Raw genomic sequence first — 144,179 nt, 5'->3', positions numbered from 1 at the left:
ATACTTTTTTCTCTGAGGGGTTCATTCTAATCACAAACAAATAAAACATGAAATTCATCCCCAATCTCTTCTTACTGGCAGTTTTTACGGATACTCATTTCAACCTTTTTTTTCACTTCTACGTCTAAAACTTACATTGAAATTGTGTAACGACATTCTGAAGTTACATAAAGCCCCCGCAAAGCGATTCATCATCTAATATACCAATGTGGAGAATCAAACCCAGTGCTTTGGTCACCGCTTTAACCAGTAGGTTATCACCCGTCCTTATACCTTACTTAGAAATGACCAAGAAACACCGTGGTCCACTGGTCAACGGCTCCCCAGCTAACTGTGCAGAACTACATCCCTTAGTAGTGATAAGATTACTGGTCATCAGTACACTTCAACACTTTCTAAATGTCTACGACCTTCATCGCTTTTGGCCTTGCTTCTACCTTAAGCTGACCTTGGCGTAATTGAAATACTCTTCACGTCAGTCATGTAGATGTTTCATTATGTAGAAACTGTTTGATGATTATGAAACGTAAAACAGATTGAAGTGACCTTTCTTAGGCCTTTTGTATGCTTGCTGAATATCATAAGACTCAAGCAACACATATTTTCTGACAATACAGCTTTTTATGAAAAAGTATTTGCTTCAGTAATTGTATTCCTTCATTTGGCATATGTCACTAAAAACCCTAAAGATTACAACAGAGGTAACTGTTTTATGAACAAAACTTCGAAAATGACGGTGTGTTGTCGACATTCAAAGCAACAAAAAAACAGTAGTTATTATTTTCACCCTGTCTAAGTCTGATATGCTGCACAACGTGTCAGGAAATGTCATGTTTGAACCTTGTAAGAACGGATATTATTCAAACTCTCTCTAATCTGACAACATTTAGAGATGTGTCTATTTTGGGCGACATCGGAGACCAGCCGGAGACATAATGTCACATCGATGTCACACAGTCTGAGGTTAAAGAGGGATAGAGGGAAAAGCTTTTATGTAGGAATTAGTAATATAATTGTGGAGATTAGCTCGACTTTGTCCTGTTTCTGATGCTGCTTCCAGAATCCAGAAGCTAGACCTTTTCAAAGGAAACCTACAATAGTAGTATCATTTTGATGTGCAAAAGCTTCCATAACCTGAAGTCTGATAATGTCTACCTGAGCTGTTAAGCCCTTCTACAGTCATCTACCTTGAGTTTTAATCTGGTTATTTTGGGTCAAAAACAACGTGACATCTGTGTCTAATCGACGCGTATTAGGGTTTCATCTGAATGATATTGTCAACGTGCATGTTGACGGGGAATTAGCTCTTGGGGGAATAAAGGACAAAATCGACATCACTGTCCCGGAACGCTTTATGCACAACATGTAAACAATAAACAACAATTGCACAATGAGCGGAATACCTGCTCTGACAACACAAACACAGCAATGAGCGGACTTTCCAGCTCAGGCGTACAAGAGGTGAGCGGAGCTCAAGCTCACCTCAGGGCGTTTCCTACGAGCAGCATATCCTGCTCGAGGTCGTCCCTATGCCAGCACTCGGAATACCAAGCCTGACTAACACCGTAGTAACTGTGTAATGGTAGCACATATATAGTAATGAACAACAATGGACAGACAAAGAGACAACGACGTTGCTTTGGACATATGGGCGTGATTAACAAACACAGTTCATGGGATGATCAATTAGGGCAATAAATGCCATACTATAAAAAGCAGTAGTTAAAGGGAAGTGATATGGTAGTCCAGGCTGACTGACAGTCAAAATACAATGAAATGTTGGTGAGGATTAACAACGGGGATTAGCGCCTAAAACGTAATGACAATTAAGTTATGGAGACATGGCTACAGGGTAAATTGCCCTTGAAGTCAAATGTACTGCAGACAATGGTAGTCATAAATCAGTCGCTATGACAATATGTAAAGAATAAAACTACAATACAAAGCTGTCAAAACTTCAGAAAGAAACAACGCCCCTTTACTACAATGTAACACGTTTTACTGAAGTTTCCCTAACTACGGATAACTGGATACAGGTATCTTCTCGTGCCACACTGCCAGTACGCCAAACGAATATAAGAAATCCGAGTGAGTGGTAAGGTGGGTGTTTGAGTGTGTGATCGATAAATACTACACCTTTATATCACGGCGTGTTAGCGTCATGAGGAAGGAAAGCCCTGAATGATGCAGGCCGTGTATGTTTACTACTCTGATGAACCTTAAGGGAACGGGTATTGTGCTCACAAACCTAGAAACATAACCGGGGCGAATCATGAATTTGAACTCAAGGTCATAGGGTTTCTGGCACACCAAAGGGACGCGAAGTTTGGGCGCCAGAGCCGAATGGTCCTCCATGCTGCCATTTATAGAAGTAGGATCATGCATGTGATGGGCAATGCTGAACTGCTCATATCTCGAAAATAAGGGTTTATTTCAATTGATTTATTGCATTTGTCATTATATCTGTCAAAGAAGATTAAACCGGTTAATCATCCCACCAACTTTATACAACAGGAGCTATATATACTGAGTGAGTGATCTATGTCCATCGAACGCTATATTACGTGCATTAGCCGACAAAAATCGTGTTCAGACGGTCTTCCCCGAAATTGTGTACGTGAAAATGAGAAAAGAGGCACTGATGACAAGACGATCTATCGTCATGATTGAACGTTCATAACGTATAAACCGAATGCAGTTTTCTTATCGGTAGTCTGCTGGGCTATCATGATCAATCAACAATTGGCTTTTCCCTCGAGGTGTGTTTTATCCCCATTATATAAGAAATAATATACAGCTAAATATGTTGCGAAAGGCAGAACATTCATCACAAACATAACTTTTCACATAAGCAATCGCATTTAGAACATGTGAAATATATATGTGGGAGGCGGTATTCAATTCAAATAAATGTTTATCCGGTCGTCATGACAAAGCTACTGAACAAAAGTCTAAATCTGTTCTATGGAATCCCAGGAGAGGCTATCTTTAGCTGATTTCATCTGACCAGTTACATTGTACCTATAACCATAAAGAAGAAAACCCACGGGGGTTTGCACATAGCGTTTTCGTACACTCCTTGTGGAATATCGCTAATTCCGAATGTACTATAATAATCTCACCGATTTTATTCCCTTGCTGCAATCGGTCGGATATCGGTCGCAGGTGCCGCTTTGAACCAGTTCATGAAGACCAACAGTTAGACTGCATCCCCAAGGAACAAAGAACACATTTAGGCTTTAGTCTATGTGCAGACGAATTCATAATGACGCGTCTTACATGTCATGGTGGTGAGGCTTATCGTGTCATTGGACTTTCTGGTCCATCGATCACTTTATTTTCTGGTTTGTGTACAGGCCGCCGTCGCATGGCGTCAGGCAAGAAATGCTTACTTTTTCATGCAAATTGTGTGAGTGGCGGGTGCTACCGGCGGGGACAGGCTTACCCTTTTTGTGACACCTGGTGTCATCACTGATTGTCAGTGGTTCATTCATATAGTTTTCACAGATATTTTGCCCTTTACGCCAAATGGAATCTGTTTCGGTCGTTAATAGAGGCTGGTTATTCTCTAGCGTTTACGTTTTTTAGTCCATCCTCCATATGGGTACGTTATTTTCATAAAAGCACAATTATGTAATTTAATCCATTTAAATACGGCTCTCAACACAGAGTGAGGGGAGGGGTCTCTCTCTCTCTCTCTCTCTCTCTCTCACACACACACACACACACACACACACACACACACACACACACACACACACACAACTCACTGGGAGAGCGAGGGAGAGAAGACAACGTACATCACTGTGATTATGGCATGTCTCATATGGACTCTCTGTCAAGCCCCGATTTCTTGTCCTCAATATTTATTCAAGGACCTCATCACATGACATCCAATCAAGTTCCTCATTTCTAATTAGCATGCCACACAAAATAAACTTCCGAAGTTGGAATGTTGAACAGAAGTTCCACTCACACGAAATCAGCCTGGGACTAATTAATCGCAAGGAGCTGGTGCCAGACACGTCTGTCTTCAGACCGTATTGATCTCGAGCTTCCACATCCATGGGACATATTGCCTCAAACTTTAACAATGTAATCATTAATTCATCTTACTACTGGTTTGCCGGTTGGTCATACGGGACTCCATCTACATGTAAAGTCATTTGTCTTGTTGCTGTCACGTTCCTGTGAAATAGGGGAGATTAACTGCAGAAGACTTCATCTGTCGGATGTGTTTTCGTATCGTACATATCATAATTATATTAGGAATATAAATAATATGCTACTCAAAAGAGGTTTAAGAGCACCCGATTCTTAATAATTATGACAGGTTAACTACGGTGATATGATATATACGTGTGTTCTTTAACATATTTTGAGTGGCTTAGTATGCAAGCGTTTTCATTCCTTATAAATGAGTTTAATAGAATTTGTCGAGTGTACTTATATTTGCATCATATATTGAATTTAACCATGTTTCCATACACAAAACGGCAAAACCATTTCCACAACCATAAGAAAGTTCTGCTAAGAGCAGAGTCCACTGTACGATTCGATCCTAGGCCAGACAATCCAGTCATTGATCCACGCTGTCGGAGTACGGTGGCACGCCTCCGTGGAGATTCCGGGTTAGAATAGGTCCCCTGCAACCTGTACTGTATTCATTACAAAACAGGATGCCATATCCATCATGTCTAGAGATATTTAGAATTTCTAAATATATAAAAACACCATCGTCTGACCATTGAAATTAGGTAGAGTTTGGCTCCAGTAGGCCACCAAAATGGATCGGGTGATCAGGCTCAGTGACGTGTGTGTGGATCGTTCTTCACAGTATCAATCACTGGATTGTCTGGTCCAGACTATTATTTACAGCCCACCGTTAAATAGATGACATATTACTGAGCGTGGCGTTAAACAACACACACACACGATGACACGATCGATCAAGTCATCGAGCCTGACACTCAATTCGTTTAGTCGCCTCTTTCGACCAGCTTAGGTTGCTGGGGACCTCGTCTAACCAGGAATCACGACGGGTGTCGCGAAATATAACCCCTTACATCTGAATGCAAACTGCAACAATTCAGAACTGCCTCCAAGATAGTTTACTGACTTTGACACCCTCGTTCGTTAACAGCTAGCACGGACCTACCATGTGACATCGCTCGATCTAAATCAGCGACTTCATAGAAAATTAAAGCTCTTTCATGAAGAGTATTTTCTGCCTTGTTGGTTACTGGATCTTAGAAACATTCACTGATCTTTCTCTTTAAATTTACACGATGACAGACCCATGAAAATCCGGGATAGAATAGGTCTTCAGCAAACCATACTTGCCGTAAAAGGCGACTATGCTTGTCGTGAGAGGCGAGGCTAACGGGATCTAATTTCTGATACTATTCTTTGACAATAGAACAATTAAAAAATCGTGATTGAAAAGAAGTATCAAATATCACTGATGAAATGATATGGTACAAAATATAATAAAAACAATTTTGATAATCATAAGCAATCTGTACTGAAAGCAGATTCGATTGTACGATTCATGATCATGTGTTATGAATCACTGTGAAATAGTGATCATACCAGGTGCTTGCGAAAAGGTGTCTCAAAATTGAGAATCTGGCCGGTTCTTGTTTTGAGTGAGTGAGTTTGGTTTTACGCCGCTTTTAGCAATATCACGGCGGGGGACACCAGAAATGGGCTTCACACATTGTACCCATGTCGGGAATCGAACCCGGGTCTTCGGCGTGACGAGCGAACGCTTTAACCACTAGGCTACCCGACCGCCCCTCTTGTTTTGAACCCACTGCGACCCGATCGTGGCATCTAAGGGACGTACCTCTACACAACGAGTAAAAGCAACCAGACTTGATGGCATTGTATAAATCGATCTTTTCCCTAGGGTGATTGTAACTCCCACACGTCAACATAGATTAACGACAGTCGTAGCCCTAAGGTTGTCTTGTACAACGACATCCTGCGCCCAATGACTACACTTCAAAACCTACATGTGTACCAGCAAGATCCCGGGATAGAATTGGTCTTCAGCATTTGTCGCGACTAACGGGATCGGGTGGTCAGGCTCGCTGACTTGGTTGATGCATGTCATCGATCCCAATTGCATGGATCGATGCTCATGATGTTAATCACTGGATTGTCTGGTCAAGACTCGATTATTTACAGACCGCCGTCATGTAGCTGAAATATTGCTGAGTTTGGCGTTAAACAACAACCAACCAACTCCTGCTTACGGATTGCACTCCATTGGAAAATGTCTCACACACGCCTCTACACGACGACTCATGTTCTCAGTCCGTCTACCTCTGTCTGGAACCCCCTCCGTGATGGAGTTACTACAGCGTCTGTCCAGAGACAGGAAAACTCATGTTTCGATCCCCTGGTCGCGTCATACCAAAATGCAGTAAACTACGGTTATAACGAACTCCAAAGGACCAAATTTTAGTTCGTAATAACCGTAGTTCGTTATAAGCATATACTCGTATATAGCATATGTTCAACAACTTCCCGGGACAAAAAAATAAGTTCGATATATCAGTCAGTTCGTTATAAGGGTGTTCGTAATAAACGTAGTTTACTGTACATTAAACGATAGCATTTGTTTTACCCAGCCTTGCGCTAGGAATCAAGGAGATAAAACAAGGACCTGTCGGCTCGGAGTCATGAGTGAGTCTGATCATGAGTGGTGTATCCACGTTAACCTGCGGCATAGTATCTCAGCGGGCTAGCACTGTGAGTTAGACGTACGCCCGGTCTAGTACGACAAGCCACAGGAAACCTCCCTATCTTGGGCGATTCTGCACATGGAATTAATCAAGAGGACGATCCTGTATTAGTCCTGGAATGATTTAGAAACCTAATCAGCGTCGCGTTACATTTAAAGTTCAGTATCTTGATAACCCAAGTTTCACATTCTCATCGGAATAAAAACATTTTACTTCCAACGTGCACAGGCAGAGTGAAGAGTGATCATTTAAACTGTGTATCACTAAGAAAGTACAAGCATCCTAAAGTGCATTTTCGGTGGACTTTAATGTCAGACACGCGCTGTTACTGTCAAATATTCCGGACGTTAAAGGCAAAGAAACACGTTACTTCCGGTTTCGCAATGCAGAAATGTCAATCGCAAGAAAGCTTCTTCCAGGGTTAATATGTTTTCTCATGCCTGTTATTAACAGGAATAGGTTTGGACATACACACAAGATTAACTGCACTGAAAAAAAGCTATTTGTGTTGCTTTCGATTGTTTAACGACTGTTTTGGGAGAGTTACGATTTATTTTAATACTGTTTGAAACATAAAAGACATTAAATTTGTCATTCTTTAAGCAGATAAATATATTGGTTTGGTACTAAATTGGGGGGGTTTTTCGGCCACTTACACTGTATTTGTGTTGCTTTCGATTGTTTACGACTTTTTGGGCAGAACACACAGTGCCATTTTTTAGAAACTGGTCAAATGTAACAAATGTTATATTTGGGATAACACTTTCTCAGTAAAGTACAGACTCTCGTAATTTTTGGGGTTGAGTCCAATCTGGGATTCGAACCTACACTGCCAGAGTGAGACACCTAATCGCCAGCTCAAAAAGTCAGCGATCTAACCCTCTCAGCCACCGAGGCTTCCAAAAAATGGAAGTCCGACAACTGGTAGTCAAGATCACGTACTTTGTGAACCAAATATTCCTCATTCCCTACTACTCGGGATCTTATAGATTACAGAATAGGACGAGTGTGCCAACTGGCATTGTGACCACTCGTCAGTGTCAATACCACCTTCGTAACTCTCCGACACCACTTTGTACCTTTCCGTTCATTTCCGTATCCGATTAGGTGAGTTTGCAGCATGTTTTTTTAAAGTGTGGACACCGCATATTTGCATATGTATACTCTCGTGCTCTGCCCACTTGGATACCATACAGCCCTAATGTTGTGTTATTCAACCGATATATACTACCTGTGACTTAAAACTAAAGACCCGTGAAGATCCGGGTTAGAATAGGTTAGAATAATTTCATGATTCTGTGTCTCGAAAATTGAAATTAGAAACTTCATGAGAAATCTATGAGGTTATATTTGAATGCTGTAATTCAGCATCGATAACACTCGTTCTTGTCGTGCTTGAAATGATGAAAAATGTCAAGATGTCGTAAAGTCACATTTGAAGTATCAATGTGATAATTTTATTAACATTTCCGGGTCTAAACTTTCAGCTATTTCCGACGGCATAAATGGGGTAATATAGAGTTTATCACATTAATGTTTGCAATCATCTTCGGTTTTGAAAACAAGGTCTCCCATCTTGTCGTAGGACATAAACAGTTCTTACTGAGTTTACTGTTAATTGACAGCTCGGTTCATACGTCTGATGTTGTAACATATGAAAAACAAGCTATTTGTTATGGAACATTCCGTAGCAATATTGATAGTATACGCTCTGACCTTGTCGAGATGACCAATTCAAGGAACAACACTAGATAGGTCATCGGGTATAATCGTCCTGTGTGTATCCTCTCGTGCTCTGCCCACTGAGATACCTTACAGCCCAATGTTTGGAAATTCAACGGATGTATGCTACCTGTGTTTCTTAAAGCTACACCTTTCTGGTGTCCCCTCGCCGTGATATTGCTGGAATATTGCTAAGAGCGGCGTAAACCCATACTCACTCACCTAAAGCTACAACTTAACAAAGATACTATTGAGCATCATATTAAGCATTCATTCGTCCAAATGGGCAGGGTGGCACAGACATCTAAGGCACCGCAAGTCGCTGTGCAGAATTGTGTCCTTTAGGCGTGCCACAATCTTATGGTCGTGGTTCGAATTCCAGGCTCGTACTGATTATGTTTCTGGGTGGGTCAGCGTCATACACGTGAAAGTGAGTCTCACCTAAGCAGTAAACAACTGAGATATATAACACTTTGAGCTGAGATTGAGACGCCTTGGAATAACTGAAATACGGTTAAAACTTACTCGCTCATACATCTCGTTCACAAAATTTATTCGTTGTTTCTGCGAAATATAACCCTTTACATTCTCAAAACACGCCATAACGACTCCTTATTTTTTCCAATATGCGCTCAGAGCATCAGGAGTTCTGGCCTTGCATCGAAAATTGAAATCAGAAACTTCATGAGAAACCTATGAGGTTATTTTGTGTGCTGTAACTTTAAATTTAGCATCGATAACACTCGTTCTTATCATGTTTTACATGATGCAAAATGTCAAGTTGGCATAAAGTCACATTTGAAGTATCCATGTGATAATTTTTTTCTTAACATTTCCAGGTCTGAACTTTCAGCTATTTCGGACCACATAAATGGGCTAATAGAGAGTTTATCACATAAATGTTTGCAACAATCATCTTCGGTTTTGAAAACAAGGTCTCTCATCTTTGTCGTAGGACATAAACAGTTCTTACTGAGTTCTTACTGTTAGTTGATAGCTCGGTTCATATTTCTGATGCAACAAGTCGATGTTGTGTGATATAAAACGCAAGCTGTTCATTATTGAACATTCCGTAGCAATATTGATAATTTTCTCTCTGACCTTGTCGAAATGACCCAAGAACAATACCAGAAAGGTCATCGGGTATAATCGTCCTTTCTGGGGCATCGTGTGAGATGTTGGGCACACATATCAACCAAACGTCAATTGAGTTACGAGGAAAATAGGGAAAACAAAACTCTTGCTCGTTTCAGATAGTGATCATACCAGGTATTCGCTAAAAGGCGAGGGTATCCTACCCACGAAACATAAACGAAATATTGGCATCGACGTCCTATTATCGGACCGTTGACTAATTCACTCACTCACCCGTGAAGATCTGAATTGGCAACCCATACTTGTCACAAGAGGCGAATAACGGGATTGGATGATCAGTGACAAATCACTTACATATTCACGTCCCCGACACAGTTTCTAATAAGCGTTCCAATACAGTGAGGGACAAAAGTGCTAATAGAGGCATTAGAGTGTAACATTCTCCATAATTACATTATGACTTTAGCAGAAGAAGGCGCATTGCAAGTGTGTTGCCTCTTTTATCGTCCTTGCCTTAAACCTCGTGTACCTGCAAGCCATTAGTTGTCATAATTCTTGTTACGCGAGTCGCTACTTAAGCCGGTAAGCTCTCTTTTCAAGTCACTTGAGAAACAGCGTATATGATTTAACGATATCATTAACGCCAAACTAATGATATTTATCCTGTATGTTGATATAACCATTGTTAAGATTCTACTTTATAGGCATCTTGATGCAATTACGTAATTCACTTTTAAACACGTTAATAAATAATGACTTTGTCAAAAATGATTTCTATCAAATTAAAATTGATTACCGACTCATATTGTATGTTACACTGCTGCTAAGGGAGGAAATCACTGGAGGAAAACACCAGCTTCACCAAATTTACTGAATTGTGAAGTTGGACAAAACATGACCTAAATGTATGACATGATAAATGTGGTGACATCCTAGTCTATTTACTGTGAAATTTCTGTCGCGGTGGCATCGCAGTGACATTGTTAATATTGCAATTTCTGTTCCATTTCACAAAATCGCCGAAAGAAAATGGGATAATTTGAAATCTTAATATCCTTATATTTTTCTCGCCTGCTCACCAAAACAATACAAAATTGAAGCGTCTAACTTAATTTCCATTTCCATTTCGACATATACACCGACCAAAGGTTTTTGAGAAGACCCCAGTGAACCAACTAATTAAAAAAGAAAGTCTGAATGACGTTAAACGCAGAACAAATTGATATTCCCCGTTTAAGATCACTGTCATGCAGGAGGTTTGACTGTAGCTCATGTAGCACCGATACGTGATGGGGGTCGGACGACCAGTTTGTCTCGATATTCACGGGAGTGCAGTCTTATGACGGATAATATAATTCCTGCCGTCTGAAACTGGTTGTGTGATCCACCATCTTTATCTTTTAATAACAGATACTATAACTCACACGTGCACACTACGACCCAGTCATCTGTGGCGCCGAAATCCGCTGTGTAGAGTTGCTTCTCTCACATCCTTAATATATCTAAAATAATGCTTGTGGGTGAGTGAGGTTGTTTTTAAGCCGCATTTAGCAATACTCCAGCAATATCAGGACAGGGAACGCCAGAAAAGGTCTTCACACAGTTTACACATAGAAATAGAGCAAAGTCTGGAAACACAAGACTACACAAATGTTCCACGTTGGCTTGCGGGGAATTTAATTTTAAGTTACAAATTGTATTGGAAAAACATAATGCAGCTTTTCAGATCAGACTAAAGTTCATAAATGACGATGAGGATTTCATTAGACCAAAGAGTTATCTAATATTTGACAACGTTTGATAGGGATATCCTTGGCGCCTAAGTGGAGGCTGGATCTTACTGAATGCATGCGGTTTTTCTCATGCAAACAGCATTCAATACTTATACACCTTCAGTATCATTTCAAGTTAGAATGTACAAGCACATATTCCAATAGGTTGTTAAACATGAAACATTTCAGCATTGTTATTTGTACATAATATTATTTCATTAGAAACTGTTGTAAATATAATTGTAGTAATAGTCAGTGGCAGAAACTGATTAAACTGCTGGTTTGCAGATTTGAACCGCAGTCAACAGCAGCAAGTGCAGCTTTTAAGATGGTTTTGAACGAGAATTTAGTATTGTCTCCCCGTGGATGTATTCATAAACATGGAAGGCTTGATCATTCGAGAAGTTTCGGGCTGGCAGTACCTATATAGTAGCTGATTGGTGGCCTTTTCGACCTAACGTGTGGCTTATCTGCTTGTCAGGTGCGGTTTTGGATACCTATTTGGAAACCCTAAACTCCTTCAAGCTTCTAACTCTGTTCTTGAGACCGAAGACTGGCCTGTTTCAAGACATTCACCAATGACAATATTCTGGAAATTCGTAAGTGCACTGACATTAATAATAGAGCCTGGTAGTTATGGCAGCTGCCACTACGTTGACCAACTGTATTGTGTTTTTTATTGTAAACCGAAATCTGTATGTTTAAACATAACGTATTGGTCAGTCATTGATCTTATGTTGTCATTAACTGATTTCGCAATCCAATTCTGAACGTGCCGATTTGTAGGCTAACCTCTGCGTTTCAATTTGGAAATAAGCTCGTAACAGTATCTTTATCCAAAGATAATTTTCAATTAAATATTCTTATCACCAATGACATGTTTACAGTGGCAATGCAAAATTGTAAATGAAACTTTTGAAATGAAAAAAAGAAGAAGAAATATACAGTGGTAACTGTTGCTGACATGAAAGTCAATAAGAACGCTGACATCGATCTATCTAAGTGAATAATGTAAAGGGTGGTTTGTTTGATTGTTGTTTAACGCTGCAGACAGCAATATTTCAGCTACATGGTGGTGGTCTGAAAATAATCGAGTCCGGATCAGACAAACCAATGACTTGACATCATGAGCATCGATTAACGTATTCAGCGTTCCTGACCACACGATCCCGTTAGTCGCCTCCTACGATAAGCATGGATTGCTTAAGATCAATTCTAATCCGGATCTTCATGGGTACAGGGCGGTACTGACTTATCAGTCATTGTTTGTACTACATCAGACAAAAAACATATGTGTGCCTAGGGCCTGCTAATCTAATGAAAGAAGCAAGTACGAAATATGCAAGTATGATTAAATGGTTTAGGGATTCCAGACAATGCAAGAGAAAATACTTTGGCCTACGATTTTACCCCCAAATAATAACTATTCGCTGGACATGTCCTAAAAAAGTTTGTTCCCTCAATGGGTTTGTGGTTCCTCCTTTCAGAGAATACAAATTATGCCTTGAAACAGTGACAGGATTTCCTTCCTGTCTCTAACAAAAATCCCAGCGAGAGATATGCAATCATTGAGTCATAGCGTTGGCTGGCATCGTATTGTTCGTGCCATGCCTTTGCAAGAGAACTATCAAAACGTTAACTTGCTACACAGAGCTATTTCAAGTTCCTTACTCGAGTAACACATTACCACATAAAGGTATTCCTGGTAGCTCCTGTTGAGGCTGCGGTCGTAAAACTACCAATAAACGTAATGAAATTGTATGAACAAGCACAGAAGACATCATGTGATACAAACAAGACATCCCGATAGTATAGCTGCTGGTTATAGGTATCATTAAACATTGCTACATAGTTTATAATCTAAATTAAAAATAAATCAAGTACCAAACAATGGCTTGTCTTGTGATGTTCGTCAGTGTCTACTGCATACATTAAGGATCATACATTAGTGACCTTCGAATCAGTCACTGAATATTAACGTTTCTGTTTTGAACTTAAGCTCGCCAAGCCTTTCCTCTATCATTCGCCAAATGATGCAACTACATTGTTGTTTGGTTTGGTTTTGTCCCAGTAAAACATACGTCTGCTAACAGTGTGTCAATAAAGCGACAAAACCCCTTCTATATCCATTAGAAATGTGTGCATAAAGCAGAGTCACCAGTACAATTCCGACTATATCATGATCATGTGTTTATGAATCACTATCTGAGCAATGGTCGTATTTGGAATCTTTGTAGGAAGAGTCCAACCATTTTAAACCGGATCTTGACGGGTCTCGATCTAATGGATATATGCAGGGACACTGTTTGATGAGCATGAGTAGATTAATATTTACAAAAAAAGTTCTTTCTTTTTTAAAAACGATATGAACAAAATAAAGGAAATGGGTCACCGACTGTAACTGAATACATTTCAACGTCGTCTTCATTGTACGTCGGGGATTTTATCGAAAACAATAAATTACCCAAACATGCTGGTTAAGAAATAATTATGCTTCAGGTTGTTGAGAAAAAGAGAAGAAATTGTCTCACACAAAAAAAACATTGTTGCAAGATGTTTTTGGTAAAAAAAATTATTTTGGATGATAATTTTTTTAAATATCCGGTTTTGCAGCTGAAGCTAAAAAATATCTAGTTTCCAAACAAATTCCCAGTCCCAAGGGTTACTAGCATATTTTGTATTTCCATTAGTCATTTGTGTTTCTCCCATGGTTTCCGGTACTTGGTCACTATCAACCACTATCAAGCCAGTTACTGGCTTTGTGCCTCCTTTTGTCATTAGTGTGTTGACCAGGGTGACCGATACTATGTTACCATTAGTCGTCAGGATTTCTGCTTGAGTTACTATCATTGTGTCTCCATTACCCATAAAGGTGTTCGGTAGAGTTACAAGCATATATTAGTCATTAGAGTGTCCGTTAGGCCACTGTATTGTTATACATGACATATATATCATATACTCATCATCTGGTCTGTCCGTCCGTCCGTATTTCGTTTACGGAGCATAACTTGAAAACTGTGAAAGATTTTTCATCCAAAGTTGGTACATGTACTACCAGGGGCTGCAGTGGTGCCTTTTACACTTTTGGAGTGTTTCAAAATTTTATATTTTTTTCTGTTTCCGTGGCAACGAGTGACTTTGATTTGTTCGTAATGGTGTGTTTGTCCGGACCATATTACTAAAACTAATATGTACTCTTTCTTGAAACGTTGTGCACTCAACGACGAGGTTGTCAACTGGGTTCTTTTGCTATTTAGGGATTTTTCCCAAAGAAAAATTCGTTTCCATGGCAACATGTTTCAATTTGACTTTGCTCATAGTGGCGTGTTTGTCAGGGCCATATCTCTAAATCGAATAGGTACTCTTTTATGAAACGTTACATACACAAAGCCTAGGTTGTCAACTGGTGCCTTTTGCTACTCATGGATTTTTAGAAATTTTCTTTTTCCCCGTTTCCATCACAACAAGTTTGACTTTCACTCGGTCCATATTGGCGTGTACCTGAAATAGAAATACAAATATCCGAGTCCCAGTTCCATGGTATTGTTTTGATAGCTCAATAGCTACTCTTGTATACCGACAGACAGATCAGATAGAAATTATATCATCAAGTTGGACTTTAAGTAAGTCAGATGATTTGTTCTTTCGAATTTGTAGGGGGCGGGGGTATTTGTCATCTTCTGGCGACTTTAGTTATTATAGGTTAACAGAGTGTCCACTAATGTAACTATCAGTGGTCTTTTAAGTCATAGACTACTGTTTTGCTACTATATCGATATGAGATGTCCGCTTGTGTTATCAGCTATATCACTTGAGTGTCTTTAAAGATGACCAGCAATGGAAGTGGCAGGTGTCATATTTCTACAACGGCGCACCTGCCACAAATTATTTTTCGTAAGGCATCAAGAATCGGTTATCATGTCTCCAAAACGATCCAGAGACCCAACAAAGACATCACATTATTGTTGAAAGACTCCATTGGCCTGGTCTCTTGTCTTGCAAACTCTTTCGGGGTTCCATACCGGCTAATGAACATTGCTAAGGTCAATACTTAAACTAAATGACATAAAATCTTCAAATTATCTGTTCTATCAGGCACGCATTGCCATTCTACAAGAACGCTCGGGCTGTGATACATGTAGATACAAGCTAATCTCCCATAGGGTCACGGAAGTGAAAGCTCAACCGTGAGATACGGTCAGAGGAATACAGATGCATCCGAGATAACTGATACATGTTTATCACCAAGCACCATCACCAGGGGACGGCATCTGATAAAACCACTTCCGTCGTAGACAGATGGATGGGTTATAAATTGGCATGATGGTTTCACTGGTTATACATCACTGATCCTTTAAGGTTTAATGAATGCGCAAAGCTGTTGTTCATGAGTACTCAAGAGCTTGTGCTACGGGAATCAATATGCGCCTATGCGTGTTCAACTGATAGTCAGAACCAGGAGTTGTTGGTGAGTCTAGTTTTACACAGCTTCTAGGAAACAATACCATGATGCGACACCATAAAGGGGCTTCACACATTTTATCCATGTGGGAATTCGAACCCGGCCAGCCGATCGTAGTCTAATGGTGGGGCATCAAGGACTGATCAGTGTACCATCTCTGAGTGGGGTATTCATGTTACACTGTGACATTGTATCACCGTGGGCTAGCATTATAAACTCGACATATGTCCGGACTATTAGAAGCAGCCACATACATAGACACACGTGCATGCACGTCGCGGAAGCAGGACAATTACCCTCCGGACAATTTCCATGTTTTCGATGGTTGGTCACATTTTGCCCTGTCAGAAATTGGTTGATCACCTGATCATTCGGGGCTTGTTCTCAACTTAAGACATGCAAGAAACGCCAAATGCTTGGGTGACAGACAGCCATCTTGGTTAGAAGGCGTCGATGCCACCCCTCTAGGTGATTGGTTGAACGGGGCAGGCCATCTTGTGTCCTCCGGTTCCACGGTGGAATGGTGAACAGTGCACGTGGTTAGCGACGACCTCTACGTTGTGGGCGACCAATGTTATCCTCAAAGTAATCCACCACATGTTGAAGCTCATCAGCAGAGAAAACTGTTTACATCTCACTTTCAAGAACATGTGTTTGTTTATCTCACTGTGAACCTGTCATTCAATAACAAAAACAAATTGGGGTTGGAAATAGTCCTACTAGATGTAGTAAATTCACTGGGTGACAGTTGTCCAAGATGGTAATTGTCCTAGGTGGGAATTGTCCGGGTGGCAATTGTCGAGTGGGAATTGTCTGCGCGGCCACTGTCCTTGACCCGCACATCGCTATGTAAGTCCAATAATCTTGAAAGCAACGTTATACCACATTTCATCTCACCTCACATCACCTCGAACCTTTTTGTGACGAGCGAACGTTTTAAACACTAGACTACCTCACAAACCAGAGATTATTATTGATTTTGTATAATTCTTTAGACCATCCGTATAATTTTGCAGGAATGCAGATGCATCCGAGATAACTGATACATGTTTATCACTAAGCACCATCACCAAGGGACGGCATCTGATAAAACCACTTCCGTCGTAGACAGATTGATGGGTTATAAATTGGCATGATGGTTTCACTGGTTATACATCACTGATCCTTTAAGGTTTAATGAATGCGCAAAGCTGTTGTTCATGAGTACTCAAGAGCTTGTGCTACGGGAATCAATATGCGCCTATGTGTGTTCAACTGATGGTCAGAACCAGGAGTTGTGAGTATAGTTTTACACAGCTTCTAGCAAACAATACCATGAAGCAACACCATAAAGGGGCTTCACACATTTTACCCATGTGGGAATTCGAACCCGGCCAGCCGATCGTAGTCTAATGGTGGGGCATCAAGGACTGATCAGTGTACCATCTCTGAGTGGGGTATTCATGTTACACTGTGACATTGTATCACCGTGGGCTAGCATTATAAACTCGACATATGTCCGGACTATTAGAAGCAGCCACATAGATAGACACACGTGCATGCACGTCGCGGAAGCAGGACAATTACCCTCCGGACAATTTCCATGTTTTCGATGGTTGGTCACATTTTGCCCTGTCAGAAATTGGTTGATCACCTGATCATTCGGGGCTTGTTCCCAACTTAAGACATGCAAGAAACGCCAAATGCTTGGGTGACAGACAGCCATCTTGGTTAGAAGGCATCGATGCCACCCCTCCAGGTGATTGGTTGAACGGGACAGGCCATCTTGTGTCCTCCGGTTCCACGGTGGAATGGTGAACAGTGGTTAGCGACGACCTCTACGTTGTGGGCGACCAATGTTATCCTCAAAGTAATCCACCACATGTTGAAGCTCATCAGCAGAGAAATCTGTTTACATCTCACTTTCAAGAACATGTGTTTGTTTATCTCACTGTGAACCTATCATTCAATAACAAAAACAAATTGGGGTTGGAAATAGTCCTACTAGATGTAGTAAATTCACTGGGTGACAGTTGTCCCAGATGGTAATTGTCCTAGGTGGGAATTGTCCGGGTGGCAATTGTCGAGTGGGAATTGTCTGCGCGGCCACTGTCCTTGACCCGCACATCGCTATGTAAGTCCAATAATCTTGAAAGCAACGTTATACCACATTTCATCTCACCTCACATCACCTCGAACCTTTTTGTGACGAGCGAACGTTTTAAACACTAGACTACCTCACAAACCAGAGATTATTATTGATTTTGTATAATTCTTTAGACCATCCGTATAATTTTGCAGGAATGCAGATGCATCCGAGATAACTGATACATGTTTATCACTAAGCACCATCACCAAGGGACGGCATCTGATAAAACCACTTCCGTCGTAGACAGATTGATGGGTTATAAATTGGCATGATGGTTTCACTGGTTATACATCACTGATCCTTTAAGGTTTAATGAATGCGCAAAGCTGTTGTTTATGAGTACTCAAGAGCTTGTGCTACGGGAATCAATATGCGCCTATGTGTGTTCAACTGATGGTCAGAACCAGGAGTTGTGAGTATAGTTTTACACAGCTTCTAGCAAACAATACCATGAAGCAACACCATAAAGGGGCTTCACACATTTTACCCATCTGGGAATTCGAACCCGGCCAGCCGATCGTGGTCTAATGGTGGAGCATCTGCCCAGAGACAGGAAGACCGGACAATTACTATGTTTTCGATGGTTGGTCACATTTTGCCCTGTCAGAAATTGGTTGATCACCTGATCATTCGGGGCTTGTTCTCAACTTAAGACATGCAAGAAACGCCAAATGCTTGGGTGACAGACAGCCATCTTGGTTAGAAGGCGTCGATGCCACCCCTCTAGGTGATTGGTTGAACGGGGCAGGCCATCTTGTGTCCTCCGGTTCCACGGTGGAATGGTGAACAGTGCACGTGGTTAGCGACGACCTCTACGTTGTGGGCGACCAATGTTATCCTCAAAGTAATCCACCACATGTTGAAGCTCATCAGCAGAGAAAACTGTTTACATCTCACTTTCAAGAACATGTGTTTGTTTATCTCACTGTGAACCTGTCATTCAATAACAAAAACAAATTGGGGTTGGAAATAGTCCTACTAGATGTAGTAAATTCACTGGGTGACAGTTGTCCAAGATGGTAATTGTCCTAGGTGGGAATTGTCCGGGTGGCAATTGTCGAGTGGGAATTGTCCGCGCGGCCACTGTCCTTGACCCGCACATCGCTATGTAAGTCCAATAATCTTGAAAGCAACGTTATACCACATTTCATCTCACCTCACATCACCTCGAACCTTTTTGTGACGAGCGAACGTTTTAACCACTAGACTACCTCACAAACCAGAGATTATTATTGATTATATATAATTCTTTAGACCATCCGTATAATTTTGCAGGAATGCAGATGCATCTGAGATAACTGATACATGTTTATCACCAAGCACCATCACCAAGGGACGGCATCTGATAACACCACATCCGTATTAGACAGATTGATGGGTTATAAATTGGCATGATGGTTTCACTGGTTATACATCACTGATCCTTTAAGGTTTAATGAATGCGCAAATCTGTTGTTCATGAGTACTCAAGAGCTTGTGCTACGGGAATCAATATGCGCCTATGTGTGTTCAACTGATGGTCAGAACCAGGAGTTGGTGAGTATAGTTTTACACAGCTTCTAGCAAGCAATACCATGAAGCGACACCATAAAGGGGCTTTACACATTTTACCCGTGTGGGAATTCGAACCCGGCCAGCCGATCGTGGTCTAATGGTGGAGCATCTGCCCGGAGAGAGGAAGGCCGGGGGCTCGGTCCCTAGACGCGTCATACCAAAAGACGTTAAAAGATGGTACCTGTTGTTATCCTGGCGGGCGCTCGCCATTAAGGGGGCTAAAACAAGGACTGATCAGTGTACCATCTCTGAGTAGGGTATTCATGTTACACTGTGACATTGTATCACCGTGGGCTAGCATTATAAACTCACCATATGTCCGGAATATTACAAGCAGCCACATACATAGACACACGTGCATGCACGTCGAGGGAGCAGGACAATTAGCACCCGGACAATTACCATGTTTCGATGGTTGGTCACATTTTGCCCTGTCAGAATTTGGTTGATCACCTGATCATTCGGGGCTTGTTCCCACCTTAGGCTCCAGGAGGCGACCAAACGGATTGGGTGATCAGGCTCGGTGATTTGGTTGATTGCATTGATTATTGTTCACAATATCAATCACTGGATTGTCTGGTCTAGACTATTATTTATAGGCCATCGTTAAACAGATGGAAAATTACTGAGTATGAACAACACAAAGACAACAATGACACGATCAATAAAGTCACCGAGCCTGATACTTAATATAGGCGAATCTTACGACCAGCATAGTTTGCTGGGGACCTACATGCAGTCTAACCAGGAATCACCACGGGCGTCGCGAAATATAACCCCCTTACAATCTTAAAACAAACTGCAACAATTCCGAACTGTTTATGGCCTCCAAGATCGTTTACTGACTTTGACACCCTCTTTCGTTTTGTAGCTAGCACGGACCTTACATGTGACATCGCTCGATCGAAATCAGCGACTTCATAGAAAATTAACGCTCTTTCATGAAGAGTATTTCTGTCTTGTTGGTAACTATCTTCGAAAACACTCAGTTATCTTTCTCTTACACGATGAAAGATGACAACTTGCCGTAAAAGATTCACGTTTGAAGTATTTGATGTGATATTTGTCATTACGCTTCCAAGTCTAAACGTGTAGTACTGAAGTTATTTTGGGAGATATCTACGAGGAAAAAGCGACGATGGGAATATGTTTCATCTGAGTATCATTTACAAATGGGATGAAAATAACTTTCTGATATTTTTCCTCGACATTAAAACAAATGAATTAAAAAATCGTGATTGAAATGTAGTAGCATCAAATCTCACCGTTGAATCGATGTGTCGCTTACAATAAAAACGACAAAGCCCTTTTCATAATCATAAGAAATCTCAACTAAAAGCAGAGTCGATCATGTGTTTATCAATCAATATAAAATAGTGATGGTACCAGGAGTTCGAGAAAATAGAGAATCGGGGCGGTTCTTGGTTTGAACCCTCAGCGATCTGATTGTGGCATCTAAGGGACGTAACTCTAAACAACCAGTAAAGGTAACAAGACTTGGTCAACTTGGTGACGCTGTACAAAGTGATCTTTGCGCTGGGGTGATAGTAACTCCCATACGTTAACATAGACTTAAGACAAGGCGCTAAGTTTTTTGACACCCAGTGCCCCCTGACTACGCTTCAAAAGCAACAAGTGTACCCATGAAATCAGGCTCCGTGGAGACCCATGTTGTTATACAACAGACAAAAGCAGCGTTCACAAACTGCATTTCACACATTGGCAAGGAAACAGGTGAATTTATTTCATTAATTCACACTGAGCAATACACAGTTTGTTAATTCAATCTGGATACTTGGTTCCAATTTCCATTCATGAGCCCCACGAACGTATTGTCGAAAAGAATTGAAGATGACGTCATCCATTGTCACAAACAGAATATTGTGAGTATTTCTAACAACAGACAGTGCCTCTTCTTGGGATAAGGATACCAATATTTTCCTACAATGTATCATAAAAAAGTCCATGTGCAACCCCAAATGACATATTATCTGTGAAAAGGCTCGGACCTTACAAAATTGATTCACTCGTGTCAACTGGGTCTGCTTGTACACAAAAAAGTCATATAGCAACAATCATTGTAAATCCCTGAGATCGCGACCTTAGGCTTCGGCTACGACCGCCACCCACTTGCTTAAAGCGATGGTACGCTTAGAACATTGAAAGCATATATAATCTGCTTTACGCTCAAACATTGCCTTTTCATTTTTTTTAAACTGTATGATTCGAATTGACACTTCAGCAACACGATAAAAGCACCGCAGATATAACGTCATATTAATTGCGATAGTGAACCACATAAATATCGAGTCGATAGCTAAAGTATCATTTCGACCCTACTCAATGCTGAAAGAAGAGTGAATCAGAGGATAGAAAAAAACGCTAGGTTTCTAAAGTCGAGATACGGACAAGAAAATACACATGATGAGACGTTTGAGATTTGTACAAAATACAAAATAGATTCAATACAATAAGTAACAAGAAATTTTTTATACTTTTAATTTTTTTTTTATAAATGTAATATTGTTTAAATAATTAATACCCAGTCAATATATATTTAGCAACTGCTTTCCCGAAATATTATTTTCTATTCTTATTTCCCTTCCATGAATTCTTCACATTCTCTGTCTTTCTGTCATTTTTTCTTTTTGACAAGATAGTCATGGCATCGTTCTTATTGCAACAAAACGAAAAGATCACGATCTTAAATGCAAGCCTTCTTACAATCACGCTAAGATCGTTTGAAATTATGGTGATTGTAAAGTTAATTGTGGGCGCCCAAGATCGATTGTAACTAAGATTGCTCTGTGCAAGTGGGCCTGATCCTTAATTTCTCGTAGCTCGTAGGTTCTCTAAATATGCTACACTGCCTCGTCCTTGTTCAGAAAAGATATCTGCTGGGTAGTACACAAGACGACACAGTGTGTTTCTTTGTCAGCCCAAATGTGATGTAGCGGGTCAAGCTGTTGCAGTGGTGCTACGTTGGTCATGTCAATCCCAGAATCGCATTCCCTGTGAATACTCCTGCTTCCGAACCCGTGAAGATCCGGGTTAGAATAGGTCTTCAGCAACCCATGCTTGCCGTAAAAGGCGACTATGCTTGTCGTAAGAGGCGACTAACGGGATCGGGTGGTCAGGCTCGCTGACTTTGTTGATACATGTCATCGATCCCAATTGCGTGGATCGATGCTCATGATATCAATCACTGGATTGTCTGATCCAGACTCGATTGTTTACAGACCGCCGTAATATAGCTGGAATATTGCTAAATTCGGCGTTAAACAACAAACAACCAACCAACTCCTGGTCGCCGTAAAAGGCGACTATGCTTGTTGTAAGAGGTGACTAACGGGATCGGGTGGTCAGGCTCGCTGACTTTGTTGATACATGCCATCGATCCTAATTGCGTGGATCGATGCTCATGATGTCACTCACTGGACTGTTAAACAACAAACCAACAACCAACCCCTGCTTACGGGTTGCACTAAACATGAAAGTGTCCCCAACGTGTCTCCTGTGTTCTAACACACGCCGTTACATGACAGAATTCCCAGCGCAAAACCAAATTCACTTTTTCTGAGTTAATGAACGACTCACGTACTCAGTCCTTCTACCTCTATCTGGAGCCGCCTCCTTCATGGGGTGAATACAGCGCATGTCCAGAAACCGGAAAATTTCGATCCCCTGATCGCGTCATACCACAATACGTCAAAAGATACCCAGTTTTACCCAGCCTGACGCTGGGAATTAAGGAGATTAAACAAGGACCGGTAAGCTCGGAGTCAGTGTACTGTTTCTGATCATGAGTGGTGTATTCATGTTAAACTGCGGCATAGTAGCTCATTGGGCTGGCTCTATAAATCCGACATACGCCCGGACTAGCACGGACAGCCACAGGCACCTCCCCATCCGGGGCAATTCTGCACATGTCCTCGTTTTGGAATTAATCGAGAGGGTGATCAATTTGTAGTCCTCTAATGATTAAGAAACCATGATCCGAGAATCAGTGATTCGTTACATTTAAAGTTCAATATTTAGATACACCCCTTTTCAAATTCTCATCGGAGTAAACACCTTTTACTTCCGACGCGCATTGCCATAATAAAGGACACACTCATTTAAACCGTGAATCACCAAGACACTCGAGTGTCTAAAGTGCCATCTCGGTGGACTTTAATGTCAGACACGCTATGACGTCAAATCTAGCGTAATGTTTAACGCAAAGAAAGACGTTACTTCCTGTTTCCCGATGCAGAAATGTCAATCGCAAGAAATCTTCTTCCAGAGTTAATATGTTTTCTCATACCTGCTATTAACGGGAAAAGGTTTGAACGTACACACAAGATTAACTGCTCTGAAAAAAGACTTGTGTGTTGCTTTCGATTGTTTAACGACTGTTTGGGGAGAGTTAAGATTTATTTTTATACTGTTTTAAACATTTAAGACTAAATGATGCTCATGACATCACTCACCGGATTGTCTGGTCCAGACTCGATTATTTACAGACCGCCGCCATATAGCTAGAATATTGCTGAGTGCGGCGTAAAACAACAAACCAAACCAAACCAAACCTTCAGTTCTTTCATGAAAAAATTCAAAAGGAAGCCGTCAACACCAGGGTTTATATTGTTTTTCATGTTTTTTACTGCAAACTGATTTCTTTAAGCTCAATTTCTCTTTCTGCTATGTGATTCGGTTTTCTAATGTTGGAGCCTCATAATTTCTGTCATCATTGCAATTAGATGTGTGCAAGTTTTTGTAACAGTTTCTAAATTCACCCAAATTAGAATATACAATTGCAGTCTGTTAATACAGTTACAGGGGCGGTCGGGTAGCTTAGTGGTTAAAACGTTCGCTCGTCACGCCGAAGACCCGGGTTCGATTCCCGACATGGGTACAATGTGTGAAGCCCATTTCTGGTGTCCCCCGCCTTGATATTGCTGGAATATTGCTAAAAGCGGCGTAAAACCATACTCACTCACTCTGATGCAAAAAACCAACGATGTTGCAAGAACTGAAACTCAAGCCATTCGTTAAAGAAAAGTCCCTTGCAATATTGATAATATTTCCATTAGCTTTCTCCTTTACCTGTTCAAGATGTTCACTAACAACAATAGATAAGTCATCCGATGTGAGGCATCGTGTAAGATGCATACAAGGAAACCAGGCCACAAAACTTTGGATGAAATACGAGAAAAGAAAAAGCTGTTAACCACAATTTCAAATTATCGGACAAGGAACGTCTTTAGGAACTAAACACATTTTTACAGTGTACCACTCACTCACTCACTCACTCACTCACTCACTCACTCACTCACTCACTCACTCACTCACTGGCCCCGTGAAGAACCTACCCGTGAAGATCCGGGGTAGAATAGGTCTTCAGCAACCGATGCTTGCCGTAAAAGGTGACTATGCTTGTCGTAAAAGGCGACTAACGGGATCGGGTGGTCAGGCTCGCTGACTTGGTTGAAGCATGTCATCGATCCCAATTGCGTTGATCAATGCTCATGATGTCAATCACTGGATTGTCTGGTCCAGATTCGATTATTTACAGACCGCCGCAACCGCCGCCATATAACTGGAATATTGCTGAGTGCGGCGTTAAACAACAAACCAAGCAACCAACCAACCAACCGTGAAGAACCGGGTAAGAGTTGGTCTCAGGAAACCCTTGCTCGTCGCAAGAGGCGACTTACGGGGGTCGATTTGTGTGACTGGTAGACTTGGTTGATGACAAACACTTCGGTAGTAGTCATGTCCCCGACACAGTTTCTAACAAGTGTTCAAAAACAATGAGGGACAAAAGTGCTAATAGAGCCATTAAAGTGTCATATTTTCCATGATTACATAATTAAACTATATAATTAACACAACCTTTTTGATATTTATCTTGCATGTTGATGTGACCATTGTTAACACTCTAATTTCAAGGCAACGTGATGTAATTACTCAATTCACTTTTCAACACATTTATAAAAAATGACGTCAAAATTGCTATCCAAGAATCTTTTCAGACAGACTAATGACACATTTTGTATGGCCCACAACAGCTGTAGTTACACTGCTGCCAAGCGCATTACGTCCACTGGAGGAAAGCATCGTCTTTGCAAAATTTACTGGATTCTCAAGTTCGACAAACAATTACGTAAATGTATGAAATGATAAATGTGGTGACATCACCTGAGGAAGGGGACTCGTTGGACTCAATTATGCCTTCTTAGTCTATTAGTCGGGTAGCCTAATGGCTAAAGCGTTCGCTCGTCACGCCGAAAACCCGGATACAATTTGTGAAGCCCATTTCTGGTGGCCCGGGGCGTGATATTGCTGGAATATTGCTAAAAGCGGCGTAAAATCAAACTCATTCACTGACTCTAGTGAAATATATCAATATATCGACAAAACTCTCTCCATAATAATGAGAAATATCTGTTAAATCACAGTCGATTGTACGATTCCGACTATATCATGTTTATGAATTTCTATAAGATTATGATAAGTTGAGCGTATCCTGCTCCACCGTTGGCACCGTCACAAACACATGCAAGGGCAAGTCAATTGTTCGCATGAAAAAGCCGGTTAGTGCTTCATGAGGTCGGAATAGTACAGTGGACTTAGCAGATATAAAAGCGCATCACATATTTCAGGAGTGATTCACTGAGGATATTCAAATGATGGCGGGGAGATAGTTCCAGTGTTTTTCAAAGTGTCATCGTGTTTCATCACACCAGGACTGCTGCTGGTAGACATATTTTGTACAACTCGGACATACATAATATTCATTTCCACTCGAGCTCTGGTCCGTTTCAAGCCTCCAACACATGACAATTACGTTTATCCCCAGTACGCTGGTACGATTTGCTGGTGTCTAGTAACCATTCCATGTATTCCATTGGTTTGGGGGATGTTTCTGACCATTTTCAAGGAGGAGGGGAGTCTATTGCAGGTTAAAAAACGTATTTATGACGAAATGTCTAAATATGAATATTAAACGCCAATGCCCGAAATGCAGCAGCTAATGCTTGTCGGTTGCGCCGCTTAGAATGAGGATAGGGTCAATGTTAAGGGTTGGAATGAGGATAGGGTCAATGTTAAGGGTTGGAATGAGGATAGGGTCAATGTTAAGGGTTGGAATGAGGATAGGGTCAATGTTAAGGGTTGGAATGAGGATAGGGTCAATGTTAAGGGTTGGAATGAGGATAGGGTCAATGTTAAGGGTTGGAATGAGGATAGGGTCAATGTTAAGGGTTGGAATGAGGATAGGGTCAATGTTAAGGGTTGGAATGAGGATAGGGTCAGTGTGATGGAAGTGGATGGCCTTGTAACTTCACTGAATGGCTTTAATTGGGATCACATCATGGCTGATGATATTGACACAGCTTTGGAAAGGTTTCAAGAAACTTTCAAAGAAATTTATAATCAATATATTCCAAGCCGTGAAGTAACTCAAAGCCAAAACGATCCTCCATGGTTCCATAGTGGTTAAAGTAAACTTATTCGGCGAAGAACCCGAAAACCTAAAATTGCAAACCAAAGAAATACACCTTTACTTTGGGCAACATTCCGTTAGTTAAGAAATAAAGTGATTGCCTCTGTTCGCTTGTCTAAAGAAAAATTGAAATTGAAAAAATAAACAAATCTTCAGAGACGAAATTGTGGTGGCAACTTGTTAAATACCATCTAAAAGAAAATCATCAAAATGTAACTGTTCCTATGATTCTTAACCAAGGTAAATCAATCGATGATAATGAAAGCATTGCAATCGTTTTAATGTTGTTTTTTTCTCGCACCAATCTACAGTAAATGATCCTGAAAATTTAATCATAAATTTAAGTCTCAAGTGTAACAACATATTGGATAGTATTACCCTTAATCATGACGATGTACAGGACATCATATTTCAGCCGATGCCTCTGAGGCGGTTGGACCTGATGGTATAAGTAACAGGATCATCAAACAGTCAGCTAAACGTATATCAAACCCACTGACTACACTGTTCAACACGCCATTACACTCATCCAAATTCCCTACAACCTGGAAGGAAGCTCTTGTAACTCCTGTTCATAAGAAGGGTAGTAACAACGAATGTTCTAATTACAGACCTATCACACTTGCAAGATGCCTAACCAAAGTAAAATGTATATTTAAATATGTATTCAATTGTTTTAGTGACAATGAAATTTAAAGTAATCTCCAGTAGGGTTTTATTCCAGTTGATTCAAAGACTTACCAGTTAATCCATTTGTATGACAGAATGTGTATTCCAAAAGCCGTTAATGATGGTAGGGAAGTCTTTTGTGATATAATTAAAGCTTTGGATAAGGTTTGGCACCGTGGACTGTAAACAAACTAGAGACTTATTTATGGTAATAAAGGAAATTATTAAAATGGTTTGAAAGCTATTTGATGGATAGAAAGCAAAGAGTAGTTATCAGTGGATATAAAACCAAATTAAACTTTGTACTGGCTGGAGTACCATAAGCATTGTTTTTGGCCCGTTGCTATTCTTTAGATACAAATAGATATACACTTTAAGATTAGATAAAACACCATTAGTCACAACAACGACAGGTATGTCCAAACGTATGACAGTGAGGTAGGGTTTAAATACAGCAGATACGCTTTCTTATGTATTTGCCAAACACTGTATGCATACAACCTGAATCAAAAAGGTTTGGATTGTTGTCATTTGTCTTGATTGACGATAGGTCGATACATTGAACATGTTGTGACTGCCTTGAACTTCAACGACTTGAACAATCTATCGATGTTTGTTCGCCGATCTCAACAATATTCGAGCTAATTGATGCGGCCTGTAAATTATCGAACCTAAAACCAGACAATTCAGTGATCTATATTGCGAGCAGCGATCCACGCCATCGAGGTACGATGACACGCGATCATTTAAGTGACCGAGTCTGACAACCTGATCCATTTGATCGTTTCTTTACGACCAGCATCGGTTGCTGGGGGCTATTCTAACTTGGACTCCCGACGGAGGGACGGGGATCTTAATAGTGGACATTCTTCTCTCATAGTAGACTCTTCTCTTATTGATATATATGCAGTGAGGATACTATGTACCTTCTACACAGAAATCATAGGCCTGTCTGGTGTGGAAGTGTGGTTTGCACTGACACATGGCCACTCCCGCGGCGTCTCTTCAGTCAGCGTCTGTCGAACATGACGTCCCCCAAACATTCTTCATGACTTTGATTATATGTCACGGCCAGGGCCCCGTTCCACAAAACGATCCCAGCAGTAAGAAGATCGTAACTCCAATTCTTTAACATAGGTTTACGACAATCGTAGCTCGACGCCGCTTTGCAGAAAGGGGTCCTTGCCGTGACATCCAATCAAATAATAAAACGTACGTGAACATATTATTTTACATAAACTGTGAACTTAAAAGTCGCTATATGGCTGGAAAAATGTCAATGCGACGTTAAGTTTAAATTCACTCTCTTAAGTCTTATGTGAAATAACAAGAAACTTCCTGGGATTTTTTTTTATTTAGTGGAGTCTGTTCTTTGTTTGGCCAAAAGTAAAAGCGTCTTGTTCTTACTTTGTACATTTCCAATGGTTCCCGAAAAGGGGACAACAAATCTTCCAAATAAATGGTCCTTTCTTATGACCACGATTGCCGCGGCGTTATGTCGGAAATTTATGTTCGCAGTTCGTTGGTTAGGAAGAATGACAACGTCTTATATAATGTCTGACACATGCACCACTTCGGTCTTTCCTCTCACTAAGCTGGAATATTGTTCAAAGCGACGTTAAACAAAAGTCACTCACTAATGCGGCATAATATCGTGTCATGAAATATTCAGATTAGATTTCTGAACGTGCAACTAAAGTAAATCCAGTTAAAAAGAGATTTAAGCACGTGCGGCACGAATTCGAAAAGCAAAACAGTTGATAGGTGTAAACTTAATACTCTACATGACGAGATCTTATGTTTGACTTTCTAGATAAATCGGGGGTGGCCGGGTAGTCTAGTGGTTAAAGCGTTCGCTCGTCACGCCGAAGACTCGGGTTCTATTCCCGACATGGGTACAATGTGTGAAGCCCATTTGTGGTGTCCCCCGCCGTGATATTGCTGGAATATTGCTAAAAGCGGCGTAAAACCATACTCACTCACTCACTCATTCTAGATACATCAGGTACAGTTTAATATTCTGTATAACGATATATTATTTTTTACGGTTCCAGATGCATCAAAACGTCGTTATATGCAAGAAACCATAAGTTGTTATCCATTAAGTTGCACGTCTTCTTATTTATTCACCACTTCTAGAATGCCAATCAAATATTTTTTTACTCACTCACTTAAGTTAAAAGCATCAATTCTCCTGTGTGTAAATAAACAGGAACGCTCTATGTTTTTCTGATTGAGTCTGCCCCTTGTTTGGCCAAACGTTTCAACACTCTATCAACACATATACTCTCTAGTCAATACTGTTGGTTCTTACTTTTTGTGGACCAATCCATCAGGAAATGTTGCTGAAGTCGTTTGATTTCTTTTAACGAAATAGTGTAGTCTTGTTCTTACTTTGTGCAGTTCCAATGGTTCCCGAAGTTCCACATCAACGGTCCTATCTCATGACCATGGTTGCCGCGGGGTTATGTCGGAATTTTACGTTCGCAGTTCGCATTGATCCACGCAATTGGGATCGATGGCATGCATCAACCAAGTCAGCGAGCCTGACCACCCGATCCCGTTATTTGCCTTTTACGACAAGCAAAGTCGCCTTTTACGGCAAGCATGGGTTGCTGAAGACCTATTCTACCCCGGAATCTTCACGGGTCTGATACAGGATGATATCGTGTAATGAAATATTCAGATTAGATTTTTGATCAGCAAATCCAGTTAATAAGAGACTTGAGCACGTTGAACACGGAATCGAAGAGCAAAACAGTTTACAGGTACAAATTTGATACACTAAATATCGGTGATTTACTTGCCAGATACATCGAAACGTCACTATATGCAATAAACCAGAAGTGGTTATCCGTCTTCGTATTTACGTACCAAGTCAAGCAGCTTCTAACTTAAAGTTTACATTTTATATACAGTCATACATTAAATCTGTAACAACATATTACCCACCCACACGATACAACCTGACTGATTCCCGATTCGTTTTATGAGTCTGTGGAATTACTAATACACACTGACATAAACGCACAATCTTTTTTTAAAGAGGCAATTTATCTTTTCGTTTGTGCCTGCTTTTTCATGTGTACCTGCTTGTACCAGTATATGTGATGTACTAATGGCTATTGTGCGTGTGTCTGTTGTATGTGTGTCTGTGGTGTACGTGTGTCTGTGGTGTGCGTGTGTCTGTTGTATGTGTGTCTGTTGTGTGCGTGTGTCTGTTGTGTTCGTGTGTCTGTTGTGTGCGTGTGTCTGTTGTGTGCGTGTGTCTGTTGTGTGCGTGTGTCTGTCGTGTTCGTGTGTCTGTCGTGTACGTGTGTCTGTTGTGTGTTTGTGTCTGTTGTGTACGTGTGTCTATTGCGAAGTGGTATGTTGTCCACATATATCGGTTATTTACGTGTGACTGTTGTGTGCTTGTGTCTGTCGTCTACGTGTGACTGTTGTGTACGTGTGTCTGTTGTGTACGTGTGTCTATTGCGAAGTTGTCTGTTGTCCACATATATCGGTTATTTACGTGTGTCTGTCGTGTACGTGTGTCTGTTGTGTACGTGTGCCTGTGGTGTGCGTGTGTCTTTTGTGTACGTGTCTGTCCTGTACGTGTGTCTGTTGTGTGCGTGTATCTGTTGTGTACGTGTGCCAGTTGTGTGCGTGTGTCTGTCGTGTACGTGTGTCTGTCGTGTACGTGTGTCTGTCGTGTACGTGTGTCTGTCGTGTACTATCGTGTACGTGTGTCTGTTGTGTACGTGTGTCTGTTGTGTGTTTGTGTCTGTTGTGTACGTGTGTCTATTGCGAAGTGATATGTTGTCCACATATATCGGTTATTTACGTGTGACTGTTGTGTGCTTGTGTCTGTCGTCTACGTGTGTCTGTTGTGTACGTGTGTCTGTTGTGTGTTTGTGTCTGTTGTGTACGTGTGTCTATTGCGAAGTTGTCTGTTGTCCACATATATCGGTTATTTACGTGTGTCTGTCGTGTACGTGTGTCTGTTGTGTACGTGTGCCTGTGGTGTGCGTATGTCTGTTGTGTACGTGTCTGTCCTGTACGTGTGTCTGTTGTGTGCGTGTGTCTGTTGTGTACGTGTGCCAGTTGTGTGCGCGTGTCTGTCGTGTACGTGTGTCTGTCGTGTACGTGTGTCTGTCGTGTACGTGTGTCTGTCGTGTACTATCGTGTACGTGTGTCTGTTGTGTACGTGTGTCTGTTGTGTGTTTGTGTCTGTTGTGTACGTGTGTCTATTGCGAAGTTGTCTGTTGTCCACATATATCGGTTATTTACGTGTGTCTGTTGTGTGCGTGTGTCTGTTGTGTGCGTGTCTGTCGTGTACGTGTGTCTTTTGTGTACGTGTGCCTGTGGTGTACGTGTGTCTGTTGTGTACGTGTTTGTCCTGTACGTGTGCCAGTTGTGTGCGTGTGTCTGTCGTGTACGTGTGTCTGTCGTGTACGTGTGTCTGTCGTGTACGTGTGTCTGTCGTGTACGTGTGTCTGTAGTGCATATGTGATTTCACTGTGCGCATGTACATGTATGTCTTCAGGTACGAGTGTGCGTGCCTGTACGTGTATGTCTACTGTGTCCTTGTAGGATTGTGTCTGATAAAACGAATTTTAAGTAGAATGGACCTTATCACGATTGCGTACGATTCGTCTCCACACTAATGACCACGTCTTTTATACCACAACACCATGACGACCAAGTTAATCCTTTTGTAACAACACAGATAGTAAGTACAGTTTTATGCCATCTTTAGCAATAATCCAGCTATATCACGACAGGGGACACCCGACATGCGTTTCACTCTTCGAACCCACATGTGTGTGGGGAATGGAACCCGGGTTTCGGTGTGATGAGCGAACACTTTAACCGCTTCCCCACCCCACCGTCCCTAACAGTAAGAAGCACTCGTAAATGACACATAGGCCTCAACACTTTGCAAGTGTGATCTTTCTACCCAATCTTCCAAGCACAATATTAACTCATCCACAAGAATGGGGATATCAGATACCTCAAATCAAGTTCAATAATCTTGTTTGGGCAAGATTGGAACAGGGCTGTGAACAAAATGTCTTGCCATACAGCGTATCGATTCTTACCGCATAGCTCGGCGTTATCTCTTCTCGGGGACTGAATTTACTTTTGTGACATTTTCAGAAAATGGAATATTAAATGTTCTTGAATGAAATACTGTTGTGGAGTCTAGATTCTTTGGATGTGATCTTTTCGTTTCGGTAACTAATAGGCTTTTAGCAAGATATCATGCAAAATCAATAATTTATTAAAGGTAAAGTTAGAAGGTTAATATGATGTTTGATTTGCAATTTCCATTCGACACAATATATCTTTGTAAGTGGCCCCGCATACAAATAGGTCGGGCATCCTGTGAGAAAAAAAACAGAATTAAGAAAAAGTGCAAATTATCTTGTTGGGGTTGGATGCGAGGGCAATGATCTCCACTGTTGCAAAGGGACGCAACTCTCAATACTTGTTGATTTTCTATTACTAAATAAGAAGCTTGGGGTTGAGTGTCTGCGTTTCGATATTGGGTCGAAAAGTATGATTATATGACAACTTAAAAGCGACAAATCTCTGCCAAATGCAGATTCGATTGTACGATACCGACTTTATCATGAGCATGTGTTTATGAATCAACATCAAATAGTGATGATACCAGGTGTTCGCGAAAAGATAGCACCCTTCACAAACATAAGGCAAGTACTTTGTTCACCTGAAAACACACGGGAACTTATGGTACAAGTCTAAAGGGAAGTGCATCGGGAATCATTGTGTCACTGATGCGTAAAATGAGTGAGTGAGTGAGTATGGTTTTACGCCGCTTTTAGCAATATTCCAGCAATATCACGGCGGGGGACACCAGAAATGGGCTTCACACATTGTACCCATGTCGGGAATCGAAACCCGGTCTTCGGCGTGACGAGCGAACGCTTTAACCACTAGGCTACCCGACCGCCCCCTGATGCGTAAAATCTGAAAATGTACTCCATATTTCTACCAAAATATTTCTGAAAAAATAAATGAAATGAAAATAAATGTCCAATGCCTAATTTTTTTACATATATCCAACCACGTCCACACTCATTCCGTATGTGGAATAGAATGAAATGCCACTGTGCTAAAAAAAAATGTTTAAATAAATGTAGGTGTATGGGACCACACTTCCAGGCAAATCTTTGATAGTGGCTAAAAAACAAATAAGAATTTTACATGACGTCATATATTTTGCGTCACAATGAGCGATATGACGTCTTAATAGTGATGTGCGGTGTTGAACAAAAACTTTTCAAGGCTTGCTTAGTTTTCTTTAAGGTGCCACCTCATGTTAGCTTACCAAATTAACGTGCTACATGCGTTCCACGTAACGTGCTACATGCGTTCTACGTAACGTGCTACATGCGTTCTACGTAACGTGCTACTGGGTTCGAGTTGAGAACTACGTTATAAACAAACAGTTTGATAAAAAACAGAGACATATTTTGTTTAAAGGCTGTTGGAGATTCCGTACATTCTGATCGACAATCCGATCACTGGAATCAACCCATGCCGCTTCACTCAATATAACGCCAAAGAGTTCGCCTTTTATTTAGTCATGAGTGAGTGAGTGAGTTTTGGCTTTACGTCGCTTTTAGCAATATTCCAGCAATATCACGGCGGGGGACACCAGAAATGGGCTTCACACATTGTACCCATTTCGGGAATCGAACCCGGGTCTTCGGCGAGACGAGCGAACGCTTTAACCACTTGGCTACCCGACCGCCTCTTAAGTCATGATAGAATGTCGATACACATCCTGTGTTTTTTGGAGAGCTAGAATACCTATAGAATTTACCGTGCTCAAATGAATTTCAATTAAAAACATAGTATGTTTATCCCCTAAATTGTCATTTTAGGGTGATGTTTTTGAGCTAAAGTGTATTTCTGCGATTTTTTTCGGCCTTGTAACGTTTTGATAACGTTTTTAATTTTGTGTCCAATTTTATTAGGCGTATACTTCTAAATTATTTTTCCGACAGCTTATGTAGTTGTGTTTAACTTAAGCGCTCGATCAATAACATCGCTATCCTTTGTGTTGAACTCAATGGCATCGAAGCCTTAAAACTCACTTATCCGTGTTAATTAATGTATTTTGAGACAAAATTGTTGTCGTGTCTGAATGATGTTGCTCTTTATAGATGACTGGGGGATTATTTGTCACATATCGGTGAGCGGATTCTATTTCGGCGACGCATTTCTCTCCAATGAACATCTTATAATGAGTTCCATTACACAGACGCCGCGACTTTGTACAGGGTCGTTAAACCTCGCCCACTATCTCATTACACAATGACACCACCAAATGTTGCTCGAGAAGCATGCTCGGTGTATTGGCGCATAGAGATATTAGAATCTCTGTACTTGCCCTCATCAGACGTAATTCAAAATTAAATTATCATTTTAGTTTCAACAAAATCAGTAAATGCGCTACCCTCTCACTAGGGAATCACTTGATTGTCTGGTTTGAATACAAGCCGCCAGCACATGTCAGAAGTACTGCTGTGCGGCGCCAAGCAACAAACAAACACTTACTTTTTATGGAATTTGTGAGTGGCGGGTTCTTCCGGTAGAGCAGGACATGCTTACCCATTTCGCGAACTCCTGGTGCCGTAACTGATTTTAAGAGTTCCATTCATAAATTTTCATCAATGTTTTGCCATTTTTCACCCAATGGAAACTGTTTCGATGGAAAATCCAAACTGGTATTCTCTGACGTTGACATTTTATATTTAGATTACCATCGATTAATATTATCGCAACTACAAATTAGAATCAAAATTATCTTGAAGTACTGTCAACACAAACACTATTTACAATAAAACTATCGAAAAGCAGCGTTATAAGAAACCCTTTCACCTACTGACTACTACATGCATGTAGTTCTGCCATGCAAAGGCAGCTTGTATTCACTATTTTACACTTCAGCTCATTTTATGACCATCGCCCATAACGTTTTTACGCTGTTTCGAATTCTTCTTTAGAACCGCTAAATGGATTAAGCGTTAAACCTCACTCACTCACTCACTCACTCACTCACTCACTCACTCACTCACTCACCCACTCACCCACTCACCCACTCACTCACTCACTCACTCACCTTTGTGTGTCAGTGTTGAATTTCTTTATCGTAGTCAGTGGGACTGGCCGCCATGTTTTTGATATCGCCAACCCAACATTGAGGCTGGTTTGTAACTTGCATTCTGATTGGTCCGTGAACTGAGTAGCGCAGCAAATCAAAATGTCTAATGAAAATCAAGGGCAGGTAATTTAAGATCGCACAAAAAACTGGCGTGGATCCAGGGGTCAGTGTAGGTTTACCGAAATGCTAGCCCTTGAGATACAGAGGATGGCGTTACATATTTTAATGCTAGCCCTTGAGATACAGAGGATGGCGTTACATATTTTAATGCTAGCCCTTGAGATACAGAGGATGGCGTTACATATTTTAATGCTAGCCCTTGAGATACAGAGGATGGCGTTACATATTTTCATGTTAGCCCTTGAGATACAGAGGATGGCGTTACATATTTTAATGCTAGCCCTTGAGATACAGAGGATGGCGTTACATATTTTAATGCTAGCCCTTGAGATACAGAGGATGGCGTTACATATTTTAATGCTAGCCCTTGAGATACAGAGGATGGCGTTACATATCTTAATGCTAGCCCTTGAGATACAGAGGATGGCGTTACATATTTTAATGCTAGCCCTTGAGATACAGAGGATGGCGTTACATATTTTAATGCTAGCCCTTGAGATACAGAGGATGACGTTACATGTTTTAATTAGTTATTTTATTCCTCTGAAAATAAAAAAATATATTTTTCATTCAGAGAACTGAAACTTTACAAGATTGATGTTTGTAAGTAGGGTGTTCACTGTATTCGGATCAGACTCCGGTGATGATGATGTTAAACCATTTCTGACTTCTTCTCTAGAACCACATAATGCAGGATTGGTTTCCTGACAATGATGTTACGTAATATTCAGGTTTTATCAAACCTAAAAATCACGACATCATGAATGGCATCACAAGATATTATGATGGCATGCACAGCTTCAGGGCTTTGAGATTTCTGTCGTTAAGACTCTCTTTTCGAAACGAGCATAAAAATAGAATATATGAGTCATTTCAATGTTATAATTTTTGTGGCTTCAGTTTCTAACAATGCTGGAAATTTTTACACGCCGTGATACTGAAATACAGTCCAAAGTGGTAATAAACTAAGCTCACTCAATGGTTTGTTTTGTTTGTTGTTTAAGGCCGCACTCAACAACATCCCAGCTACTAGTTTGCGGGTGTTCATTCCAGAGAATTGCTGCGCTTAAGCTGAAAGAGCTCTTGCCAAAAGAGACATGGTACCATCTTTTAACGTCTTTTGGTATGACGCCGGTGGGGATCAAACCCCGGACCTTCCCCTCGTGGCGGACGCTCTAGATCTTCCACTAGACGACGGAGGTGGTCGTTCTCGGTGGAGAGTTAGTGGATGTTTTTCGGAAGGCCGTAAGGTCTGTGAGTTCTGTGAGATAATCTGATCACATTTGGTGTAACACTTATACGCAAGAGTTATGATCTTGTGTTCCCGTTCTATTCTTGCTCTGGCAGGTAACGAGTGTAGACCGTGTAGTACTGGCGTTATGTGTGTTACTCTGGTGATAATACGGGCTGTATTGTGGCCTCTTTGCAGTTTGTTGAATAGCTTTTCTGTCATTTCCGATTTGTGATGATGTGGTTTGAAAATGAAGTATTTGAACGTAGAATATTTATTTAATACTGAGAAAGTAGAAACGAATGACAGACGCTGTATTCCTTCAGGCCAGTTAAGTCACAACGGTCTTTAATTTGTTATAATGTTCAAGAATCAAACTGAGTCAATTTACTGTTTGTTTGGTTTTGTTTAACGCCACACTCAGCAATATTCCTGCTATTTGACGGCGGTTTTTAAATAATCGAGTCTGGACCTAGACAATCCAGTGAGTGAGCATCGATCTACGCTTTTGGGATACGATGACATGCATCAACCAAGTCAGCGAGCCTGACAACCCGATCCCGTTAGTCGCCTCTAACGACAAGTAGAGTCGCCTTTTACGGCAAGCATGGGTTGCCGAAGACCTATTCTACGGGTCCTGAATAGGGAGTACGTGTAATATTTACCGTTTTCCAAATATTTATACAAGGCATTCGTCGACACGACTTTTGCGATGAAAGAGAATTATAGTTTATATTAACAAAAGACTTTAACACGTCCCACTTTAATTCTGGAAACCCGTTTGTCCAAAACTCTCCTTGCTGTGGCCAGTCTCGGTCCAAGGTATTTCCAAAATTCAATTTTCTATTTTCATGGGTACATACTAAGGAAGAAAATCTTTTTAAAAAGTTTCGAAAACTCAAAATTTAAACAATGTCGCCCATGGGCGAGAATATTTTCTTTGGCTCAAAACTCATGTTGTTTTTTATTTGTTTGTTTTTTAAATATATAAACATGTGTCTGCAAGTATCATTACACATGATTCAACTCTTTTTGACTTAATCCAACTAATTTGTAAGACTTGGTTCATGCATGTCATCGATCCAAATTTCGTGGATCGATGCTCATGATATTAATCGACTCGATTATTAACAGACCGCCGTCATATAGCTTGAATAATGCTGAGTGCGGCGTTAAACAACCAACCAACCAACCAACCAAGTTGTTCTTACCCTGACTTGCTTTTGGCATTAAGGGGCTAAAACAAGGACTGGTCGGGTCGGAGTCAGTATACTGAGTCTTAGTGGGATATTCATGTTAAACTGCGGCATGCCTTCTCAGTGTGCTAGCACTATAAATCGGCATCAGTACTAGTACAAGCAGCCACACACACACACACACACACACACACACACACACACACACACACACACACACACACACACACACACACACACACATACACACACACACACGTGCAAGCACGTCACTATATAAGTGCAATAATCTTGGACGCGACTTTAAACCCCATTTCACCTCACCTTATATCATCTGAAAGCTGGCGATTTTAGAAGGATTGATGTGATTATGTCCCAACATGTGTTCATGGCCTTTTGCCCACAAATGGGCTAAGAAAATGCATTACTGCAGGATATATATAGTTTACTTAACATATTTTTGTCAGCTATTGTTGTACTTCGTTATTCAAACTTCAGCAATAAAGGGTTTTTTCAAAAAAGAAATGCATTCCGACAATGAACACATGTAGAACCGTTTATAATGTTAAACCGAGCATGGTTTTCGTCTTGCAATTGTTATCAAAGTATTTTCTACACTGTCATTACTCACGCGTGTAAATGAATTACTTTGAACATTAACAGAAAGAAGAACAAAGAGTAGTATTGAAATTTGATGGGTCACTGTTTGCATATTAAAGATTTAAGATAGTTTTGCATGCACAATTAGTAATATCTGTGAACTAAATAGCACTTAGCTTTTATTGGAGCCCAGATCACAAAGTAGTAGATCGGATCTGAAACAGCACATGCCTTATCGATCAAAGTGTCCATTTGTCAAACAATTACCAGGACATCAGCTTTAACACGCGGTGTGGAAAAAGGGTTCTTAACTTTAACGAAGTAATGAGGTTTGAATGTTCCAATCTGACAGAATTAATTTTTCTATTGAATATGTTTTCATTCATTTCATTCTATCAATGCCAACACTCAAGATTCCAAAATATGCATATTCCGAGTGGAACCAAATTCGTTTCCTTTCCATACTGTCATCAATGAACAGGGTTTATTCAGTGACTTTCATACATCGCCATATGTTTCAAAGGTTAAACCGACGACGTTTACATACCATTTCCGTCGACATTAATGTCTTGTGGGATTTTATTTGTGTACAACTTTTTCCAAAACATTCCTTCATGCACTGAACCGGAGATAAGTGCTTACTTTCTTATCAAGTCATTCCTACACTGTGGTAGGAGTCCTTGAAAATATTTTGAAAACCCATTTCAGGTCATTACCGATACGTTGATTCTTAAATTTTTGAAAACGTTGGCAAAAGCACTGATGTTTGAGATCTTGTGAGACATGTTAATGGTAAGCATACAACAAATGGTTTCTTTAATCATTTCAGCGATTAGAGATCATGGGTCCGATTATTCCAATTAATTAAAGACTAGATACAATGAGTGAGTGAGTGAGTATGGTTTTACGCTGCTTTTAGCAATATTCCAGCAATATCACGGCGGGGGACACCAGAAATGGGCTTCACACATTGTACCCATGTCGGGAATAGAACCCGGGTCTTCGGCGTGACGAGCGAACGCTTTAACCACTAGGCTACCCGACCGACCCACTAGATACAATGACCATGGTCATCACTGAAAGAACCGTAACAACTAAAATGGTGAAAAACACAGTGTTTTGATGAGAGTATTAGCAAAGATTTACAAGAACTCGGTGAGAAGACGGTGTTAGTCGCCCTTGCGTGAGGTATGTGAACCTTTCGAACGCGCAGTTCGTATTTTGGTGACTCAGCTATTATACTATACATGTCCTGGGGCAAGTATACGATTCATATACATGTAAAACGGTCAAAGATAAACGAGAAGTGGTTAAATTCTGTAGAAAGGAAAACCCCATAACTGTGAAGCTGTTACAAATATGACATGGTTAGTTGAATATAAGTGCACAAATAATTACAAGAACGAGCATTCATATAAACTGGCTTTTCGTCTCGGTTCTGCATATCGCAGCCTCTAGTATGATGTCCGCGCGGGAAACCTCAATTGATGTCGCTTGACACAAACGGTATCAAGAGATTTCCACAAATTATGTTTCCAACTTCCTTCTGACAATTATAAGCCAAAGGCATGTCTCAGTAACATAACGGAATAAACGTTTCCTGAAATGACAGATTCCGTGACATCTTATTGCGTTTCGGGACCTGAACACTTGGTGGAAGTAGTTATAGCCCATGGCGGATAGTTGTCTAGTTTTCTTTTTGCTTTGCTTTTTAAATGATCCCAGTGTTTCTTTTCAGATATAAAAACATGTTCAAAGAAAAGAATATATGAATTTTCATTTTGCTGCTGGCAGAGGGCTAAAAGTAAAGCGGCAAATATCTCTACTCTAAGCTGAATCCATTTTACGATTGCGACTATATCATAAGCCTGTGTTTATGAATCACTGTTAAATAGTGATGACATAATGTGTTCGAAAAGGTGAGCCTATCCTGCTCAACCGGTAGCACCGGTCACAAACACATGCAAAGGCCTGTCAATTGTCACCTGTACAAACGCGGAAACATATGGTACAAGTCATAATTGAACTTAATTGAACATAATTAAAATATTAATTCTTAGTCCTTATTAAGTCCTTCTTAATTGTAATAAGGATTATTGTTGCTATTGGAGAAAGTAACGTGCATGACCCAGCAATATATCTCTCTTTTTACGGATTATTATGGAGCGTTAAGATCCAGTTTTTGTTTTGTTTGTTTGTTGTTTAACGCCGCACCCCAGCAATATTCCAGCTATATGACGGCGGTCTTTAAATAATTGGGATTGATGATATGTATATGTGTCAACCAAGACAGCGAGCCTGACCACCCGATCCCGTTAGTCGCCTCTAACGACAAGCATGGATTGCTGAAGACCTATTCTACCACGGATCTACACGATTTCATCACTATAATTGCAGAGGTGTTCCATATCACACTTGTGTTCAGGCCTTGTTAGTGTGAACAACTACCCACGTTTCATGTAGGACAGAAGACGGTGGAGTAAAAGCGTTTGCTCGTCACGCCGAAGACCCGGGTTGGATTCCCAACATGGGTACATTGTGTGAAGGCCAATTCCGATGTACCCCGCCGTGATATTGCGGGAATATTGCTACAAGCGGCGTAAAACCATACTCACTCAACCACTCATGACAGGCAGACTTTGGATGGCAGCTGGCTGTGACAAAATGAGTTTATTTCTATTCTGCTTCCTCCTTTTCAGTTTGTGCATTCTACCAATGACAACATGTCGCATTGAATTAACCAACTCTGAAAGACATTCTGCAGGTTCATCTTCTCCATTTAGCCATTTTGTGGTTCAAAGATCTCTCATGGGACTCTATTATATTTTTATCCTATCCGTTTTGAGTTTGATAATTGTCTAACCCATTTTAAGAATGCGACGGCGATTCTAACACATTCAGTTCTTTTCGCAAATATTTCTTATGAATATGGAAAGGGTTTTGTCGCTTTTATTATCAAGAATCCCTACACAAAACATGGTATGTCACTTTTTCAATTCAACATTAATTTGATTTCCGTGTCTTTCGCATGAAGCTTCAACGTTAAATTCAGAATCCTCATCAAATATGATTGCATCGCATCCATGTCTACAACACAAGTTATCTCTTCAGAAAAATCTTGAAAAGATGCACTTCAAACACAAAAACACTTCGACTTATCTTCATAAGACTTCCCAGGGTCTAAGAATAGACCCTAATAATCCTACGAACGAAAATGTCTCTTGACAGTTGTTGAAAGGAAAACTCAATCCTAGGACTAACACGCCTGATATTTGTACTGAATTAACCAGGTTGACGACAGCGAGGCCTTTCAGTCTGATTACGTTAGGTGACAGATTACAGGATCACTTATTACTGGAAGATAAGGTGTCAATATCAGAGAAACATCTTTGGAACTAATTTACAGATTGTAAAAACCAATAAGCTGTGGCTCTGTATCGCCAGTAACATGCCTGGCTAGGATTACAATTTCGAAGTCGTTGAGTGAGTTAGCTAGGGTTTAAGATTAGTTTTCAGGTGAACTTTTGTAACTTTTTGGTAACGTTAACGTCCCTGCTACGTTGACGTTGGCGTTAGTCCTCGGCGTCTATTTCTTGAATATTACAAGCAGAATCCACTAATTGTATTTTAGTGTGTTTAGTATGAGCTTTGGGATTGAAAGTCAGTGTTATCTATGAGGTGAGGTGAAATGGGGTTTAACGTCGCGTCCAAGATTATTGCACTTATATAGCGACGTGCATGCACGTGTGTGTGTGTGTGGCTGCTTGTACTAGTCCGGACTGATGCCGATTTATAGTGCTAGCTCACTGAGATACCATGCCACAGTTTAACATGAATACCCCACTCAGACACAGTATACTGACTCCGAGCCGACCAGTCCTTGTTTTAGCCCCTTAATGCCGAGCGCCAGACAGGGTAACAACAAGTACCATCTTTTAACGTCTTTTGGTATGACGCGGTCGGGGATTGAACCCCGGACCTTCCGCTCTCCGGGCGGACGCTCTACCACTAGACCACGGAGGCGGTCTTATCTATGATATCTATCCAGTGTTTGACACAAGCGTTGATTGATATTTGAGTGAGCTGGTTGATGGTCCCTTAGAGCAATACATCTAAAAGGCAAAGCCCAAAGTGAACTTTGAACAAAAGCTTTGAAAGTACCCATAAATTCTTCAGACAAAGGTCATTTACAAACATATCAAAACAGTACTCAAAAGTTTTTTTATATTGGTTATTCTTGTTATTGTGATTGTGGCGTGAATGTGTTATTTTTATTGCTTCGCTGAATTGGTAATTGATGGATGAAGAATGTAATAACGGTATTTCATCAAATGTATTTCGTGCATATTTGATTTCATTCAAATAATGATATAATGCCTTTAATGCTTTGCTGATGGCTTGGTCCACAATTAGAAAGAACACACAGTGTCGATTGGCGAGTATGATTCTTGATCTTGCTCTAACATGTGTCTATGTAATGAAGTGTAATCATTTTGAACGCGACGTTAAACCCCATTTCACCTCACCTGATCATTATATTGCTCTGAAACGTCCGGCCAAATCACAAAGACTTCACCAAATCAGAACAAACGCATATTCTTGAAATTGAAATTTGCAAACAAGGGAATTGATGCTTTTAATTTAAATAACATTTCCAGACAATAATCAGTTTCCCTATATGATCCACAATATGCTAGATTTCCTCATAAGATCTATATAAAATTTGTGGTAAGTCATTTAGGCCAGAAGTAGGCATATATGCACATGGGCACCAATTGCGTTCTCCTTCTTGTTGATCTGTTTCTTTATGCATATGAATGGGTTTTTTTGTGGGATTGGCAAACTAAAAAAGGTATCTAATTTGGCCAAGAGATTTAACTTTAGGTTAAGGTATATTGATTATCTGATATCGTTCAATAATGGTTAAATTGCCAATTCCACTCCAATGATTTACCCACCTGTAATAGAAGGAAAAGTGTTTCATATTTGGATCAATGTATAAAGATTCAGTGTGACGACAAACTCTCCACAAGATTGTTTGACAGCAAGGATGGCTTCAACTCCAATAGTCAACTCTCCCTTCACGTCGAGCAATATTCGAGCTCCAGCCGTTTGAAGTACAATCGAGCATGATAATTGGTAAGTTGTTAGATGAAGGTTACAGGTCTCCGTTAAACTTTCAAAACGTTTTATGGCGGACATGTGGAGGGCATTTCCAAATTTGACGCATCAGTGACCAAAATGAAGTCCGATTGAGTTCGCTACTTTTATTTGTACGATATGCTCCAGTGTTTTATGTTTGAAAAATTGACTTTCCTTTGCAAATATGTTTGTGACAGGTGCCATCGGTGGGGCAGGATACGCTTACCTTTTTGCAAACACCTGGCATCAACACTGTTTGATAGTGATTCATATATGACATTCTTATGATATAGACTGAATCGTACAGTGGATTCTTGCCATTATCATTATTATTATTATTATTATTATTGTTGTTGTTGTTGTTGTTGTTGTTGTTGTTGTTGTTGTTGTTTTTTTGTTTTTTTTATTATTATTTACAGATTAAAATAAAGTGCAGCAAAGAGGGTTTGGGTGATCCTGGCACAGTCAGGCTGGTTAGGCTCATCATCAGCTCAGGGCCCTTGCCCCCTCTACACGCAGCCCAGACAGCGAATGAGACTTCTCCCAGGAAGCGCTGCCTAGTCAAACCAACCAGAACCTTTCGGAGAATGTGAAGACTTCCCAACACTGCGGCCTTCTGCATTACCCAGATTGTCAGGAGGGGTGAATTCCTTGTAGCATACCCGGGTACTCTCCCAATGTCAGTCAACAGATTGGGAGCTACTAAACCTAAGGCACCGAGATTATTATTATTAGTAGTAGTATTAGTATTAGTATTATTAATATTATTATTTTGATTCATTCATATATCACATGCTTATGATATAGACGGAATCATACAATGGATTCTTGCCATTATTATTATTATATTATTATTATTATTATTATTGAAAGGGTTTTCAGGACAACTGAATCCGACATATTAACAAAAAGCAAGAAAATTAAATTGATGTTTTTTCCTGATAAGAAATTATCAAACGCAATATATAGTGGATGATATATTCTTGTTCCAATTCTGGATATGATACTTATCAACAACAATCCCACTTAATTGAGCGAGTGAGTGAGTGAGTTTGATTTTACGCCGCTTTAAGCAGTATTCCAGCAATATCACGGCGGGAGACACCAGAAATGGGCTTCACACATTGTACCCATATCGCGAACCGAACCCGGGTCTTCGGCGTGACGAGCGAACGCTTTAACCACTATGCTACCCGACCGCCCTAAATTGAGAAAGAAAATATTTAAAATATTCTCATTCTTATCAAGAGAACAGTTGAAATAGTGTACCTATCTAGACCTCCATCCCATGCTGCCCACTTGGGTCTTTCATTTAGGATCCAGACAATATGGGTTTTTCCTTATTCACACCTTTTTTCAGCCTCCAGCTGACAATAAATGTAAAAAATGAGAGAAAGAAAAAGTATTTGGTTGGATTATTGTTAGCAGTATATCTATTTCACGTCGGAATGGAATGGCCATTTTCACTCATAGTTACGGGGCGATCGATTTTTAGTTCGAGTTCAATGACACTTTGACATGAAAAACTACATGATTTTTTGGTCTTGTCTTTTTATGTTTTCGTATTCCAAATGTGTCAAATCAACTGAATAGGTTAGAGTTTTATACCAGCAAAAAATGCATACATAAATGTTATAAGCATTTTTGCAAGGCTGCACAGCTTAAGGCTGTACGGAATTCTTCGATCTTTGCTCAGTGGAAAATAATTATGACAAAATATGAAAGATATCCCTATGTTGTTGTTTTCTTTTGAGCGGTGCACTTTAAATAAATCTAAACACATTGTTTGATGTAAAGAAAAAGGCTGTTCCTGTCACTCCAATACAGCTGAAGGTGCTGATTCTTGAAAAATTGTAAGAAAAAACAGACAACGCTTGGGTCTGAGTGGGAAAGATGGGGATGTACCAAATTGTTCGTTGTTTAGGGAAGTGGAAAGTTCTTTGACTGCCTTTTCCATTTTCTCACAAAGTAACGACGAATTGGGAGTTCCCTCCCTTGCATGTCCAGTTTAATCTTTTGATTAATAATAAGGCGACTGTAGCACTTGCATTGTATTTATTATCGGTCAGATCTTTCACGAATATACTTAATCAGTGCTGATAGACTTGTTGACAACAAAATAATACGATCGCCAAATACATCGTGCAATAAGGGCATAAGAAGAATAGGGTGGATTTGAAGGAGCTGTTGCAATACTTCCGTATCAACATGTTATTCTAAAAGGTATTGCTTTTATATGTGAAATGCGACACGATAGAGGCGAGTTGGATGTCTCCTGATTTGCGAAGCATTAAGATCATGGTCTGTATTTATCTGTAGATAAATACAGAGTGACTGACCATGATCTTAATGCTTCGCATTGACAATGAAAGTGCATAAGTAAATAATAAACAAGAATAGTGTTGTCAAGATACACACATTAAAACACATATTGAGAAACATTATAATGCACGGACACAACTCTGATAACAGCAAAAAACATGATTTATAAAATTATTGGTATTGCAGCATTAACAACCATTTAAAAACCGACCACTTGTGGGATCGTTTTTCTAAGACGAAGAATTAGATATCGTCGTCCAGAAGGTAAGAGAAAATACTCCAAGTTTAAAATGTGGACGGGGTCAGATAAAATATACGTTATTAGAATGATTAAGATCGCGAGTGTCAAAATGGACGGAAAAAAGGATCAAACAGTTTGCTCCCCATCAAAACAATAAATAGGTTCATGTAAGATTTGTTTTTGACATCAAGAGATAAATAAAGTAAAAAAAAACATATCCATATTCATAAGAAATATCTGCCAAAAGCAGAGTCGATTTACGTTTCCGACTTTATCATAGGTTGGTGTTTATGAAAAATCAGTGATGATTCCAGGTGTTCGCGAAAAGGTGAGCGTATCCTGCTCCACCTGTGACACCCGTCACAAACACATGGCAAGGCAAGTCAATTGTTCAACTGAAAAAACACGGGAACATAATTATGATACAAGTCAATAGGGAGTCAATAGGGAATTGCATCCAACATCAGGTTTGTCACTGATGTATCATATTTGGTAATGTCCTCCACATAACTACCTTAAACCGTTTTGAAAGTCTTGAATGATGTGACCTTGATCAAACAACTTCAGACGCTTCCACAACGAAGGGAATATGACCCAGTGCCCAGGCACAATCAACGGCAAAGGAAGACCTAAACAAAATAGTTGATCATTATGTTAAACAAAATAGGTGTCATGGCATGTCCTTGTGTTGTGTTCCGTGCATACCATACAAATTCTGTTCAATCCGAACTTGAATTGTTCTACAGAAATGAATAATTGTTTTCGCGTGGAATAATCGTCCCTTGACTCCAATGTGTCGTAGTTTGCATAGAGAACACTGTCCCTCGGGCGGGTCATGGGCCTTTTCTATAATTACCAAAGACACACATAACATTTACCCTTAATAGTAAATTACTTCCGGGACCTCTGTTTAAAATGAAGTATGTGGATCAAAGCAGGAATGATGCGTTACAAAATCAAAGCTGAAAAGAAGATAGCAGCTGATTGTTTTCATGTTGGTGTTGATCATCTAGACGTCACTATGTGTTTCATTATTTGCCAAATTTTGAAGCAACAGCAATGGGTCCATAAGAAACTGGTAAGATAAACAATCGAAAGTTTTATCAACCGGGGCTTTTGGTGCATGTTTGCAGGACTTGGGAACTCCTAAGAGATCCAGATTTGACTTACCAAGTGATGTACGAAATGTACTGCTTTGTCAAACACATACATGAACTTAAAAAGTAGAGGGCATCTGCACCAAGGAACAACGATTCCTTTGAAGATGAGAGAGTGTATCTGTACAGAGTTTTCTTCCCTGACAGTCTGTAAGAAGAGTTTGAATCCCAGCTCGACACTTCTACCTCCCACCTATAGTGAAACTGGATGAGGTGAGGTGAAATTGGGTTTAACGTCGCGTCCAAGATTATTGCACTTATATAGCGACGTGCATGCACGTGTGTGTGTGTGGCTGCTTGTACTAGTCCGGACTGATGCCGTTTTATAGTGAGGGTTACCATGGAGATACCATGCCGCAGTTTAACATGAATACCCCACTCAGACACAGTATACTGACTCCGAGACGACCATTCCTTGTTTTAGCTCCTTAATACCGAGCGCCACACAAGGTAACAACAAGTACCATCTTTTAACATCTTTTGGTATGACGCGGCCGGGGATCGAACCCCGGACCTTCCGCTCCGCGGGCGGACGATCTACCACTAGACCACGGAGGCGGTCCTGAAACTGGAAATGGACTCTGGATTATGAACAGACGTTCATCCTAAACACAACCGTGCTACTGGCGTTGATAAACCCAATTCATGCCAAATGTGTATTACACATATTGAGTGTTCAAAGTGCGATGGCATTGATCATCTCTGCCTCATCTTACAGCTCCATATAGGAACTGGTTCCGTTCGCATGATTATCACATGAAACAAGAAATGGCATGCATCTGTCTGTAAATGTTTCGTTTGATTCTTCCAGTAAAAGTATTATCTTATGTCAACCGACCCGTGAAGATCCGGGGTAGAATAGGTCTTCAGCAATCTATACTTGCCGTAAAAACCGACTATGCTTGTCGTAAGAGACTAACGGGATCGGGTGGTCAGGCTCGCTGACTTGGTTGATGCATGTCATTGTGTCCCAATTGCGTGGATCGATGCACATGATGTCAATAACTGGATTATCTGGTCCAGGCTCGATTATTTACAGACCGCCGCTATATAGCTGGAATATTGCTGAGTGCGGCGTTAAACAACAAACAAACAAATCATGTCAACCGGATGTCCGTGAACATCCGGGCTAGCATTTCAACAACCGTCATAATTTTTCGGGTAGAATAGGTCTTCAGCAACCCATGCTTGCCGTTAGAGGCGCCTATGTTTGTCATAAGAGGGATCGGGTGGTCAGGTTCGTTACTTGATTGATGCATGTCATCGTATCCCAATTGCGTAGATCAATGCTCATGATGTCAATCACTGGATTGTCTGGCCCTTACTTCATTATTCATACCGCTGCCATATAGCTTGAACATTGCTGAGTGCGGCGTTAAACAACACACAACTTACGAAGAAATTAGTATTCTCATTTGTGTCAGGTATTGATAGAAGAGAAAAACATAGTATATCCAACTTGTGTAATGAACTACATGTGTCAGAATGAGTGAGTTGGGCTTATCGCCGCTTTTAACAGTATTCCAGTTATATCACGGGCGGTCAGCTTAATGTGGGAGGAAAGCCCGAAGTGATGCAGGTCTCAGAGGTTTACCACTTCGGTGAAACCCACGAGCACGAGTATAGTGCTGACAAACCTAGAAACATAATCGGAGCGAACCGGGATTCGAACCCACAATCATAGGTTTCTGGCGTGCCAAAGGGACGCAACTCTGCACAGCGAATCGCGGCGCCTAGACGTCTGGACCACCCGTGCCCCCACTTGAGTCAGAAAACAGTACTTCCTCAATACCTATATGTGTAGTATGTATACTGACATTGTATATCACACGACTAATTAGAATGACTTTAGTTAACTTGACAAAAGTTTCACAACCTTTTCTGAATCCAAGCGAGCTACAGATACATATATATCAACGACCTTTTGCGATAACGTTTTTTAATGACCCTTGAATCCGTATTTAGTTCAGGAATCAAATACAATCAATAGCCAAGTAAATGTAACATAATACATGTATTTCGTAATACCATCACACCACATGAAACTCAGCCTCAACCATTGGATGGAAACATCCAAATTGGTTCTGTTGACACGCTAGCCCCTCCATTGGGAGCCACACAGAGAGTGTTAGGCTCACGGCCTAGGATGTCGTCAGTTGGATTGTGGATGGCCTACACGCATGTCTGGTGCTGAGGTGCGGATATTGGTTTAGACTTCCATACCAAGGTAGGCTATGGCTTTACTGTCCATTAAACTAGTGCTAATATATATCCAATATTTTATGGACCTATCATCATTTTGTACGTGTTTTATAAATGGTGTTTATTGTTTTGTTGTATTGTACTGTTTGCATTACATCATAGATTTCTTTCTATTTTGATGTATCATGGGTTCATAACGCCAGAAAATAACATTCTGGATAATCTGACGAAACAGATTCCATTGGGCGTAAAAGGCAAACTAGTGGTGAAAACTGTATGAATAGATGACTAAAAATTATATGAATGGATCACGTGTATTTGACGTGTATTTGACAGTTATTCCACTTGTATTTGACGTGTATTTGACGTATATTCAAATATTTCACGTGTATTTGACGTATACTTCATTTGTATTTGAAGTGAATTTGACGTATATTCACTTATATTTGACGTGTATTTGACGTATATTCACTTATATTTCACATGTATTGGACTTGTATTTGACGTGTATTTGACGTGTATTTCACATATATTTCACTTGCATTTGACGTGTATTTTCTATTGAGTTTTCATGAGCTCAGAGTTAGCACTATAAATCGGCACCGGTCCGATCTAGTACAAGCTTGGTGATAGTTCAAGATGAAAAAAATTGAAAAACTTACACAAACATTGTAAAGTAAAACCCGACAATCCAGAGAATAGGTTAGACTAAAATCACCCGGATTAGCAAATGTCCGGATTATCCCGGGTACGGTGTAATATCGCTGTAGTTGTACACAGACGCCCACAGCAGCAATCGCCCTGAATGCCGGAAGTCCGGATTATCGAGGTCCGGGCTGTCCGGTTTCAGTGCATACATGTGCAGGTTTAACTTCTTTGAGAGATATTTAGAAGTTGGAGTACTACGTAAGGATAGGATGTATGGATGAACAACTTCTTCATTACAATTAGGAGCAACGTTTCGGTGTTGGTTCCAACACCGTTTTTGTAATAAAGAAGTTGTTCATCCATACTTCATATCCTTACTTAGAGATTATTATCATCAGCAGATTTATCATCCCAAATTGGCTTCCACGGGAGATATCGCTTGTGTGAGATCAAGGGATGTCCCCCAGGAGATATGCTGCAATGGAATTGCTTTGAAGGCCATTGTGGCGTCATTGGTTACCATGACATCAGAATCAAATGAAATATTTTATCACTCTGCCCCTGAATTTTCGGACCACCTTCATGGTCGAGAGATAGAGCGTCCGCCCGGAGAGCGGAAGGTAGAAGCAGCCACACGCACACGCAGACGCAGACGCAGACGCACTCACACATACAAGCACACACACACACACACACACAGACGTTGCTATATAAGTGCAGGAATGTTTATCGCATAGCTGTACTGTTTACACTCAAGAAACTGCTTTATCACTGTTTTCAAACTGAGAAAGTTTGGAGAACGATTTTGGATGAGAAATATAATAATCACACTCATTAATATAAAAATTAAAATCCTCGGGAAACCTCAGCGTAAAACTATCCAACACTCATAAATAAAAAGTGAAAACATCATCGTCTCTGGGGCTAACCGAGGAGTTTTAAACTTTTATTGACGAGTGTTAGTATATTTGATATCAAAAGACACAAAGTTGATGTTATGTTTCTCCTCCAAAATCATTCTGTTAACATTATGTCAAATTGTTATCGACTCGGGTTCTTATATTTGATATCAAAAGACACTCGGTGAGATTCTTAATATTCTTTTCTGTAATGGGCATATTTTACAGAACATATTCGGTAGAGTGTTGGGAAACAAAGTGAATACAGAACAGGTCCGAGAGAATAAAGATATATTCAATGATATAACTGTTTGTGGTTGTGCCAATACTATAACAAAACAATTTCAGAAACACTCACTGTGCAAAAAAACTTTAACGTAGGCTTTAACTTACTTGATTGATTTCACTTGATAATGCTGTACCATTGAAACTCCTTAATCCATCTGCAATGTACAACAAACGTCAACGCTAAAGAATATCAGTCTCGATTATCTGCCGAAAGAGATTATACGGCCTTAAAAAGCAAAATAGTGATGACAACTATGCGAATGGATCAGTGAAAATCAGTGATGACACCAGGTGTTCGCGAAAAGGGTAAGCGTGTCCTGATCTACCGGTAGCAAACCCCGTTAAGCTGGAAGCCGCACATAAAGGATTGAGAATTTCCTTCGACACACGTTGTTCAAATACAATGTACATGTATAAACTTCAACGCCGGAGAATAACCAGTCTGGATTATCCGACGAAACAGATCCATTGAGCGTAAAGGGAAATTATGTGAAGGATCACTGAAAATCAGTGATGACACCAGGTGTTCGCGAAGCAGTGTTGATTTATGACTAGTATTCAGTAAAACCAAATATAATCCGAACAGAACAGTTTTATATGGATATCATTCAGCATCCACCTGATGAAGGAGCAAGACGAAACTCTGAAACTTCGTGACAAAGAATCAAAGACGTTGCTATCCATAAAAGTACCATGTATTCATGTTCTTCAAACTTCTAAATACCCCCAAAGACAGCACAGTTCTGAATAGCATCTATATTAAAAAACAACGAATCTTTGGTTATTTTTGTATTTTCTATTTGTTTTGGGTTCTGCTGTTTGTTTGTTTGCTTGTTTGTTTGTTTGTTTGTTTGTTTGTTCACTCATTGGTCCATTGAAGGTTCCCTAATACTCAAGGAATCCCTTTTAGAAATATTTTTTTCTAACCTTGTACATACTTTTATTTTATATGATAGTCTTTTGCCCGTCAGGTAATATACAGATTTGTGGCAACAGGATGCTATTATTGCTAGCTCAGCTAGTCTGGCTCGCTAAGCCATTAACGTTGTTCACGAAGAAACATTCACATTTCCCACAGCAATAATAAGATACATATCAACACCGTCTCCTGTTGACCTGTGGAAAACCTGAATTACTGGATTCTGCAACAATACGCTCACGTTTCCACAGTTAAAGCGCGCTATAAATATGTATGTTTCAATGAGGCTTATTTACAAACGTTCCTTTATGGCCTGGGATTTCAATAAAACCAATAACTAACCTGTTTCGCATACAGCAACACGGTCACCCCCTTACAATAGCATCCCCGCAGTTTTGCCCGCGTGGAGGCCAGACTCACTGCTTGCGGACCTCCATATCAATTAACGTGATCCCAAAGCGCCACTTTTAAATCACCAGGTGTAATGCATGGCTAGCCTTTGAAGTTTTGTGTCATTAAATTTCCAACCATTAATTATGGTAATGTGCTGCCTATCATGCACTGTACATGGAAGCTTATAATGCTCTTCCTTGGTTCACACCAGCCTGAATTGAGTGTGTCATTCGTCAACACTCGTTCGGTCCCGTAACATTTAAGAACACCCATCAGCTTCATATACTAGAATTATATAGTACATACAATCGGAACTCGCGAAGGACTTTGAGAAAGTTGTGAGAGAAAACCTTTTCGTATTTTTTGTAAATAGATAAAAAACAATTCTCTAAAAATATGCAAAAGGCCAAAGCCAAAGTAAAAACATCCATATCAACTGAAGACATCATGTCACAAGTGGAACATACTTTAAGCTGTACCAGTCTGAGGGAATAAAACCCCTTGCAATTTGAGGTAGAATCCCGAAATCTCTCAGAAATCTCACGAGAACTTAGATTTATCAAATCAGGCCATAAAAAAAAACATGAAAAAGCGAGCATGCGACATTTACCTTTTTTATTTCTCGCGTTTTATACACCGTGCGTGCGCATTTGACCTGTGTAAGATGAAGGAAGGTCAGGGAACATGCGCTCTGCATTACTCCTGTGGTCATGCTTCGTTCTTGATTTTGTTTTCGTTGTTGTAGCATTCCTATAACAATGGACTCACATGTCCTGCAACCCTGGGATATGGGAGAAGATGTATCGCCTGCCAGGGCCCATCTCCAGTCTGACAGTTTATGTCGAACGCCGCTTGTTTTAACGACATAATGGTGTAATCAGGGGCACCTATCTTCCACATGTCAAAACCGATTTAGGACTAATGTGTTACATGAAGACTGAAAAGCTTTTACAGGATCGAACTCTTGCTGTTGAAGTTTTGATGAGTAAGTTGGGCCTCCAGTTATATGTGTGCAGGTCATTTTTATGTTGGAGAAAGTCACAAGTTGTAGATGTTTATCACACCGTTGATGATACCAAAGAGTTTTTGGTAGGGAATACATACCAAGGATGATAGTGGGAAGGTAACACACGGAGGATCATAATGGGAGGGTAACACACCAAGGTTCATAATTGGAGGTTAGCACACCAAGGATCATAATGGGAGAGTAACACACCAAGGATCATAATGGGAGGGTAACACACCAGGGATCATAATGGGAGAGTAACACACCAAGGATCATAATGGCAGGGTAACACACCAAGGATCATAATGGGAGAGTAACACACCAAGGATCATAACGGCAGGGTAACACACCAAGGATCATAATGGGAGGGTAACACACCAAGGTTCATAATGGGAGGGTAACACACCAAAGATCATAACTGGAGGGTAACACACCAAGGATCATAATGGGAGGGTAACACACAAAGGATCATAATGGGAGAGTAACACACCAAGGATCATATTGGCAGGGTAACACACCTAGGATCATAATGGGAGGGTAACACACCAAGGGTCATAATGGGAGGGTAACACACCAAGGATCATAATGGGAGGTTAACACACCAAGGATCATGATTTGAGGGTAACACACCAAGGATCATAATGGGAAGGTAACACACCAAGGATCATATTGGGAGGGTAACACACAAAGGATCATAATGGGAGGGTAACACACAAAGGATCATAATGGCAGGGTAACACACCAATGATCATAATGGGAGGGTAATACAACAAGGATCATGATGGGTGGGTAACACACCAGGGATCATAATTGGAGGTTAACACACCAAGGATCATAATGGGAGGGTAACACACCAGAGATCATAATTGGAGGGTAACACACCTAGGATCATAATGGGAGGGTAACACACCAAGGATCATAATGGTAAGGTAACATTAGATTTAAAGATAGTCATCGAGTCATACTATAAGCTGGAATATCGAAAGTAACACGTTGAAGACATACGTCACGATGGAATTCCCTTTCTGCAGACGTCGGCAGTACAAAATCTTCATAAAATTATCTCGCAAAACATTCATTTATTTGTAATATTATTAATATCAGATCTCTTTACCCGACACGGTACCACCTAAGGGGATGTCATCAGTTCTCGACGCAGAGAGGTAATGTATCTGAGTGAAAGATCTGATTTTAATTAGACTGAATTAATTTGGGTCGACTTCAACGTCTTAACGGAAATGATTATGATTACTTGACTCCGGGGCCGGGAGTAGCCTAGTGGTTAAAGCGGGCGCGCGTCACACCGAAGACACGGGTTCGATTCCCTACATTAGTACACTGTGTGAAGCCCATTTCTGGTGTCCCCCGCCGTGATATTGCTGGAATATTGCTAAAAGCGGCGTAAAACCATACTCACTCACTTACTTCTCGACTCCGTCGTTATGTGCCCCGTCTAATGTCCCGTCTAAAGTACCTTCTAATGCCCCGTCTAGTGCCCGTCTAATGCCCCGTCTATCGCCCCGTCTAATGTCCCGTCGAATGCCCCGTCTGATGCCCCGTCTATTGCCCCGTCTAGTGCCCGTCTAGCGCCCCGTCTGATGCCCCGTCTATTGCCCCGTCTAATGTCCCGTCTAGTGCCCCGTCTATGGCCCGTCTAATGTCCCGTCTAGTATTCCGTCTAATGTCCCGTCTAGTGTCCCGTCTAATGTCCCAGCTATGGCTCTGACTAATGTCCCGTCCCGTTTAGTGCCCCGTCTATGGCCCCGTTAAGTGCCCCGTCTAGTGTCCCGTTTAATGTCCTGTTTAATGCCCTGTCTAATGTCCCGTCTAATGCCCCGTCTAGTGCCGGTCTATAGCCCCGTCTAGTGTCCCGTCAATGGCCCGTCTAATGTCCCGTCTATGGTCCGTCTAATGTCCGGTCTAGTGCTTCGTCTAGTGCCCTGTCCTCCAGCGTCGGTCCGGACGGTCTCATAAATGTACAGTGTGAAATAAGAATGAGATAACTTTTTGAGTTATAGCAACCTATTATATCTAGACCGTACAACATTACAAGACAGAAAAGTGGAACAGGAGGGATCTGTGTTGGCGCCCGTGTCCCAGAGACGATTCTATCAGTGACACTTACGACGATTTGTAATACAAGCTGTATAACTTTGGCTCTTCCACTTTGCTACGGAATCCTTCTTCATTACATTTTCTTTCTATATGACAGAAATACGATCATGACAACCAAATAGGCTCTGACCCTTTTATTTATCGCGTTTTATACACCGTGCGTGCACATTTGACCTGTGTAAGATGAAGGAAGGCCAGGGAACATGCGCTCTGCATTACTCCTGTGGTCATGCTTCGTTCTTGATTTTGTTTTCGTAGTAGCATTCCTATAACAATGGACTCGCATGTCCTGCAACCCTGGGATATGGGAGAAGATGTATCGCCTGCCAGGGCCCATGTCCAGTCTGACAGTTTATGTCGAACGCCGCTTGTTTTAACGACATAATGGTGTAATCAGGGGCACCTATCTTCCACATGTCAAAACCGATTTAGGACTAATGTGTTACATGAAGACTGAAAAGCTTTTACAGGATCGAACTCTTGCTGTTGAAGTTTTGATGAGTAAGTTGGGCCTCCAGTTATATGTGTGCAGGTAATTTGTATGTCACAAGTTGTAGACGTTTATCACACCGTTGATGATACCAAAGAGTATCATTACATTTTGTTTCTATATGACAGAAATACGATCATGACCACCAAATAGGCTCTGACCCTTTCCTGACATTTTATGGGAAGAAATGTCACAGTTCCACAGTTAAAAAAACCCCTCTGTGATATTGTTTGAAAAATGTATATCAGAATGTAATTGTCAATAAAGTATGTCCTATATAAGTCAAATGGGTTTTATTTCATTTGAACAAATGACAGGTGTGCATTTCAAATTACAGATTACTAGAAAATATCTCCGAGCATTAGTGTAACTGATTAAAATTGCATATATCAATCGAATGCTAATTCATTCTTAGCCTGAATATCAGGTGTATATTAATTGTAAGTTTATATAAAGTCAGCGTGTCCTTTGGCGATATTAAACCTTTGGCGATATTAAACCTGTATACACGAGAATCATCATTGAGCAACATATTTTACTTTTGTACAGGCACCTATGAAATATTTGTTTGACATGATAAATCTTTTCGGGCGTTTTCGTAGATGCTTATTACTCAAAACAGTGTCGGGTACACCAGGTAATATAGTTATGAATCAGAGAAAGGTCAAAGATAACTCCACAGATAGCACTATTGCAGAAATTCGCTGTGTGGAGTTGCGTCCCTTGGGCCTCTCAGGAACCTGTTCTCGTGATTAGCGTTTAAGATGTGCACCACTTTAGACTTTCACGTTGAATCGCTGTGATATAACTGTAATACTGTTCAGACTCGCTCGCTCATTCACTCACTCACTCACTCACCCACCCACCCACCGACCCACTCACTCACTCACTCACTCACTCACTCGTCAATAAATGCTGATTCTTTCTCCTCCGAATTATGACCCCTTTCATTCTGAAAACACATCATAACGGCTCCTTAAGTTTTAAAATATCCCTCTGAAGCATGAAAAGTAGTTTAATAACACGCCGCGAAATATCTGAAACACTGTTCAACCAGTATCCACCCACTGGCTCACAAAACCTGACAACACGATACTTATACTCTATCGGCGGCTCTAGATAATGACAAGCATGGCCTACTTGGGGCCGCCTCTCCCCGGAATCCCCACGGGGCTCGTGATGTAGGAATATAGTCAAGAGGCGATTATTTACAGCCACGTCAAGGTTAACGAGTATCAAGTAACACAACAGGTATTGGAGTCTGCCAACTTCCCTCTCGCTGACAAAAGTGAGGCACCACCACAAATGGTTCACGGTAGAGCGGATATCGCACGAACACGTAATCCTTGCTTCATTATACCAGGAGAAGTTTGTTATACCGCCAATCATTTGCCGCTGCAGCTGAGTGGAACAGTCTCCAACTCGAACTCAGAGTTTCTCCAACTTTCCAGGGCCCACTTGCACAAAGCGATCTTAGTGCTGCAGCTGAGTGGAACAGTCTTCAACTCGAAATCAGAGTTTCTCCAACTTTCCAGGGCCCACTTGCACAAAGCGATCTTAGTGCTGCAGCTGAGTGGAACAGTCTTCAACTCGAAATCAGAGTTTCTCCAACTTTCCAGGGCCCACTTGCACAAAGCGATCTTAGTGCTGCAGCTGAGTGGAACAGTCTCCAACTCGAACTCAGAGTTTCTCCAACTTTCCAGGGCCCACTTGCACAAAGCGATCTTAGTTCTGCAGCTGAGTGGAACAGTCTCCAACTCGAACTCAGAGTTTCTCCATCTTTCCAGGGCCCACTTGCACAAAGCGATCTTAGTGCTAAGATGATCGTAACTCCCATACTTTAACATAGGCTTACAATAGTCGTAGCACTAAGATCGCTTTGTGCAAGTGGGCCCAGATCTCTCAGCACTGATCAAAAACGCGGCTTTTCATGCTCGCTTCCGTTGACTAAGCTGAAACCTTTCTTGTGCGCTTCGAGCATACATTTGGGTCATGCGCTATATGAGTGGACTATTACTATTGATGCTATTTGTTGGAATCGGGTTCAAACGGCTCAAAGTACTGATTAATTCTTCGTGTAACTGTGTAGTGAGTGAGTGAGTGAGCTGGGTTTAACGCCGCTTTTAACAGTATTCCAGTTATGTCGCGGTGTGTCAGCTTAATCAGAGACCATATACCGATCGGTATATGGTCTCTGGCGTAATATGGGAAGAAAGCCCGAAGTGATGCAGGTCTCAGATGTTTACCACTTCGGTGAAACCCACGAGCACGGGTATGGTGCTGACAAACCTAGAAACATAATCGGGGCAAACCGGGATTCAAACCCACAATCATAAGTTTCTGGCGTGCCCAAGGGACGCAACACTGCACAGAGAATCGCGGCGCCTTAGACGACTGGGCCACCCGTGCCCCCCTGTAACTGTGTAATATCAAATCCCGCCACATATAGTTCGAATAACATGATGGTCGTCTTTGAAGATATATTATTATGTACAAGATTAGCATAAATTTAGGATGCACTTTAAGACAAAAGCAAACATGAAGAAATAGTTCCACGACATTGTCTGTCGCCTGGATATGTAGTCGACAGTTTAACATGTCCTCAAAGATACTAAACAAAAGTTACTGTCAACGTTAACGTTGATGTTCAATATGTTTTGCTCACTGAGAACTGGAACTTAGGCATAAAATCGAAATGCGCAAAATATGATGCCATCTTCAGAGAAACATACAACTTTCAGCTCTGTCATTCAGGCACTTTCAAAGGAGAAGAGATTTACAGCGCCAAATATGCATGTTGAGAAAATGCAGGAGTGGGTGAAATGGCAAAAAATCATACAAAGGAGAAAATATATAGTATCGCAATAAACGCGTAGACCCCCATTACTAACTACACATGTACCAAATTTTATTACATTTTGAGCAAATGTATGACCATTTATGGTTTATTTCCGTGGCGGCCGTATTGAAAATTGAATTCCAGCCTCTAGACAAAAAAATTTGATGTCATTTGTTGGAACAAGGATGGGAAGTTCACTGGTCAATTGATTTCTGAGGAGGAGATGTTTATGACGAAAGACGGATAAACAGACCTTGACATAAACTGGACTTTCAGTTAGTATTTGATAAGTTATAAAGTCCGCGACTGCCCCCTGGTGGTGTGTCATGTGATAGTCACGTGCACCAAACTTTCAATATGGATTCCTGCGCGTTTTTGTCTGAGGTCCTATTGGACTGAGACGAACTGCGTGGTTATGCCATGTGTTACTGCCTTCACGTTTCCTGTGACATCTGATTCATGGAGGATGACAATTAGAGTATGTATTGTCCTTGGCTTTGAGAAGTGAAGCGTTCATACACTCTTCATACACGACTGTGCTTACGTTACAATTGTTGTAAACACCGATGAGTCTTTTGAAACCAAGTTATTCCCCTTGTGATCTGGCATGATGATGTCCTAACACGCAATCCAGATCATGTTCTCTTCAGTTAGCGCAGTCGGTTAAAACGAGGTTCAATGGCGTATGGCAAGACATGAATCAAACAATCGAAACAATTAGAAACAAGACAATATAAACTGATTGAAACCATTCCGTTCATGATCTATTGGGCATATTCCGTTATCAAGAGCTACATGCTACCTTCAGCAATTGAGGAGTGATTTGACGATTTGATTGTAACCGAACACCGACCGTTCCCTCTGCAATAGTTTGTACAGTGAGCACAGTGACCGATTTTGGAAAACTCTTTTTAACGCTTAATAGAAATCAGTTGTAATGAGCCACATTAAGGAAGTGTCACGACTGCCGCCAGATTGTGTGGTTCAATGTGAAATTCGTTTGAACTAGCGAGTCCTGCTCCATTGTGTACATACATGGCCATGTGGTGTAGGGCGTCATATTTCGATGGGACATCCTTGTATCTGGGTCCGTTATCGTGGGTTCGAATCCCAGATAAACAAACTACATGGGCATACATCTAAAGAAACTGGAATGTAAAATATCTTCACAGAGTTGCTTAGTAAAAAATCTCAGGCATAGTTCTAGGTGTAGAGTGAGTGAGTGAGTTACGCCGCTCTAAGCAAAAAAGGATGCCAAAAGCGGACTTGTATTTACGCATGTAGCCACGAGTCAACGCTTTTCCCACAATTAGTAATACAAGTATATGGATATCGGTTCAAGTATTACATTTCAACTGTGAATTGAACGGTGTCCTCGTTGATTTTCAGTGATCTACTCACATAATTTCCATCACTATTTTGTCTTTTCCGCCCAATAGAATCTGTTTCGGCAGATAATCGAGATTATTCTCTGGTGATGACGTTAACACACTCTTCAAAAAAAGGAACGCAAAACCAATATTTTTGGCCATAAAAGCATAATTGGCGGATCAAAGGGTGCAAAATCAAGAGGTTTAAGGTTTTATAGTATCAGTGACATATTTCCCTGATCAAAATGATCACAACAAGGACATGCAAACCATTAGTCGTGAAACACGTACGATTCGGAAAAACGCACCCAGTACATTAATAACAGGGCCATGGAGCTGCACGCACTGCAGGTGCCGCTGCACTATGATCGGTAATAAAGTGCAGGGTTTTTGATTGCCTGGCATCTGCGTCAATCGAACAGTGGCAGTTCAACAACATGCCAAGATCAACAGAAGTGCAAGGAAACAACGCAATAGGCCGCTTGCAGGCAGGGGAATCCCGATCAGCTGTAGACAGGGTTTTCAATGTAGCGCCCAGCACCATCACAAGGCTATGGGATCTGTTTCAACAACATGGGTCAACACGTGATCGGTCAAGGTCGGGAAGGCCAAGAGTAACCACCCCCGCCCAAGATCGCTACATCCGAAAGGACGATCAGAGTCACCTCAACCGCATCCCAAATACCTGGACTGCGCAGGATCCCCAACCAGACCGTAAGAAATCGTTTAAGAGCAGCAGGAGTCGAGCAAGACGTCCTGTTCGACGCGCCATATTGAGTCGACAACATCGTCAACAACGACTGCATTGGTGTCGTCAACACAGGGTATGGCCTCAACTGCGATGGAGAGATGTATGGTTCAGCGACGAATCAAGATTTCTCTTCCGTCGAGGGGATGGAAGAGCACGGGTCTACAGGCGTTGGGGAGTTACGTTACGCCTCAAACTACGCACAGCAAGTGGACAGGTTTAGTGGGGATAGCGTTATGATGTGGGCGGCTATATCCCATCATGGCAGGACAGGTTTGGTCCATATCCAGGGCAATCTTACGGCTCAACGATACATCAACAAAATTCTCCTACCACACATCCTCCCAATTGCAGCCAACGGCAACGGTGTATTCCAGCAGGACAACGCTCGACCGCATTCAGCAGAGCCTGTCTACACAACAACAACGTTGGTGTTCTCCCCTGCTCCTCCAGATCCCCGGATTTGAACCCGACAGAGCACCTGAAGGCCTAGTGGGCTACCATTCCCAAGATATGATTGTTGTAACCTTGCCACACATTAGCAATTAGCTAATGAATTCAGGTACATGTTCAAACAGTAGGGACAGCCCTAATTATAATCATGTTAATGGAATTCACAGTCGGGCGTTAATGAGTGAAGAAATCGCTCACAAATTATTTATCTTCTTTGTGTCTGTTCAAAGCCACGGGTCATCTAAAGGACAAGTTCACCGTGGCGTATAAAACTTGTTTTGATTGACGTCGGCAATAAGTACGTGTTTAACCTGACTGACGGAGTAACGCCGCTTTGAATAGCATTTCAGATGATATGCGAGGAACGTGAAATTATATATGTCTCAGACGTAACATAATCAGGGCGATCTGGGATTCGAACCTACGATCATAGGTTTCTGGTTTAAGGGATGCTGTGAGGTGAGATGAAATTAGTTTTGACATCGCGTTCAAGATTATGGCACTTATATAGATGCGTGAATGTGTGTGTGTGTGTGTGTGTGTGTGTGTGTGTGTGTGTGTGTGTGTGTGTGTGTGTGTGTGTGTGTGTGTGTGTGTGTGTGTGTGTGTGTGTGTGTGTGTGTGTGTGTGTGTGTGTGTGTGTGTGTGTGTGTGTGCACGCACTGATTCCGAGCCGACCAGTCCTCGTTTAATCCCTTCTATGCCAAGCACCAGGCAGGGTAGCATCTTTTAATTTATTTTGGTCGCCACTCTTTCAGAAATTTCATATCGGCTATCAATCTGATATCGGCTATCGGCTAAAAACATCATACTGATTTCAGAAACCTCATCATAAATCTGTTGTAGAATATATATATATATATATATATATATATATATATATATATATATATATATATATATATATATATATATATATATATATATATATAATCTTATGCCCTGCTTGAGGTCATAATAAGGATCACGGAGTTACTAGTGTGACCTGCTGATTGTGTGTCATTGTGGATAGTTGTTCATGCTATCAACCACTGGTCTGACCACGACCTGATATCTATAGACCTATGATGTCGTCAATGTATCGCTGAGGCGAATTTCCTGCATTCACTCACTCATATTAAACAAATTAAATATATTCATGAAACGTCCTTCAGCCGATCTCGACTGTTCTCTTTTAAACAGCCAAGGTCAGTTCCTTTTCGCCGTAAACCACTAGATGCAGCAGTAATTGTCTCTCACGTTGTGTGTCGATTATAGCTCCTCTTCACACCTACTTGCTGAAGACATCAAACAGCACGCGTGAGGCTTACACGCATCACGTTGTTATTATAAGCCAACGTGCTCATCAAGGCTTAACCTAGACTTGCATACAGGTACGTCTCCAAGGCAATGGATATTAGTTATATTAGTAATTTCCAAATTATATAAAAATACCGACAAGTGGTCCCTTTTAAAGTATGGCTTCCTTTGAGTCCGCTTATCTGGAATTACGTATTATAAGGATGGAATTACTGTATATCCATGGATTTGCCATTCAGTACAGACTGGAAGCAAGGCTAGGCTTAGCCCACTTTGGCGTGCCTCCGTGAAGATGTTACTGTTAACTGCCCACGGTCTGTTTGCAAACTGGTGTTAGCATGGTGTATACTGGTGATTTAGGCACGCAAAAACTTCCTTTCACATGCATGCTTTGACAACTAGAAATTGCGCCAAGACGCTTCTGCATTCTGTCCCGATCAGGTTACCAATTAGTGTGTATATTTGTTGTTTAACGCCGCACTCAGCAATATTCCAGCTGTATGACGGCCGTCTGTAAATAATCGAGTCTGGACCAGACATTCCAGTGATTGTCATCATGAGCATATATCCACGTGATTAGGATACGATGACATGCATCAACAAAGTCAGCGAGCCTGACCACCCGATCCCGTTAGTCGCCTCTTACGACAAGCATAGTCGCCTTTTACGGCAAGCACGGGTTAGTTCCAGTATTAATATTGTGTAAACTATTGTTTTTCGGCACACGAAGACTTACTTGCACATGCCTGTCGTGAACAACTATTCATTGCTTGCCCACGTGTAAGGTAACACATACACAAGCTTAATTATACCTGCAGTCAAGTTAATTTATGGGCACCATTCCTTAAATGCATAGCTAGGTTTCCGTCGGGCTTCATCACTTAACGGGGTGGTCGGGTAGCCTAGTGGTTAAAGCCTTCGCTCGTCACGCCGAAGAACCGGGTTCAAATTCCGATATGGGTACAATGTGTCAAGCCCATTTCTGGTGTCCCCCGCCGTGATATTGCTAAAAGTGGCGTAAAACCATACTCACTCACTCAGCTCTTAACCATAAAAATCCTGGTAAAAAGTGGTGCTAAAACAAAAGCATTAATTTTGCATATTGCTCAATTATTGGATACTCCCTTTACTAAAATGGTGTTAGGGACAACCATTTGCGTCGGAGGCATAGGATCTGTTCCCATTATGTTTTTTCACGCTTATTGTTGATATTCCTGTACAAGAAACAAATATGGGATCACACAGGTTACAACAAAACGGGACATGTATCCACTATGTCAATACTAATGCCATGAAGGCATACATATGTCCCTATCATTTCCAAGATTCCACGTGGTAATTCCGGGTTAGAATATAGATGCCCTGCGACAATGCTTGTCGCACAAGGCGACTAAATGTATCGGTTGCTCATGGCGATTTGGCGAGGATTGCGTGTAATCGTACCTATCTACCCGAAGTGTACCCGTCTTCACACTCGATTATTTACCGACGAGCGGCGACCGGCGAACAGCTAGAATATTGCGACGTTAAACAACAAACAAACATTTTCCAAAGAGACCACATTTCGATCATTATCGACAGGCTGAACCTTGGCTGACGTGTTGAGTATACACATGAGCAATCGAACCCATCTTTCTGATGACGAGCGATGACCATTAACCATTACTCTTTATTGTCAAATTTATAAATAAAAGCCATAACCAAATTACACAGCTGAGTTCGAAATGCATAACAGATAGACAAATGTCTAATATTTTTGTTTCGTTTAGCTGTCTCTATACTCGACTTATCATTATGCAGATATTCATTGTGAAGAACGTGATAAGTTCACACAGGCTGTGGATCTTTGTTCTGGGCAACACTACCAGCAGAAGTGGGTAAAGTACAGTTACCGTGACGCCCCCTTCACCACAAATCGTATTTCGACGACAGCATTACCACTAGAAACATAGCTACCGCATTTGCAGTATTAAGCGTTCTACTCCTATTACATCTCCTGAACAAATTCGGGACCAATCTCTAAATATAACCGAAAAACCATTCCTGTCCACAAGACATTTCCGCTAAGAGCACAGTCGACTGGGCGATTCCGACTGCCATCCAGTTTCATGAGCATGTGTTTATGGATCAATATCAAATAGTGATGATGCCAGGTTTTTGCGAAAAGGTGAGCGTATCCTGCCTCACCGGTGGCATCCGTCACAAACACATGCAAGGGCAAGTCAATTGTTCACCTGAAAAAAACGTTGGAATATATGGTACAAGTCTTTATAGGGAATTGCATCGGACAAATGTTTTGTCACTGATGCGTCAAATTTGGAAATTTGTTTACCATACAACTTTTTGAAAGCTTTACTGATACCTTGAATGTTGTAGCCTTGATCAAACAACTTCTTAACAGTATGACGCTCTTTGAAATATTTTTAGAAAGAGCATGCTTAAAAGTTGTGAAAAATAGAAATCAAAGTCTCGAGCTGCTGTAATATTGCTCATCACAACATAATTTTTATACGCGACCCGAAAATTTACATAACAGTCCATTTGTTACCATATTTTACACATTACAGGAAACAGCAACGCCGAAAGGTATATAATTGCAAAGTGACTGTTATCGAAAAAGTTTCAGCTTCATCGTTCTATCTCTGAAAACAAATTTAACTTGTTGCGTACGATTTAAACAAAATTGTCACTTTTCTTAGCGCGCAGGTGAGGTGAGGTGAGGTGAGGTGAGGTGAGGTGAGGTGAAATGGGGTTTAACGTCGCGTCCAAGATTATTGCACTTATATAGCGACGTGCATGCACGTGTATGTGTGTGTGTGTGGCTGCTTGTACTAGTCCGGACTGATGCCGATTTATAGTGCCAGCACACTGAAATACCATGCCGCAGTTTAACATGAATACCCCACTCAGACACAGTATACTGACTCCGAGACGACCAGTCCTTGTTTTAGCCCCTTAATGCCGAGCGCCAGACAGGGTAACAACAAGTACCATCTTTTAACGTCTTTTTGTATGACGCGGCCGGGGATCGAACCCCGGACCTTCCGCTCTCCGGGCGGACGCTCTACCATTAGACCACGGAGGCGGTCTCTAAGCGCGCAGATCTCTTAATACGGCGAATACTGTAAATGATGTTCTGTTGTTAACTTTGTTGCATGAGAGACATAAAGTACTCTCTGTTTCAACAGATAATGAACGTTAACATATTTATCAGTTTTCAACACAGCAGTACACATATTTCACAGTATCGTTAAAGCTTATTTTCCCCATGCCTTTCATGTGGGCCGACGAACCACCAATTTGCTTTACCCTAAGAGTGCATATAAGCTTCATCGGACAGTATAGCCTAGGGGTTATGTACACGGGGCCTCATTGCTGCTGCGATGTGATAAGTAAGCATGGATAAACTGGTATCGTGTTCTTCTTAAACTCACCAAACTGCAGTTACCCCCAGGGGTGAGATTTCGGTTGAGCGTCTATCTTATAATGGATTTCTTCGTCATATGGAATCTTGAATCTTTAAAAGCCCTGTCTCGCGGCGAAACTCACAAGTTTCAATTCTAAGCATGTTGACTGGACTGGCGAATGGTAAAAAGCTCCAAGTTATTGATTGGATTGAAGTTTTAGGTAAGCCAAAAGTCTTAAGAACTGGGGGAAGTGGATTATGATAATATACGCGGCCCAGGAAGAACTTACGATGCCAATGCCTGTTTTAATCAAGGCCGCCGTCTTGGTAAACTCGGTTAAGCAATGATTCATGACACCTTCTAATATTGGAAGAAGTTCGGGGTCACGTGACTGAATTGTGGTATGAAATGCTGCTCGACTCCAACCAATATCGGCACCAGATCAGGAGCTTAGCATTATTTCACACTTCGTGTGGGCGTTCTTGAGATCACATGCGTCATTGCGTCGTCAACGGTATCTCCCCCCTCACTTTCTATTGGTCTGTGTGGGATTTTCGTTGAAAAATTGTATTTGCATGTTTATTCTATCAAACAACATCCTTGAGGAGTTTTTTATGTTATTTTCTAAAAACAGAACGATATTTACTTGGTAACAGTGCGTCAGGTAACAGTGGGAGGATATGCTAGTGGTTCACTTCGAACGCAGCCATATCCGTGGTCGTTGGTGTGTGTTGGTTCCTCCCGAATTGAGAAACGAGTAACCTTAAGCACCGCAATACTCAGTGCAAAGGTTCGTCCTGTAGACAATAAACTCCTATACCAGTACTAGCGACAATATGTTCGTGGTTTTCTCCAAATTGTATACGTGTGAGACCTGCACTTCTTTATTCTTGCTTCCCACATCAAGATGACATGCCTTGATATAACTGTAATACTGTTCGAAACGGCATTAAACCATACTCACTCACTCACTCACTCCCAATTAAGCTGAAAAAGACTCCCAAGACTCGACCTGTCGTACTTTTACTGTCAACCAAAAACATCCGTTTGTGTACGTTGGTGGTGGCACGTGGTCCTGTGCACAGCGCACAGATCACTAATCAGGTGAAGTTCAGCAACGTGGGTCTCGGAGAGTACTTGGATGGGTGACCACGTTAAGCTTGACTCCTGAGAGTTTCTAGGGCTTCGGTCCTGCCCCACACTGAAGCAAGTGACTTTGTTCCAAATGTGCCTCTGTTCACCCAGCAGTGAGTGGGTACCCGGTAGGATGAGATGGTAATGTGGTTGTTCTTCTACCCTCACAGGCGGCTTGGGTATACTCCCCAGGGAGCTGAGAATGAAAATTGAGTGCTCACTGATCCATTGACTGGGGTAATAATAAGCGCCATGAGCACACGAGTTTGGAGTATGGAGTTTGGCGCCATACAAATGGACTCATTATTATTATTATCATTATTATTATATAGAGCTCTAAATGGTATAGGAAAGTATATTCTCCCCATGTCGATCACAAAAAAGCTTACAGTCCTTTGAAAAGATATCTTCTATCAATATGGAAAAAAAAGACTGTTAAAGGCAAAAATTTTGAAAAAAAACAACAGAGTTTTTTTCAACATCAACCGGCCACAAAAACCCATCGTCCTTAAGTCACTTTATTAAAAAATACAATCTTTTTGCGGATAAACAATTTTTTAACTGCAACTGAGGCGACGTTTCGGTGTGTAGTCCATCACCTTCATCAAGCAAGTAAACCACTTGTCCCACACTTAAATGCAACCCAAAGATGTCACAATCGTTTGCTTGCATATATTTGCATCATTGACTTTGTTAGCAGCGGTTTTCCTTCGGGACAGAACTAGATATCTAAATAGAGGTACACCAGAGGAGAGCGTGCCTGATTACGCCATACTCTACGTTTTCCCGAACAAACATAATTGACTCTTTCAAGTAGGGCTGCATCCTATTACGAAGCTGAATGTCCGTTGACGCTAGGTCCTATAACGGTAAAGCCATCACTCGGAAATAAAGCGGAAATGATGACATTCGCACCCATCTTTTCTCTACGTTTACATACATGAATTATTCATTTCGGTTAGCTGTAAAAGACAATACCCGGAGTTTTCGACACAAGAGCTCTTGCAGTTCGGTTGATACAGTGTCATCAAAAAGAGTCGTATTATTAACAGGTCTCTGAACGCCAATAAAAAGATCACACTTCCAATTTTGAATTTGAATCTTTGTTAAGTATTCTCAGAGGGTTGTTCTGTTCGTCGATGGCTGTAGCCTAGTGGTTAAAGTGTCCACTCGCAACTCCGAAGGCCCGGGATCGACGCCGGGTACAATGTGGGAAGCCCATTTCAGTAATACACCGACAATATATTGCAGGATTATTGCTAAAAGCGGCGTAAAACAATACTTACTTGCTCTGTTTTTGTTCATCTTACTTTGACTTTCTATGCTTTCTGTGAGAGCCGATAAAGAGGATCGGTTGGTTATTATCTGTGGTTGCATCTCCGACACTCTTACAAGACAAGACGCTTAAATGGACCATTGCTGAATGCGGCATAAAATAACGTCAATGATTTATTTATGCTAACTATTTGCTGAATGTGTGAGCACAGAAATCCCTGTCGCCTAAGGCGCCGCGATTCGCTATGCAGTGTTCCGTCCCTACTGTAGCGGCCATAAAATTTCCGAGTCCCGTGATGGGATTCGAACCATGGACCTTCTGATCCGAGGTCGGACGCCTTGTCCACATGACCAAAGAGGTTAACCCCGTCAGCAAGCTGACAAGGTAAGGATGTCATCTATGGGATGACTCCACGCCCTGCTACATACTCCCCCGTCAACAGAAGGAACGTCCCGGGCCGCATAGTAGGGTACTGAGGCTTATTTTGCTCAAATTTAATATGAACGTGCTCAGCCCCACGTTGGGCGCCAATGTAGCGGCCATAAAATTTCCGAGTCCCGTGATGGGATTCGAACCATGGACCTTCTGATCCGAGGTCGGACGCCTTGTCCACATGACCAAAGAGGTTAACCCCGTCAGCAAGCTGACAAGGTAAGGATGTCATCTGTGGGATGACTCCACGCCCTGCTACACTACGATCGTGGATTCGAATTCCAGATTCTCCATGATTACCGTACCTACGTCAGTGGGTGTCACCAAGGTGGTAAACGTCTCAGACATGCATTATTTCGGGCTTTCCTTCCACACGCCGTACTACAACTAAAACACTGTCCAAACGGGCGTTTGACCCAACCCACTCTTCTCTACCCGCTTTAAAGTTAGCAGAATGTTTCGATATCCAGTAAAAGCATATTCTTTGGAATGCGAATTTCAGCGCAAGATATACGGTTACATTTTTCACATTCCTTCCAAATTAAGGTTTTGGCTCGATATGTGCGTCTTAAACATATTGTCGTGGCTGGATAACATTTGTATCATTAATATGTTTGGGTAACAACGCATCGCCAGTCATTGGATCATGGTCTATATAGAGAACACGCGAGTTGCGCTGATATCACCTAAATCATCATTTATCAATGAATCTTACTTTCGTAAAGTAACGGTAATCGCTATTTCGGTGAAATGTCCATAAAGGTGGATGTACTGTCAATGGGAATATGTCATTTGTTCTGACTTCAGATCCTTTTTTAGTTGGCATGTCCCTGCCGAATTTGGGTACGCAAATAGTCTGCTCCCTGCGCGGCAAAAATCGCGACACGCAGTCCAAGGGTTAAAGCTATCACTCACACGAGAATGTCAATTAGAATGAAGGCTTCGTACTGACTGCCTAAAACATATTGCTAGTTCACTTGGTACTTTCGACTTGCATGGCCATACACTAACACCGTTAATCGAAGAAAGTTGTTTATAAGGAGAATGGTAAGAAGACGTGTGATTTAATCTTGCTAAACAGGGAGCGTTACTGTATAAATCTTGAGATAATGATACATGAAAGTCGATTACGGGCGACCTCAACTGTATAATGGCATTACAGACATAGTGCTACCCAAAAAAGTCTTGCCTAAGGCCGCCCTTCATGACCCGGACAACAGGATATATATTTTTCACTAACGATGAACGGAGAGGGGTTTACATACATTGCGAGCACCGCCTCCGTGGTCTAGTGGTAGAGCGTCCGCCTGGAGAGCGGAAGGTCCGGGGTTCGATCCCCAGCCGCGTCATACGAAAAGACGTTAAAAGATGGTACTTGTTGTTACCCTGTCTGGCGCTCGGCATTAAGGGGCTAAAACAAGGACTGGTCGTCTCGGAGTCAGTATACTGTGTCTGACTGGGGTATCCATGTTAAACTGCGGCATGGTATTTTACTGGGCTAGCACTATATAAATCGGCATCAGTCCGGACTAGTACAAGCAGCCACACAAACACACACACGTACATGCACGTCGCTATATAAGTGCAATAATCTTGAACGCGACGTTAAACCCAATTTCACCTCACATACATTGCGAGGCCGGCGACAAGAGGATTGTAACCTGGGGTCAATAGACACTATAAAGCTGGCAAGGCAGAGAAGAACCTTGTTTATCCGAACGTCTTTCACCTTATTTTATAATAAAGTTATTGACGTTGTTCAAATCTGTTTCTCGCGTTTCATTAATCGAGACGAGGGGACCTCCTCCGTGGTCTAGCTGTAGAGCGTCTGCCCGGAGAGCGGAAGGTCTGGGGTTCGTTAAAAGATGGTACTTGTTGTTTGCTTGCCTGGCGCTCGATATTAAGGGGCTTAGACACGGACTGGTCGGCTCGGAGTATACTGTGTCTGAGTGGGGTATTCATGTTAAACTGCGGCATTAGTCAGGCATTAGTCCGGACTCGTGAAAGCAGACTCTCACGCACCCACGCACCCACGCACCCACGCACCCACGCACCATCGCACCCACTCACGCACGCACGCACGCACGCACGCACGCACCCACGTACATGCACCGCGCGCGCACACACACACACACACACACACTCACTCACTCACTCACTCACTCACTCACATACACACTCACACACGCACACGCACACGCACACGCACACACACACACGTGTATATAAGTACAACAATCGTTAACGCGACGTTTTTAACCTGTATAAGCAGTTAAAGTGCTTCGGATAGGTCCACTCGTGCAGTTCCTCAATCAGGGCTATTTTCTTTAACCAGGTTATATAGACATAACATGTTGGCTTATCTCTACAAAGGAATGGTCATTGGTGTGTACCAAACTGTAAGTCCACACGTTAATTTTACTTCATGAACAAAACAACTGCATCTCACTTGTCCCCTAAACGCGAACAGCTTTTTCATGACCACCAAGCCTCAACGTCTGTAGGGGCGTCGGGGTAGCCTCGTGGCTAAAGCGTTCGCACGTCACGCCGAAGACTTGGGTTCGATTCCCCACATGGGTACAATGTGTGAAGCACGTTTCTGGTGTCCCCCGCCGTGATATTGCTGGAATATTGCTAAAAGCGGCGTAAGACCAAACTCACTCACTCACACTCGCTTGGAACATGGAGAAGTTCTTGCTCACTCAACGGCAGTATACACAATTGTATTCACACTAGAGAACAGAATATTCATACTTTATTGACATAGGGAGTGAGCATGATGTTACGTCGGTTACAGCACGACCATATCAGGGGACACCAGAAATGAGCTTCACACATTATACCCATGTGGGAAATCGAAACCGATCCTTCGGCGTGACGAGCTGACGCTTAAACCACAACGTCACCCTGACGTCCCTATTATTTAAGCATAATTCAAATATCAGATGACAACACAGCAAACATATTGTCGACAGCGTCAAAGTCCATTTACTCATGAAAGTGTCGTTTAGTGTCCTACTTTATATGATGTTTCCAGTATGCGCATGGATCACAAGTAGGTGCAGGTCAACGATCTACCGAAATAATTTTGGAACCCATGGCCATGCGTCGGGGTGAAGTGACGGACTTCGTCAACAGGGGGACAATTGAGAATGCATGTAAGGCTGTCAATAAGCACCATCCACATTCTTACAGACGCAACGGTGGACTGTCCGCGCACATAGACACACGTACACACACATGTACACGTACACACACGCACACACACACACGTACGCACACGCACGCACACATGTACACGTACACACACACATGCACACACACGCACACACACGCACGCACACATGTACACGCACACGCACACACGCACGCACACGCACGCACACACACGCGCGCGCACGTACACACACATGTACACGCACGTACACGCACGCGCACGTACACACACATGTACACGCACGTACACGCACGCACACACAAACACGCACACACACACACGCACGTACACGCAAGCGCGCACACACACACACATGTACACGCACACGCATGCACACACACGTACACGCACACACAAACACGCACGCACACACGTACACGCGCACGCGCGCGCGCACGCACGCACACACACACACACACACAAAATTTTAAATGACCTGGCCCTCAGGATACTCAATCTTCACTGGAATAACCTCCCGATTAAACCTGATGTACTGTGACCTTCCACTGGATCCCATTGTGGCATATCTATTTATTTACAAACACAGACCAACTGCACATACATACACTTTTGAAACAACTGCAACTGAAATACGTTCACAAATAGATCGAACAAAATAGAGCATTAGCCCCATTCTTAAAATATTACATTCAAACATTGTTATTGCGCAGTAACTTAGTGCAAAGAGAGAAAAAGCAAAGAATAAAAAACGCATGAAATCCACAATAATCTAATAACATGTCTGTTGGAGCCACAATGTGACTTAACATCCTTGCAGATTGTCAGTAAAGGATTACACATTGCTTCAAATGCACTTCTACAGTCACAGTGATGGAATAAAAAGAATATTTAAGTTAATAAACTGTAAATGAAAACCAGCAGATAAAGCTGTAGCAGAAAACTAAATATGAACTTTCTTGTGGAAATATTAAAATTAGGACAGAAACAGAATAGTGATTACACCACTGCCTTGGGTAATCTTGTTATCATTATCAGATTGTGACCTCGAGTTGACAAACTGATCGTCGATCGTCTGTTGCAGCAGAAATTATTAGAACTTCAGTACTTTGGGGAAACGGCTCATGGGAACGCGAAAGAAATCAAATGAATATTATATTTGGGTTTACACGTGGCTAGCTTAAAGCCTAACGGTTCTTTGTTTCAAAGAAAAAACGATTTGGTGCCTGTGTCACGAAATATATTCGCCCCCAGAATAAAATCTCCCCCCGGCGAATTTATACCGGTACAGTCCCCCCCCCCCCCCCCCAACGAAATAAAATCTCCCCCAGAGTATGGTTTGACGCACTTTTAGCAATATTCCAGCAATATCACGGTGGGGACACCAGAAATGGGCTTGACACGTCGGGAATCAAGGCCAGGTTTTCGGCGTGACGTGCGCCGCTTTAACCACTAGGCTTCCCCACCGACCCTCTTACCAATATGATGATGATTATTATTATTATGGTAATGACAATGATCATGATGATGGTGTGTGTGTGGGGGGGTGGGGGGGGGTGTGGGGGGGCGGTTAATGGTGGTTGTGGTGGTGATGGTGATGGTGATAAACAACTATAGCAAGACGTGAATTAGTACTTGGCTAGAGTATTGTTTGAATGTCCAGATTCACACTTGCTCAATTATAGCCTGCATGTTAGTCCGACCAAAGCTGCTACACCGTAGCAATAGCCAACTATATATACACAACGGCCGCCAAAATGTCTGCTCTGTATGAGGAACAAACAAACCTCCATCAATATTATATATATGACAGATACTGCTTCCTCAGTTACCAATTGTATTTTCAAAATGATGTGTCTCGTAAACGTGTTACATGAGTACGTCATCACCAGCTAACGAACATTTTTCATTTAGCATCATGTTCCAAATCTCCCTTTGATGTATGTGCAGAAGTGGCATTCCTTGTCATGAAGACATATGTTTTAAGCTATATTTTGACATCAAAAACAGGCAATGGACAGTGTTGAGGTGTCCAAAAGAAGAGATCAATCAGAATTGTTCTGATATATCCCCACCTCATATGATCTTATATTAGCCATAAAGCGATCGTAGCGCTTTGAGATGGGTTTTAACCTCGTGTAAAACATTATTGCGTGGTTTCTTTACAAGTCCGGATATAGGCCGGGTTTTTAATGCTCGCCCACTGAGATATCATTTAATATGAATACCCCACCCAGACAAAGTATACTGACTCCGAGCTGACCAATCATTGTTTTAGCCCCTTAATGTCGAGCGCCAGGCAGGGTAACGATAAGTTACATCTTTTAACGAATCCCCGACCTTCCGCTCTCCGGATTTTATGATTGTCCATATAGTGGTAAACGCCAGGCAGGGTAACAACAAGTGCGATCTTTTAACGTCTTTTGGTATAACGCGGTCAGGAGATCGAACCACCCACCTTCCGCTCTGTGGGAAGATCTTTGCGCAGCCATAGCCATGTGGTACATTTTTTTAAAGTTTTGTGATACACGTCTGTTTAAGTTATGTGGTACATGCTTGTTAAAGTTAAGAGGTACACGTATGTTAAAGTTATGTAGTACACGTTTGTTAAACTTATGTGGTACACGTATGTTAAAGTTATGTGGTACATATTTGTTAAAGTTATGTGGTACACGTATGTTAAACTTATGTGGTACACGTATGTTAAAGTTATGTGGTACACGTATGTTAAAGTTATGTGGTACACGTTTGTTAAAGTTAAGTGGTACACGTATGTTAAAGTTAAGTGGTACACGTCTGTTAAAGTTAAGTGGTACACGTATGTTAAAGTTAAGTGGTACACGTATGTTAAACTTATGTGGTACACGTATGTTAAACGTATGTGGTACACATATGTTAAAGTTAAGTGGTACACGTATGTTAGGGTTAAGTGGTACACATTTGTTAAAGTTATGTGGTACACGTCTGTTAAAGTTAAGTGGTACACGTATGCTAAAGTTATGTGGTACACGTATGTTAAAGTTATGTGGTACACGTCTGTTAAAGTTATGTGGTACATGTATGTTAAAGTTATGTGGTACACGTATGTTAAAGTTATGTGGTACACGTATGTTAAAGTTATGTGGTACACGTATGTTAAAGTTAAGTGGTACACGTATGTTGAAGTTATGTGGTACATGTTTGTTAAAGTTATGTGGTACACGTATGTTAAAGTTATGTGGTACACGTACGTTAAAGTTATGTGGTACACGTTTGTTAAAGTTAAGTGGTACACGTATGTTAAAGTTAAGTGGTACACGTATGTTAAAGTTAAGTGGTACACGTATGTTAAACTTATGTGGTACACATATGTTAAACGTATGTGGTACACATATGTTAAAGTTAAGTAGTACACGTATGTTAGGGTTAAGTGGTACACATATGTTAAAGTTATGTGGTACACGTCTGTTAAAGTTAAGTGGTACACGTATGTTAAAGTTATGTGGTACACGTATGTTAAAGTTATGTGGTACACGTATGTTAAAGTTATGTCGTACACGTATGTTAAAGTTATTGTGGTACACGTATGTTAAAGTTATGTGGTACACGTATGTTAAAGTTAAGTGGTACGCGTATGTTAAAGTTATGTGGTACACGTCTGTTAAAGTTATGTGGCACATGTTTGTTGAAGTTAAGTGGTTCACGTATGTCAAAGTTATGTGGTAGACGTTTGTTAAAGTTAAATGGTACACGTATGTTAAAGTTATCTGGCACATGTTTGTTGAAGTTAAGTGGTACACGTATGTTAAAGTTAAGTGGTACACGTATGTTAAAGTTATTGTGGTACACGTATGTTAAAGTTATGTGGTACACGTATGTTAAAGTTATGTGGTACACGTTTGTTAAAGTTAAGTGGTACATGTATGTTTAAGTTATGTGGCACATGTTTGTTGAAGTTAGGTGATACACGTCTGTTAAAATTATGTGGTACACGTTTGTTAAAGTTAAGTGGTACATGTCTGTTAAAGTTATGTGGTACACGTATGTTATAGTTATGTGGTACACGGAAGGGTGCCAATAACGACAATTTTAGCGCTACAGTCGTTCTATGAAATGTGGTCCAGGGTCCGAGGTCAAGAAACCCTCGCGCGCAGTGTTAAATTCTGCATGGGAAACATACCAGGGAATACAGAAATATGTGAGAAGAGACAAAAGTTTAATATAACCAACACTAAGCAGTGGTGACATCCAGTTTCCTCCATTCCGAATACAATTAACTCGATCGGAACTGCAAGGTGGGGCACAGGTGACGAGTTGCGTCCCTTAGGCGTCCTAGGAAGCGATGAATATGGGATCAGATTTCGACCTAATTATGTTTCTGAATGGTCAAGAGTAGCACCATGTCCGTGCACGTGGGTTTCACCAACGTAGTAAACCTCACATCGGGTTCCCACTCCCCTCTCCTCATCATGCTGACACACCATGACATAACTGAAATACACTCACTCGTTCTATATCGAATAATGTGTTATTCATTGCGTATGACGTCATTTTGGTAACTTCTTCAAAGCACGCAATGTGATTCTGTGAAAAGAAAGAGCCACACAATGTCATTTATTCTATATCCAGTCCAACAGACCCAGCGAACATATTATTCATTCATTCATTCAGTCATTCATTTTATCTTTTATTTATTTATTTATTCATTTATTTATTTATTTATTTATTTATTTATTTATTTATTTATTTATTTATTTATTTATTTATTTATTTATTTATTTATTTATTTATTTATTTATTTATTTATTTATTTATATATATTTTGTTTGGGTACATATATATATATATATATATATATATATATATATATATATATATATATTATATATATATATATATATATATATATATATATATATATATAAATATAAGCAATGTTTTTTTAGGGGAGGGGGAACAAGTTATGTAAGTAACTATTATTCTTGTTTCCAAAACATCCCAGGCCACTCCGACTCGACCCACCCCACCCCCCTAAACACACACACACACACACACACACACACACACACACACACACACACACACACACACACACACACACACACACACACACACACACACCTTAACGCCAAAACACCGAGGGAGCTCTAAATAAGCACACGCTAGAAAAGCAGACGGCTGTGGCCAAGCTGATCTCACGTATAGTTCCTCTGTGTTATCTTCTCGCTGAATGGTCAGTATTTGTATACTCTATTCTAAAGTGCTTCGTGTGTATCTGTGGTTTAATTATCTGTGTTGAGATGCGTGTCTGACGGTTGTATTTGTAGCTGGCTTACATATGACAAGCGGGCTTGTCTCACTGACAGATTACTGACTGCCTTTAAAGCACGGGCCATGTGTCAGTAAATATTTGTCTTAACTTCTTTGTGAGCCATTTAGAAGTTAGAATACAAAGTAAGGATAAGATATATGGATGAACAACTTCTCTATTAGATTAAGGGGCGTCGTTTCGCTGTATGTTCTAACATCATTGTCAAGCAAGTCCAGAACGTACACCGAAATATCGCTCCTAATTGTAATAAAAGGGTGCCCCCGGTTTCCCAACATTTCTTAAAACAACAAACCCAGCCAGGCGTAGAACAATAGAGGGATTAGTTTGGGTACATTATTGGTAGGGGTGCTGGTGGGTGAGTTAAGTTATCTTATGATATGAGTGACCGTGTTCACGAATTTACTAATGCAGGATATATTCGTGGATGTTCATTGCAATCATGGCAAACGCACAAGTTGATATTAGTTACATAAAGAACAAGCATGGTGGTGATTACTTAGGTTTTGTGGTCATAAGTTTAGGGTGAAGTCAAGAAGAGATGGTCGGGTCTATTGGGAGTGTTGTAGCGCAGGGTGTAGAGCTGGTATGTTGTGATATTAGAATATTACTTGTGAAATTCAATCATGTTTTTGTGCTGTGATATTGAAATCATGTGAAATCAAATACGATATAAATAAAAAAATCCATGACTGCATGTTACTTACTTACTTACTTACTTACTTACTTACTTTGGAGATTTAACGTGCGCTTTCCGTCTGATGCGTATTTCGCACACGGGCCCGGCCAGGCCATTTAATGTGTTTCCGAAAGGGGCGATAGTGGTCTGTGCAACCCAAGAGGGGGCTTTAGGGGTTGCTTATATAGAATTTTTGGAATTTTGAGATTTGGAATAGATGCCGATGGGGTTGGGGAGGAGAACTAAGGGAGCTGGGTATGGTGGATGTTTGTTTGTTTATGTGATTTTGATTTGCATGTTTGTTCATACTCCTAAACAGACAGTGGGACATATCCACAGGTGTTAATCCATTAATCCCTGTGTTGTTCTAAGTTTTCCAATGTTGGGAAACCGGGAGTACACCGTAATAAAGAGGTTGTTCATCCATATATCTTATCCTTACTGAATGTTTGTCTTGCAGTATATTCTTGGAGACTATGGTTTGAGTTGGTAATGACGTGGCTTTTGCGAACACCTGGTGTCACTTTCAAAGATCTATTCAATATATAAGTTTCATTACTCTTTTGCCTTTGCGCCCATTTGATCAGTTTCGGCAGATAATCGATGATTATTCTCTGGCGTTGACGTGTTGTGATTAGATGGCGGTGGTATTAGTGTGTTTGTTTGTCGCTTGCATAATAGTTCCATCCCACTGCGAGTCCATTATTGGAGTCAGCCGTATTGACTGTTAGGTGCAACGCTGCTAATTGTGGTGTGAACAGTTCATCGTGCATCAAATGGCGTTTATTTTTAGTACTTGTTGAAATACACGCTGAGCGCAAGAACGAATACACGCTGAGCGCAAGAACGAATACACGCTGAGCCCAAGTGCGAATACACGCTAAGCGGATGAAAGAATACACGCTAAGCGCAAGAACGAATACACGCTGAGCGCAAGAACGAATACACGCTAAGCGCAAGAACGAATACACGCTGAGCGCAAGAACGAGTACACGCTAAGCGCAAGAACGAATACACGCTAAGCGCAAGAATAAATACACTCTGAGCGCAAGAACGAATACACGCTAAGCGCAAGAACGAATACAAGCTGAGCGCAAGAATAAATACACGCTGAGCGCAAGAACGAATACACGCTGAGCCCAAGTGCGAATACACGCCGAGCGCATGAAAGAATACACGCTAAGCGCAAGAACGAATACACGCTGAGCGCAAGAACGAATACACGCTAAGCGCAAGAACGAATACACGCTAAGCGCAAGAATAAATACACTCTGAGCGCAAGAACGAATACACGCTAAGCGCAAGAACGAATACACGCTAAGCGCAAGAATAAATACACTCTGAGCGCAAGAACCAATACACGCTAAGCGCAAGAAAGAATACACGCTAAGCGCAAGAATAAATACACTCTGAGCGCAAGAACGAATACACGCTAAGCGCAAGAACGAATACACGCTAAGCGCAAGAACGAATACACGCTAAGCGCAAGAACGAATATACGCTGAGCGCAAGAACGAATACACGCTAAGCGCAAGAACGAATACACGCTAAGCGCAAGAACGAATACACGCTAAGCGCAAGAACGAATATACGCTGAGTGCAAGAACGAATACACGCTAAGCGCAAGAACGAATACACGCTAAGCGCAAGAACGAATACACGCTAAGCGCAAGAACGAATACACGCTAAGCGCAAGAACGTTACTGATACTCAATCTGGTCTCACTGTACATGGAAACTTCTATAAACAAAGAAAAATGGGTTACGTATTACACACAACTTAATGTGCAATTTTATTTGAAACGTTACACACTTTACTGACAACGAATCTGTAACATTATCAATAAAGGGTAATGTTATTACCTAATGCTGAATGGACAGTTGAGTGAGTGAGTGAGTGAGTTGGGTTTAACGCCGCTTTTAACAGTATTCCAGTTATATCACGGCGTGTCAGCTTAATGTGGGAGGAAAGCCCGAAGTGATGCAGGTCTCAGACGTTTACCACTACGGTGAAACCCACGAGCATGGGTATGGTGCTGACAAACCTAGAAACATAATCGGGGCGAACCGGGAATCGAACCCACAATCATAGGTTTCTGGCGCGCCCAAGGGACGCACCTCTGCATAGCGAATCGCGGCGCCTTAGACGACTGGGCCACCCGTGCCCCAATGGACAGTTGAAGCAAAGGGGTTTCATTGATGACAATACGATCCGTTGATCCTGACGTCCAAAATTGATAAGATTACGTCATACGAAAAATAGGTTGACCTCAGTGATGTTTCCCTGTAGGGTTGATATTGAGTTTTTCTAATGGTCTTTCTCAAAACGACAATGAGTTATACATAGAAAAACCTACTAATAGTATCCACGTGCATTTTTGACACTTGACTGTTTAATGTAAGACAATATGAAAACGATACACAAATAAAACGAATGTATAATAAGTGCATTGTGTACCGATGAAGCTATTCGTCGTTGTCTTGGTGACTGTATTCCTTCTCGTAACGTTTCGTAATATTTGTCAAATCCAATTTTCAAGCATGGGTGGCCCAGTTTTCTAAGGCGCCGCGATTCGCAGAGTTGCGTCCCTTGGGCTCGCCAGAAACCTATGATTGTGGGTTCGAATCCCGGTTCGCCCCGCTTATGTTTCTAGGTTTGTCAGCACCATACCCGGGCTCGTTGGTTTCACCGAAGTGGTACACGTCTAAGACCTGCATCACTTCGGGCTTTCCTCCCACATTAAGCTGAAATACTGGAATACTGTTTAAAGCGGCGTTAAACCCAACTCACTCACTTTCTCACTTTTAATTATGTTTCTTAAACCACATTTAGTAATACCAAGTAACTTTTTACTGCAAAACTCAAAAATATATTGAAACAGTTTGAACGTTTTGTCTGATTCCTACAAAACAATATTTGTATCATTTATTTAATACATATCATATGAATTTATCATTACTGTATACACGGTGGCACACGTGTGTGAGTGAGTGAGTGAGTGAGTTGGGTTTAACGTCGCTTTTAACATTATTTCAGTTAAATCACGGTGTGTCAGCTTAATGTGGAAAGAAAGCCTGAAGTGATGCAGATCTCAGATGTTTACCACTTCGGTGAAACCCACGAGCACGGGTATGGTGTTGACAAACCTAGAAACATAATCGGGACGAACCGGAATTCGAACCCATAAGCATAGGTTTCTGGCGTGCCCAAGGAACGCGACTCTGCTCAGCCATTTGCGTTGCCTTAGACTTCGCGGCGAGTTTTATGGTAGTCAAATTCAGTCTCAGGTGAACAGTGTAGACTCTTGTCTTGTCATGAGATGGTGGTGAAGCACCCAATCCTCGCGCTAAAGAACCTCGATTCTCGCTATGGATACAATGTGTGCATGTTGTTAATATGATAATTTTATTTTTGTTTATTGCTTAACGCCACCCTGAGGAATATTCTTGCTGTATGACGGCAACGTTCATCCCTTTTTGTTTGATTGGTTGTATAACACCACACTCAGCAATATTCTGGCAATATGACAGCGACTCTACTCCCAATGGAGAAGCACAACGTACAAACATACATATACAAGCATACACACCGAAACAGTATCCCCTAGTTGTCTCTGGGTGTGAATATGTTGTCTCGCAATTAGTAAACTCACTTCTGTAATCTACTTGAGAAGCATTAATGACATTTCTGCCTTCCCCCAAAGAACATTACGTCTTTCGCTCGTACAACTCAGAACAAACTCGTTTTCAGCTATAATTACAGATGACCCTCATATGTCTGGCCCATTGCTCTAGAGGGGTGATATTTCAAAGCCAACAGCATATACACAAGGACGATTGTCACACGTTTGGTTGCCATTGCAGTGCTTGTACCGAGAAACAATTGGCAGTTGGTTCCTTCTTTGGCAAACAAATGATATGCATTTTGGGCATGTAACGCCAAGTTATTGTTTTGAAAGCTTGGTCATGTTACTCAGTTATGTTTACAGTAGGTTAGGTGAACGTTGGATGATACAAACCCATCGAAGATATTCTCAGTTCAGTTTTCCTTGAATAATTTGTAATTGAAACCGCTCATTGTGGCTCTGCATGAGGTTCCTAAATATTACTTGCCATGTATTTTGTTGTATTCTGTACAACCATACACATTGGGTTTTCTTACGTGTTTTACGTCTCTTGCGTGCTCTTTTTATCAAGATTTCAAAGGGCGTTATGCGACTCTTGCTCAGAAGTTGTTTGATCAAGGTTACATTCAAGGCCTAAGTGAAGCTTTCAAAAGTTTTATGGTAGCCATGTGGAGGACATTTCTAAATTTGACGCATCAGTGACAAAATGATGCAAATCCCTATTTTGACTTGTATCATATTTTCCCGTGTTTTTTTCCAGTGAACAATTGACTTGCTTTTGCATGTGTTTGTGGCGGATGCCACCGGTGTACACCTGGTATCATTACTATTTGATTGTGATTCAGAAACACATGCTCATGATCGTACACTCGACTCTGCTTTATGCATAGATTTCTATTGGATATGGACACGGTTTTATCGCTTTATTTACATATTTCTTCTTGTTGTGTGTGTGTGTGTGGGGGGGGGGGGGGGGGGGAGGGGGGGGGCTATAAATAGCAGTATCAATCGAAAAATGTGTGACTACAGAAGTAGCGAATAGAATGATGTCCGATGCCATTCCCTGTTTTGACTGGTACCATGTTATTCAATTGACCTACCTTTGCATGTGTTTGTGACGGATGTTGGAACGGATACGCTCGCCTTTTCGCAAACACCCTGGGTTATAACTACTATTTGATAGCGATTCATAAACACATGCTTACGAAAAAGTCGGAGTAGTACGACAATGGACTCTGCTTTTCATTGATATTTCGTATGCTTATGAAAATTGTTTGTGTTGCTTTTTTAGTTACAAGATACCAAATACCTACATATACGAATAAAATCAATGAATAACGTTTCCTGACATCGTTCACGAAAGCAGTTTGACCTTAGATATGGAACAAGATGTCGGAAACCCTTGGCTAGTGTATCGGTCACCAGCTATAATCACATGTTTCTGGCATCAGAGAGGACCAGAGGTCCATTTGTGATTACAGACAACGGTCTGTCCTGTTATCTGTGGAGATTGATCGGCAATGGGATAAGATAATACCACTGTATACCAAAGTATGACGTCAGGTATCCATGGCTATAGCCATCCCAGAAGTAATTTCAGGACAAGAACCATAGGCTGATGACTAGTTTCGCGGGGGCAATCATCACAGCACACAAAGGTACGTCGGCTACCTTTCATCTCTGATATGGTCATCCCGTCTCTAGGGATAGTTATGCGAACTAGGGTGAAATGAGAAAATATAATATGCGTGAGTGAGTGAGTGAGTGAGTGAGTAACTGAGTAAGTGACTGGCAGACAGAGTAACTGAGTGAGTGAGTGAGCGAGCGAGTGAGTGAGTGAGTGAGTGACTGACTGACTGACTGACTGAGTGGCTGGCTGGCTGGCTGACTGACTGACTGACTGACTGACTGACTGACTAAGTGAGTGAGTGAGTGAGTGAGTGAGTGAGTGAGTGAGTGAGTGAGTGACTGACTGACTGATTAAGTGAGTGAGTGAGTGAGTGAGTGAGTGACTGACTGACTGACTGACTGGCTGGCTGGCTGGCTGGCTGACTGACTGACTGACTGACTGAGTGACTGAGTGACTGACTGACTGACTGACTAAGTGAGTGACTGAGTGACTGACTGACTGACTGACTGACTGACTGACTGACTGACTGACTGACTGACTATTATACCAGCTATATGACGGTGGTCTATAAATAATACAGTGATACCATGAGCACCGATCCACGCAATCGAGGTAAGACGACACGCAATCAACCAAGTCACCGATACCGACCACCCGATCCATTTAGTCGCCGCTGTTGGGGAACTGGATATTCTTACCCGGATCCAGAGTGAGTGGGTGTGTGAATATTACTTTAGGCTACATCAAATTTTTACTTCAATTCGCGGCCTGAGGTCCGAAGATAAATACAGCAAAACCTGGACTCTTACCCGACATAGCGGTATTTTTACTATAGATATTTTGGCCCCTCCTGAACCCCGATCATTTTTATCTCCATTTGTCTCGAAGTACGGATAATTCGATATGTCATCGATATTCCTGCTGAAACAATACAAAAATACGTTAAAGGGAGAAGGTAATATTACACATAACTGAATTTATCTATCACTTTTTGACGAAAAAATATAACCTTATTGATGAAAACAAGAATTCGATCTTAACAAAAAACATGAAAGGATATTAGTGCCTGCAAAATACTATCAACGTAAGAAAAAGCACAAAGCCTCGGGAAATGGAATGTGTTGTTAGTTTCAGCATATAAAAACGACAAATCCTATTCATAATCATATGATATCTATGCTTAACGTGCATTGTACAATTCCGACATTATCATTTTCGTGTTTATGAATTACTATGAGCGCATCCTGTGAGCGCATCCAGCCCCACCGGTGGCCACCGTCACAAACAAACAAACTCATTTTATTGTCCTCATATAACTCATAAATAAGACGTGAATGTGTCACGTTGCGACAAAAACACAACAAAGTAATATTTATTTAACGCATCAGCACAAAGAGCGTGAAAAAACACAGTGGTAAAAACATGCGGAGGACATTTCTCTGACTTTTGCTGATGTAATTGTTATTTAGTTTTATTTTGCACAGGATGTCCTCGGTTTCACGGTGATGATGATGATCGTAGTTAAATTTATTTAAAAAACCTATTAAAATGAAGATTTCGTTTACTGGGAGAAATTGATTCAATTTTCGTCCAAACTTGCACTTTTAAACTCCAAGTACGCAGTAGTCATTTGGTGAGATCTTATAAAAAAACCTTTAAGGCTTAAAACATTTTATTGAACTCAGTCTATTCTTTCACCCGCCAGGAAATCCTCTGTATGCTCGTATCAGGTCTTTCGGGTCAAATGGCTTTTGCAGCTAACTGACCAATATTGACTTCCTGTGTTCTATGGTGGTGTCGTGGTCTCCGCAGGAACGTGTCCCACTCTATAGGCATCCGTTTTAGTGTAATGTCATCTCTGTTGCTCGTCTCTGCAGCTCCTCCTTACAGCTGATATTTCTTCAGTATCGTTACCCCGTGAACCGGAAGGAATAACGGCATGACCTCCGCCCATAAAACCGTAATTTAAAGAGATTCACTGAAAAACTGAAGGATTGCCAACATCTCGCGAGGATCTTCACTTTATGTACGGTGTTCTTATAGGATTAAATAACACGTTTCAAACATGTTTTTGGTTATTTCAGATACACTAGACTACCATCTCGTCTTTTGGCCAAACATTGCCAGTGTCTCACTATACTTGAACAAACATTTAGAGTGAGTGAGTGGGGTTTTACGCGGCTTTTAGCAATATTCCAGCAATATCACGGCGGGGGACACCAGAAATGGGCTTCACACATTGTACCCATGTCGGGAATCGAACCCGGGTCTTCGGCGTGACGAGCGAACGATTTAACCACTAGGCTACCCGACCGCCCCACAAACATTTAGACTTTTTGGTGATCAAAAGAATTATAAAGTTTTAGCCGATGTTGTATTATGAATAACGTTGGTTGGTTGGTTTGTTTTTAACGCCGCACTCGGCCATATTCAAGCTATATGACGGCGGTCTGTAAATGATCGAGTCTGGACCAGACAATCCAGTGATTGATATAATGAGCATCGATCCACGCAGTTGGGATCGATGACATGCAATCAAGTCAGCGAATTTGACCACCCGATCCTGTTAGTCGCCTCTTATGACAAGCATAGTCGCCTTTTCCGGCAAGCATGGGTTGCTGAAGACCTATTCTACCCGGATCTTCACGGGAATGTGAATAACGATTCTAATGAGGACATAACATTGCTTCAACGTTATGCTGAGTAGATGCCAGTTTATCGTTCCATAATGATCAAATAGCCAATTCCCTTCCACTGATTTCCCCACCTGAACTAGAAATAAAGGAGACCAGTGAGACCGACTCATCTGTTGCATATTCAGATCTCTGCAAAAAGATTCAGAGTGACAAACACGACACTGTATGTCGAGAGGGATGACTTCAACTTCCCAATAGTCAACTTTCCCTTCATGTCGAGCAATATTTCAATAGCTCCAGCCTTTGGTGTGTGAATTTCACAAAGTTTGAGGGACCGTCAAGCGTGCTCTTTCTACGAAGATTTCAAAGAGCGACATACAACTCCTGCTCAAAAGTAGTTTGATCAGGGTTACAAGTAAAGTAGCGTCAGTAAAGTTTTCAAAATGTGTTATGGTAGACATGGGGGAGGACATTTCGAAATTTGACGCATCTGTAACAAAAACTATGTCCGATGCAATTCAATATTTTGGCCTGTACCACATGTTCCCACTTTCTTTTTCAGATGAAGGTGCATGTGTTTGTGAGTGAGTGAGTGAGTGAGTTGGGTTTAACGCCGCTTTTAACAGTATTCCAGTTATATCACGGCGTGTCAGCTTAATGTGGGAGGAAAGGTGATGCAGGTCTCAGACGTTTACCACTTCGGTGAAACCCACGAGCACGGGTATGGTGCTGACAAACCTAGAAACATAATCGGGGCGAACCGGGATTCGAACCCACAATGACAGGTTTCTGGCGTGCCCAAGGGACGCAACTCTGCACAGCGAATCGCGGCGCCTTAGACGACTGGGCCACCCGTGCCCCCCGCATGTGTTTGTGACGGGTATCAACGTTGGGGAACGATAAGCACACCTTTCACGGACAGTGTTTCATATTATACACATGCTCATGATATATATGGAATCATACAAAAGAATCTTATTTCAGCAGAGATTTCTTATGAATATGGAGGGGCGGTCGGGTAGCCTAGTGGTTAAAACGTTCGTTCGTCACGCCGATAACTCAGGTTCGACTCCCGACATGGGTACAATTTGTCAAGCCCATTTCTGGTGTCCCCCGCCGTCATATTGCTGAAATATTGCTAAAAGCGGCGTAAAACCATACTCACTCACTCACTCACTCACTCACTATGATTATGGAATGGGTAGTGACGCTTTTTTGCATAAGCATCATGGTACATGGACGTCAATCGATGAACTTTTCAGTGAACGTTATAACGTAACACAAGTATATATTGTTTGTTTGTACGAACAATCGGCAATAACGAGTGAGTGAATATGCTTTTACGCCGCTTTAGCAATATTCCAGCAATATCACGGCGGGGGACACCACAAATGGGCTTCACACATTGTACCCATATCGGGAATCGAACCCTTGTCTTCGGCGTGACGAGCGAAGGCAATAACGAAGTGATATATGATTGAAAATGTACAACTAGAAATGGTTATCAAAGCCAGGATCTCTGTAACTAGCAACTATAACGGAGAGATCTTTTGACACCTGAGGGTTTCCACAGAAACCACCTCAACTGGAACTTCTTAAATGAACTCGATGTGTGCTAAGATGATATAAGCTTCTTACGTTGTTCACGAGTTGAAACGCAAAACCCTCTACACCGAGAGGTGACGAAGGTTTCAAATGCAGGGACGGAGCTTAATCTGTTGACAACCGATGGAGGTCACTTTGATTTCCAAGCGCCTTAATCTGCTGTAGTGGTATACTTATCATCGGTGATTATTTTCTAGAACTATGGATAATTGATAAATAAAATATATATTTTCGATAGCCCGATTTGTTCTAGTTAACCTACTTTCTTACACGAAGATTATTGTAGATTCATAATTAGCCACATGAATGTTTATGACAATAATTGAGTGAGTGAGTAAGTTGGGTTTAACGCCGCTTTTAACAGTATTCCAGTTATATCACGACGTGCCAGATTAATGTGGGAGGAAAGCCCGAAGTGATGCAGGTCTAAGACGTTTACCACTTCGGTGAAACCCACGAGCACGGGTATGGTGCTGACAAACCTAGAAACATAATCGGGGCGAACCAGGATTCGAACCCACAATCATAGATTTCTGGCGTGCCCAAGGGACGCAACTCTGCACAGCCAATCGCGGCGCCTTAGACGACTGGGCCACCCGTGCCCCCGTTTATGACAATAAAACAGAATTCTCACCTTATAAGACATTAGAAAATAACCAGCGTTCAAAGCCTAGAAATTTTATTTGGAACCGACTCGTTGGTAATAACATTCCCAAATCATACATGAGGTCACTAACATGTATGACGTGAAATGTTTCCATGACAACTGTAACCACCCAGTTAGCAGGATGGAGATAATGAGCTGCAACATTAATAGTAATCAAAGACAATGTATAGTGCAAGCGGTATTCGTGTCGCAACGTGTGTGTTTGAGTTTTTTTGGTTAATTTAGGGAATGATATTCATCGTGTTGCAGTTATACACAGTGAAAGGCTTGTGGGGCTTGGAATCCTGTTTAACAAGGCTTTTTCCACCAGTCAGATCGATTATTGATCAACCATAAATAATAACGCTTCATATTACGACCAAATGGCTTTTTGGATATTTCTCCATTCTCCATAACCCCTATCAATCATTACGATCTTAACACCATCGCAGTGAAGAAGTGTTTTTTTCTAACATTACGTTTCCTTCTATAGGAAACCGTACCGGTGTTTAAATATTACGATATTACGAAGTCATAGTTTGAGACAATGACGCCGAATGGTATCTTGAGAGGCCTGTTAAAGTGATTTGGCCAGTAACCTTGCTGGTTCTCGTTCGCCGAATCCCACATTTCTGAAACATTTAGACAATTAGTAGACTTAATAACACATACCTGACGCCTCCGTGATGGTTCGGCATCAAAGTCTGTGCCGTGGGGGTTGTCAGTCTGTCACGTGACCCATCTACTCCTACCACAGATCACACCCATGGAGATGCCTACGCTATGGCGCCCACCGTTTTAACATTTGTGTCTTAAGATAACACAAGCGACAAGTGTTTCATCTTCCAGCAGATCAAAGGATAAAGCTCTATGTACTATATACCACTTCTTTATTACAACGACTGTTATACCTCTTCTTTATAACAATGATTTATTCAATTTCTTTATTACAATGACTGATCCAACTTCTTTATTACAATGACTGCTATACAACTTCTGTATAACAATGACTCCTGCAACTTCTGTATAAGAGTGACTGCAATACCACTTCTTTATTACAATGACTGCTATACAACTTCTTTATAACAATGACTCCTCCAACTGCTGTATTAGAGTGACTGCAATCCAACTTCTTTATTTCAATGACTCCTGCAACTTCTGTATTAGAGTGACTGCAATCCCACTTCTTTATTACAATGACTGCAATCCCACTTCTTTATTACAATGACTGCAATACCACTTCTTTATTACAATGACTCCTGCAACTTCTGTATTAGAGTGACTGCTATACCACTTCTTTATTACAATGACTGCTATACAACTTCTTTATTACAATGACTCCTGCAACTTCTGTATTAGAGTGACTGCAATCCCACTTCTTTATAACAATGACCGCTATACAACTTCTTTATGACAATGACTCCTCCAACTTCTGTATTAGAGTGACTGCAATCCCACTTCTTTATAACAATGACTCCTGCAACTTCTGTATTAGAGTGACTGCTATACCACTTCTCTTTATGACAATGACTCCTACAACTTCTTTATTAGAGTGACTGCTATACCACTTCTTTATTACAATGACTGCTATACAACTTCTTTATGACAATGACTCCTACAACTTCTTTATTAGAGTGACTGCAATACCACTTCTTTATTACAATGACTGCTACAACTTCTTTATGACAATGACTCCTACAACTTCTTTATTAGAGTGACTGAAATACCACTTCTTTATTACAATGACTGCTACAACTTCTTTATGACAATGACTCCTACAACTTCTTTATTAGAGTGACTGAAATACCACTTCTTTATTACAATGACTGCTATACAACTTCTTTATTACAATGACTCCTGCAACTTCTTTATTAGAGTGACTGCAATACCACTCCTATATTACAATGACTGCTATACAACTTCTTTATTACAATGACTGATATACCACTTCTTTATTACAATAATTTATACAATTTCTTTATTACAATGACTGCAATACCACGTATTTATTACAATGACTCCTGCAACTTCTTTATTACAATGACTGCTATACAACTTCGTTATTACAAATATCTGCTATAAAACCTCTTTATTACAATGACTGCAATACCACTTATTTATTACAATGACTCCTACAATTTCTTTATTACAATAACTGCAATACCACTTATTTATTACAATGACTGCTACAACCTCTTTATTACAATGACTGTTACAATTTCGTTATTTTAATGACTGCTATATAACTTCTGTGTTACAAAGACTGATATACAACTTTTTTGTTACAATGAATTATACCCCTTGTTCTTCATACCAACTTGTAAATACCACTTTAAGGCGTTTCTAGCAGCTCGATGCAAGGAAGTATCCTCTCCTGATGAGATCCCGGTATTTTCAGTCGAAGTGTATGAAAGGAGAAAGTCTTTTTGAAACAAACATAGATTGATGCTCATAATGGCTATCACTGTATTGCCTGGCCAGACTCGATTATTTACAGACCGTCGTCATATCGCTGGACTATTACTGAGTGTGGAATTAATCAACAAACAAACAAACTTTCTGGTTATTGTACAGGGCCCCTTCCACAAAGCAATCAAAGCACTACCGTAACATTAACTTACGGCAGCCAAAGATCACTCCTAAAATACACATCTTGACATAAATTGGATGTGATTGTAAATGGTATTATTTGTAGGATTTATATTTTGGTTTGGATATTGAAATCAATGTCCATATGGAGTGTCAAACGTACAGGTGTGTTAATAAAGGTTTAACTGTTCGTAGTTTTAAATAGAAGATGACGGCAATAGACGATATGGGGGAGTATGACAGCGATTGCGTTGAGAGGTGAGAAAGCGTTAGAAAGAGATAGGAAAAGCGACAGGGGGAGATAGATCGAGAGAGGAGGAGAAATGGGAGATAGTGCGATGGAGAAGCAGAATAGTGGTGAAAATGACATGAATGGATCACTGAAAATTGTTGACATCAGGTTGTCTCGAAAAGGGTAGGCATGTCATTGGAAGTCAGTTCCAGCGCTTAATAAACTGTGACATCTTTGCACACAACAAGATTAATAACGTGTGTTTATTCAAGATATTCTGCTTCAACCTGTGTTTGTAGAATAACATCTGTTGAAGTCTGTGAATTGATTTGGATGTGACACTGGCCATGGTTCTGGTCTGGTTACAGTACATTTGAGTGTGTGTACTGTACTTATAAAAGACTATTCTCCAGTGTGTGTACTGTACTGATAAAAGACTATTCTCCAGTGTGTGACCGTTATTTACTGATGTGGTTTCATGACTTGTTGGAGGACGAAGGCATCATAGCTGTATCATAATTATATCCTCGTCATCATTGTCAATATCGTTCACCATTATCACTGATGATTATCATCATCACACCACCGGTGTCCTCGCCTCGTCGTTGTCGATATCGTTCACCATTATCACTGATGATTATCATCATCATACCAGCGGTGTCCTCGCCTCGTCGTTGTCGATATCGTTCACCATTATCACTAATGATTATCATCATAACACCGGTGTCCTCTTCTCCCCGTTGTCGATATCGTTCACCATTATCTCTGATGATTATCATCATACCACCGGTGTCCTTCGCCTCGTCGTTGTCGATATCGTTCACCATTATCACTGATGATTATCATCATCACACCACCGGTGTCCTCGCCTCGTCGTTGTCGATATCGTTCACCATTATCACTGATGATTATCATCATCACACCACCGGTGTCTTCGCCTCGTCGTTGTCGATATCGTTCAACATAATAATCACTGATGATTATCATCATCACACCACCGGTGTCCTCGCCTCGTCGTTGTCGATATCGTTCACCATTATCACTGATGATTATCATCATCACACCACCGTTCGTTCATCATCCTTATCAGTGTCATCAATATTATATCTTCAACGTTGTCATTGTCGATAAGGTTCATCATCATTTATGCTGTTGTCATCGTTGTCCAAATAGTCCATAATCGCCAATACTGTCGTCATCATTGCAGTGGTCGACTATCGTTCATCATCATCGGTAGTGTTTTCATTGTTGATACCGTTTATAATCATCACCCTTCACCGTTTTCCTTGGCCAAATCGTTCAGAATACTTATCACTTTTTATCGTTTTCATCGTTGTTATTGTCAACATCGTTCATTATAATCCATCGTCTAGGTTGCAGATGTCATCGTATTCGATCTTTCATCTGTAATTTTCTTCATCACAGTGCCAGTAATAGTGAGTGAATATGGTTTTACGCCGCTTTTAGCAATATTCCAGCAATATCACGGCGGGGGACACCAGAAATGGGCTTCACACATTGTACCCATGTCGGGAATGGAACCCGGGTCTTCGGCGTGACGAGCGAACGCTTTAACCACTAGGCTACCCGACCGCCCCAGTGTCAGTAATAACGAATTCTTGTTGTCCTTCTATGGTCCTCTTCCTTTTTTTAGCCAGGTCTTACGAATGTCGTTATCCTCCTTTATATTCTTATAAATATAATAAGTTATCATTTCGTCAAAATCGGAGTAGCTTTTTAATCAAACCTTGGCATAATGTTCATGTAGATTGCATAAGAATACCATTGCTGAAGCTATTATGTGGTTTTCTAGAGGAAATCAGATTTGATTTGTTAGCAGATGAGCATATATATAGAGAGAGAGGGAAATGAAATCACAGACCAATAAAAATTACAGTCATTTTCCAGTAACGTAATATATATTTACTATTTATCGTTTTCATTATATAGAAAAGTATAATTTCCCAGTGACGTTAAATACACACTAACGGAAAGTTTAATAGGTCCCTCTTCCGGCACTTATATAATAAAACAGGAATTGAGATGAAAAATCATAATTTGCTCTTTGTTATGCGAAGATATGTGCAATTTCCGTTGTTTGTCTCGCTGACTCCTTATTACCATCACAATCATTATAAATATAACGATGTATATTAACTTCTTTGCACAGAGAAAGGGGGCACGGGAGGCCCAGTCGTCTAAGGCGCCGCGATTGGCTGTGCAGAGTTGCGTCCCTTGGGTACGCCAGAAACCTATGATTGTGGGTTCGAATCCTGGTTCGCCCCGATTATGTTTCTAGGTTTGTCAGCACCATACCCATACTCGTGGGTTTCACCGAAGTGGTAAACGTCTAAGACCTGCATCACTTCGGGCTTTCCTCCCACATTTAGCTGACACGCCGCGATATAACTGGAATACTGTTAAACGCGGCGTTAAACCCAACTCACTCACTCACTCACAGAGAAAACATGTGTTTCTTTAACGTTTCTGATTTAAAAAATTGATACACTATTTCCTGAGACATCTCAGGTCGCGGGATTCACTCCAGGGACATAATCTGCTTCACTTGTGGTCTTCCTCCCAGATTAACGTGACACGTCGTGATATAACTGAAGTACTGTTCAACATCGTGTTCAACCAATACAACTCCCTTCAACATTACCTGTGCTATATCCCTACAATTTACTATTTAAGAAATAAATAGACGAGTGGGAGTTGTTTATCGTACAATAAAACCAGCAGGGAGAATAAACCATGAGATGCGCAGCCCTGAGTGGTTCATTCTCCCTGCAGTGCTTTATCAGATAACATCTGTTTACAGCCTCCTTAAAAAGGTTAATAAAATGTACAAACTTTAAAGTATTAAATAATGATGACTCCCTGAATACAATTCGACAAATGTCATCCAATTTACGACGTCATCAATTTTGATTCTCCAGAAATGACGTCATGATAGAACAATGTTTTATCGTGATATAAACCACGCTTCTTTCTTCGTTGTTCTTTGAGATTTATGGCCTAGCTATCTTATATTTGTCTGTAAAGACTGAAGCATACTTTTCCGTCTAATTAAGACGACATGTACATGACTTGTATATTTCTCCATAGGCCAATCAGCTCCGATCATTCCACAGTGGCAGCTGGTCGTGAGGATAGATCGACGAGGTTCTTGTAATGCAGACACTACTTAACTGAACAATGTGCCACTCGTGTAGTCCACCATACCCTTACATGCGTATGTCTCGTGGAGTGGTGATATGGAAGTCGGTTAATGAGCAAACATTGGCACATCATGTCAATGGAAGTATGAGTGTTCATGCCGTTGATTTAGAGTGGCACAGACTGCTCATGTTTGATAATTACAAAGGAGAATATATCTGTCACCTTCCCAACAAGGTGAGGTGCTCATTGCGGAGGGAAAATATTGCGTGTGTGTGTGTGTGTGTGTGTGTGTGTGTGTGTGTGTGTGTGTGTGTGTGTGTGTGTGTGTCTTTGTTTGCATTATTGTATCGTGTACGTAGCCCAGCAACCCCTCTGCAGGAAATATGGATTCCACGCTCTCGACTAACTCCTCTCGCGTTGAAATTCATATCTCCCTTGAGAGGGGCGCTGAGGGTTACATCAAAAATGAAGCTTATCATATCCGTCTGATTATGTCGACCATGTGATTACGGAAAACTCACCTTCCGGGAAAATATTGTTTGAAAATTCTATATATACTAAGAAACAATAATCCATGCCCATCTTTCGCTGTTCTGGTGTTCATCGAGACAACTTCACTGGAAACCGTTTTGATTAACAGTTCTTTCAAATTAAACGCGACTGACTCCATAAACACAAAACGGGGACGTTACCACCAGGGTAACTTCCAAAATATAGGCATATCACATACAGGTATACCCGCAACACAGTTCTTGCACATATTACAAAATACATGGGTTTCTGTAAAGCTGGAAATTTTCAAACTTTAGTTGGTTGGTTGGTTGGTTGTTTAACGCCGCAAACTTTAGTATAACATGTACATTCTCGTCTGTCCCACAAACCTATTGTTCATTTAACATTTGTTTTGTGTCCGTTAATGCAGTCAGACTTTACACAAAAGAGAATCATTTCACTGATGTCCTTAGAGATGAAAGCGTTGTACTAGAGCAGGCAAGCAATCATCTATACTAGTTAATATAAGTTGTCAATGCATGGGAACCACCAGTCTGGATTATCCACCGAAACAGATTAAATTTTGGCGTAAAGTGAAAATTAGCTGTGAAAAGTATGTGAATTTACCACTGAAAATTAGTGATGACACCACAATTTGCAAAGAAAGGTATGTATTTCTCGGCCGCACAGCAGTACTCCTGCCATGCGACGGCGGCCTGTAAACAAACCAGACAATCGAGTGATCGATGGATCAGAAAATCCAGTGACACTTCAGGGCATTTACTGATTTTTTTAAACTAATAAAAACGATATGTGTATTTTGAATTACGTCTGCTGTGTACAAGTGCAGAGATTCTGGTAAGAGGCGAGTAACGGGATCGTTTGGTCAGGCTTGGTTGATGCATGTCATCGATCTCAAGAGCGTGGATCGATGCTCATGATGTCAATCACTGGATTGTCTGTTCCAGACTCGATTATTTACAGACCGCCGTCATATAGCTGGGTGCGGCGTTAAACAGCGAAACAAACAAAGCATAGATTCTGCTGCTTAAAGAAAACCGTTTAAGAAATATATTCGTTTTGCAAAACAGTAGGGGGCAATTAAATGTCTTGGTCCCAACATGTCTTTTGTTGTCAACTCAGCTTAGACCATAGCTCTTTGTCTTTGACCGTGGTCTAACGAACATAATTGTAAGTTAAACACCACTTGGCAGTGACCTGTCATTTATCTTGATAAAGGACCAATTTCATGAAAAATGTATGTCGCCAACGGGATTCGAACCCGCGAAGTCGGCACGGAAGGTTAACGAAATTATACTTCTGATTTGGTAGCTTTAAAAAAAATTCTTAGAACGAAACGAACATATAGAAACGAAATAAATTACTATTATCTTGATCAGGGCTATGTTTGTTCATAATAGGCCCATCAACATGGGCAAACAAAATCAAGGTGATTGATAAATATGCTTAAGTTCTTCCAAAATGAATGGTATACTTGCCCCGGGACATGCATTTCATAACCCAATCGGCAAAGTGCGACGTGCACGTGCGAAAGGCTCGGGGAACATATTTCACGTGCTTCACGCAGGGCCGACTCACACGGTGTTCGCACAGTTGAACATAGAGTTCCTGAATATCCTTGAAAATACCTTAAACAAAACAATGGTTATTAAGCATTTTAGGTGCTATAAATGTTGGCATGGTTTAAGTATGTTAGGCCACAGTGTCTAATCGTTGCGCGCCTCGTCGGTTAATTAACCATTTCAACGATTAGACACTGGGTCCTCGTGAGCTAACCTATACATAGACAAATGCTACCGAGCTTAGAATGAAATTCGGGCACAGCAGAAACCAAGTTCAATTAAATACATATTGTCAGTGCAAGAGAATAACCAGTCTAGATTATCCACCGAAACAGATTAAACACATTGGTCAATAACTGATAGCTTGAAGTCGAACCGGGGACCAGATAACCACTTTTATCCCTCAAATAAAAAGATTACGCCATAAAGGTCCAGTATTTGCCGATTCCATTGAATATGTCTATCAAGTAGTAAAAGCTTCACTGATCGAGAATGTTATATGCAATAGATCCATCATCTTTCTGATGAAATAGGTAAAAATAATGTTGAAGCTGCTGAAGGATTATATCTAATCAGGGCCCATGGAGATCCGGGGTAGAATAGGTCTTCAGCAACCCATGCTTGCCGTAAAAGGCGACTATGCTTGTCGTAAGAAGCGACTAACGGGATCGGGTGGCCAGGCTAGCTGACTTGGTTGATGCATGTCATCGATCCCAATTGCGTGGATCGATGCTCGTGTTGTCAATCACTGGATTACCTGGTCCCGACTCGATTATTTACATACCGCCGTCATGTAGCTTGAATATTGATGAGTGCGGCGTTAAACAACAAACAAACAAACAAAAAATCTAATCAGAATGAAATGAAACTGTACCCATTTAATATTACATGTCTCTTGTGTGGTAGAGTCTGTTAAAACGGGTTTAGATGGATTTCCTTTGCTTTCTATACAACTAAACTTAATTTGAAACATTAGTGCATGGGGTGTTCATTATAAACCAAATAATGGTACATTTTCTTTAATTTCTGATAATGTTTCATCTAACATATTGCACTGTTATTCTCATATATGATTAAAATAAGCCTGTAAAGCAATGTAAGCTTGAAATCGAAGTCATCAGCCTGAAAGTTCCTACTTGATTTATCACTTTTAGTTCGATTATTATCCTGAACAAATCTGTAAATGAAAAACATTACACTTCCTGGTCATATTCTCACCTTTAAAATCACATATTACATAGAGATAATAAAAATACTATCACAACTTGTAAATTCCAAATATTGTCAAATATACTTCTTTCAATCATGCATTATTCAGTTGCCTTCGGGTCTGACTTTAGAAGTTAGATTTTGCTTTAAATTGATGTATAACACATTACCCCATTTTATCCACTTAACCTGCAATTACTGTTGCAGTAAGGGACAATGGCGACCTGTTATATCGATTTCCAAAGAAAACAGTATTATTTAATGTTCGAATGTTCGAATGATTGTTTTAGCAGCATGTGTAATAAAAGACCAATTGGACTTCGTGGCATAGCTTCATAATACTTGTTTAATCAATCCTGACATTATTTTATGCAATTATTTATGTAAATGTATAAGACAATTTATTACATCAAAATAATAACATCGTCCTATGTCTGAGATATAGAATGGTCTTGAAATCATGACGAACCCAAATCAAACAGTTTACGAACCTACACGCGCTTAACCGTGTTCCTTTCGGGGCTTTGTATGACGCTGAAGATGCGTTAGTGGCGGTTGGGAAGCACAGTGGTGCCAGTGTTTTTGTCCTCCCGAACCTTTGTTCCCATTCTTGTTGTGGCTGGACTATTCCTAGTGACGGCTACCATTGCCAAGGTGTTCAACAAATACTGTCCCTTTCCGTGGAGTTCACATGCATATACTGTGTACCTATATTCGTGGGTGAGGTGAGGTGAAATGGGGTTTAACGTCGCGTCCAAGATTATTGCACTTATATAGCGACGTGCATGTACGTGTGTGTGTTTGTGTAGCTGCTTGTACTAGTCCGGACTGATGCCGATTTATAGTGCTAGCTCACTGAGATACCATGCCGCAGTTTAACATGAATACCCCACTCAGACACAGTATACTGACTCCGAGCCGACCAGAACTTGTTTTAGCCCCTTAATGCCGAGCGCCAGAAAGGGTAACAACAAGTACCATCTTTTAACGTATTTTGGTATGACGCGGCCGTGGATCGAACCCCGGACCTTCCGCTCTCCGGGCGGACGCTCTAACACTAGACCACGGAGGCGGTCCTATATTCGTGGGGGGATTTCTTTTGTTTGCCCTCCAGAGAGGGCAAAGGTTGCTATTTTTGTATACATTTAGATTTAGATGTTATAAAAAGCAACAGAACCCTTTTCATAATCATCAGAAATCTCAATTGTACGATTCCGACTATGTCATAAGCATGTGTTTTTGAATCACAATCACTAAGGTGATCATATCCTGCCCAACCAGTGGCACCTGTCGCAGACATTTGCAAGAGCAGGTCACGTGTTCACCTGGAGATATACGGTAACATATGATACAAGTCAAAACAGGAAATTGCATCGAAAACTGCATCATGTGTATCACTGATGCGTCAAATTTGGAAATGCCCTTCACATGTCTACCATAAAACCGTTTGAACTCTTTCCTTATTATGGCTGCAACCTTGATCAAACTACTTTTAGACAAGAGTCTCCATGAAATTTTCGGGAAAGTGTATGATTGATTGTAACGTAAATGTTGTGGCATGTAGACACAAAAGGTTGGAGGTGATGGCATATTGCTGAACAATTAAGGGGAATCTTGAAGTCTTGAAGATAACTTTTCTGTCACACTGAATCTTTATGCATAGATCTAAATATGACACAGATGAACCAGCTTCACAGGACCTGTTTTGTTTTAACACTGGTGGGTAAATCAGTGGGTACTTGGCCGTTATTGAACGATACTATGCTGTCGTTTTAAAAGATATTGTTACGTGTGAAACCAACAAACAACAAAAATGGTATAATTAAAATTAACTAGGTTTACAAATCAATACAAATTACTGCACATCAATAACAAAGGCAGTACATAATAGTATTGCAATACAAACTCCAATTCCAGTAACCGCCTCCGTGGTCTAGTGGTACAGCGTCCGCCCGGAGAGCGGAAGGTCCGGAGTTCGATCCCCGGTCGCGTCATACCAAAAGACGTTAAAAGATGGTACTTGTTGTTACCCTGTCTGGCGCTCGGCATCAAGGTGCAAAGACAAGGACTGGTCGGCTCGGAGTCAGTATACTGTGTCTGAGTGTGGTATTCATGTTAAACTGCGGCATGGTATCTCAGTGAGATAGCACTATAAATCGGCATCAGTCCGGACTAGTACAAGCAGCCACACAAACACAAACACGTACATGCACGTCGCTATATAAGTGCAATAATCTTGGACGCGACGTTAAACCCCATTTCACCTCACCTCACCTCCAATTCTAGTACAAGTACAATGGCAGTATAAAATACAGTAGCAAAAGATCAGTGATAATAGTATTCACCTTGCAGTAACAGTGGTCAAGCTTACAACATTGGATATCCAGGGCGAATATAATTATCTTCACACAACCGCTGGTCTTGGTGCAATGTGAGATGTAATGTGAGACGAGATATGCACCCCTCTTGCCCCCTTATGTAGTCTAAATACATTCTGGTTGGTTGTTTTCAGTGCTGGATTAGTCTAGCCATTCTAAATGACACTGACTCCAAAAGCATTTAAATATAGTAACAAAACTGCTTACATTAGATAATACTTCATTCCTGACAACTAACCATTGTCAAAACACAACGCTATGAACTTCTACTGAATCTCAACAGAAACATTGTTCAACAAAACAAATGCATTATATTGCCACAAAACTATATGTCAAGATGATGCAGTTCGAGGTAATACTGCTAAAATTATCTGTTGAAAGGACTTCTTGGTTTTCAACATCTTGTCAAGTTGAGTAATATTTTTACTGAAATAGTTGTCTTAAAGCTCTTGAGCGTCACTTACTAACAATATGCATATCGGTGGTGGTCACTGTGTCAATTTACATCGCCTCTATAGTTACATTGCTTCCTTCGTACTATCTTGGTCGATCTCTACAGATATAAAACAGGAAAATGGGGGTGTATAGTATTGTTTATTCTCATTTATAAACTTAAGGGAAGTCATATATTCCCATCAAAGAGTCAGGTGTACCTATTTAAGTCAAGGTGACCTACTAGCTCACCACGGACAAGTGTTTATGATGTCTGTGGTCAAATGAAAAGATCTTATCACACTTAGAAAAGTCACATTCACAACAGATAAGGTTTCTCAGTAATCATTGTAGAATGTCATTTTTATGTTCTCACTTGTCTCATTGGTCCAATATCTCAGTACATTCTTAATGGTAAGCTCTTTGCTTCAGTTATTGGGCCAAGTTACGAGCGATGGGTATTTTTATTTACAAATATGATCAAGATGTTTCCTGATAGTATCACATTTTCAGTAACAGTGACTTTAAGCTCAACGAATCATTGCATTTATTCCACTGTCAAAGTCAAATTTCAGAATAAAAGCTGTGCAAATTATATGGTGAGGTAGTGAGTGAATCTTGTCAAACGATGTGGCAATATTCAGGCACCTAAACAGTCGAGTCTGGACAATCCAAGAAAAACAGCAAAGAAAATGTTTCATAATTTATTATTGAAAATCACCACAATAATCGAAAAAAGAAAACCAAATAATCTTTCTGAACCACTGGTAGAGCCGATAGTATGATTATTATGTCTTCTTAAATACATATGCACATTTTAACGCTTTTCTTTTGCAATTCTCTATTTTGACTTTTTCATGTGAACAATTGACTTGCCTTTGCAAGTGTTTGTGACGGGTGCCTCCGGTGGGGCAGGACACGCTCACCTTTTCGCGAACACCTGGTATCATTACTATTTGATGGTGATTCTTAAACACATGGTCATGATATTGTCGGAATTGTACAATCGACTCTGCTTTACACAGAGATTTCTATTGGATATGGAATGGGTTTTGTCGTTTTATTTCCTTCTTTTTTTCAGAATTATGTTCATCCATTGCAATAGACGTAAGCTTTTGGGTAAAGGATGACTCTATGATCATGATGAGTGAGATAAATGTAACGTACATCGGCATTCTTTCAGCCCAAAAGCGACGGACGATTATGGTATCTTTGTAAGCGAGGCTACCCTTTCCAACTCATGGTCTTGGGCGCAATATTTCTATGCCTACAACTAACCTACTGATCATAGCTTCGAATCCATCTTCGCCCTGATTAGGGTATTCATTTTCTATCATAATCACAACCCTACCCATGCTCCTGGGTTTCACCAAAGCGGTAAACATATATGATCTTCATTATGTTAGTATCAGACATTCAGCTGACATGCTGAGACATATGCAATTGGAATGCAGTTCAACACGGTACGCTGCGTTAGACATAAGTCACTCAATCGTAGTCTGTCTGTCACAGTCAAAATATAAATCTAAATATTTGTGACATAGATACCAAAGTCATATTTCAATATTATCCACTCATTATTCTACCTTATCATTGTCTTACAATGACCAGTGTCTTTCGGAATTTTTGTTGTTTCACAGTTTAATATCGACAAGTCGGTAAAAGCATTTTAATAGAAACAGGGGTTTTGTATATATACCCGTTGCGCTGTAATATGGAACAAAGAATAAGGGCAATATGAGTGAGTGAGTGAGTTAGTATGGTTTTACGCCGCTTTTAGCAATATTCCAGCAACATCACGGCGGGGGACACCAGAAATGGGCTTCACACATTGTACCCATGTCGGGAATCGAACCCGGGTCTTCAGCGTGACGAGCGAACGCAAGGGCAATATGAAACAATGTAGGTGGGTTTATAATACAATGAACACGTAGGACAAGTAGTTGAGAGAAAGACAAAGTTGACACTACTGTAGAATCCCCGTTATGCTGGATCTCTGTCAATCCACAAACTCCCTCCTTCTGGACGATTGCTTTACAGTGGAATCCGTAAGGATTAAGGATCGCACGTGATTCAAATAAAGGCGTCTTTCTGCGTAATCACAACAGGTGGGGGGTACCGCCGTGGTTTCTTGAGAACAAAAACATTTACATATATGTTTGCAACTTGCCACGATACATCAAAGCACCAAACCATTTCAGTCTTTTTAAATAAGATTTTGATCTTAATCTCTAAGGACATCAATGAAATCATTCTTGTTTGTTTAAAGGTTAAAACATCTCGAATGTTAAATGAACAACATATTTTTAGCTGGAACGTTTAACAAATCGACATTTTGTTAGGCGATGTACATTTCCGTCAATGCCAAAAATATGTTGTTCATTTAACATTCGAGATGTTTTAACCTTTAAACAAACAAGAATGATTTCATTGATGTCCTTAGAGATTAATGAGGTCTGATGGAATGGTTTAAGTAATCTCATTGATCAGAAGCTAATAGCTTTAAGTGGAAAGAGTAAACAATTTGTATCCCTCAAAATATACAATTACGCTGAAATGGTCCATTTGTGCCCAAGGGGATTGAATAATTGTATCAATTAGTTAAAGCTTGGTCGCTGGAGGATCGTATGTGCAATTCATTTCTGTCATTAAACGACGGTGATTTTTGTCATGAAACTCATACCAATGACCTGTCTGGTGAAATAGACAATAACGATAATTGTTGAATCTATATAAGTCGTTTAAAATTTAAACTAATTAGAATTTTAAAAAAGTACAATCCTTAACTACGTTTATCTTGCAATGGTGGAGTTTTTAAAAACCTGTTTAGAGACCCTTTGCTTTGCTACATAGCTAACTTTATATACAGTTAATGTGAAATGTCAGTACATGGAGTTACCGTGACGGGTGTCATGATAAAATCAATAGTATATCAGTTTATATCAGTTATATAAGTTTGAGTTTCGATTTTACAGTTTGTCACAGAAACCTAAGATTGATACAGAACACAATACCCTATTTTATCCACTTAGCTTGCAATTACTGTTGTTGTAAAGGACCATGGGTTATATCGATTTCCTATGAAAACAGTATTATGTAATGTTCGAACGATTATTTCAGTAACTCGTGTAATAAAAGACCCATTAGACTTCATGGCCACAACTTAATCATATTGTTTACACTGTAAGCCTCATATTATTTTATGCAATTCTTGTTTATTCAAAGACGATTCATGACATCAAAATAATAAACATCGATATCGTCCTGTCTCTGGGGTGAAGAATGGACTTGTAAACTAAATCCTGACGAATCTACACCAAAGGCTTTAAGACATTGCACACGGTTGAGCGTGTTCACCTCGGGGCTTTGTACAGCACGGAATACGTGTAAGGGGCGGTTAGGTAGCATAGGGGTTCCAGTGTTTTCTTGTCATGCCAAACGTATGAAGCCTTCACCTGGTGTTCCCCGTCTTGTTATGGCTGGAATATTCCTAATGGCGCTGACTTTGCCAAATTGTTCTATACATAATGTCCCTTCTACGGAGTTCACACACATTACAATAATGACATACTTATTTAACAGTGTACCTATCATCGTGGTTGGAGATCCTTTGTGTACCATCCGTCGTGTTACCGAAAACATTGGCTATTCTTGTATACATTTAGGTTAATAAAAAAAGCAACAGAACCCTTTCGATCATCATAAGAAATATCCACCTTACGATTCCCTTCATTTGCATGTGTTCTTAATCAATCTTAATTTTACTGAAATAGTTGTATTAAGATCTCTTGAGCATCACATACCAACAATATGCTTATGAACTGTTCGATAGGCATTTCTCAGAACTTAACGGAGGACAAAGTTGATAATTTATGCTCGTCAACGGTCTAAGGATCTATATCGAAACGTGGCCGTTATAGTAAAATAAAGAAGTTGTTATCAATAAATTGGGTCTACTTTGTAATATGCTTATCTGCTGTGGTCACTAGGTCAGTTTATATTGCCTTTACATTGTCTCCTATATACTACTTCTGTCACACTCTTCATCAATAGAACAGGGAAATGGCGGTGCATGATGTTGTCTTTCTCGTTTGAAAAGTTAGGAAAGTCCCATAAAAGGGTCGAGTACCAATCTAAGTCAAGGTGACATATTAACTGACCACTCTCAAGTGTTTATGATGTCTGTGGCCAAATGGAAAGATCTTATCACACTGAGGAAGGTCTATGGTTAAACTCGCAACAGATATGTTCTCTGTGTCTCTTGGTAATCACCATTCTGGAACTCCTACTTGTCTCATCGGAACAATATTAAGACTATAATGATAAAATCTTTGTTTCAGTTGTTGGACCATGTTACGAGTGCTTTGTAATTTATTATACATAGCCAAATATAATCAAGATGTTTCTTGAGAATATCTCATTATCAGTGACTTGAATTATGACAATCATTGCATCTTTCCACTGCATATGTCAAATTTCAGAATGCCAGCACTTTTTAAACGACACCCGTGGCAATATTCAAGCAGTATTAACAGTCGTGTCTGAACAAGCCAAGATGAAAAAACAAATAGAATGTCTCTATATTGTTTATTGAAAATCGCCACAATAACCTCACGTAGATAACCACAGATTGTTTGAACCAATGGTAGAGACGACAGTAAAATTGTGTTTTTTAAAAACACATGCACGCATTTTAACACATTTCTTTCCTTCATTTTTTCTGAATTATGTTCTTTCAGTTTATTATATGCAAGCTATAGTTTAAAGAATAGCTGTGTGACCACCAGCGTTGGTTATCTTTTCCAACTCAGACACACGAATGACCAATTGGTCTAAGGCCCAACATTTCCTTGTGTACAATTGGGCCACTGATGAAGGCTTTGAATCAAGGTTCGCCCTAATAATGGCATTCTTTTTCTATCGTGATCAGCACCATACCCGTGCTCCTGGGTTTCACCAAAGTGGTAATTTATACTGTCTTCCTCATTTTTAACTCGGACTTCAGCTGACATGCTGAGATATAATTGGAATGAAGTTCAACGATGCGTTAGACACAAGTCACTCAATCAAAGGGTGTCAGTGGAATCCCTAACGTCGGTTATTCCCTTGACACAGTCTAGGTGTAAATCCCAATATTTTGATGGAGGTCTCTTACTTGTTCGGCCATGATAAATGCATACCAGACAATGCTTATTAGTGTTCTCTGTGTATGTAGTGGTTAGAGATAACATGGCCGGCGTCAATAGCTCTTGTGGCCCGTACAAAGCTATTTGTTTCCCATTCCAAGTTGGTACATGACCACTTCAGACCACAATCAGCATTATCAGCAACCACATTTATAACCTCAGACACTCACTAGACATAACAACCATCAGTTTTTATAACGTTGTCTCGTTGTGGTCTTCTTTTTTAAATGGTAGCAAACAGAAAATCAACTAAATTGTGTTAGTTACGTTATTGGAAAGTGGGATATATATAAAATAAAATATGAATATATAAAAAATGAGTTCCAAATCCATCATTACTGTACATTTCGTTGAGTTTTGTTGAAAATCCTGTGATGTTACATTGATTGGTAGTTTGAGCTAACACCTTTGAAGAAATTGCCCCCGGAGTTTTTGAAGTACTTTTTATTTCAGATGCAATCACAGAGACATAAATAGTGGAATAATATCTACTTATCAGTATACATTTTCATTGTCTAACAATGACCAGTGTCTTTTGAAATTTATTGTTTTACTTTCAACAATCCCTAAAGACACATTGATAGAAAAACTGATTGTGTATAATAGACTCGTTCCGCATTGATATGGAACATGGAATTAGAACAATATTGAACAATGTTGATTGGTTCATAATATAAATGGGGGGTGGGGGCTGGGGGTGGGGTGGGGGGGCTGGGGGGGGGGGGGGGGGTGTCGGGTAGCCTAGTGGTTAAAGAGTTCGCTCGTCACGCCGAAGAGCCGGGTTCGATTCCCGACATGGGTACAATGTGTGAAGCCCATTTCTGGTGTTCCCCGCCGTGATATTGCTGGAATATTGCGAAAAGCGGCGTAAAACCATACTCACTTACTCACTCATAATATAGATGTACACAAAGGACAAGTAGTTGGTGTAAATATTTTTAAAGATATTAAATATGATGACAAAGTAGAAGCTACTGAAGAATAAATGTGAAGCTGGATACCCATTAATCCGGAAACCCCTCCTTCTGGACGACTTCTGCTGTGAAAGTCTTTATACTGGAATCTGCTTGGATTAACGGGGTCTCTCGCAATTCAATTCATATTGCCTTTACATTGTCTCCTATGTACTATATCTGTCAAACTCTTCATCAATAGAACAGGGAAATGGCGGTGCATGATGTTGTCTTTCTCGTTTGTAAAGTCCCATAAACAGAACCCTTTCCATAATCATAAGAAATATCCACTTTATCATGAGCGTGTGTTTATTAATCACAATCAAATAATGATTATACCAGGTGTTCGCTGAAAGGTGAGCGTACCCTGCCCCACGGGTGACGCGTTGTCACCAACACATGTCAGCCAAGCGTTTAACTGATGCGTTCAATGTCTATCCTAAAATGTTTTGAAACCTTGACAAATCATGGCTGTAACCTTGATCAAACTACTTTTAAGAGTGGCATATGATCAGCTTTAGTTACTTACACTTTCCATCTCAGGTACACGAATGACCAAGTTGACTAAGGTCTGACATTTCCTTCCCTTTAGGGGGCACGGGTGGCCCAGTCGTCTAAGGCGCCGCGATTCGCTGTGCAGAGTTGCGTCCCTTGGGCACGCCAGAAACCTATGATTGTGGGTTCGAATCCCGGTTCGCCCCGATTATGTTTCTAGGTTTGACAGCACCATACCCGTGCTCGTAGGTTTCACCGAAGTGGTAAACGCCCGAGACCTGCATCACTTCGGGCTTTCCTCCCACATTAAGCTGACACGCCGTGATATGACTGGAATACTGTCAAAAGCGGCGTTAAACCAAACTCACTCATTCACTCCTTCCCTACAATTCAGCAACTGATCATGGCTTCGAATCCAGCTTCGCCCTGATTAGGATATTCTTTTTCTGTCATGATCACAACCATACCCATGCATCTGGGTTTCACCAAACTGGTAAACATATATGATCTTCGTCAAGTTTGGACTTTGGACATTCAGCTGACATGCTGAGATATAATTGGAATGCAGTCCAACGGTGCGTTAGGCACAAGTCACTTGATCAAAGTTCGTCAGCGGAATTCCGTAGTCTGTTATGCCCTTGACACAGTCTTGGTGTTAATCCCAATATTTTGACAAATACATACCAGACGATATTTATTAGTGTTCTGTGTGTATGTAGTTGTTAGAAATAAGACGTCAATGGTTCATGTAGCTCCGAAGAAAGCTTTTTGTTTCCCATTCCAAGTTGGTGCATGGCCACTTCAGACCACAATCAGCAATATCAGCATCCAGATTTATAACTACAGTCGTTCACTAGACACAACAACCATCAGTACTTCATGACGTTTCTCGATGTGTGCTTCTTTTGAAATGGAAGCAAACAGAAAATCAACTTAACTGTGTTCACTTGTGTAAGTTATCATCATTATCACTTCTGTGTTTCTTTGTTTTTTGGCTTTTTACGTAATCATTATCAATGCAGTTGTAGATATTGTTTAACTTACTTATTATATCTGTCATCAACCCGTGAAGATCCAGGGAAGAATAGATCTTAAGCAACCCATGCATGTCGACTAACGGGATCGGGTGCTCAGGCTCGCTGACTTTGTTGAAGCATGTCATCGTATCCGAATTCCGTGGATCGATGCTAATGATTTCAATCACTGGATTGTCTGGTCCCGACTCGATTATTAAGACCGGCGTCATGTAGCTGGAATATTGGTGAGTGCGGCGTAAAACAACAAACAAACAAACCAACCAACCATCCATTCAACAATGAAATACACACGCCCTTATTCACGGCGTCATCACATGATTCCTTCAAAAAAAAACACCACGTGATCAGGGTTACGACCTTGGGATGAATTAAAAACTTAATTTGCATTTTTAGAAAAGAAATGTTTTCGTGAATATAATTATTAAAAACCTCCTGTACATTGTACTTTTGGATTGCACTGCGGATTTCTTTTATTACTTTCTGAAACGTTTGGTTTTTTCCCCTTTCTGACCAAGTGATCGCCTAGCAACCACGCTCCATGAGCTAAATAGACGAAGTGTTTGGAGAGATCGTATATACTCGGACTTGATGAAACGGATATTAAATGAAGGATTGGTTGGACAAAATTGGAAAGGGATCCCAGATTGTATTTTAAAACACATGCGCGAAGTGTATCCAAATCCCCCGAAAAAAATACATGGGACAAGTGTGGATAATTAAAGTTGTCTTGGAATATGTGTATTGGAGTTTGTATCGTGAGTACAATATTATCTAGATACGCCTTATGTAGGTCAAAACATCTGATATATTTCGTTACTTATTTACCAGTTGCTTATGTGCATTGTTATGTTGATACACGTGACATATTTATATATTGTAGTCAAGCTGAGAAATATTGATGCAACTTCTGGTGCTTCAAATTAGGACCAATCCTAAACACTAGTTTAAGAATCTGTGTAATAATTTAAGTTTTATAAATATATAATCTGATTATTGTGTGGTATAGATCTAACTGTTGAATGCAAATGACCAAAACTAAACAAATATATGTACTTGAACTGAAAGAATCTTGTCTTAATTTTCGTATTTATGTATCGTTACTGTCACATTAATCGAACCTGATGTTCTGCTGCTGTGGTCAATACACATCGACCGCAAATGCATTGAATGTGTCACATGTACACATGACCATGTGCTCTGCAACCGTAAATACGTTCCGCCCATTGTGATTGATGCAGACGCGATCGATTCGATTTTTTATGATACAACTACAGAAAATATTTGACTTACATCTAGATATGGAGCCATTTGTGTTATCCAGGGTTTGTCATTCAAGTTGATATGAAGTTCCATGAACAAAATACTATCTTTTAATGGTATCCCTAGTCAAAAATTAACTAAGATATTACAATACATCTATCAAAGTCTACGAGTGCGTAGTAAATTACTTAGTGAATCCGATATGTCCAGAAAAAATTAGTTGTTTTAAAACTTTCGCATCTAGATCAGGAGTATCTACATTTCATTTTTGTCTGTTTGTTTCTACTAGAAATGCATATACATTTAAATTGTCAAATTGTCATGACATGATGAGTATATTACTGATAGATTATTTTGTATTGAACGTCGTGCTATGCTATTCCATTCCTTTTGTATTTTATACTACTACTACTGCCACTGTGGTTATTACCACTGTTATTACAATACCTCATATTAGTTATCCAATAATTATATAATGCGCTGTACAGCTGTAAATGATATTGTTTATCTGTATGTGTATATGGGCCAATGGCCTTTCATACAATAAAGATTGATTGATTGATTTAAAAAAATGGTGATCTTGTTTGCGTACGGTTTTCAAAAAGCTTCTCCCGGCACTCGGTTGTGTTTACATTGTCAGTCATTGTTCGATACTGAATTACCGCCACCTTGCGGGCTATTTGTAGTCAGGGTGGGGCTTTAACATTCGGGATTTTTCAATCTTTAAACAAAAGAGAATAAATTCATTGATGTCCTTTAGAGATAAATGTGATCAGATGGAAAATATTTAAACTTTATCTGGGTATGTACATTTTCGACAATGCCACAACTATATTGTTCATTTAACATGCGGTGCATGACCATTAACCTGTAACACAAAAGAGAATCATTTCATTGATGTCCTTTGAGATAAATGCCCTGGACTTGAGTGGTCAAGCAAACAGACTTAATCTCATTGATCAAAAGCTAATAGCTTTATGCGGAAGGGTAAACAGCGGTTATGTCTCAAAATAAACAATAACGCTGCAAGGGCTTATTCTATTGCCGATTGGATTGAACAGTTACATCAATTTGTTAAAGCTGGAACGCTGGAGGCACTTGTGTTCGATAGATTCCTGCAATGACACGATCGTGAATCGTGTTATGAAAGTAACGTTACTTATCTGTCTGGTGAAATAGATGTAACAATACTAGTTAAATCCATAAACGAACAATAATGTTTACAACAAATTGGAATAAAGTTGTAATCTCTAATATTGCATTTCTCTTGTTAGAGTCTGTTAAAACCTGTTTAAAGGGACACCCTGTTTTGCCATATTGCCAAATGTATACAGTTGATCACAAACGTCATAGTAAAACAAATAATGTTTTATTTAGTTCACGATGCATAATTCCTGTTTCTATTGACATATTGTACTGTTAATTGTTATGTATACATTGTAAGTAAAGTATCATGTAACTCAACGCTTAAAATATATAACGTACCACTGACAGTTCTGACAGATGTTTCAACTTTACTTGGCTTGTCATCAGCATATTAAAGAAGATCATACTTTCTTATAATTATAGTCGTACCTTTATAATTCAATAATACCAATAAATATTTAAAAATACTGTGTTCACCAATTAGTAACAAATATTATTTAAGATACAACTTTTTTCATCTATATCATTCAGCTGCCTACGGGTCTGACTTTGGAATTTAGCTTATATAGTTTTGTCAGAGAAACTTAAGATTGATGTATAACACATTGCCCCATGGCATCTCCATAACCTGTAATTAATGTTGTTGTGAGGAATAACGGCGACCTTTTGTATCGATTTCCAACAAAAACAGTGTTATCCAACGTTCGAATGCTTAATTCAGCAACTTGTGTTATAAAAGATCAATTACATGTAGGGTTTATGGCCACAACTTAATCACACTAGGTTACGTCGGACGATTCCTGTGCTTATTCAAGAACAAATGAGGAAACCCAAATAATAACATCGCACTGTCTTCGAGACATAAAATGTCTTCTAATCATGCCGAACCTAATCAAACACTTATGAGCTACATTTGGTTCAGTGTTCAGTGTTCTGCGAAGCATTGAATGCGTGTTAGGGGCGCTTGGGCAGCAAAGTGGTTAACGTCTTTTCATGTAACAGGAAGGGCATGAGAACCACGCGTGAAGCCTTTTAATGTTGTTTCCAGCCGTGATGTGACTCGAGTACTGCTTAAAACAATTTATCATCCAAAACTGGCTCCCACAGGAGATATCGCTTGGGTGAGATCAAGCGATATCTACATTGTAGATATCGCTGCAATGAAATTGCATCACAATGCTTTGCAGACCATTGTGACGTCATTTGTTACCATGACTATCACTATCACTAATGGCTCTACTACTGAAGCTGTTAGTAGTACCTTTTTACACTTACAACACTGCTTATTACTGTCTACAAACTAAAAAAGTTGGAAGAATGATGTTGGATTATAAATAAAATCTCATCCCAGTGTCTTTTGATATCAGTTATAACAACACTCGTTGATTAAAGTGGAAAAAAAACCTCGACAAGCCTCGGAGTTTTTCCACTTTTATCAACTCGTGTTGATATATTTGATATCAAAAGACACGAGGGTGAGATTCTCTATATATTCATACATACATACTAAGTATTCAGGTTTCTGTTCATAGCTTAATGTTGGTTGGTGAGGTTGGATGGGTTAAGCATTGCGTTCAGTATTATTGCAGTTATATAACGACGGGTGCGTGCGTGCGTGCGTGCGTGCGTGCGTGTGTGCGTGCGTGCGTGCGTGCGTGCACGTGTGTGTGTGTGTCCTCTCCGAGATTCAATGACACAGTTTGTCTTGGATGCCCCACTCGGACACATTTTACTGACTTCGAGCCACAAGTTCCTGTTTTATCCCAACACTGCCGAATGGTAGGCAAGGTTGCAACAGGTACCATATTTTAACCGTTACGTCATTTGCCATTACGCGGCTGGGCATCAAAACACCTACCTCCCACTCTCCGGGAGCCGCTCTATCCATTACACCACAGGCGGTGTCTTAATGCGGGGGAACGGCAAAAGGGGCACAGGTGATAGCGGTTTACCACATTAGCGAAATCCCGACAACGGCGACTTAAGGACATAATCAATACTTAGATTCTAAAATTCGAAGACAGCATCAGCGGATCCTGGCGCGACTGAGGTATGCAACTCTGAACAGCGATCCCGTATTTCCGTTGAAAGTACATCCTAAACTTGATTTGCGTGTTTCTGGTACCAATGTATGTCCAACATTGGTTTCCGAAACACTTGTTAAATATCTTGTGCGTCGGTTCACCAGCACATAGGTAACAGTGACGGTCACTATATCATGGTTTAGTGCCTGGGTTTTTTCTTATTCAATCTCGACATCCATAAAACCTGGACATTGTGCCTTAACAAAAGACCCAGACGGCGCTTAATTGCTTTGCCCTCATTTTAAACGTTGAGGGAGTCACAAACACCAATAACAGAATGGAAATTACTTGTTTCGGACAAGGTGATGTATTAAAATGGCCATGCATTAGAATTTATGTTGTCTGTGGTGAGAGGAAATGATCTTATCACACTTCGGCAAGTCTTTGGTCATTCTTGGAAACGGCAGTAGTCACTGGTTATCACAATGTAATGCTTCGGACTCATATAAAGACTAGGCCCCCAACACAGATGTAGTGATAAGACAGTGTTTCGGTTCTGGAACTCGGTCAAATATGACACGTTGCTGCTCATGATATGCGATGCTATCCTTTGATACGACCTGAAAATGAGTTTTCACACTCCCTCACTCACGGCCATTTATTTTGATGGATCGGCTGATCATGCTTGGTGACTAGGATGACAGTGTGATGACATTGATCACTGGGTTGTATGGTCCAGACTCGATTGCTTGGAGGCCACCGTCGTATTGCAGGAGCATTACTTGGTGCTGGGTTTAGGCAACGAAAACACACTTAATTGTTATGCAAGTTTTGTGAGTGAAATGAATGAAAAAAGGTTCAATAGAAAAAAATATCTTTTCTGTTAGATTGAAACATTCAACCCTAAAGCTAACATAATGATTATGTCAACCGACCAATGCGTGATCCGGAAAGCGATATATCCTCGGAGACATAAATATAGTCAATTCCTTCAAATTACATTAAATTTTAGAACCCAATTTCCACATTCCCAATCGTGTATTAGCAGTGCCGTAGCCAGCCGGGGGGTGGGGGGTGGGTGGTGGGGGGATTAGATTTTTTATAGAAAACAGTTTTATTTGAATCAAGTTGGGGACAAGTAGTACTTGTACAAATATTTGCCCCCCGCTGTCAAAAAAAGTTAACTACGGCCTTGATTAGGTGCTGCTGTTCAGGTAATTGTATGACAAATACGACGAATGAGGTACTTAATAATATAACGTACGATGTTTTCAAGGATAGTTCCGGTTGATACCACGTGATGAATAACAATGATCCAAGAGTTATGAAAATCAATGCAACCCAAACACATCAACATCAGCCTACCATTCAGTTACACAGTCATTCATTGTAACGCAAAAGATATGTGGGTGGTGGGTGCTACTGACAAGGTAGGTTCCAAATTCAATTTAATCTACAGGTAACCTAGCTCTACATTGAAAACACAGGATGTTTATCTCCCAGTTCGATGCAATTCAATAGCTATTGATCAAAGTGTGTCAGCGGAATTCCGTGTGTCTGTTATTCCCTTGTAAATCCAAATATATCATTGGTGTTCTTGTACTTCTTTTGCCAAGAGGAATACATACCAGACAATGCTTGTTAGTGTTCCATGTGTATGTAGTAGTTAGAGATAACAGGACCGACGTCACTGGCTAGTCGACGCCCACAAAGCTATTTATTTCCTATTCCCTTTTGGTACATGACCACCGCTGACCACAATCAGTAATATCGAATTGACCACGATACGACCCCAAGGGAAAACCCGCAATAGTTCATTTCTCTGTGTGTTTCTCAAGAAATGGTCGAGAATAGAAAATCACTCCATTTGTAATCACCACATTAATATGATAATCGATAACCCATGGCGACCTCTAGAAAAAGGCAGATTTGTTTTGATCGAGCCTTACAATGAGTGTTTGGTTTAACGATACTTCAAGCAATATTCCAGCAATACCACGGCGGGAAGCAATGTCGGGAATAGAACAACAATTGTGTGTGTGCTTGTTTTGGGGTGGGTTTTTTTTGCTTGTTTTGTTGTTTTGTTTTTAAATGGGGATTATGTTTTATATTATTTTATTTTTTGAGGAGGGAGTATGTAAAAACAGAAAAAGATATATGGTAGTGCTTAGAGTGTACGACACTTTTGACTGACTGGTGTTAGTGGGAAAACGTCTAGGATCAGATCAGTCAGAGAGGAACGCAACTGTCGTGATTACACTTCATATCTCTTCCATATTTCAGGGGCAGGATTTTGTGTCCATTGTTTTCCTTTCTCGAAGTAATGTTCCAACGGCGAAAGATATGCATGTTAAGTTACAAAATAAGCCTTGGGGACATAAGTAAAGTGCCATGCCATGTATAAACATTTGTTGAAAGCCAACTATTTCTATAAATCCATGTGATCGGGGGCTACACGGGAACCATAATTGCATATTTCCCTTGTCGTTTACGTCATTACGCTGACCAACTTCATGCTAAGTTCACGACGCTCCATTTCTGTATTGATGGGATGTATACATGTGAGGGCACGGCCTCATCAACGTCGATGGGTTTAATCACGTGTGTAAGTCAGGCGTCACATGTTTCAATATATATGTAAATTGTGTAAGCAAGAAAACAATTAAGTATACTTCTGTATGAACAATTTCTCACTTTGTCATTAACGAGCTACACAGTTTGCGTGTGTTAAAGTTGAATGATGCTTATTTTATACGGGAGTTTGTGTCCATTAAGGCATTGTTTGACGTTTTAATGTCATGTATCTATATGACCAAGCATAGAGAGTGTGAATGAATATGGTTTTACGCCGCTCCAGTGATATCACTTCAGGGGACACATTCACACATTGTACCAATGTGTGGAACGAACTCGGGTCTTCGGCGTGACGAACGAACACTGTTACCACAAGGATACCCCGCCGCCCCGATTAACCGTAGACTAAGGACATGGATAACAGTTAACAGATTAAATAAATATTTTCGGTTCTCTCTTACCCTTGACATCGTGTGCAATATGTTCGATAGCATTGTTTTAAACCTGTGCATTGTTAACACCGTGCAAAGTTTATGCGCGGAGTAGGATCATATCATTTTCGTGGGTTACACACGGTTTGATGTAGTAAGCTGACTGAATAGACGCACGTCACTGCGTATCAACGTAACAATAACTAGCACTAGCCCAGTTTCGCTGTAGCTCCCACACTCTCCACATTGAGACTGGTAGATACGTTAATACTCCACGAGAGCAGAGATTGTGCAATAGTTGCAACCAAAGATATGTCGAGAATGAATATCATTTTTTATTAATTTGTAACGCTTATGATGAACTTCGTCTTCAGTATTTACCACAGAAGTATTTTGTACATCCTGCTCTTGCTAAATTCAATTATGCTTATGGCGGTAAACAATGAAACTGTTATTAGAAATGTTGCGACTTTCATATACCATGCTATGAATGTTAGACTCCAAACACTAAGCCTGTAAATGTTAATGATGGACCAAATATCGACCCATGGGCCGCTGGCCTACACATGTACATGAATAAAGAATTGAACAAAGCTATGTGTTGCTCAGGTCCAGTCACTTCCCACTCGAAATTGTGAATGTGTGATTTTGCGTCAAAATGTAAATATGAAATGTAGATTAATCAATGAATTTTATGAGACTGTCCAACACATTGTCAGTGGATGCCCATCGTTGGCACAAATACAGTGTATCTTAAGTGTCATGATGGAGTGGCTCGATCCTTGTATTACCGTCTTCGCCAAGCTTGCGGTTTTGACACAGATGTCCATCCATGATACGACCCAGAATATGTAGAGGGCGTCATGGAAAATGATAAAAACAAAATTCTTTGAATAGTCCCCGTATACAGCCTTAGACCTATCCAGAGCAACAAACCTGAGCTTGTCCTTTTCGATAAATCCAATGAAATCATTTATATCATTGAATTTTCTGTCCCTTTTGACACTAATGTGTACAATTTCAGGAAAAACATGGCAAATATGCGGACCTCGCTTTTTGAAATGTCACGCATGCATCACAAGTACCAAGTTGTCCGACTCAATTTGGTGCCTCTCAATCTGTTGACTGACCTTAGGGGAGTACCCGGGTTCGTTACCAGGAATACAGCCCTTCTGACAATCTGGGTAATGCAGAAGGCTGAAGTGTTTGGGAGTCTTCACATTCTCCGAAAAGTTCTGGATGGGTTTGACTAGGCATCTGTCTGGGCTGCGTGTAGAGGGGGCAAGGGCCCTGAGTGAGTGAGTGAGTGAGTGAGTGAGTGAGTATGGTTTTACGTCGCTTTTAGCAATATTTCAGCAATATCACGGCGGGGGACACCACAAATGGGCTTCACACATTGTACCCATGTCGGGAATCGAACCCGTGTCTTCGGCGTGACGAGCGAACGCTTTAACCACTAGGCTACCCGACCGCCCCGCAAAGACCCTGAGTAGATGGTGAGCCTAACCAGCCTGACTGTACAAGAATCACCCAAATCCTCTTTGCTTCATTTTTCTTTAATCTGTGTACAATACTAATTATTATTATTGTTATTATTTATAACAGTGTCTTGTGTATGTATATACATAAATATGAAGCAAACTTAAACCCACTGGACCACAAAGGGCCTAAACGACACTTTGTATTTAAAACACTTACATAAAAGCATTTAGCACAACAACATTAAAATAAATCGTGTACACTTCACACCTACACATGTGAAAACCAACACCATCCAACGCTATCAACATTCACACCCCACTCCTGCCATATCCCCACTCATACCCCCACGACCTGCGTTACATTTCATTAGTTAACCAAACATATCGCCACAAAGTATTCACTGGTGGTGGAGTAGAAGTGAGTGAGTGTGAGTGAGTTTGGTTTTACACCGCTTTTAGCAATATTCAAGCAATATCACGGCGGGGGACACCAGAAATGGGCTTCACACATTGTACCCATGTCGGGAATCGAACTCGGGTCTTCGGCGTGACGATCGAACGCTTTAACCACTGGGCTACCCGACCGCCCCGGTGGAGTAGAAAGAAATAAGGAAGATTTGGCTGACAAAAAGTCATCTGTAAGTGACTTGAACCAAACTTTCCAGGAGTGCCAAATAGGAAATGATGTCCTCAATGGGCAGCAGATACCTACAGTGTGTATTTGTCTTATAATTAACCCACAACCATCCAATGACACGGCTAGAACCAAGTGATCATCTGTGCCACGAGTGGCAGGATCAGAACTCTTACACATCTCTTATGAATCTTAAGATCACGATGCGCAGAAGGACCTGTGGCGTCAAACACGTCAGATGCTTCAAAACACCGATCTCATATCGTTTCCCAGTTGCCAATCTCAGAATAACAGTCAGACCAGGCACTGAAATATATTCCAAACTAACGGTTTGGTCATCGTGGAATGTCCATGTTTGTTGTTACAAGTAGAGACATACACATAATGCAATTCAGCAATCTTGACCTAATTCCTTGGGAGTATTGTGGAACGCCTTGTCTTTAATCAAGTCATTGGAGTTGTGACGTGCTTCGCATTATAAATATCCAACAGTGCAGAATGCAGGACAAACGAGCGGGATGAAGACGTCAGCTTTGTTCATGCATTGTAAGGTACGTGACGCTGTCTATAATCGACTTTGGCAGATATTTCTTATGAAAAGGGAATGGGATTTGTCGATTTTATTTACATTTTAAAGGATCCTAGCTGATCTGTTTGACAACAGTTTAAAAATCCCCATATTTTAATCTCATAGTTTGAATGAAAGGCTGTCTTGTATTGCGATGTATTACAGACACATGTGTATGACTATCAGTAACACACGTTGCTCCTTGTATCCCAGGACATGCTTACCCTTTTCGCGAACACCTGGGGCCATCACCGTTATTCCGTGATCCAATCATATAATGTTCCTGACTATTTTGCCTTTTTCGCCAAAAGGAATGTGTTTCGGTGGATATTCAAGACTTTAGTTATTCTCCGGCCTTGACGTTGTATAATCACTGAGATTCAATCACTCTGTTAAGAACTAAAATTGTAATACGCGCTGTGTATAGTGTAGAAACTGCAACTCTGAATTCGTAACCTACATATTTCAATATTGTAGAAAGTTATCAGAAGTATTCATATGCTCACGCAGATATTGGTCACAACCATTAGTAGAGACAATCCGTTTCGGCGGAGAAACGATACTGGTTATTCTCTGGCTTTGACGTTTTGTGGACATGTATTTATTCCCACTATGTGACATGCTCGAGATGTGCCAGCCGCTTTATACTTCGTTTTATATTTGCTACATATGGATAAAACTGTTAAACTGGCATTATTTTCATGTGGTGGTGTGCTGTTGTGTGTGAGTACCATGCTCATATCAAACATGCAGACATCCAATTTCTGCACTATGCATGAACATGCACGTGCAAATTATGAATCGCGACCTTAAAGTTGAGGAGATATCTACATGAATGTGTATTGAAAAATGAATTATTTAATTTCAGCGTCGAAATCGTGATCAAATATAGCCACATAACCTTATTTACAGCAGGTCTTGATTGAAAATCTGGAAATAATTCGGTTTTTATTTCATAAACTATTTGGAACTGTTTTAATTGATCCCATTGAAATATGGTTGTCATCGCAAAGACTCGATTAAGGCATATGTGTCGGGGTTTTGTTCTCAAAGGATCAGTTGATGCGAATAAAAATAAAATTCATCTGACATTCATTCAATTTGCATCAGTATCGGGAGAATGACGTTGTGATAGTTTATATTCTATCAAATACACCTTTTTGTATTTCTTTATTTAAGAGAACAAAATGAGCTCTGAAAATGATATACTTTGTAGAATTCATTTCATTACTGCTTCTATAATGGAGTCCACATCCGGAGTATGCTCATTACTCTCGACAGGTGGTGTTGATAAACGAGCCTCGTTTCCGCTTATTAGACAGCCAATTAAAATCGAGGATTGTCCATCCAATTATGTTTCTCGTGGCTATCACTAATTGCACTGCATGCACAAAGGTGTGTTGATATTTGAGGCTTTAATTTAGCAAATGCTCGTCATGACAATAACAGCTTGTGCAGTTATTCCAATTTGGCCCAGTATATTGCGAACATCATGCTACAAAAAGGGATAACAAATTTAAAATCATTATGAATGGTATCCAAGCACATGCCAAGACATTGGTCAATAGAGAGGATGAACGCAGTGAATGTTTTTTCAGTCGTTTTTTTCGCTCAGTGTGTGCTGTCACTCGTACATGTAGAATGTATGAAGGGAAAGAGAATTGGAAAAAATAAAATGCAGATGTCATAGAAATTATGGCTGCTCCACATGAAAAGATTGAAGTTGTTCCCACTGATAAGGTTAACATGAACGTTCCAGTTAAGAATCACTACAATAATTGTTTCACCTGCGTCATATAATGTCAGTACATGTATATTAACTAAGGAAGAAATGTACCAAAACACTCATCAGTACTATAAAGTTGTGGCTTGACTCTAAATCCTGAAGATATGTCCATTCATTTTTAAATTGGATTCCAAAACTCCATAACAATCAAACAAGGAGAGATATATTGCTATGTGCACCAATTGTACATACGAAAGTCTGTCACAAAGACTCACCATAATCCGTCATACACTTAAGGAATGACTTTCTTTAGAAGTGTTTCACACAAGTGGAAATAATACTGTGTGGATTGACAAAAACTTAAAAGTTGTTTGTTCAGGGTTAAAGCTCAGTAAGTGAGTGAGTATGGTTTTACGCCGCTTTTAGCAATATTCCAGCAATATCACGGCGGGGGACACCAGAAATGGGCTTCACACATTGTACCCATGTCGGGAATCGAACCCGTGTCTTCGACGTGACGAGCGAACGCTTTAACCACTAGGCTACCCGACCGCCCCTAAAGCTCAGTAAAGCGTTCAGAACGTTTTAAGGTGGACAATTGGAGAACATTTCCAACTTTGACGCATCAGTTACAAACACGATGTCCGATACAATTCCGTACTCTGACATATACAATGTATCTTTTCAGGTGGACAATTGATTTCTCTATGCATGTGTTTGTGACTGGTGGGGCAGGATACGCTCACCTTTACGCGTCCACCTAGTATTATACCATTTGATAGTGATTCATGAACACATGTGTATGATAATCAAGTAATTCTAGTCTTGGCACAGATTTTTTTATGTTAATGGAGGGTAATTGTATTGTCACAAGTTAATTTGTTGTCACCGCGATTCATTTCGCACACCAAGGTAAAGAAATGTTATGGTTTGGGGCGTTAGGCAACAAACAAACATGTACTTGTTTATACAAATTGTGCAAGTGACGGATGGCCCAGTCGTCTAAGGCGCCGCGATTCGCTGTGCAGAGTTGCGTACCTTGGGCACGCCAGAAACCTATGATTGTGAGTTCGAATCCCGGTTCGCCCCGATTATGTTTCTAGGTTTGTCAGCACCATACCCGGGCTTTCCTCCCACATTAAGCTGACACGGCGCGATATATCTTGAATAATGGTAAAAGCGGCGTTAAACCCAACTCACTTACTCACTCACTCACTCACTCACCCTATACGTCAAAGGAATCGGTTTCGGCGGATAATCAATCTTGACTATTTTCTGGCGTTGACGCTTTGTACATTTAATCACACTGTATTGAATAATGGAGATTTGTGTTATATGTGTCGGAAACCGCTTGTACGACATTTTACAAGCTAAATGTTCTTGTACAGAAGTCACACGTACATAATTCTTTAACTCTTCACCGAATTTTGATATAAAAAAGTGACGATTACTCTTGAATATGCGAAAACAAGGACTCTCGGACCCGACCCCTGCGGGGTCCAACACATCCAGTAAATGATAGGATTTTGTAAACTACAATGTATGAGGACAAATGATCTCTTTACAATATTTTTTTTGTGAAACGAGAACAGCTAAAGCTAAAATTAGAGATTGAATAGGCTTGGGGCATTGGTCTGGTTTGCTGGTAAAGCCGATGTCATTTACTCCAGTGAACCCCCGTGTCCCTTTTTCTAATTTCCGAGGCATTGTTTTTCTTCTTGGGTTTCAGCAGAGTTATATTGCTAAAGTAGCCTCGGGGGCAAGATTTTTAAACCTGGCGATATAAACAGACTTATATAAAGATCACTTCATGGGTTCTTAGGCACGTAATAAAGTGTACGATTATCGCGCAAAACACCATGCAATAAAGACATCCAGTAGTTGGGGAGTGTGTTTAAAGTATTGGTTGCAATGCCAAAGCCATTCTGAGACCTATGGACGTGCTTAAGCCGACTGTAATTAGTGCTTCGTTGAAATACGACACGATAGATTTTTCTACGGTCACATTTCAATCCTGGTGATATTGTGAATAGAGAGGGGTATTTGAAAGTCTAAAGGGCATACAATTTAATTATCTCACCTTACATGTAAACAAGCTGACATATGTTGGTACGTGGCGTTTTGATATGTGTCCCTGTACCCTACTACGGATGTATACCCCTGTAAAAATATACCCGCCGTTATGGCGACGAATATTTAACCATCTCTGTAGCCTCTGCAATTGAAGCTCCTTACAGAGAAACGGCGTCGTTTAGTGTATGTAAACTTTTGTGTACATAATCAATGATAATTCTTACAGCGAAACGGCGTCGTTAAGTGTATGTTAACTTTTGTGTACATAACCAATGATAACCCTCACAGCGAAACGGCGTCGTTAAGTGTATGTTAACTTTGGTGTTCATGACCAATGCTAATCCTTACAGCGAAACGGCGTCGTTAAGGTATGTTAACTTTTGTGTACATAACCAATGATACTCCTTTCAGCGAAACGGCGCCGTCGTTAAGTGTATGTTAACTTTCGTGTACATAATCGGTCATACTTAGATGTACATGAGACAGAGAGACTGGCAATATGGCTACAAACAAACGCCTCTCATAACAATCTCCGATTGCTTTCAAATTGTGGTAATTGATAAACATGGCGGTAAGATACATTTGTTGTCGTGTTATCTCTCACCTGTGGTCGTGTACTATAATCAGAACTTGTGACAGTATCGACATACGCGTCTATGTGAGTGTTACCAGCAATAGCTGCTGCAGCGTGGCGGCCTGTAAATTATTGTATCTGGCCAGTGACTGAAAACTTCATCTATGATGCCCATATCCATGGCACAGAACCCAACCGCCGATCGAATTCAGCCTCCTCCTTTGACTTGCAATGGGGTATCGGGAACCCTTTCCAACCCAACTGAAGAAACGATAATTAAATTGCAAGAGAAAAATCCGCATTAAAAAGAATTTTCACACAAAATTAAGAGACCCTATTTGCAATTATATGAAAATGGTAATTAACTATTTTTGAAAAACCCTAACACTGCCCACTAAACTGCGCATTTTCTATGAACAAAATAAATTCCTAATCATAAGAAATCACTGTCAATTTATTGAGTTTATTGTACGATTCTGACTATATCATAAGCATGTGTTTATAAATCACCATCAAATTTGATACCGGATGTTTGCGAAAAGGTGAGCGTATCCTGCCCCCACGGTGGCCTATCAACTAACACCATAACAGAGATGTCAAATAATTCAACCATTCTGAACCACTGAATTTCGTAAGAGTAGTACGGAAGTAATTTGATAATATCAGAATGCTATTTTCGACAGTTTCCGATCAAGGCGCGCAGACATTCATTATTACGCTGAACTGAACAAAATATGTAGCTTCATTTCCTCTCTCGGCACCTGTCTTCAATCTAATGTCCCGTGGTCCAGATCCCCGCCCCTGGTCACTGTCATGAGTACACATGCACCCATCACCGCAACAACCTGTGGAGCGTCACACATAGGAGCGTTAACGCATGTACTTTGTCTTTACTGCTGATCGTCTTCAGCAGTCACTGAGTGCCCGTGAACTGTCTCTTCTAATGTCGTGTTGGTGTCATCTGAACAATATCATCGTTTTACTATGAGTGAGTGGGATTTGTTTCACGCCGCTTTTAACAGTAGTTATGATATTATTGTGGGAAGAAATCCCAAGGTGTCCAAATGCGATCCCACGAGCACTAATGGTGAAGACAAACCAAAGATCATGTCAATGCAAACGTTGGACTTAAGACCACGATCAGCGGATCCAGTGGCTATAGGAAGCAATATGCGCGAAATATGGCGCTTCTCGCTCTTATAGAACCAATTAACCAGATTCCAAACCTTCCGGCAGTCAATCCCAGGAACATCTATATATGATTACAAGATGCAGAGATTATCAACCGGGTGTCTTCCGAGATCAGAAGTTGAAGACATAGAAGTGAAGCCCAAAATCCTGATGATGAAGTGATTGCATAGTTGATAACAGAAACAAAGCAATTTGTGGATTACAGTTACAAATATGAAAAGCTTGACTGGGATGTTTATACTTTTATCAACGATCTTTCATTATATTTGAGCTGGGAAGACACGAGGGTGATATTCTATTTATGATACAAAATCATTCTTACAACTTTTTCAGTTTGTAAACTGTAATTACCTGTTTTGCGTGTAACCAGTACAACAAATACGCTTCGGTGGCAGACAAATCAGTAATGTCATGTAGGTGTGACGTCATGGTCTGCAAAGCATTGTGAGCCAATCTCATTGCAGCGATATCTCCGAGGAGTTATATCTTAATCTCACCCAAGCGATATCTCCTATGGAAGCCAATTTTGGATGATAAACACTACTATTTACCCCCGATTCGTTCATCCGGAAAAAAAGGGTTCCAGGCGATGACATAGAAAACAGTACCGTCTTGATTAACAGAGCTTCCTGTAAATGTCATACTCCATGTCATTACACTGCAGTAATTGTGTAGAAACTGCGAGAGAGAGTTCTGTGCTCTGACAACTAACTAAGCTGACACGGCAGTGCTCGCTGGTTCCGTGACCGAACACGCTGAATGGGTACATATATTGAATGACTGAGAGCAGAACATATATTATCGTGTCAGAGGACAGTGATGCGGCGCTGAAACATCATTGTGTTGTTGCAATAGCTAGTGCACCTTTCTTGCTCCGGAGTACCGCAACGGCTGACTGCGATGTGAAGACGATGTAGTTGCAGAGAGAAAGGTATGTTAGTGTGTGACTGTAAAGATTAAGGATATAATGCAGGGATATAGTCATCATCTGGTCTGTTCGTCCGTATTTCGTTTCCGGAGCATAACTTGAAAACCGTTAAGGATGTTTCATCCAAACTTGTACATGTATCAACCAGGGGCTCAAACAGTGCCTTTTGCTATTGTCGGGGCCGGGGGATTTGTCATCTTCTGATGACTATTGTTTGTTCTTGCTTTTTACTATTGTGTTCGCTAGCCTGTTTTTGTAGCCTGTCTGGTCAAACTGTGGTCACAGGAACTTGTCGCCAGTGCTTGGTCGTTATCAAAGTTTTCTTCTTCACGTTTTCGATTCATTCTTTGAAACCGAATTAAAATGTAAGTGTACATTATGATAAAGGAACTGATGGGTTTTTTCAATGCATCAAAATGTAATGCATTTTTTCTAAAATCACACATCTTGTATCAAATTTAATCCCAACAGAAACCAAAAGGCCCCAAAACTGAAATACAGTGACCATATCGACTATGATGTGGAAACCATGTCTTCTGTGTTATGATGACATTTCAATTGTTTCAAATGTTTGGCATTTAGGCTATTTTCATATATACATATTCATTGTCTTTTTTAATAATATGTTTCCGTTAGTACTCCTATTGTTTTGGTGACACTGTGCTTCTGATTTCAGTCTATCAAGGAACTCATCCTTATCAATTCAGTATATCACTAGTTTTCAATGTTGAAATGACCGTCGGCCAATCTCTGGGTCTAAACTGTTGATATTCTGTACCCAAGTAAATCACGATACAGCTGTAACTGAAATGAGCAATGGGCTGTTAGGATCACAGAAGGTCACATCAGATGTCGCTTCACATCACAATCAATACTGTAGAAGGCACACTGAAGGTCTCATTAATACTGAAGATAGGTGTCCATGGTTCAATTACATATGGTAATAGGTGTTTCCTTCCAACGTATATGATCACTGAACGTGTTCTATTTTATCTCATTACAATAACAGACACAGCCATTTCCATAATCATACGAGAGTCCATGCTACGGTTCCAAGGACATCACAAGCATGTTTGTGAATCCCTATTGTATCTGTTGTCAGTCTGAATTCGGCAATTTATCAAGTTATTATCATACATCGATGGGTATATTCTGAAATGTCTTTGCACATAGGTAGAGAGGGGGGAGTAATCATAACAACGGCAAACTTTATCAATAATATTACTTTTATCTCGAGACAAGCAATAGTACCTCAATGCCCACATGGGTATATGGACAATGATTTGAAAAACCTAAGTATAAATAACAATAAACCCACGTCATTTTTCTCTGTGATGCCAAACATACATGGATAGGTAAGGCGTGATGCTCCAATGCTATGTCGTCATCATACCATGGATGACGTCTTATGTTTCCGTGATAACTGTACCCGCCAAGTTAACAGAGTGATAGGGAGTTAAACTAAACACAGTTTTGGGGATAAATATTAATCAAACTTAATAATGTCATATCCCCAAGCCATGTCCTTTCAAAATTTAGTATTAGGAAAGGCAAATTCTTTTCATCAAAAATATTCGTACACAGTGAAAATTCCGAAAGATCTTTTTGATCTAATCCCATTTTACAACGTTTTCAAACCTCCCATATTGCAACACAGACACAGACACAGACACAGACATAGACACAGACATACACACACACACACACACACACATACACACGTATTCATGTTGCAATTCAATAAAGATCCTTTGATGCTTAGATTTTGCAATATCACGCTACAAAGTGTAAAAGTCACAAATCCATATGTCATCTGAGAGAATATATAATGCGATTAATTTAATAGTTATTGGAGATATTTCTACAATGGAACCATCACCGCCATTATGTCTGTTTACAACGTGCGATCTCAAAGAATACTTAACCGTAGGAGCCTCTATCTATTTGGCCTGACAAAAACAGATGCAATATAAATTACGGGTGATTCCAGTACGCTGACATATGCAATATTGCATATTAACGTATCTCCCTCTCAGCGACGCTGAGCCTGTGAGCAGTCAGGTCCTGTTGACAATTTGTGTTTCTGAGTTCGTTCTTGCATCTTGAATAATACATTCTTGGCATCCATTCAAACACAATAATGTTCCATAATATTTCGTTGCGTTAAATCCAAGAAAATCCAAAACCTTTCACATTTGGAATGCATATTAGCTAAAAAAAAAGTAGGGATATTCGAAAATAACGGATGATTACAGAAATACATAGAGGGGTCGAGTTATGTTAATGAATGGATATTAAGAAAAAGGAAGAACGAAGTGTAACATGACAATCAACACGTTGGCGGTGTACTGTGAGGGTACAAACAACCAAGAAGGAGGACAGGATCTGTAGTCAGGAAAAGAAGGTTTGAGATGATTTGATCAATAATGGGTCTTCCCTCCCTTGCCTGTCCCAGTTCGGTTAACGTAGCGGATGGCCTTTGACGTCGGCGTACACGTCTCCGGATCATGTCCTAGACGTTATCCCTCCAGTAACAGTGAGGACTCATGACTGGCCATGGCCTTCTGGGGATGTTTTCCTGTTGGAAATGGTCAGTTACGAAACGTGCACTGTGGTCTTGAGCGTTCTCGCCTTTAGAGACAAAACATGGACCAGCATGGCACGCATATACGACATAACTAGTGGCGCCAGTATTAAATTTGCCACGTTGACCATCTTTGACGTTCGCATGATTTTAGGACGCATCCGGAGACGCCCGTAGTGAATCTGAACTCATCTGAAAATATTTCAAAAGACCATCGGGAATTTTCCCAGTTTCTACGCTCAAAACACCATTGGCTTTTGGTCTTTTTGTTACTGGTGATACAACATGTGTTCGCCGAACATACAGATTAGTTCTGTGCTAGCATGAACTCCAGTTGCCTGGCGCAACTGAACAGCGATTCAATGGCTTTTGGGGGCTTGATTTCTTAAAGTCTGGTTTCTGATTAATCGACCAAGGACTTGGGTTGTTGACTTTGGAAGCATTTTGCTGAGCCGATCATTTTATGTCTGCAGAAACCTGTGTGAAAGTCTGCAAATCACAGACTGAGACAAAGGGAACATATTAGCTACTTTTAGCTGAGGTCAACCACCCTACTCAGAGCTATTTGACGACCCTTCACTGAAGTGTCAAATTAAACTTGAAAGGGCCATCTTCCCACGAGCACGGAGTAACTGCATGTCCACGTGCAATCTTTCGGGTGTTAGGTTTTGGTTCCGAAAACCCTCTATCTCTTGAAGTATGTTTTTAAAGCTGATCTTACTTTTGACTACCGTCATAACATTTATATTTCATGAACCCAACTTTGTATAGAATATACATGGCATAGACTATAACTTAAACCATTAACCAACAGCAACCAATCCACTTGAAAAAGTATTCTTGGAAAAGAAATGATTCGACTCTAAACCATGTTGAAATAAGCTTTCATTCTTCAGAAAATATACATGCACAACGTCAACGCCAGAGAATAACCAGCCTGAATAGATTCCACCAGGTGTAAAAGGCAACACGCGGTCGTCGCATGGCATGGGTGCTAATACGCGGCGTCAGGCAACACACAAACACTTTATTATGCAAATTGTGTGAGTGTCGGGTGCTACCGACAGAACAGGCCATGTTCACCCTTTTCGCTAACATCTGGTTGTCATCACTGATTTCTTTGATCCATTCATATAATTGTCACCGCTACGCCCAATGGAGTCTGTTTGGGTGGATAATCAAGACTGGTTATTCTCTGGTGTTGACGTTTTGTATCCAAAGTGGGGCACGAGTGGCCCAGTCGTCTAAAGCAGTATCGCTATGCAGAGTTGCTTGTCAAAAACCTATGATCGTGGATTCGCCTAGATTATGTTTCTAGGTTTGGTAGCACCATAACCATGAGTTCCACCGAAGACCTGCAAAACTTCAGGCTCAATCAAATAAGAAAAAGAATGTTTAATTTCAGGATTTTTCTCCTTTATCCATGCGATCAGGATCCTTTTAGTTTCACATATAACTACGACAAGACTTCGGTTTTTTTCAAAGCTAATCAAAACCACATCCCCAAACAAGTTTCAATGCCGTGCTTCGAGATATTTTGTATTCACCTTAAGACGATGCGCATAACTAACTGGACGTGAGCACGTTCCGTTGTTCATCACGAGGTCACCTGGTCATGACATTAAAAGTGTACATGTAAAGACACCAGTTGCGCGAATGTTTTGTTTCTGTTATCAACGATTCCATCACTTAATTATCAGGAATTCGTGCATCACTTCTCTGTCTTTAAATTCTCATCGATTGTGTAATGTCCCTCGTTATCTTGAAAACAGCTATCATCATACGCTTTCAACATTGCCTCGGGGCATTAAAACAACGCGCTGATCTCTTTTGAGGCGCGGACCGCAGAGAAGACAATGAATTATTTGAATTATTATCCGTCCCACGTAATACTAATATAACATTAGAAAAGGTTGTGTTCAAACCACACGGTGATCAAATTAGTATGATAAAAAAAAAATATAATGTCTTAGTAAAATTAACATAATTACAGACTTAAAGTAACCAGGGGTGAAATAAATCCTCAGAGTTTAAACTACTTTGCTATGACCTGTAGGACTTTTTTTTCCACAGGTTGGTTTAAACCTTGCAGTATAAATTCAAATTCAAATTGATTGATATCAAGACGCTATCGGTTTGCATAATTTGACAAACTGCTTGGAGATAAAAAGATAAAGCAGCAATTTGAGTTTATAAAACGACAAACCCTAAAAACATCTGACCACAGGATTTATTTGAATTTCTTGTCCTCTCCATGTTTTGCTTCAATGGAATATTGACTTAACTCCCGGCTTACACTTTATCCTCGGCAAAGTGAACATGATAATGCTAAATGAAAATATAACGTCATTTGAGTGTATAAAACGACAAACCTTAAAAACATTTGACCTCAGGATTTATTTGAATTCGTGTCCTTTCCATGTTTTGCTTCAATGGAATATGGACTAAAACTCTCGGCTTTCGCATTATCCTCGGCAAAGTGAACATGATAAGGCTAAATGACAATATTACGTCGAAATCGGTCCTTGGAGGGTGTCTGTCAATCTCCTCAATTTGACGCTATTTTGTGATAAATCCTTACCTCTGGAACATTGTGACTTCCTAAATCTCATTCTCTCTCGTGATGCACTTCCTTCGCTGCTCTGTCTCATTACTTGATCGTTTTTTCATTCAATCGCTTCCAGCTATCCCTCATGGCTGCTTACTGATATTACACAATCTGGATCTTGTACTAGCTGTTTTACCACCGTAGCATTCTGGCCTTGATATTTTAAGCAGTAGTTTAATGCAAGACAATGAACATATTGGCAATCCCGTTGTCATGGCTAAGTAACACTTAAGTATTGTTTTCTCTTTAAACACATGTATGCGTATTTGGATACAGGGCATTTCGAGCACTGAGGTTGATTTTTTTAAAGAATGTTAGTTGATAATTATTATTCAGCAGTGTATTGCTCACCTGGGGTCGATTCCCATGGTTGTACCTTGAACGTGCATTAGGATAATAATGTTAATATAACAAACGTCTTCTTATCTTCTACCGAATGTTCACGGGTGAGTTATTTTTTAACGCCGCTTTGAACAGTATTTCAATTACATCACAGCGTGTCAGCTTCATAGGAAGAACGCCCAAAGGGATGCATGTCTAAAATGTTTACAATGGGTTTGTTGTTGACGAACCAAGGATTACAATAAAGTCGAATTTGGCATCAGACCTCATGATCTCATGATCATGAGACGCCAAAAGGATGCCACTTGGCACATCAAATTCCGGCAACTGAAGCCATCAGCGCACCTGGACGGCCGGGCAAAAGGAAAAATACACCATGTCGATGGCTAAAAATGAAACAAACAAGAAATGGTTCATCTATTATGATGTAGATTTACGGGTATCGTAGTTGCTTTGGGCCTTAAGTTTGCAGTTTTTCGGTGACTGTTTTCAATTTTGGGTTCAATCCAAGTTTCAAGTGAAAACTTATTTTTGCCCGGCAGTGTAGCTGTAGATGGCCGTACACAATGTTATTTTCCCATGGTGATGAAAATATATTTATCATCAAAAACTGGCTCTCACAGGAGATATCGCTTGGGTGAGATCAAGCGATATCTACATTGTAGATATCGCTGCAATGAAATTGCATCACAATGCTTTGCAGACCATTGTGACGTCACTGGTTACCATGACGTCACAATCAAATGACATCACTAATGGCTCTGCTACTGAAGCTGTTAGCAGTACTTTTTACACTTAAGACACTGCTTATTACTGTCTACAAACTGAAAAAGTTGGAAGAATGATGTTAGATGATAAATAAAATCTCACCCTCGTGTCTTTTGATATCAAATATATCAACACTCGTTGATAAAAGTGGAAAAAATCCTCGGGAAGCCTCGGAGTTTTCCCACTTTTATCAACTCGTGTTGATATATTTGATATCAAAAGACACGAGGGTGAGATTCTCTATATATTTCCTTAGTCCTCTGTCTAAATATATTTTTTTAATTTTTAAATCAACTCAATCATTTCGTCGCCCAGTTTTCCTTACTTCAATGAAATCAGATTACATTCAAGCCTTTTCACAATAAACCAAAACCTCTTGGGATCCGTACTTAACCAAATGCTGCATCTGCCAAGATCAATATTAAGATATTATATCACGACGCTGTTCTGTCTATTCCTCCTTGGCAGCTAGTGAAACAGTAAGTTGATCTCGCCCTTCCTCATACAGTTTGAAAAATCAGATAAGAACGAGTTTATATAACATCATATAAAAAACAACTATGATCTAAACATAATTCCTATCACTCCATTTTTGCTGATATGTCAAAGATGATGCCAGAGTATTGGGTGCGACTGTCATTGGATCCAAAATATGCTATAATCCCAGACAATAGCTCCCGCTGTTACAGCCGAGGCCAAAGCTATTTTAACAGATTTGGTTTGTAATCGAACACGAAAACAGTTTCATATATATCTAACTTAGTGTCATGCCTACAGGCAATTATAATGTCTCTTCGTGGCATCCATTCATATTATATATTTTGGAACTCGTTAATGACCTTGCTACTGGCCTCTACGATTTTACTTTTTGTTCTTTTGTTAACCATCCATCCATGATTGGACTGTCTGTCGATGGCATGAGAGTTGATGCTGCAGCAAAATCAGCTCTTGACAAATCTGTCTCGCCACTGATTCCTTACAGTGATTTTAAAACATACATAAATAAAAGTGTCAAAAAACATTTCCATAATCATAAGAATGTTCTGTGAAAAGTAGAGTCCATTGTACGATTTCGACCTTATCATTAGCACGCTCTCAACAATCTCTTTCAAACAGTGATGATACCAGGTGTTCGCGAAAGGTGAGCTTATCCTGCTCCACAGGTGGCACCCGTCACAAACACATGCAAAGTCAAGTCAAGTGTTCACTTGAACAAACACGGGAACATATTGTACAAGTAAAAATAAGGAATTGGATTGGACATAATTTTGGTCACTGATTTTTCAAATTTGGAAATGTCCTCCACATGTTAGCATAGGGGCGGTCGGGTAGCCAAATGGTTAAAGCGTTCTCTCGTCACGCCGAAGAAACGGGTTCGAGTCCCGACATTGGTACAATATGTGAAGCCAATTTCTGGTGTCCCCCGCCGTGACATTGCTGGAATATTGCTAAAAGCGGCGTAAAACCATACTCACTCACTGTTAGCAAAAATGTGTTTGAAAGGTTTACTGTGAACCAATATCACATGAAAGAGTATATTCGAATTTTGCAAAAACAGATGGTATAGCCAATTAGGTATCAATAAACCTATAAACGAAAGTAGGATATCCATACTTTGGTTGTGAATCGAGATGTGATGATGCCCTTTTACGACGATGTGGTAAAGGCGAATTACTCACGAATATTTGCTGAAGATATATGTTACTCTAATGTGTGACCCTTGTGATGATCGAATAAGCACATTGTCTCACAACAGAAAGGTATTAACATTCAACTTCTTTAAAAAGATCTCTTTTTAAATCTAAGCGTTCTTTTAATTCTCGGATTTTTAAAAACTGAAATAGAATTATTTAATGCATTTTGAATATTTGAAATATATATTTTAATTAAATGTGGTGTTATAAACTGACATTATAGAAGGCAGAGTCACTCCGGAATCACAAAGTTAAAACATTTGTTCCTACAACAGTTGAACGGTATCCAAATTGAAATATATTCTGGCAACTAATGCTTTGACTGTTTTATATATTTTATATTGACCTGCGAACCATTGTTGATCACAATGATGGCCTACATCCTGCTGGGGAATCATGCAGAAAGCAAAGGTATTGCCCCCATCATCCCAAACAAGGTGGTTCGGCTTTGGTTGCTGCTGGTCAAAAGCCTAATTCTTATTGATACTGCATGAACCGAACCTATTAGATACTAATGATCTGTTATGAATGATACTACCTCACCTATTGAATATAATAACTAATTAACTGTTTTACTACCTAGTAACCGCTTGAATATTGACTAATGATCTTTTTAACATGATACTACCTCACCTGTTGAATATTATAACTAATTAAGTGTTTTACTACCCAGTAAGCGCTTAAATATTGACTAATAATCTGTTATAAATGATACTACCTCACCTATTGAATATAATAACTAATTAACTGTTTTACTACCTAGTAACCGCTTGAATATTGACTAATGATCTGTTTAACATGATACTACCTCACCTGTTGAATATTATAACTAATTAACTGTTTTACTGTCCAGTAAGCGCTTGACTTATGATCTGCTTTAAATTATACTACCTCACCTATTTAATATAATAGCTAATGATCTGTTTTTACTTCTTAATAACAGCTTGAATATTGACTAATGGTCTGTTTTAAATTATACTACCTCACCTATTGAATATAATAACTAATTAACTGTTTTACTACCTAGTAACCGCTTGAATATTGACTAATGATCTGTTTAACATGATACTACCTCACCTGTTGAATATTATAACTAATTAAGTGTTTTACTACCCAGTAAGCGCTTGAATATTGACTAATGATCTGTTTTAAATGGTACTACCTCACCTATTGAATATAATGACTAATTAACTGTTTTTACTCCCTAGTAACCGCTTAAATAGCGTTTGTTAAACCGTCACACTTACCTTACTAACTGTTTTACTCCCCAGTAAGCGCTTGACTTATGATCTGCTTTAAATTATACTACCTCACCTATTTAATATAATAGCTAATGATCTGTTTTTACTACTTAATAACAGCTTGAATATTGACTAATGGTCTGTTTTAAATTATACTACCTCACCTATTGAATATCATGACTAATTAACTGTTTTTACTCCCTAGTAACCGATTGAATAGCGTTTGTTAAACCGTGACACTTACCTTACTATTTCACTGTCTCTTGTCAGCATATATTTAATCATGCTTAACTTGTTCATAAACTATAATTAACATGCCATTGTGGCTCCAATATTGCCGATGCGATGTAAATTTTTATCTCATTCATTCACTCACCCACTCACTCAATCACGGAAAACCCAGTGTTTTGACATGTATTCTTATAATTAATCAAGGGACACGGGTGGCCCGGTCGCCAAAGGCGACGCAATCCGCTGTGCAGAGTTGCGTCCCTTGGGCCTTCCAGAAACCTATGGGTTGGAATCCAGATTCGTCCCGATGATGTGTGTCAGTACCATAGCCGTGCTCGTGGTTTTCACCCTTGGGTAAACGTCTGAAACGTGCATCACTATGGGTTTGCTTCCAATTTAAGGCGACACGCTGTGATATAAAAAGCGACGTTAACCCCAACTCACTCACGCTTATAATTATTCACCTTAGTTCGCCTTTTTGTCATTTGAAACTTTAAAGGTCACCAGCTATTAGAGTGGAATGTATACACTACCGCTATTCCCAGTTGGAAGTAAATCTTCAAAATCTACATGCTCCACGTGTGCCCGTATTCATACGGCAAAGAAAACAAGCTTGGTGGTTCCACAGAATGTAATTAATTCAAACGCAGTTCTACAGACAATTCTTAAACTACTCCTAATTGAATCTATTAGACAACGGCAATCAATTTTTCTAAAAGGTTTTGATAACGTTGAAACGAGTTTCCTCCTGTTATTTAATTAAAGATTTAAGCTAGCTTGCTACTCTTGACAAGGATATCTAAGAGAGGTTATTTTATATGTATGAGTCGTCTCGGAATTCAATCTCATAAAAATCAGATCTTAGTTCTCGCTATCGCTAAACGAAGATCTGAGGACATACCATTGCGGGTCATGTCAGAACGACCTTTCATCCGACCAATCAAAGCGTCGCTTACCAGATCATGTAAGTGACAGTCGGAATGTGTTTTCTAATCATGCAACCTCGAAAACGTTAACACGGTGTATTCCGAACGACAGTTACGGCCCGTACGACTGATTCCGTCAAAATTATCGTCTTTCTCTCGGTTCCGTAGGATACACATTTGAACGGAGGAGGCGTTGCACAGTGCGTGGGAAGCACTGCCATACAATCGCAACTATATATTAGACATTCCGGAATGTTCGTTTGTTCAGTTTTCAAAATTTTAATCGAGAACTGTGTCAACATATTTTTCAAGCGTAGTTTGAAATGGAAGTCGTCAGGTTGAAACGAGTGCCCTAAAAATCGAGAAAGCTGCTTTCTAATTGGCTGATGTCGACTTCTTCTTTCTAATTTCAGTTGTCGGTCAAAGTTCGAGAAAGGTCGTTCTGACGTGACCCGTAATGGGATGTCCTTAGATCTTTGTTCAGCGGCAGCGAGAACTTAGATCTGATTATAATAAGATTTCTCGGAATTCGAACGGATAAGGTAATAATTTCTCGTTAGCCAACCTTGTTGCTTGTTTGTTCATGAATAGATATACATGCAGGAACAGAAAATAATCGATGGGGAATCAGATTTCCATATTTGTGAGAGGTAACATGTCTTTAAGTTGCCCATCCGATAAAAGAAATCAATGAAGATACAATTCAAGGGCATGAAAACAGTCGCAATTGTCTCATTTCACGTCATTTTCATCGTTGGTCACCTCCTCCGTGGTGGGTCTGCCTGGTGACCGGAAGAACGGTGGTTCGATCCAAAGGTCGCTAAAAATACGCTAAAAAGTGGTACTTGACGTAAACCTGCATCAACATCATGGTCGGCTGGGAGTCAGTATAATGACTACCTTGGTTATCCACGTTAAACTGCGACATGGTATCTCACACACACACACACACACACACACACACACACACACACACACACACACACACACACACACACACACACACACACCTCACCTCACCTCACCTCATACTGAACATACGGGAATGGTACTTGCAGATAATAACTACGACCAACGTGCTGGGGCCCAGTACCTCTGATACGCTTTTATCTAACATATGGTATCTTTGGATAAGCACTTAACTCAACAGGCACTCTCATTTCCATGGAAGATTTTGTCTCAAACTTGAAGTTATCCCTCTTGTAACACAGTCTTGTGGATAGTTTTTTTACATCTAAATAAAAACCAGATTAGGCAGCTTCACGGTCAACTTCTGTTTATAGTTCAGGTGGGTAAACAGTGGAAGAGAAATGGTTATTGGTCATTCTTGAACGATATAAAATCATCGATATACCTGAAGTTTAAATCTTGGCCAAATTCCTTTGTGATTTTGCCATTCCGAGCTGAAAGACCGATTCCTGTGGACAGAAAAAAGAAAACCAAGGAGAGGGAGCACAAATGGAGTTCATTTCTATTGTCCTTGCCTAAATGTCCCATCCCCAAATTTCACAAGATGTAATCAGTATAGAAATCAAGCGCCTTAAGAACGTAAATAAACGGCATCATGCCTCCGGTGTCTCTGTAGGAGTGGTTTGTTGCCTTCACAGTTACGTGGGGACTTCGGGAGTCCCACCGGCCCTTTTTAATCTCCGCGGCAGGCCAACATAGATTGCCGAGGGCCTTTTATAACCTGGAATCTCAGTAGGGCTAATATACCATTAAAACAGAAATTATGTTCTAGAAACCAAATATCAACCACGTTCCACTGAACGTTTCCGTCATATATGATTAAACCAGCAAAAAATAGTATTTGTTCTTGGGACTTCTGAGCGATTTTGTATTACCTTGTATAGGAAAAGTCATATTACCATTGGATATAGAACATCATTAAAATAGTCCTTAAATAATTTCACCCCGACGAACAAAGTGAAACAAGAATAGGCCTTGAGTCTTCAGGGACCTCTCTCGCTTCTTTACAATGTTGGTATGGGGGAAAGTGTGTCTCTAGTTATGGTCAGTACACACCAAAATTCACCAAAAGCCAAACGTTGCTTAAGGAAAACGGTATCAGTTATTTCGGTCCTGGACTGGATATGTTCTTTTTACTATTGACCACAGTCCTTCTTTAAAGTTATCAAATAGTATCACTTAGAATTAGTCCTTCATGTAGTCCCATCACCACAAATATTTGCTTCTCTCGAAATGACCATTCGATCAATATTTCCTTCCTGTTTTTCCTCCTACAAACCGTCTTCCAAAAAATGTCCAGCAGTACGACCGCTCATATGTAAACATGTCCTAAATTGTTAATCATGATTGACAACGCAATTATTTATAGCATTTATAGACAGACTGCCCATTTAGTGATTAGGTCATCACACAGCCAAAGATAAATGCAGTTTAGGCTGAATCCCTATTTGCATCAGCAACATCTATGACAGGTCGTTTGTTAAAGGCTGACTACGTCCGGCAGACTGTTTGTTGGAGAATGGCATCTGAAACAGACTGTTCGTTAAAGGATGACAATGTTTTGAACAGACTGTTTGTTAACGAATTACACAATCTGTAACAGACTGTTTGTTAACGAATTACAACATCAGTAACAGACTGTTTGTTAAAGAATGACACCATCTGTAAAAGACTGTTTGTTAACGAATGACACCATCTGTAACAGACTGTTTGTTACAGAATGACACCATCTGTAACCGACTGTTTGTTAACGCATGGCACCATCTAAAACAGACTGTTAACGAATGACACCATCTGTAAAAGACTGTTTGTTAACGAATGACACCATCTGTAACAGACTGTTTGTTACGGAATGACACCATCTGTAACAGACTGTTTGTTAACGAATGACACATCTGTAACAGACTGTTTACGACTGACACTATCTGCAACAGACTGTTTGTTAACGAATGACACTGTCAGTAACAGACTGTTTGTTAAAGAATGACACCATCTGTAACAGACTGTTTGTTGAAGACTGACACTATCTATAACAGACTGTTTGTTGAAGGTTGACACCATACCTTAATTACCAATTGGTGGTATTTCTAGCATACCGTCTTTGACTGCTGGCGCTTTTACATCCTATGTTGGTCCAGCTTGTCACTTCAACGCTTGTCAAGTCACGTACGCGCAGTTCGCCTCCGGTTGTGACTCAACCAGTACCAAATTAAGTTCAATTAAGTAAGGATATAAGGGGCCCCAAATGCATGTTCTGTGTCCACGATGTAAACATGACTTGTTCTGGTGGCACTGTTTGTTCAAGTGTATTTTTACTTTGTGTATTTATCTACCTCCGTGTCTATATTTATGGAAGTTGGAGTTTAAACATTCATTTTATTCAATGTAAAGTGTTTTGTCGACAACTGCCCCATACTCCTTATGTAGATCTGTTTCTGAATTTAACTCCTCTCTGAGCCAGAGGAAGCATCGTTGAAGACCATGTCAATGGTCTTCACAATAATGGGGTCGTAGGTGTAGCCTATCGGTTAAACGATCGCAGGTCACGCTGATTGAAAGGTCGTGGTTCGATTCCTAAAATGGTCCAGTGGTACCCAAACCGGGATCTTTCACAATTTTAATATGATGAGATTTATAATCGTCAATATGTGTATATTTTAACGCAGTGTATTTTGTATTGTTATTTAATATATAAGTGAGTGAGCGGGTTTGGTTTAACGCCGGTTTGAATATTATGATTATTAATGCTTATTGAAGCTACCCTGCTATATGCAGCGTTAATTTCACTGAATAATAAGTAATACCGATATTGTATAGCAGTAATTATTGTTACCCACTGCTAACGTGTCAATGTAATGGGATTTATAAACGTTCATGTATGTATAATTTCAAGCAATATGTCATGCATGGTTATTGAGTGAGTGAGTATCGTGATCATTAATGCTTAATGGAGCTGCCTTTGTGAATCGTTAATTTAACGTAAACTTAAAAAAAAACATATCAACAACTACTGTATAGCAGTATTCATAAATATACCAACTGCAAATGACACTAATACCTGTTATTTTTATTTATAGGTGTATGTATAGAGTGTTTCGATAATCGTTGGTTTAATTGTGTTTGACAATAAGGTATGTTATATCAATTAGATTAAATTAATGAAGTAAATAAAGTATAGACTACTTGACCTTATAGTATTAGCAAGTTAAAGAACAAGCATGATTACGATTACCCTGACGTACATATACTTGTTTGTGTGTTACTTTGTAAATAAACCAAGAACACGACGTAAAAGTGGTTCCAGGAACAATATATTCCAAGGGATTGGGTCTTTTATCTCTCAATCGAGAACCGTTGGTAGCTCTCTGCGTTGATAGAATTCCCTGTACTGAAGATCTTCTAAAGTGCCAGCTCTACGTATAGTAATAACATATTAAGGTAACAAATATCATAAACTGTCGAAAACTTTTTAATATGAACAGATACTCCTTAAAGTATGTACAATATTTAGCTTTATATGTTAATATTTCCCTGGAGCAGGAATGGACGCTAAACGCATCCTATATATCAGACATCAGCGGAAATAATGCGCTTCCACCGTTTTCCCCTACGGCCAGTATTTTATCCATATAGAATGTTTTCAGCGTATTATAAGAAACTAAGGTCTTACATTAGTTTTTGCTATATTACGAATCAGCTGACCAATAAAAAAAATTCTAAAAATTCTAAATAAATAATGAAAATTCAGAAGAAAAAACATCAGAATCATGGGGTTTTTATATTTTACGACTAGGGTAGAGATCACATTGACAAAAAAATACAACGAAGGCTTGCTCTCAGATTAATACTACTTAAAAGGACTCAAAGTAGGCCAAGATTTGTATTTTTTACTCCTACCGATCCAAATCGAAGTCGGCCCATCAATCAAGTAAAACTGACATCATGAACGTTGTCAAGTGTGTACATAAATGTATAGCTAGTAATACAATATATTTCAATTATTTTAGACCTACCGCCCAAATGATGTTTCTCTATCAAATCCATTACCCAAAAATTGAAAAATCTGGCCTAATGTAGAATCTCTTCTCAGGAAATGGAATTCCGAAAACATCCTCTGAAGGAAACGGTCGTGAAGGTCGTGACTGTCGTGACTGTCAACTGTTGTGTCCATATTCTATCAGAACTAATGCCCATATTGGTCTTTTTCAGAGTGTTGGTGACATCGATGTACTTTCAAAAGACGGGGTCGGCCATCAAGTTACCACGACACTTAACTACTCAAGCCTGGAGCTTACATTCGCATTATGTTCCCGAGCATGTTGCAGTGACAGATGAAGTGTGCTTACACTTCGGAAGAAAATCAGTTTGTTCCTGTGTATGGAGGAAAGATGAAATTATCCTGAAGTAACTACTAAATTAGTAGGGTATTATAACATCGAAGTCCAGTGCTGCTGTACCTAGCATACCAACAATGAATGTGTCAGCTCCATCAGATATGCTGGCGGAGGAATTTGTTAACTCTTCTCAGTGGAACGCCGGAAGCGAGGCAAATCACACCCTAGCGGAGATATATCCGCTTAACGGAACGTGCGAGGATGTGTTTGCAGATTACCTCGTCATTAGAGGAGGTGTCGGCACGACCCTAGCTGTGTTTGGTATAATTGGAAACACGTTGTCAATTATTGTGCTATCCCATCGGAATATGCGAAGTCCTACGTCCTACTTTCTGATGTGTCTCGCCGGGTTTGATAACATTATTCTGATGACCTTGATTCTGGAAGTAGTCACGCTATATGCAGACCTCTACATCAAACTGGCTTTCATGCCCTTTTTGGTTAGTCTCCAGAAAATAGGTCAGACTGGTACGGTTTCCATGACGCTCACCATAGCAACGGAGAGATATGTCGGAATAACGAGACCGTTTTCCGGCATGACGTTCGGTGACAGTAACGTGCCAATTTACGTCATCGTGGGAGTCGTCTGTGTCTCCCTCATCTACAACATCCCATACTACATCTCTTTCAAATTTGAAACATACTACGAACCGGCCATTGGTGGGACATGGATCCAACCCAGCTTCACAAAGCTATGGAACAGCCCGTTTTTAAAGATTTACAAATTCCATGTCCAACTTATCTGCATGTATATTTTACCTTGGATAGCCATGCTTGTTTTAAACCTTCTCATCATCCGGGCAATCTGGAGTCGTAGACGTTCCAGTAGCCTGTCCAGATGGTACCGGTCAAATAAGATGGACAAACGTATGACTCTCGCAGTCCTTGCTGTTACGACATTGTTTTTCATCGCATACCCATTTATGGCAATTTTGGACGATGTTATAATTCCTAAAGAACTACTGGTATCGCAGTGTCATCGAAGTAGAAGCGTGTTCTTTTTCAGTCGAGACTTGTTGATCATGTTAAATTCCGCAACTAATTTCTTGTTTTATTGTATGCTGGGAAAGAAATTCCGTCAGGTGTGTCTCGTAAGATTCTGTCCCCAAAGAGCGCGGCGTATCTCGCAAGGGTTGTCGTCGAGGCTGAACATGCTGTCAACCCGTTTTTCAACATCAATGACGGCTCACAAATCTCCATCTCCCACAAGCGTTTAGATGTCATGGAGTTTCAATCTAGCATCAGGTCTAGACTAACTTTTTGTCTCTGACGTGAACATATTTATAGATAAAAGCAGTTGTTGATAGTGAAATATAATTAAAAGGAGCCCAGGGACAACTCCATTTTCAGACACTGCAGTAATCTAGACTTGCCAAATGAAGTGGGCGTACATGAACATTTTTTTATATATTAACCTCTGCCTTGTCTAACATCTCCTTACTTTACTGTTTTCTTATTTTTTGTTCAAGTACTGTGCAACAGTAAAGCCCCTGTAGTCCCTGGTTTTATCCATGAAAGAATTATAGATTTTCTGATCTGAGTATTTAGTGAGTGAGTTAAGTTTTACGCCGCTTTTAGCAATATTCCAGCAAGACGGGGTACACCACAAATTGACTTCATTCACTAAACCCATGTTGGAAATCGAATCTAGGCCATCGGGCATACTAGCACTGAAACCAAAAGCAATGACAAAATGATTAGCCATAAGGCTCACAATGAAACCCATTTTGAACTTGGTCGTTCAACTATCTCAAGCACACCTCGAACAACGGTTCGCCTATCGGGTGAGGAGGCAAGGGATTTAACGTTTAACGTCGCGTTCGAGATTGTCGTACTTATATAGTCGTACGTGTGTGTGTCTGTGTGTCTGTGTGTCTGTGTGTGTGTGTGTCTGTGTGTGTGTCTCTGTGTGTGTGTGTGTGTCTGTGTGTGTGTCTGTGTGTGTGTGTGTGTGTGTGTGTGTGTGTGTGTGTGTGTGTGTGTGTGTGTGTGTGTGTGTGTGTGTGTGTGTGTGTGTTTGCCGACTTTTTAGTGCTAACCCACTGAGATACCATGCCCCAGTTGAACTTAAAAACAGTATTGAGATACTGACTCCGAGCCGACCAGTCCTTGTTTTAGCCCCTTAATCCCGAGCGCCAGGCAGGGTAACAACAAGTACCATATTTTAACGTCTTTTGGTATGACGCAACCGGGGATCAATGCACCGACCTTCCGCTCCCCGGGCAGGCGCTCTATCCACTTGACCGCGGAGGCGGTCAAGTCATCTATTTACGTACACGGCTGTTACCGATGCCCAGATTTAATCAGTTTACTTTTGACGCTGAATTACTAACGTGAATTGATACCTTTTACCTGTCAACCAATTCAATCACAAACCAACACTTTCTTGTTTTGGAAGGTCCGTAAAATCGTTGATTGAAATGACTTTTGAGAAGAACGACGGCTTCCGTCTGTTTTTTTTTTAAATCTGATAAAAAATAGTGATATTGTTCCATACTGGACAACAATTTCTGGGAATTCTGTGTAGTTTAATTTGAAATGACGTTCAAACTCGTGGTTGCTCTAACAACATCGATACTATTCGACGACAAAGCAATCGGTCACACTCAGACTCCTCACCAAACTTGAGAAATATATTGCTGATGATCTTGTACGCAATGAATCATAAATGCCGTCGCCCTGTGAGCTATCGCTTTGTGGATGTATTTCTCATAACGATAGAATTGGTAAGGAATGTGTCAAATGATGCCAAATTGATAGTTTTTCAGGCGTGATGAGTGATAATCGGGATGAATTTGGTTCTGCTAATGATGTATTATGGTGGTACGAGCTATTGCTTCTGTCACTGGGCAAAATATGCATTACACTCATCCCGCCCATTGTAGCTACGAGTGAGGACAGAGAAGATTATGTTGCCGAAGATTTCTTGTTTTGAACCTTTGTATATCCCCAGAACAGCTTCACAGTCGCGATAACTGGCTTCCGTTGTTATTTTAAGACGATACTGTATT

At 40.5% G+C, this 144,179-nt stretch overlaps 1 protein-coding gene across 1 annotated transcript; it reads left to right on the top strand.

Moving 5' to 3' along the window:
* The first annotated feature begins 49,992 nt into the window (after positions 1-49,992).
* On the top strand, positions 49,993-143,021 carry LOC124134030 (FMRFamide receptor-like). Its single transcript, XM_046498650.2, has 2 exons — positions 49,993-50,058; positions 140,984-143,021. Exon 2 carries the CDS (start codon positions 141,246-141,248, stop codon positions 142,383-142,385), a length of 1,140 nt encoding a protein of 379 aa, XP_046354606.2. The 5' UTR covers positions 49,993-50,058; positions 140,984-141,245; the 3' UTR covers positions 142,386-143,021.
* Positions 143,022-144,179: the final 1,158 nt, after the last annotated feature.

This window comes from Haliotis rufescens, unplaced genomic scaffold, assembly GCF_023055435.1.
Source record: "Haliotis rufescens isolate VD_foot unplaced genomic scaffold, xgHalRufe1.0.p SCAF_17, whole genome shotgun sequence".
Taxonomy (NCBI): domain Eukaryota; kingdom Metazoa; phylum Mollusca; class Gastropoda; order Lepetellida; family Haliotidae; genus Haliotis; species Haliotis rufescens.
This window is presented reverse-complemented; position numbering and strand designations above follow the sequence as displayed.

Excerpts from the sequence above, each read along its gene's own strand:
- LOC124134030 (XM_046498650.2), top strand. The coding sequence starts at position 141,246 with ATGAATGTGTCAGCTCCATCAGATATGCTGGCGGAGGAATTTGTTAAC.